This window comes from Eptatretus burgeri, chromosome 6, assembly GCF_056783735.1.
Source record: "Eptatretus burgeri isolate ZD-2024b chromosome 6, Ebu_testis_v1, whole genome shotgun sequence".
Taxonomy (NCBI): domain Eukaryota; kingdom Metazoa; phylum Chordata; class Myxini; order Myxiniformes; family Myxinidae; genus Eptatretus; species Eptatretus burgeri.
In genome coordinates, this window is record NC_140966.1 from 81,977,267 (window position 1) to 82,099,766 (window position 122,500).

The 122,500-nt window shown below is 43.4% G+C and overlaps 2 protein-coding genes, 1 long non-coding RNA gene and 3 pseudogenes across 3 annotated transcripts; 4 read left to right on the top strand and 2 right to left on the bottom strand.

The window, feature by feature from the left end:
* Positions 1-8,381: 8,381 nt before the first annotated feature.
* Positions 8,382-20,179, bottom strand: LOC147025173 (uncharacterized). The gene is made up of 2 exons (XR_015059373.1): positions 13,028-20,179; positions 8,382-12,770 (listed from the first exon to the last, which is right to left on the bottom strand). It is a non-coding gene; the product is annotated as an uncharacterized LOC147025173 (long non-coding RNA).
* A 6,956-nt stretch (positions 20,180-27,135) lies between these two features.
* Positions 27,136-107,381, bottom strand: LOC147025174 (uncharacterized). The gene is made up of 4 exons (XM_085885855.1): positions 106,924-107,381; positions 60,287-60,341; positions 59,719-59,804; positions 27,136-31,310 (listed from the first exon to the last, which is right to left on the bottom strand). The coding sequence occupies exons 1-4, from the start codon at positions 107,255-107,257 to the stop codon at positions 31,153-31,155; spliced, it is 633 nt and encodes a 210-aa protein (XP_085741981.1). The 5' UTR covers positions 107,258-107,381; the 3' UTR covers positions 27,136-31,152.
* Positions 42,341-58,365, top strand: LOC147025175 (eukaryotic translation initiation factor 4 gamma 3-like; annotated as a pseudogene).
* Positions 72,726-74,128, top strand: LOC147025176 (uncharacterized). Its single transcript, XM_085886944.1, has 2 exons — positions 72,726-73,319; positions 73,460-74,128. The coding sequence occupies exons 1-2, from the start codon at positions 72,726-72,728 to the stop codon at positions 74,126-74,128; spliced, it is 1,263 nt and encodes a 420-aa protein (XP_085743070.1).
* On the top strand, positions 75,325-87,020 carry LOC147025177 (uncharacterized; annotated as a pseudogene).
* Positions 87,064-88,018, top strand: LOC147025178 (uncharacterized; annotated as a pseudogene).
* Positions 107,382-122,500: the final 15,119 nt, after the last annotated feature.

Consider the following 122,500-nt stretch of genomic DNA (forward strand, 5'->3'; position numbering starts at 1 on the left):
GGAGTTTAAGGCATCGCGTGGGTGGTTCGAGAAGTTTAAAAGGAGGACTGGACTTCACTCTGTTCTTCGGCATGGCGAAATTATTTCGCTGGGAAAGGGCATGGGGTCTTGAGGTGGATGACGAGGACATCAACGAGCTGATTCAGGAGCACAACGAGGAGCTTTCGACGAAGGAGCTGCAGGAATTGGAGGTGATGCAACACACCGCGGTGCAGGAGGAGTTCAAAGAGGACGAGGAGGAGGAGGAGGAGGAGGCAGCCATTATTCCATCAGCCCAAATCAAAGACATTTTAGGAAAATTCCATGAAGTCTCGGAATTTGTTGAAAAGAATCACCCGGAAAAAGTGTTCACAAGTCGGGCTATCACGCACTATGACGATGTCTGCCTCGCGCATTTCCGACGGATTGTTAAAAGCCGGCAAAAGCAGACGTCATTGGATCAATTCTTCACGAAACGCGAGGCAAAAAACACTGCTGATAAGGACCAGTAAACAAAGAGGCCAAAAAGTAACGAGAATAGCAGTTAAAAGGTAAATGAATATTTTTATTATTTCCTTTATTCTTTGTTTTTTACATTATGTGCCTCTCGTTTTATGTTTATTGTGCGGTAATCTAATTTTAACATGTATTTGTTTCATGTTCTGATGCATTTTTATGATTTATTAAAAAAAAATGTCCGAATTTTGCAGGGCTTGGAACGGATTAGTGCATTTACATTCAAAAGGCGTCTCTACTTACGAAGGTGTCAGGTTACGAAACGACTCCCAGAACGATTAAATTCGTAAGTAGAGGTACTACTGTATATATTGTTGTGGTTGAGGAAATTCGCAAACCACCATTCAGGTCCCGTAGGTGAGGTATCTCTGTAAGTACATGTGTAGTTAGCCCAAACCCGTTGTTTAGAGGGAATAAATGTGATTCATTCGGGCTGCGACCCTTCAAGATAGCCGTTTTTCTGTTCTATCTTTATTTTGAACCAACCACGTCTCAACCGCCATCACACAACAACCACCGACCGCAACGCCGCTTCACAACAACAACAACAATGCCAACAGCCATGACCTTTACCGTCACGACTCGCTCTCGCAACCATCGCATCACCGCCATTCCAAGCGTCGCCATGGCCATCATCGCCACAATAAACCCTCCACCACCTTCACCTCTCCTCCTTCTGCCGCCATTCCCGCGCCGCTTGTGAACGCCGAGCATCAGGCTGTCCTGGCCTCGTACAGGGCGCGCGCTGAGCAGCGGGTGCAAAAAGTGGCCTTTCCGAGAAGTCGGATCAAGAATGATACACGCCCACTTCTGATCCGTCCAATCATTAAGCGCGGGGCGATTTGGCCCCGCCTCCAGGCGCGTCGGAGTAGAATCGATATATGCAAATTCGCGGATCAGGAATGATTCACGCCCACTTTTCCTCCGTCCAATGGGCGAGCGTGGCTCCGCCCCCGAGCCCATCATGATCCGGAAATCTGCATATGAGTTCTCCTGTCGCACTATAAAGCGCCGAGCGCGGGGCGAATTCAGTAGAGAGAGGTTTTCTGTTTCGGGCGAGTTGTGGCGGCGGCGAAGTGTGGTAGCAGCAGCAGCAGCAGCAGCAGCCAAGACGGGTCTGGAGGAGAGTCGGTCTGTCGGGGTTGGGAGTCTGTCGGAGTCGCTCGTCGCGGGACCCAAGCAAGCCAGCTATCCTCTTTCCCCAGAGCATCAACAACCCCCCCGTTTCCCCCCCCCCCACGCTGAGATAGTGCGAAAAGGGGGGCCCCCGTTCCCACCCCATTCCAGGCAGTGCCAGCGAGGCCCGCGGAGGAGCGCGGAGTCGGGGCACCGCCGCCATTTTGCGGCTCATCACAAGACGGGTCGGCTCCACGCGGTCTCTGCCACAGGCCCGTCTGCCCCCTTGTAGTTGAGGGTGGCCCCTTTTTCTTTTGATTTTGAGTATATGTGTTGTCGGCGCCGTCTGTAAAGTAAAACTGTGTAAGTGTTGCCGTGTGCTCGTGTAGTCGGTAGTAGATCTGCATTGTGTTTCTTTTGTTGCAATTGCTTTTGGTGCATAATTGTTGTGTTTTTGTTACATTTGCTTTTGGTGCATAATTGTATATGTGTGCTTTCCGTTTGCCGCGGAATAAATGTGAATTATGTTGAACTGTTTTTCCCGTTTCGCTTCGTCTTTTCTTTAATTGAATCTCCATCTTACTTCACGTAAAGGGTTGGTCGTGGGCTAAATACGCCCGACAATTAATCGGAACCGTCGAGGTTGACGATAACAACGCTCGGTTATCCCGATAGTACGGAATGGGTCGCTTAAAGTGGCCCGTGTCCGAAGTCGACCTGCGGCGAGGTGCGATCGCCCGGTCTACCCTCCGTGTGGGTACTTAGGTAGGTCGAATTTGGCGAACAACCCTATCCCACGCAGGGGGCCGATTGGCACGATCGTGGTGAGGCCGAAAGGCCCACCCGTGACTAGTTCCCGGCGTTAGTCCGAGAGGGTCACGACGGAATTGTCCGTCCAGTGGGCGACGTGCCGCGATTCGAGTTACGTGGCCGCTCGCACGCCGGCGGGCGCGAATTCGCAACACTGGTGTCAGGTTGTGGGACACAAACTCATCCCCCTCCTCGCGACACTGGTGTCGGAGAGCGGGAAAACGGGCTCTCCTGTCTCCAGCTGAATTCACGGGAATCGGTCCAGGGGTGAGAGGAGCGACCCCCGATTCCCTCCAAATTACGAGCGATTCAAATTAACCCTTTCCGAGAAACATTAGAATGTGTAGAATCCATGGTCCAGGATGAAAACCCCGAGCAGGAAATGTTGGTTGTACAGGACGAACTCGCCCAACTGAACCCAGAGCCCGAAATAGGTGCGGCGGCGGCCACGGTGTATGACACCTCCCCTCCCCCTCCACCAAAACCCTTCCCCAATCCCTGCCGAAACGGCTCACCCAAGCGCACCCGACATGGCCCAGCTATTCCCCATGCTGGCAAAGATGAATGCGGATGCGCAACAAATGAATGCGAACATGAACAAGCAAATGAACGAAGTGAAAACGAAAATGGATACAAACACAAATGAAATGAAAAACGAAATAAAAGGCATGAACGAAAAGATGGAAACAAATGCACTCAAAATGAAGGAAGAAATGAAAGAACTGCGGGGTGCGACGCGGAACATGGGCCGAAGCCTGCAGGCGGGCATGAAGGCAGTGACCAGGGAGCTTAAAATGGCGACTCCACGTGTGGGAGCGAACGAGCTGGGAGGGGGTGCAACGGCTGTCAGGTCCGCGGTGGAGGCGGGTGACAAAGTAATTCGGGGGACGTATTGGGCGAGAAGCGTGACGGTGACCGAGAGGGAAAAACTAATTGGGGTGACGGAGACGTGCACAAGGGAGATAAGAGACGAGGTGAAAGGAATTTGGAGGGAGAGAAAAGAACAATTAAGACGGAAAGCAAGGAGGAGGTACGCGGAGATCGTGAAAGAGCAAGGAGTGAAACAGAGGGAAGGACGGGAGCAACTTAAGGAGAAAGCAAGGTTGACCTACATAAAGATAAGGGAAAGACGCCAGAAAGAAGCAGAAACTAATAGACACGAGGGGACAACAGAAACTAATAAATGTACAGAGACACGGGAGATGGGAACGATAGAGGGAAGACTGCATGATAATGACGGGGTTGGAGACGCGTACACACACACACACACACACACAGGGGTAGTGGAGGACCATGAGGGGGAACTGGCGGACTGGGTAGAGACCCAGTGCGAGCAGTTGGATGGCCTCCTCCAGGAACGAGGGGAGGGAATATGCCCCCTTGAGGCGAGTCACGACCAGGTGGGTTCGGTCGTGCTTTGCGAGGTTGAGGGGACGGGTGCTGTGGACGGGTGCATGCCGAGCTTGGGGGGTATAGAGGCCCCGGAGACCCTTGTGGGGACACAAATCCCCAGTGTGGTTGTCCCTGTGTGTATGGTGCAAGGTGTGAGTGAGACCCCGTGTGTGGATGAGACCCCAGGTGTGAGTGCCTCCCCGTGTGTGGAAGCGACCCCGTGTGTGAGTGGTGTGGTGGCAAGTGTGCCGAAGGGCGTGCTCCCCAGCACGCCGTGTGAGGATGAGACACCGCGGGCGAGTGTCCCCGCGTGTGTGAGTGGAAGGCCGCGAGTGAGTGGAGCTTCACCGCACGTCTGCCTTCCCGTCCTCTTACTTCACACTGTCTTCTCTCTCCTCTCTCCTCTCTCCTTTCACTGCCACTGCTTGTAAAGAAGGAGGGAATCCCAATGCCACAACATCCAATTTGGTGCTAATAGTATGCCATGGGGCACATCTTTTTCCCATATTATTGAGTGGGCACTGCTTGAGCGAATCCATCTTTCTAATGAGAATAGAAACAGAATACTTTGTCATCATCTGACAATCCTGGTGCTGGTGGGGATGACAAAGCACCTTTGCACATCCCAAATGCCTTATCTGCATCATTGGTCCATTGCAAAGGTTCTGGTGCACTGCGTAGGCTGATGTCCAGCAATGATCTGGTCAAAAAAGCAAAGTCAACAATCCACTGTCTACAGTCTCCCACCATCCCTAGAAACGATCTCATACCTTCTTTTGTTCTTAGTTTTGGAAGCACCAAAACGACCTTTATTCTATCTGATGACAAGCGATGGGTATTTCCTTCCAAGACATGTCCGAGATATTTGACCTTCGCTTGACAGAATTGCAGCTCGCCCTTCAACGCATTGGATCCCTTTTATGCCAATGCAATTAACAATTCCAAGGGTATTGTGGGAGAAAACTCAAAACCCCAATCAAATTACACCAGTCACAGTGAGAGTTGAATCATTATTTAATCACACATGTGCATGGAGAAAGACAATCAAATGCAACGTGATGCCTTTCTGGCTATGTTTCAAACAAAGTGTACAGTAAAGAGAAATAGGGAGGATGATCAACTGACATGCAAATACTTTGACCAATCCAAAATTGTTTCTTATCAGAATGTGACTAACAGAACATTTTCAAGGACGTGGTATTGCCTTATGGGTTAACAACCGATGTGTTATGGGGTCATTTAAACAAGACTGTTTCAGCATATCAATGCAGATTCCTATGGTCTTATTCTCAAGATTATCAGGCATTTGCATGGCTTTACAGCCATCCTCCTGCACACTTCATTTCAACATAACAATGGCCTGTGTTCATGTGACCCCTAAAGTTTTTCTTCACAGAAAACTGTTCCTCAGCTTATTATATGCATTAATTAGTTAATTTATTATTATTATTATTCTCATGCCTCTTGTGCCAAGCAAAGGCAGCTGCCTTCAGAAAGGGTTTTATTTAATTTAACTTGCCAACCAATAAAGGAAAGACTTGTTACACTATGTCGATTATAAAATAAGCATCAGTATGTGATGATCTATTATATCAAGCGCACGCACGCGCGCACACACACACACACACACACACACACACACACACACACACACACACACACACACACACACACACACACACACACACACACACACACACACACACACACACACACCAAAAGTATGTGGACACCTGCTCATCCAACATCTCCTTCCAAAAGCATTGGCATTAATTTGGAGTTGGTCCCCCCTTTGCTGCTATAACAGCCTCCGCTCTTATGGGAAAGCTTTCCACTAGATGTTGAAACATTGCTGTGGGGATTTGCTTCCATTCAGTCACAAGCGCATTGATGAGGTCAGGCACTGATGTTGGACGATTATGTCTGGCTCACAGTCTGCGTTCCAATCCATCCCAAAGGTGTTTGATGGGGTTGAGGTCAGGGCTCTGTGCAGGCCAGTCAAGTTCTTCCACACCGATCTCGACAAACCATTTCTGAATGGACCTCGCTTTGTGCACCGAGACATTGTCATGCTGAAACAAGAAAGGGCCTTCCCCAAAAGTTTCCACAAAGTTGGAAACACAGAATCGTCAGGAATGTCATTGTATGCTGTAGCGTTAAGATTTCCCTTCACTGGAACTAAGGAGCCCAGCATGAACCATGAAAAACAGCCCCAAACCATTTTTCCACCTCCACCAAACTTTGCAGTTGACACTATGCATTCGGGCAGGTAGCGTTCTCCTGGCATGCACAAAACCCAGATTTGTCCGTCAGACTGCCAGATGATGTAGCGTGATTCATCACTCCAGAGAACGCATTTCCACTGTTCCAGAGTCCAATGGCGGTGAGCTTGACACCACTCCAGCCGACGCTTGGCATTGTGCATGGTGATCTTTGGCTTGTATGTGGCTGCTTGGCCAAGGAAACCCATTTCATGAAGCTCTCGACGAACAGTGCTTGTGCTGACTTTACTTCCAGAGTCAGTTTGGAACTCAGTAGCGAGTGTTGCAACCGATGACAGATGATTTTTCCACGCGACGCGCTTCAGCACTCGGCGGTCCCATTCTGTGAGCTTGTGTGGCCTTCCACTTCGCGGCTGAGCTGTTGTTGCTCCGAGATGTTTCCATTTCACAATAACAGCACTTACAGATGACCAGGGCAGCTCTTGCAGGGCAGAAATGTGACGAAATGACTTCTTGGAAAGGTGGCATCCTATGACGGTGCCACGTTGAAAGTCACTGAGATCTTCAGTGCGGCCCATTCTACTGCCAATGTTTGTCTACGGAGATCGCATGGCTGTGTGCTTGCTTTTATACACCTATCAGCAATGTGTTGCTGAAATAGCTGAATACACTAATTTGAAGAGATGTCCACATACTTTTGGTGATGTAGTGTCTGTATATCTATATATGTATACTAGGTGAATGCACCCGGCGATTCCCGGATTCTTTTTGAATGAATTTAATCTTCTATACATATGTCTGATGCGAGCACAGTATCAGTTCCCTATTGGGCCATGGCAGTCATAGGCTAAGGGGGTTGGTGAGGGGGAAACACACCCCCTTCCCCCCCCCCCGGCCGAGGAGCCTTGCCACATAGCCTATAACCTTCCCGGGGCCCATCCCGACATTTTTTGTTTCAGTGGTTAGCTCCTATCTTTCACCTTTCAGGAGATTAGCGCGTGCAGACAAACAAACAAACAGACAAACAAAAACTTAAAATCACATGTTAGATATATTGTATATGGCGTTGGCCCCATGTCAATCAGCTGAACTTGAAAAATTAACGTTACGAAATGAAGTGATGTCATAATTCGGAAACCGGAAGTCGGAAGTACAATTTTTTTTTTTTTTTTTTTATTTTTTTTTTTTTACATCGGGACACTCCCGGGTACATGTTCTGTCAGCATGTGAAGTTTGGTGAGGAACAGTCCAGTACTTTTCGCGTGCATACGTCACAGAGAAACACGCACACAGACACACTTTCAACTTTATAAATATATCGAAGATGTGTGTGTGTGTATATATATATATATATATATATATATATATATATATATATATATATATATATATATATATATATATATATATATATATATATATATATATATATATATATATATATATATATTTTTGTGTGTGTTTTTTTTTTTTTAACTAAACTGGAGAGCATATGAAAAATTCTAATCTATCATTTATCTATGGAAATCAAAGGGCTGTTTATGACGGATATATATTAGTGCAGTAAAGAAAAGGGAGGGCTACACATTTCATTTGACTAAACACATTTCATTGACTAAACATTCAGATAACATTGAGAAAGGCAACCAATATATCAAACAATGGTCCTAATTGTATTTAAGATACTAGTACGTGCACATAAAAAAAAAATAATAATAATAATAATAAATAAATATTGAAACCACGAGCAAGAAACAACAACCACACAGGCCGTTTCTTCGCTCTCACGTGCCCGTACGTGCGTGGCCCGGAAGTTCGCATATTATTCGCAGTTACAATTATTCGCAATTTAGTTTTAATGGCCAAATATTCAATTAGCACCAACGTATTTTGCCTTTTCGCAATGTCATCGCAAGGAAAAACAAAAAGAGAAGAGAAGAGAGAAAAAAATTACTTCCTGGTTCGAAGCACACCAGCTCACTCTGATGTTATCGAAATTTATGCAAGGTCTTGTATGAAAACGATCATAACTTGGGACATTGTGTTTATCTATAAATGCGCATAAGAAATCGAGAAATTATTAGAATACACAAAGTCATCACTCTCCGGAAGCCCGTACGTTGTAACCTGTAATGGGGAACGCGGCTGAGCTTCCCTTCCCCCATCGGCCACGCCCACGCAATAACGTGTCTTGTCATCGGTTTGGTAAATAAATGGCCATAACTTGGGAGGCACTTGTCCAATTAATATCAAACCTTGAAAAGGCACATCCGCGGGGCCCCAGCAATATACCTGGCAAGTTTCAATTAGATCAGACCAGTGGTTGTCGAGAAACAACGGTCACACACACACACACACACACACACACACACACACACACACACACACACACACACACACACACACACACACACACACACACACACACACACACACACACACACACACACACACACACACTGCTGGAATTATAGATAGATGTTACACAGTTATATGGATCGAACAAGGCAACAGTATGTTTGAACAGAAATTTTACCCCCACCCACTTGTGATTTGTCATTTACAAGCAAACAATGAGACAAGCAGAACAAAAGAAACCCACAAGCCGAGGGTGGTCCACTTTGCAAGCTTAATGAGGTCTGCCTTTCCTTCTTTGTCAAGAACCCGATAAGCAAGTTTTATGCCGCAAGCACTTTAAAGCTTTATCCTCAACTCTGGGTTAGTGCCTTTACCCATGATGCTTTCCAGTGAACAATTCCCAAAATGACAAAATGACTTTAGTCATTTATCAGGCTTTACAACAGATTTTATACCTCCACATTATTTAAAAGCATTTGAAAACATACAGTAAGAAATGGGTATATAATTTGTGAACAGAGCGTCATTCCCATTTTGAAAAAAACAGAACACCAATGCTCTGCGATAGTCATGTGACCCACAGAGCTTTCTATCACCTTATGTATCCATAAATTGTTGGTGGAGCATATTAAACACATTTCACAAGATGGGATTAAATATTTTACTTCCACATGCCACCTTTTTATCCTATCTAGGACCTGTGATCCACCTGTGATCAATTTTACCTGTGATCCACCATACCCCGTTCCTAGAGGAGAAAAGAGCTCTTTTACTCAAGTTCACCCACATGAATTAGTGGTGGGTGTCCATAGGAGAAGGGTGCTGGAGGAAGACAATCTCAATAGCACGCCAGCCCGGCTTGATCGTGTTTCCAACAACCCGGCTACCCGCTCCAAGGCCTGGTCACCAGCAGCTGTCACAAGCTGCAAAAGCGTGCCATCAAAGGCAATAAAGGCAAGCGGGCTACGATGTAGATAGAGCAGTCCTCAATGGGAAACAGTCAAGTCACTCTCTGAGCTACGGAGAAGGCAGGCCCCAAAGGTATGTTGCTTGTCTCCGACACTGGGTTGCAGGTGACTCTCTGACCGTCAGGGCCCTCGTGCGTCTCACCTCAATGGTAAGACTCATGTATTTGCAGAGTTTGGTTCGTGAGTGTTGGCGGTGTCACAGCCACAGGCAGGTGCCATTCATGGCACACTCAGCTCTTTGCCTCGCCTTGTCATGCTGAAACCTCTTCAGTGGTTCTCTTTCATTTGCTCATTTCATCTCCTCAGGGAGTCGTGATGTGGTCACGGGATGAATGCCCAATCACCAAAACGTGGGTTCACCCCTTCATCCAATCTCTCAGTGGAAGGATCTCATATCTTGATAAGGCAAAATTGTCGACTGCACAGCTCAACTGCTTTCAACATTGAAACAGACAAAATCAAAGTTAAATTTTAAACCAGTCAAGTTCGTTTTAATGATTCAATTTAATAGTTCGTACACACCATAAATTCCCTTTCTGAATGCCATTAAAGGCTATTAAACAGAGCTGTAACACTTTAACTTGTATTAACATTCATTCAGTCCAACATTAACAATATCTTCTCCCTACAACACCAATCCCAGCATTACACCCAATTGTTCATCGTTCCTTCGTGTGCCCCTGGTATTCCCACATCATCATAATCTACTTGTGGGATTTGGATTTGATTTAATAGTTTCATTTCTTCTTCCGCATAATAATCCAAGTTATCATCGTGACCCTGTACAAAAAAAATTCTTCATGTGGTTGATTTCCAAATACCATCACAGAACTCGTCAATTTATTGAAGTAAATTGATATCAAAGCTTTCAAGCAAGCTACTACTAGCACTATTGCAAGCACAATTACTAATGCCATAAACAAATAATGGAGAATCTGAGCTCCCCATCCTCCAAAGATACTCTTCAACTCTGAGCCTATGCCCACCCAGGCTCCAAGTAATAATGATATTTTGCACTTCCTTCGTGTGTTTTAAAGTTAAGCTTGTAATATTGGTACAACATTCAGATCCAACACTGCACAAGTACCTCCTTTTTCAGACAACAATAAATCCAAAACCATGCAGTTTTGTAACACCATTGTTCTGATATAAACCATTTCAGCTGTAAGATTATCTAGGCTATTCGCAGTATCATGAGCAAGTTTCTCCATTGAGTATGTCAAAAGGGCAAATTCCAAAATAGTCTTCCCCATTCCATACCACGGCCACTTTCTGTGGCCACGATATGATTCCATATCATTAAGCTTTCTTCTCGCTTAGAAATATGCCATCTCTTTTAATGAGGATTTTCAAAGGGTGGCTGAGTAGTCAAGCGCATGCGAGGCATTACATATTCCATGCAACAAGATCCTGTCCAATTTAAAGGAAGCCAAGAGTATGCCCTGTATTCACAGATGTAATATGTACCACTCAATGCTACTTTTTCCTTCAAAGGATGTCTCATATTTTCCCAACTCCACCCCTTTCCGATTGAGAAGTCCCTTGATATTCAAGGGTTAGGGCAATCCTACTTCTTTGTAATATTGACAAATGGAGTTTCCCACTGGAACAGCCTTAGGAGTTCCTTCGTCGACTGTTCAGGTTTTTAAAAAAAATTAACCAGATAAAAGGAATCCTTTCGTTTTAGCCCCAATTACAAAGTGGGGAGGTCTTTTCCGAATATTAAAGGCAGGGTAATACCCATCTGCAAAATTAGTACAATTATATCTACCTTTTCTCCATTTATCTTCTATGTCTTGAGATTTTTTTATTCGTTGCCTCTTGGTTGCTCATATGTCCTACCGAATCAACTATCATTTTTCTAAATATTCCACAGTAATCACGACCCTGTAAAGGCCACACCGTTTTTTTTTTAGATGAGTTTTAGATGAGTGGGGTATACATATACCTACCCAACAACTACTTTTTTTCCTTCCAGTCTGCATAATCATGACATGACATTGCCAAGTAAGTGTTTATACTGTGTAGTCCACTTGCATATAAATGTTCTGACCCCTTTGTCTCTCTCTTTTTTTTTTTCTGACAACCAGTGGATCATTGTTAACTGGTGCCTGTGTCAGTTGTCTTTCCCTTATCCTAATATATTTATAAAGTGCTTCCCTCTTGTCTATATTACCATCAGGGCAATGCATGCGATGGTAAATGTAATGAGAAGGTGCAGCTGTGTGGAAATCATTTTCTTGACAAATATATTGTTACGGCTGTGGGGGTAGATGGAGGAATTTCACAGGAAAGTTAGGATAGTATAGAGTTGCTTGGTCTTTGGACGTGTTAGAGACATCTTAATGTCAATCAAGTGGGAAAACTGAGCGTTAAGTGTTACTTGTCACCACATTGGGGATGGTACTGCATTAATTAGATTAAGGGATTAAGGCAAATTACCCCCAGTATGTAAATGCCTCTTGTGACTTTCTCCTACGTTTTTGTATTTACAAGCCAGCCATGAAAGAATTACATTTTTATAACAAGCAAGCCAAATATGCCGAACAGGCAGAAGCCCCGCCTTCCCGGTTTTCGTGCCAACAAGGCACGCCTGGAGGTGGAAGAAGGGTGAGGTTCGAAGAGCAGACAGGAGTTGTGAGAACATGGCTGGGATGGAGGATCTCGCTTTGCTTTGCTCTCCTCTCGGCACGACGAAATAGCTATGCGATTTATCGTGTTCTTGTTGGTGAATTTGCAGCATGCGTGTGGGACCAGCGCCAAAGCCTCGTGTCGAGTCATCGGCGGAAAGAGATGGCGCCATTCCGCAAAGCAGCGGCGTCAGTAAGCACGATCGCCGAAGAGGCTGTATGCCGGTTTCTGAGCCCGAGTGTTGAATACCACCTCACAAATTACTTCACGTACGTTTCCCGCCCAGAGAGCGGCTCGGTGCAATTTTTGGACCCGTCTTCCCGTGCAGAATGACGCACCTCGATCCCAAAGTTCAATAAAGACCATCTCTGGACAAAGCTAAGTGCCAGAAGAAAGGGAGAATTTTCTTTTGTTTTGTCTTCCCCTTGTCTGTATTAAAGTCCGTGTGTAGAGGCTCCTCGACTTTAGACCTCAATTTACTTCACATATTATTATTACATTTTGAATTAATACCCTTGTAAATATTTGTCTATTTTCATGAAATCCCCTTGTTTATTTTAAGTTGATGGTGTCCATGTATCTGCTGGGGGTTTGAGTATAAACCCATTGTGCTCTGCATCCATCTGCTCCGTCCGTGCCGCTCTGTCCCTCCCACGTGCGCCATAATCTCTGAAAATCATGTGTCTGCCTCCAAGGAAAACCGCTCGGCGATCCAGCCTGGTCGGTTAACCACCCGTCCACCACAATTGGGTCGGGGGGATTAAGTAACCAGCCAGACCTGCAACAATACACACAAGAATTAGTATGGGTTACATGTCCTGGCTCTACTGTCGAAGGGAGTATTCCTCCTTCTATTCAGCAAATCAATGTTCGATTGACAGCAATGATGCGTGTATGTGTGTGAATGTGAAGCATTCATGCCATTAGTGTGCATGACAGCACGTGCAATATATCTGCATGCTTCTCATACGATTTAAAACTCAGAGTATAACTTAGCAACATTAGCCGAGCACCATATGTGGTGAATAACAAGACCTGAGCAAATGTGAAATGACAGTTCATAGCCCTTCTTCTCCTGGGAGGAGTGGATTCATGCTGCTTTGCCCTGGCTCTTCACCGCTGCGTGAGGAGCCAGTAAAACCAAACGAGGTCCAGTCCTTCCTGGGTGGAGAGTGCCCACCCTCCCCCCACCCTTCTTGCGTGACTTCATCAAAACAAAATGTCCAGTCTGGAAACCACAGCAATCAGCAATAGCCGGCTCCAGCAATGCTTCCTCACCTGGGAACAAAAGCTTTAACACGGGTTAAAATGATATAAAATGCCAACGTTGTCATCCATCTGATGAACATCCATTACTTTTACAGTAAATGGAACTGAAAAAAATATCAACCTCATTGGGCTTCCCATTATAATATCATGTAGGGATAAGCCCATTTTTGGCTATCGGTTGACCACATTACAGGTCATTCATCTGATGGATAGCCATTTCTTGATCAAAATAAACAAATACAGTTAACATCAAATTAATTGGATTTTCATTCCACATACTGAGATGAAAAAATCTGTACTGAAAACCAATCAAATTGACTGACTTCTGCGACCCATCCAAAGGCATAAGGGTTGCCGTTGTGTCACAGTAGCATGTAGAATTTGAATCAAAGCAGTTATTTGAATGTGAAGTTGGATGTATAAAATCGCCAAAATGTTATTATACATTTGTGTATACGTTAATGCAGAATGCCATAATTGTTAATTCCTTGCCAATCTCCAACCACCTTCTACTGACATAAAAGTTTTATATCTGAGAAAAACCCAAAGTACATGAACTCAAACATGCTGCAGAGCGATGCAGCACGTCCCCCAGCAGGTGTGCAAAGTCACCCACAGGAAACAGGTCAAAAAAACAAGCAGAGACAGGAACTTACGAAATCGTCAACTTGACCTCTGACTTTGTCTAATAAAAGCTGCCTCTAGAGAAGGTAGCGACGCAAATCAGAAGTTTCTATGATGATTCTGTACCAAACCATCAAAAATCGAATGTTTGACCTCACTGTGACCTTGACCTTTGACCGATTTTGACCAAAATCTAATCAGCCCTAACCATCACCCTCCTGAATCTCGTGGTGTAATTTGACATTGGTAGCTTCTTCCGTTCTCGAGTTGTCGTGCCTACAAACAAACAAACACACACACACAACAGAGGACGGAAGTCATCAATATACTTACGAAATCTTTAGATTTCGTAAGTAACAACACCCTTTATAAATGTGAGGTTCTGCAAAATAAAACACCTACTTTCCATTTCAGGTTTTCTTTTTTGTGTGTACTGAGTCGAGGCTCGTATGAGAGCTAACACACAGAATGCACAAGGGGAGGGAAGGACAAAACAGCGGGGAACAGAGACATTAGATCTGAGGAAGGGAGAGGGATGGGACGGGATACACAGGGTAAACAAGATGGACACCACAGGGACTTTCAGGACCTTAAACGACAGGGAACTTTCGGGAAGGAATGCAGGTAATTCGAAGGAGGTGGGTTTGGGGTGGATAAATGGGGGTAGAAAAGACTGTGCTTTTGTATTCGGGGAGATAAGAGATGGTGGTGAATAGCTGCTTTGAAGACCTGGAGGGAAGAGTGGGATTGAAGAGAGTGTGGGAGTTTGTTCCAAAGGTGTGGAAAAAAAAAGAGGAATGAAAGAGTGAAGTTGAGCAGTGATCCGTGATTTTGGCAGTTTTACCAGAAGGGGTTGCTGGCGGACCTTGAGGGTCCTGCAGAAATATGGGGGTGGGGGAGACATATCGCGGACAAAGGGGGAGGATGCGAGGGCGAGACGGGAGAAGACTGAAAGACCACCGACCTGCCTGCGGTGAGAGAGGGTGAGAGGCCAAAAGATAGCCTCACTGCGGGAGGTACCAATGATTCCTAAATGTCTTGGTTTCCACAATGTGACGCTGAGAAAGGTGAGAGGCTGGAGCACCAGCCCAGAGGGGAGAGCAGTACTCCATCAGGCTGCAGACGAAAGCTTTGTATGTGGTCAGGAGCTCAGGTGGGCCAAGGAAAGACTTTGCACGATGGAGGATTCCCAGTCGGCAACTGGCTTTGGAGGCCAGGTTGGAAATGTGGCTTTCCCAGGAAAGATCATGGCAGATATTGAGACCCAGAAGCTTGAAAGAAAGGACTTCTTCCAGAGGATTGTTGAGAAAGCAGATTGGGGTGGGAGGGCAATTCCTGAGGGTCCTTTCGGAGAGACATGGTGAGAGTGCGAGATTTGTCAGGATTGAAAGACATGTTCCATGTGTTTGACCAGTTTGTGATTTTATTAAGATCTGCAGAGAGCGAAGAAGCTGCTGCTTGCCGATCTGAGGGATGACAGATGGTATGGCAGAGGGTGGAATCATCACCACCAGAGATAAAGAGGATTTTCCAGAGAGTCGGAGAGACCATAGATGAAAACCAGAAAAAGAACAGGGCCCAGAACACTGCATTGAAGAACTCCAGCCTGGACAGGAAGAGGGGATGAAAGAACTCCATTTAGGGCCACACGTTGGCTGTGACAGGAGAGGAAGTCTGCGAGCCATGAGTGGAGATGGCCTTGGATACCATCGGATGAGAGTTTGTTGAACAGGAGAGGGTGCCAAACCAGAAATCAAAAACGCGCAATATGTCCTGGGAGATGGCTCTGATTTCATGTCTGACATTGAGGACCTCCATCCATTGTTGGGATAGCAGAAACAGCATATCAAGGTTAGAGTGACCTGGTCTGAAACCAAATTGATGATCAGAGATCAAGCCATTGGAGAAGAGAAAGGATTTAATGTCTGAAGCGATGATGGATTCCATAACTTTGCTGATGATTGGGAGAAGGCGGATTGGTCTAGTTAGAGAGATCTGTTTTTGCACCTTTTTAATGCAGAGCAGTGATGTTTGCTGATTTCCAAGCAGATGGGAGATGTCCTTGAGAAATGTTATTATATAAATGATTATTAATACCATAGTAGAGAACCGTTGCAGGACCGATTGTAGAATCTGAGTCAAGGTTTGACAGCAAGCTCTCCACTTTGTCAAGAGAAAAGGACACAGAGTCCAAGGACAGCTGTGTGCGACTGGGTAAAGTGGGTTCAGAACGCGATGGGTTTCGGACACAAGATTTTGATGCAAACACGGAGTTTAGGCATTCAGCCTTTTCACGTGCGGCGTCAGCTGTGCCACCATTTGAGGTAAGGGAGGGGAAACATACACCATTAACAGACTTAACTAGATGCCACCAGGATTTGGAGGAGGGAGAGAGGTTTGAGAGTTCAGACTTGACATGAGAAAGATGTGGTTTTCTGGCTCTCCTGAGGATAGACACACACACTTGTTCCAAGCTTTATGGAAGGAACTGAGATGACCCCCAGTTGAATTTGCTTTCCACGAGGCAAAGGTAAGTTGTTTCAGGACAACTGCCTCACCACAAGCTTCAGTGCACCATGGGCAGGAGGAAGGGTAGGACAACTGAAGACGAGATGGGATAAATCTGTGCAAGAGAGAGAACAAGTTTCGTTGCAGGAATTCCCAGGACAAGTTGATGTTGGAGAAAGTAGTGATGGCAGACCAGTGGAGAAGTTTGATGGCTGCTTGAAGACCCTGCCAATCAGCCTGAGTGAAATTCCAGACTCGACGGTGCTGAGGTGGTTCTTATTACAGCCAGAGAGATGTCTACTTTGACAAGCATGTGGTCAGATGAACTGATAACTGATTGGAGCAAAGGAAGAACAGATATTTTCAGGGAAATTGGTAAAAATCAGACCCAATAGAGTTGCAGTCACGTTGGTTGAGATCCAGATCGGGAAGTTGACCGATTGAGTCAGTCCCAATGAGTCGCAGAAGTCTTTTGCTGAAGTGCCATGGCAGGTGAGGGAGGTACCCACACCAAACCAACTGGCATGATGACAATTAAAGTCACCACATATGAGGAAGAGAGATTTGGGATGAGAAGATAGAAGTAGGTCCATGTTTTCGGCGAGCGAGGTGTATATGGAGTCATCACTGTTTGGTGAACAGTACAACACACATATAAACATGAGGTGGGAGTGGAGGGGAAGCCAGAACCAGAGGTTTTCCTGGAGGTGTGGGGGAGTGATGGCCGTGCACGGAGAGTGAGGAATAGAGTCTTTGATGAAGAGAGCAACTTCTCCACCAGGACAAGGCTCAGGTCTGTCATGCCAGAGGAGGGAGTAACCAGGGAGAGATACGAGGGAGTCAGAGATGTCTTGAAGGAGAAATGTTTCTGTGAAGCAGGTGGTCTTGGAAAAATACACCGCAGCCTCTTGACATTGATCAAATTAGGTCAAAGTTGAGTCACCAGGTGAATAGCGTTCCAAATTGCAGCTCCAAATACTCCACTCATGCAAAACGATAACGATGCCAAAGGGAGCAGAACATTTCATTCCAAAGCTGCAAAATATTAAATGTACTGTATTTCCTTTTGAAATACAACCAAAATCACATTGGAATTTATAAGGGTGGTCTGAATGCCGCAAAAATATTATTTACTATCACGACTCATCGCTTGCCCAGGGAAGAGCCAAAAACCTCGTAACTCCTTGCCAAATGGGGTTCATCTGGCGGAGCCTGCGTATAATTAATTTTTGTATAAACTGGCAATAACTCGCTTACTCCTCACAAAGGAAACATTCACATGAGGAACAGATTAAATGTCATCAATCTATCTCCTGGCCTGCATGTGGGAATAAACTCCTGGTTTAACATCTTTCAAATCATAATTCTCATGTGGAAGGGTGGAGAGGAGTTTTTTGTCAAAAAGTTTGGGGTAAAGTTTATTTGCATATTTAACCAATCATATTCACAAATCGATATTTTTCCCCAAATTTTCTTCACCATTTGATGTACTTGCTTCACAGATCAATCATTATAAGAGGTATTTGTCCTGCTAATGTCTCGGCGTAATTAATTCATGGCAGTCTGATAGCAATTCACCATCCATGTTTTGATTCCATAATTCTCATCTGAGTTTACAGGCATGTGATTTGGGTCGAAAGAAATGATCTGAAGATCGACTTCTTGCAGGTCAACAGTCTGCCCAAGGTGCTGAAGACACTTGGGGGAGGGGGGGATGCTGCCCCCCAGGAAAATTTTGAATTACCCACCGCAAATAAAGCAATTACCTGTAAAATCAAGCTGAATTTTGAGGTTTTGAAACAGACTTCTTAATGGAATAATCATCGCAGAATACTACGATAAAATTGAAAGTGACAAAAACCACTCATTGGTTGGGTATTAGGAAGTCGATCCCAGAAAAGTTTTGAATTTCTCACTGCAAATAAAGCAATTTCCTGGAAAATTGAGCTCAGTTTTGAGGTTGTGAAACACATCTTCATAAGCAAAAATCATAGCAAAATAGTTGGAGATGATAAGCAGAGCAAAGAACCCCAAGGAATTATTTATTTACTGTTGTCACTTATTTTTTATTATTAACTGTTGTCACTCATGTACATGAATAGAAACATACCTGTTTTCACTGAATTTTCTTCTGTTATAATTTAACAATATTCATCAAGTTGCTTATCAAAGTGGTACATGTATACACCATACCAGTGGTTACATCAATTAAAATTAATTCAAATAATAGCTGCATAACCTTCATACCATCATTTCTATACTTCACATCGTCAAATATTTTTAGTCTGAAAAACAATAATTAAGTTAATTACATGCAAAACTAGAAGGGCACTTGGTAGAGTGCATACCTCCGCCATGTAATGCCTGATCCACGAGAACATGTCGGGCCCAATACATTTTTGAAATATCATGCCATACAATACTATGTTGTTTTTGCCCATCTCTCAATCGTGAAGAATCACTTTAAAAATTATATAACCCTCGTATCCAGATCCAGATCTTCACCAAAATCGAAACAATTTGTCCTTGTGACACACCCAACCTATCCAGCAAGTTTCGTCCGAATCCGTCAACAATTTTTTGAGATATCGTTCTAGATATCGTTTTTGGCCTGATCTCTCAATGGTGAAGAATCACTTAAAAAAATTCTCCTAATCGGATCCAGATCCTCACCAAAACCTAATCACTTTGTCCTTGTCACACATCGAACCTGTCCACAAAATTTCATCCAGATCCATAGATAACTTTTTCAGATATCCTGCACACAAACAAACAGAAAGAGGTGAAAACATAACCTCCTTCACCTTCAGTGGTGGAGGTAACTAGCAACACAAAACAAAATTAACTCCTTATGCATAGAGTTTATAAATATTTTCTTTCATTTTTTTTTCTAACTCTAATCAATAAAGACAAATCATGTTGATTTTATCAGTCACAATGGAGTTGATAAATATTTTCTGATTTTTATTTATTATTCAAAAGAGATCATGCTGTTCATGCAAAGTCACAAAATGTATCAATCATCCTCTTTTTAAAGTCCATAATTAAATAATTTAGTCATTATTCAAAGTTTGTTCATGCAAGTCACAGAATGTATCAATCATCCTTTTTTTAAAGTCCATAATTAAATAATTTAGTGTCATTATTCAAAGTTTTGCATATAATGCAAAATATCATAGATTTTCTTCATGTACCTCAAGATTAATGACGTGGTCTGCCACTGGCACTGCTAGTAGTGGGAGGTCCCTTCTTTTGATGGTCGAGTCGATCACATAAGCAGGATTTAGTCTGTACGGTGTCACCTTCTTAAGAGGGGCACCAAATGATCCAGCAAATGAATTGATTGGGTCAGTGGGACATTCTGGCCCAATGAAAGATGGAGATTCTTCACATGTCAGGGTTATTCGAAAATGCAGTTACAAACAGAAACGAACTAGAAGGGCACTCGGTAGAGCACATACCTCCGCCACGCAATGCCTGATCCACAAGAACATATCTGGCCCAATACATTTTTGAAGTAGATCGACGTGCATGAAGAAATGCCCAAAAAAGTAAAATCGAAATTCTTTTGAAAAAAAAAGTTGCAAAATTGTTTTTTTTCTCTAGCAATTTTTTTTTTTTGGAGGGGGGGGGTTGGAAATCACTTGAAACATGTAGAAATGAAAAAACCAAAATTAAAATATTTTTTCAAAATGGCCGCCATAGCGGCCATATTGGACTTTGGACAGAGTCCAAAATCTAATGGCATGATCCTTGGACCATACCTAATCCCCCGACCAAGTTTCGTCGGAATCTGTCGAGGAGTTTTTCCATAATACTGTTCACAAACAAACAAACAGACAGGGGTGAAAACAGTAACCTCTGTCCATCTTCGATGGCGGAGGTTAAATATGATTTAAGATCGGAGATGGGAATTTAACTCAAAAACAAAAAAAATTAAAAAAATCAGATTTTTTTAAATGTTAAAAAAAAAAAACCAGATTTCCACGAAAAATCGGAATAATCACATCCCCGAGTTCATATCCTTCTTTGTTATTGTTATCTTGTATCGGAGTCAAGTTAATAGATGCATGACGACTTCTGCCCCGGAAAGCCGAGACCAGACTTCTTTTCCCCCTGAATGGTCTGATGGGTACCCATGTCTCCTGTTTAATTGCTAAGTAGGGCATAGTGATAAGCATCTGCTCTTTGTCCATTTTTCTAAAATTACTTGTTTAATTCTTTATTTGATTGAGATTATTTTGTTGATTGAACATTTGATTTGAATTCACAGTTTAATTGACAAGGAAATAAAAAGTCCTTCAGTTCATTTATTTTTCTTGTTAATAATAAATTCCTTGTTGATGGTTCAACCTGTCCGTGATTGTCCGAACCGAGATAGAATGGGAGATTATAATTCCTAATCTAATTAAAGTGTCATCGTGAGCGGGCACCAGCAGTATCAGCTCGGCCGCATTACTTAAGATCTAATCAAGATAAGATTGGTGCGTCGCCGAGGCATGTTCTCCGGTCTGGAGGCCACCTGACCTCAAGTTAAACGGAAAATTAAATTAGATGGTGGACACTGGAACACGTGTTTAACTGATTGGCAACCCACCGCACCATGGAGTTAATTGTGAACGGTGGACCCAGGCCCGGTTATTCCGAGGAGAAAGGGGGATTAACCTCCTCATAATACATTCGGTACCCGTGGCCGAAACAAGATAGACATATATATATATATATATATATATATATATATATATATATATATATATATATATATATATATATATATATATATATATATATATATATATATATGGCCCGGCGAGGAGTGATGTAAGCGACATTTTTTAATGATATGATGATGATAGGCTCAGATGATAGGGGAAGGGTTAAAATAGTGGTATATGGCATTAACTCCAAAATGGCCGATGTGGCCCTTACATCACTCCTCGTGGCGCTATATGTATATGTATATGTATATATATATATATATATATATATATATATATATATATATATATATATATATATATGTATATATATATATATATGTATATATATATGTATATATATATATATATATCACCAAAGTAACTGCAATTCTATTGCATGCAAGCAACAAGCAGTTCCCATAATGCATTATTACACAAGGTATTTGTAATTACAATGTGGTAAACATGAAGCACAACAGTATGACCAGCGAAAGCATGTGCACTTCTCGTCAGCATTCAATTCCTGACTCAACTCTTAAGCTGTTGGATTTGTGCTTTGCAGAGAGGGAGTTGCCTCACAAAGTGCACCAAACTGTCCCGATTGGAGGGATATTAACTTGTGTGTTCCATCTGTTAGTCGCTGAACATTGAAGATCCCATGGCATGTTTCACAGAGTAGGCAAGTTATCGCCTGCACCCAAATGACAAATTCCAGCACTTATCAAACCTAATAACTGCTTTCTGTTTCTTACCTGCTGTTAATTATCAACTCACCTGGAACGTAGTTCCAGGGAGCATATGGGATAGCATGTCGTCCGTCCGTCCTCATGATATTTGGGTCCAAAGCATGTGAAAAATTGATGTGCAGTTTGTCATCATCCAAACAAAGAAGAGTTGTGGTGAGAGGACTTGTTACCCTCGCCGAAGGAGACAGATTTGCATTTGAGTCCGTTTGTTTGTGTGTTTGTCCGCACAGAACTTTTGTGTTTTTCTCTACAACCGCTTGTCGGGTTGAGACAAAATTTTCACCATTGGTGCGACTATTCATGTAGAATGTTTTAATGATAATTATGACATCATAGGTCACGTGGTGTGGCAGCCATATTGGAAAAAACTTTGGACCTCTATCTCTAAAACTGCACCAAGGAAAAAATTGAAATTTGGCACATAGCAAATACCCCTCATGGGGAATGTGCGATTTTTTTACGACATCATGATTACATACGTAGAACGCCATATCCGATAAAAATTGAGGGTCATCCAGGGATAAAATGGTCCATAAATTTTTTTGATTATCTCATCGATCATGTGATTCGGCAGCCATATTGTTAAAAAAAAAAACCTTCAAAATTCTTCTCTGAAGTGGCTGAACCGGTCATCACTGGCAGCATTTATAAAGTGGTAGTTCTAATTAATTACATAACACCAGTGCACAAAATACACCACACAAAAGTCCTGATCAATGAGGATCTGCAATCTCTGAATGCTCTTTTTCTTGCTTCGTTTGAGTTCTGCAGGAAGTTTAATTATTTGCACAACTGCTTGCTCTTTTAGCATGAAGAGCATTAATAGTGGACACTCCAATGTGTCCATGGAGAAACAGCATCTGTTAAAAAGAACCATTAAAAGCTTTACAATTGAGCCCCTAAGAACCATACCGGGCCATCCCATCTTGGTGTACTTTTGAAAAAAGGGACTCAAAGTTCTCAGTCTCCTGTGTCACAATGAGCTAATGACAATAAAAAATACCTAAGGATAAATAACGATAAGTAATGCAGAATTTTATATATACATGATTTAAGCAGGTAGCACATGTCCCACATGGAATCATGGGGAAAATGTGGGATGGCCCATTCAGGCTCTGGCAAGTCAGATGCATATTAACAGAGCCAGAGAGGTTTTTTGCTTATATACTTATAATATATTCTGATGGGTTGGCCCATTTTGGCCTGAAAGGTATCAGTTTTGTGCACCTGAAGACGTTCATAACTCAATTTCACTAAAAAAGGTGGGATGGCCCGGTATGGTTCTTAGGGGCTCAATTTTCCTCATATATCTCTATCTCTCTCATTCCTTGATTTGAAATGGGGAAACCCCACGTAAAAAATAAGAATTGGTTTAAAAAGTTTTACACAAAGCATAAGGTAAAATGCAAAAAAACCATGTCCACCTGACACCGTGTCACAGGAAAACAATGCTCTTGGGAAATGGACACAACCACATTTCTTGTAAATGTCTGAACACCTGGTGATTTTTTTTTTTTTAAAATAAAAAAAAATCTTCCTGATAAAATAAGCAAAAAGCAAGGGGAATGGATCCCTCCCAAAGGTTCTTGAAAATGATGTCCAGCTGGCACAGGAACCTACAAACATTCCTGAGGAGCTGCACCTGGAAAAGGCGCACCGACAAAATGAAGAAAACATGCAGCAGGTGTATAGCTTTGGTTGTTCATTCCCATTGACTTGGGTTCTCTGTCCAATTCTTGCTCAACATGACATTACTGTGTCAATTCTAGTTGTTCGAGAAACGCCTGAAATCACAAAAGTAGGAGTGGTCCAAAGGTAGTGTGGGCAGTACCAATAATTCAGACAGAACTCGGAGAAGCTTATTTTCTACATGGCTTGACTTTTGCAAAGCTAGGAACTGAAAAAAATAGCTTGAAATAAATGATCAGCAAGATCGTCAGATTTCTGACGAACAGAAATATTTTGAAAAGAAAACCACAAACTTGGATGCAAAGATGCATCATTTAGAGCAGATGCGACAGGACAATGATGCAAAATATCGTGAGCAGGTGAGTTCCTTCGGGGATTTACTCAGTGCAGTATAACCTTTCCTTTGTCTGACATATCTATCATCTCACACAAAACTGAAACTCACTCCCAGATGCTGTATTTGTATCCTCCTCCTGCACTGATTGACATGCTTATTGATTTGACTTGCAGATAAAGTCCCTCTTCGTTGAGATGCAACTGAAGGACAATCACCATGAGGTTGTTTGTCTTGAAAACAAGGTGCACACAGACACCATTTAAAAAAAAATCTTCACAGCGACTTGCTGTTTATGGAGGAAAAGCTGCGTCATCAAAAACTGCTGCAAAACAAAAATGGAAATAAACTGAAAAAACTGGTGCACTAGTGGGGCAACTTAGCTAAATATAGCATAACAATTGTGCATTTTGTGAGGAAAGCACCAAATTTGGAACACTAGTAGCCTAACATATTATGAACAGATTTGGATATTGGGCCATCTCAAAATTTTTAATAACAGTGAAAAATGGTTGCCATAGCCATCAGCGGCTGAATTTGAGATGACCCAATATCCAAATCTGTTCATAATATGTTAGGCTACTAGTGTGCCAAATTTGGTGCTTTCCTCACAAAATGCACAATTGTTATGCTAAGTTTCCCCACTAGTGGGGCAACTTAGCTAAATATAGTATAACAACTGTCCCCTGTTTCCAGTAAGCTGGGACTCATTTTGCCGACCTTGGAAGGAAGACAGGCTGAGTTAACCCACCTGTTATTATTTCAACGGCATGACAGAGGCTTGAATTTAAGACCCTTAGATCTTTAGCCAGCCACCTTAACCATTAAGCCAACACCAAGCTTATCTTTGGTGGTGTTTCTTCATTTTTCTTTTTCTTCATGAGCGCAATGTTTTTGCCACAGGTTGAAGTGTTTTCCCAACAGTTGAATGTGAGACAAAAAATTCATTGCGATTTCCGTGAAAAATATGGAACGTTCAGAGGGTCTCAAAAACACAATGTGCAAGTTATCAGAAATGGAACTTTAGCTCAAGGAGCAGCAACAACAAACAGGATGAACAACAGCAACAGCAGGACGTTAAGAGCTGCCAACAAGTAAGGAACCTGCCAACTAGTTATGGGATGGAATGTCATCCATCTGCCAACATGATGTTTGGGTTCAAAGCGTGTTATGAACTGATGTGCAGTGTGTAATCATCCAAACGAAGAAGAGATATGGTGAGAGGACTCATTTAGTTGGAGTTTTGGAGGGAGATGAATTATTTGTACAACTGCTTGCTCTTTTAGCATGAAGAACATTAATAGTGGACACTCCAGTGTGTCCATGGAGAAACAGTATCTGTTAAAACAGCCATGAAAAGCTGTATCACTTTTAAAACCAAAAATGAAACCATGTGAAGGTGACAATTCCCCTCCCGAGTTCCTCATCTATTTCCCTTATTCTGTCTGTCTTTCTCTCTCAACAGGATTGATGATTCAAAATGGAAATCCCACACAAAAAATAACTGGTTTAAAAAGCTTTTGAGAAAGCGTTAGGTAAAATACACAAAACTATGTCCATCTGAACGTTTAATTTGTTGGAAACGGGAAAACAACTCTTGGGAAATGGATACAACTACATTTTTTGCAAATGTCTTAACACTTGGTTATTTTTATTTATTTATTTATCTTCCTCATAGAAATCAGAAAAAAGTGAGAATGGATCTCTCACAAGGGTTCCTGAAAATAATGTCCAGCAGGCACAGGAACCTGAAAACATTCCTGAACTTACACCTGGAAAAGGTGCATCGACAAACTGAGGAAAACGTGCAGCAGGTATGTGGCTTTGGGTGATATTCCCATTGACTTGGGTTCTTATACCGATTCTTGCTCAACATGACATTACTGTTTCAGTTCCAGTTGTTTGAGAAATGTCTGAAATCACAAAAGTAGGAGTGGTCCAAGGGTAGTGTGTGCAGTACCAATAATTTAGACAGAACTCGGAGAAGCATATTTTCTACATGGTTTGACTTTTGCAGATTGAGGAACTGTTTGAAATAAATTATCAGCAGGATCATCAGGTTTCTGATGACCAGAAATATTTTGAAAAGAAAACCTCAAACTTGGATGCAAAGATGCATCATTGAGAGTAGATGCTGCGAGATAACGATGTGAAATATCGTGAGCAGATGAGTTCCTTCTGGGATTTACACACAGTGCAGTATAACCTTTCCTTTGTCTGATTGACGTCCATCATCTCACACAATACAGAGACTCACAGTCCCACATGCTGTGTTTGTATCCCCCTCTGATTGATTGACATGCTTATTGATCTGACTTGCAGATAAAGTCCCCTTAGTTGAGATGCAACTGAAGGACAATCACCATGAGGTTGTGTGTGTTGAAAACAAGGTGCACATAGACACCATTAAAAACAAGAAAATGAACCAATGTCACCCCCAGGGTGACCAGTATCTTGCCAAAATGTGAACATGAGTGACTTATTTAAGGTCACACTGAGGTGAACAGAACTGCTATCCACTAGGAGCGACTCCTTGAGGAATATCTGTCTACGAGAGATTCCGATGATAATCGTTTTACAGAGTGACCATGAACAATACGCGTTTGCCTCATAACGTTACCCAACGTCATAATGGCTAAAGCTTGACATATCTAGAAAACACTCAGAGGACTTCAATTTGAGGTACTACAGGATATGGTTCCTAAAACTTGAAAATTTGACTTTGGGGTCAAATATGTTCGACCTCAGGTGCTAACCCTGAAGGTCAAGGTCGATCACAAACAAACACTAATAAACTGAGCGCTAAGCCATTTACTACATTCCCACAAAGTTTGGAGATGATTCGATGAAAATTACTCAAAAAGAAGGGGTTCATCGAACTCCATAATTGACTTCAAAGTGATCTTGACATTTGACCTTGACCATTAAGTGCACTGAAAAGTATTCCAAAAAGACAACCATATATGAACCCACGAGTTTCCAATGAGAACTTTGCTATACAGAGTGACCTAAACAAGAGTTTCTGATGTGAACTAAATCAATGCAAAATACATGAAAAATGCAGTTTTTCGTCATAACATCGTCAGATGACGTCACATCGTCAAAATAGTTGGATGTTTAGAAAGCCCTCATTAAGGGCTTTAATTTGAGGTACTACTGGATATGGTAACTGAAACTTGAAAATTTGACCTTAGGGTTAAAAAAGAATGACCTTTCAGTTGACCTTGAAGGTCAAGGCCAATTAACATCAAAAATTAATCAGCTGAGCGCCATACCACACCTTATATATCCACCAAGGTTAGAGATCCTTCGATCAACGTTACTTAAAAATTAAGGGTTTCGTTGACCTTGATTATCGACCTTTGTGACCTTGACCTTTGACCTTGACCTTAACCTTAACAATTTAGTGTGGTTGATAGTATGTCTCCAGGACTCGTATACATGAACTATCAAGAGATTTTGATGAGAAAGGAGAAAATAAAATTTTCATGAAATGAAAATGTCATGACGTCATAGCGTCAAACATTTGACAGATCTGAAAAACACTCATCAGACCCATTCATATGAGATATTACTCGATATGGTTCCTAGGATTTCAAAATTTGACCTTGAGTCAAAATATTTCGACCTCAGGCACTATCCATGAAGGTCAAGGCCGATCGCCACCAAAAACTAATAAACTGAGCCCCAGACCATAGGCTATATTTCCATGAAGTTTGGAGACGATCCGATTAAAATTACTAAAAAAAAATAACGGTTTCGTCGACCTCTATAATTGATCAGAAAGTGACCTTGACCTTTGACCTTTCTGTGCAATGAAAGGTATTCCAATAAGACAACGATATGTGAACCCACAAGAGTTTCTATTGAGAACTATGCGATACAGAGTGACCTAAACAAGAGTTTCTTATGTGAACTTAAGCGATACAGTATACATGAAAAATGCAGTTTTTTCGTCATAACGTTGTCAAATGACGTCACATATGCCCCTACATTCGAATATAGGTGCATGCGCTTTTATGTGAGACTCATCAAAATTTTCTCGCCCAAAATTTTTTTCGGGTATAAGCGCACCCCAAACATTTCCTGCCACACCATCACAAGTTTTCACACACAGAGTGCTGACATGACATGGAGCACTTTATCTGTTGCAGTGCTGCACGCTGAGTGCTGTGAGGGGGATTCATGTATGCAGAAGACATCTGCCTCTTCGCTCCCAGTTGGCTTGCATATAATGGCGGACATGCAAACGAAATACCGCAATGCTGTGGGCGTCTTTGACACCAACTTGTATGGTCCGGGACATGTTACTGCAGAAAACTTGAAACTTGTTTTGAGATGGCTGAAGAACACTGAGAACAAGATACCTACAGTATGATAGACAAACAGTTCATCGATTATTCTACAACGTTTCAGTCCTGTCCATGTTTTAGATATTAGCATACGTTGCCGCTGACGATTGTATCTACTCGTCCAAGAAAGCTGGTGGGCATGAAATTGCCTTGGATATATACTTCTATTCCAAAGATGAAGTTCTCATCCAGGACATGAACAAATCATTCAACAGCAGACATCAAATTCCAAATATATCAGCATATTGTAATAAATGTAAAAACAAAATACCAGCATATTGTAATGTAAAACCAATGGAAACTTAGGGGTGTTGAGGTGCGCCTTTATGTGAAATTTGAGGTGCATCTCCATGTGAAATTTGTGGTTCGCCTATATTCGAATATCGGTGCATGCGCCAATATGTGAGATCAAATTATGTTTTTTTGAAGCACTAAAAACGCTTTTTTTTTTCGCATATAGGCGCGCGCGCGCTTATATATGCATCAGTACGGTATCTTTGGTTTCGGTTTTGCCCGCTTTCAGTATCTGTTTACATCTCAAAACAACGACGACAAAATTACGATTATTCGCATTTCAAGCAAGTACGTAGGGGTTGTTTGTCAAATTAAGATTATTCCAGAACGTAACGTAAGCTTTATGAGTTGAGTTCACGAACGCGGGAGACTTTTATTCGAACTGAACGGATACAATTGGTAAAAAGAATTTCAATGTTGTTCTTTTACATGGTTTTTATACATAGAAGATGTTTGCATAAAACTATTGGTGCAGATCACCAAGGAATAAAATCCAAGTTGGCTCATACACGAACTGAACAAAACATACTTTTAGCTTTCATATCGGATGAAACACTGAAACTAAATAGGACATTTTCGGCGCATGATTGGCGCTCAAGTGCTTCTTTGTCCAGTAATACGGCAATTAGAACAGCTACCGTATTTAAAACCAAATTTGTGCCTGGCGTTGAAATTTTGATTTGTATTTCAAGTGTTCGTTGAGATGGTGACAATTTTTAGATGTCACTATTGTATATAAACGAAAGACTCGGATCAAGGTGATAGAATGGTGAAAAACAGTGAACAATCCAAAAGGCACATTAGTAATGATTCACTAAATTTAGTTGTGTATTCCTGTGCAATGTTGATGTTTTCATGGCCCCGAACATTGGGTTTCATAGGGATCCTTTGGAAGCGAGGGGTGGTCTACAAAAACGCTTTCGCAAAAATATGAAATCATTGACCTCTATCAGAATGATCCTTACAAGAAGGCTTTATAGTCATGCTTTCATAATGAATTAAGATGTTTTAAGCTGAGGTTAACAATTTTTTTCGCTAAGATCGCTTGAATGTCGTGCAATTGTGACTAAGTTAGATGGGCGCGAAAACTGTACCATGCAACGTCAAAGACAAGGTGTGAGGCATTTCATGGATTTATGCAGTCGGTGTTTATCGTCATTCTTGGATTCGTTTCCAGTGAGAGCACATGGAATATTTTCTGTCAAAAAAGGAAAAATTGGCATATATTTGATAATAACGAAATGGAGAACTGTTTTATGATGAATGTTTATTCGTATTATGCTGATCTACAGACCAGGGAGCAATATTTCCGTGGTGACCCCCTCCCTCCTCCCCCAACGCACACGAACAGTCAGTGAGTCACTGAAAATCAAATGACAAATAGATACATATTAATTATTATGGCCCTATCATGGGTGTAGTGCCAGTATGTTCTATCGGTTCAGTTTGGCAGAGTTTTGCTGTTTTTGCCACAAATTGTGCATGCAGGGTTTCCTGAAAATACATTGCGGGCCAAAAGTACGCGATGTGTGCACCATTCGTCTAAGTTTTGTGGAAGGTTAAAATCCTGCATGCCAGGACGATGAATTTCTTTTATCGCCACCTCCATGATGGAGCAAGTGCACTTAGCTTGATCCGGAAACAAGTAACAAAACCAAGCTTGTTTATACATATGGGCCTGGTCCATTAACTATGCCATATTTTGTCAGCGTGTGTATTTTTCAAGGCAGGCACAACCTCTCGTTTTATGTCGCATAAAAAAGAATACATAATTGCGGCTGTAAACCTTAGATTGTCGGTTCGGCTGTAAAGAATGCTTGAATAATGCACTTAATTCACCTTTGCCAACCCCTAAAATAGTGCTAATTGAATTTATCGGTATTTTCTGATTTGGCATGTGCATAAAATGGCTATTTTCGGCCAGTTGAGGCCAGTTTTACGTCGGCATCTTGCTTAATATTACCTCCAGAGCTTAGGTAAGCATTGACTGTTGACTATTAGAAAAACATACATATGGCGGTCCTACACGAAGGGTCAAATTTGACCTTGATCGCAAAAGTCCAGGTGAAATGACCAAAATAAGTCATAACTTCCCCAATATTGCTTCCAGAGCTGAGGTATGCATTGATGACTTATTAAGCCATATATGGAAGTCCCATATGTCAGGTCAAATTTGACTTTGACCCCATAATATCATGGTTAAACGGCCAAAATGGGATATACAGCTTGCTTAATATTGCATCTAGAGCTTGGGTATGCATTGTTGACTGTTATAAAACCATATTTGGTGTTCCCATACGACGGGTCCAATTTGACATTGATCTTAAAGTGAAATGCCCAATATTGGTCAAAACTTGATTAATATAGCATCCTGAACATATTTAATTATTTTTCATTATTATAAAACCATATTTGTTGGTCCCATGTGATTCACAGGTCAAATTTGATCTTGACCCCAAAGGTGTGATATTACAACCAGTAATTCACAATGCCCTTGGCACTGGTTCTTCCTCTTTGGCATGTGCTAGTACAAACACAACAAGGGTATCCAAACCGATGTTTTCCTTGGTCAGTGCGGGTGTATGATGCACAATGGTGTCAATATCAAATCTTCTTGTTAAATATTTTGGTGAAATATGGCAATTTAATAAAAAATAATAACTATTCCTGTTTGGATTTCAGGTTGAGATCCGCTTTGTTCGTGCTCGCCGTGTTGCCTCTCAACGCTTCTTGTGTTTTTCGCAGCTGTGCTCGCTGCTGGACGATATCTGTGACGATATCCATTTCGCCTTGTGGTGTCACCTGTTGACGACACAGTAAGCTTGACAACTAGAGCCTTTAGTTTTCACACACATGTAGATGGACCAAAATTCAACGTTTATTAGGGCATTTCCCTTCAAAATGCCCTTGTGTTTTTTTTTTCTTCCGCCAGGATGTTTTCCGGACAATATCTTAAGAACGCCTTCACGTATCGACCTAAAACTTTACATGCCTCTCACATATGTGAATGGCTTGAGGCCTTTTGATTTTGGACATGTTAAGGTGATTGATTATTGATCATAAATTTGTTTACGGACAATATTTTATGAACGCCTTGACGTATCCACCTTAAACTTTACATGCTTCTCAAATATGTGATTGGCGTGAGGCCTATTGATTTTGGACATGTTTGATTGATTGATTATTGATCAATAGGTGATTGATTGGAAATTTGTTTACGGACAATATCTATGAACACCTTGACTTATCTTCCTGAAACTTTGCATTTCTCTCACATTACATGGGTGATTGGCATGAGGCCCATTGATTTTGGACCCAATTAGGTGATTGATTATTGATCAATAGGTGATTGATTGGAAATTCGTTTCCAGACATCTTAAGAAGGCCTTCACATATTGACCTGAAACTTTGCATGCCTCTCACATGGTTGAATAGCTTGCGACCTATTGATTTTGGACATTATCTGGTGATTGTTTATTGTTTAATAGGTGATTAATTGGAAGTTACAAAATGTAGTAGTTATGACAACACTTCGGGTCTTTTTGTTTCTTCTGCCGGGTTGGTTTTGAAGTTTTGCATGCTTCTCAAATGGGTGAGTGGCTTGAAGCCTATTGATATGGGCTATGATAAGGTGATTGAATTTTGATCGGAAATTTCGACCATTGCCAATATCTCTGAAATTGTACGTCAAAGAGTGAAACGGAGTCTAATTTGGACTCACCTTCCAATATGGGAGGCTTTAAGGGATAATATATGCATCTTGAATCTGTCTGGCCACCTGGTGGGAAAATATTGGAATGCCTGAAGGGGTCATATATGGATCTTGACTGTCTGGCTATTGTCTATTGCAAGGGGTAGTATGTGCATCTTCACACCTTCGTAGGGCTTAAAAAAGTGGAAATGCCCAAAGACCATTTGGCCTTTAAGTCTCGTTCTGTATTCCCTTGAGCTCATCCTGCTTTGTTCTTTTTTTCATTGCAGAGCGAAGTGCCACGAGAGCTTGTGTGACCTAAGAACCCACCAAAGAAGACTCTCGGTTTGCGGTCTTGTACCAAAACTCTACCCAAAGACTCTCAGGTTGCGGTCTTGTATCAAAACATTACCCAAAGAAAGACTCTCGGGTTGCGGTCTTGTACCAAAACTCTACCCAAAGAAAAACTCTCGGGTTGCGGTCTTGTACCAAAACTCTACCCAAAGAAAAACTCTCGGGTTGCGGTCTTGTACCAAAAAAAACTCTACCCAAAGAAAAACTCTCGGGTTGCAGTCTTGTACCAAAACTCTACCCAAAGAAAAACTCTCGGGTTGCGGTCTTGTACCAAAACTCTACCCAAAGAAAAACTCTCGGGTTGCGGTCTTGTACCAAAAAAAAAAACTCTACCCAAAGAAAAACTCGGGTTGCAGTCTTGTACCAAAACTCTACCCAAAGAAAAACTCTCGGGTTGCGGTCTTGTACCAAAAAAAACTCTACCCAAAGAAAAACTCTCGGGTTGCGGTCTTGGACCAAAACTCTGCTCAAAACAAAGAATCAAGATATTGGCCCAAAGATTATATCCCAAGAAAAGATCGAAAAAACATGAAATTGAAACAAAGAAGATGGCTGTTGCTTAACTTGTGACGCTGCTGAAAATCACCACGTCGGTATCTATTATCACAACGTGTTAAGCTGCTCAAGACTTGAACTGCTGCGGCGTTAGAGCTGTAATATCATATTAGTACAATTTTACATACCTGTTTATCAAACCAATGTTATCATAACGTTCAAGATCTTATCATTTTGGGTCCAGTTTAACATTGCTACATCTTATGATAACGGCTCCTACTTTAATATAGCTATATTCTAACGGCTACTCTTTAACATTGCTAAAAATTATCATAACGGCTGTAGTTTCACATTGCCAGTTGCGTCTTGTTTGTATCGTTGAATGATTGTGAAATAAAAATTCAACAAAATAAAATTAGTGTTGAAAGACCATTCCCAAGTATTTGCATTCCCAATTGTTGGGATCTTAGACCACAGACAAGATTACGATATACAAGTGACCTGCGTTGATTACTTACTCCTCGCGTATTGCGCACATCTGCAGGTGCCAGACTTTTATCATAACGACCCGAAGTTAAAACGACGTATCGCAGTTGAAAAGTCCTTTGCAAAACCATAAAATTGTGTGAATACTGTTTGGAATCGAAATAGTAAAACACGCAGCAATCTATCTTGTCCGAGATTTTTGACCATAAAAAATTAGACGCAGCAATCGTTGACACAATCGCATCATAACGTGCTTTTAGCTTGAGTAAGAAAATGCCTCGGATGAAGAAAAAGAGGAACAATTGTACAAAGAAAGCCGACTCAACTAGCGAAGACCCCCAAAAATGTGACAAAAGAAAGAAAAAGAAAACCTGACGAAAGTGTGGATACATTAAGAATGGAATCTGAGGATAGCTTAACTGGTCAGAACCAAACAAAGACACAAAAGCGAGTTGTAATCGAAGATCAAGCAATGATTGAAAAGGACCAAACGGCACCGAAAAAAATTAGAAAGAAAGTACGACGGCGAGAACAAGTCAAGAAGGCAGCAAAAGAATATAGGAAACTTGAGTCTCCTCAGAAAAAAAGAAGAACGATTGAGAATGAATCGGCAGTCAAAGGCAGAACGTCGAAAACACGAATCTCTCATCGAACAAGAAGAACGCTTGAAGAAAGTCCGTAAGACAGTGAAAGGCAAACATGAACAGGAGTCTGCACAAGAAAAACAAAAACGATTGAAGAAAGTCCTCAAGGCTGTGACAGATAAAAATAGACGGGAATCTGCACAACAAAAACAAAAACGACTAAAGAAAGTTCTCAAGGCTGTGACAGATAAAAATAGATGGGAATCTGCACAAGAAAAACAAGAACGACTGAAGAAAGTCCGTAAGACAGTGAAAAATGAACGTGCAAATGAAACACCTGTCAAAAAAGTGACCCGCTTAAATGCCATGAAGCTTAAGATTAGAATGAAAAGAGAACAACACAATTCGAGCTTACCAGAACAAATAATTCAGTCTTTCGAGAACAATGTCAAAGATGGACCGGATTACATTTGCTCAGTCTGTCATCGCATGATGTACAGGGCAACAGTTGTAGAGCTGAATGAAGATAAGTACACGAAGGGTTCATCTAAGATGATCAAGGATGTTATCTCCTACCGACTGAAATCCAAAAATGATTGTGAGTGGATTTGCCGCACTTGTCACCTCACCCTGAAACGAGGTAAAATGCCAGCCCAAACCAAAGCGAATAACTTATATATCTTGCTTCACAACCAAAGGAAATGAAAGATTTGAATGCACTCGAGTTACGACTGCTCTGTCAGAGAATTCCTTTCTTGAAATTACTTGGTCTTCCAAGGGGAAAACAACATGGAATTCACGGACCCGCTATTAATGTGCCATCAAATGTTGACCAAGTGTGCTCTGTTTTGCCAAGACTCCCCAGCGAAAGCCAATTAATCCCACTGAAGTTCAAGAGAAAAAGGGAATATAAAAAACACTACTACTACTACTACTTCGTCGATATCAACAAAGTGGTGAATGCTTTGCAGTACTTGAAGACAAACAATCCTTTGTACAGCACCATTAAAATGCTTGAGAATTGGTCAGAGAAAGCCGCTTCAGATGATTCTGATTTGTGGAAAGCAATGACAGATCAAGACCCAGACATTCCAGTGCAAACTGACAAAGAGGACACAACGAGACCTGGGACAAAAACAGGACCAGCATGCGATAAAAGCCAAGCAAAAGACAAAATAAGGAAAAAAAGATAGGCAACCGTATCAAAAAGTCGAACAAATGCCAAAGTGACAAATAGTGGGAAAACGAGAGTCCAAAACGAATGTGAATATGAACAGGACGTTAGTCAGGATAACAGAAACATGACCTTCGAAATTATTCCATCAGGTACTGGCTATTATGGCTCACTGAAAACAATTGCGAACAGACTAAACATGAAAATTGTTGACGTGGCAAACGATGGCAATTGCTTGTTCGCCTCAGTGTGTTATCAACTGGAAGGAATTACCAATTTACGAATGACAGCAACGGAGTTGAGAAGGAAATTAGGCATCTATATGGAACAATACCCAGAACACTACCGCGATTTTGTTTGTGCTCGAATACAATCAGATGATCGTACAAATGCAAACACAGAACAACCAGACGCAGGCGACCGTGCAATTGCTCTGATTGATGATGAAGCTACTAAGAGAGAAATTGAATGGGTCCGATGCATTGAAGGTTTAGCAAATGGAACACAATGAGGCGAACACATTTCCCTGCAGGCAATGGCAGATATGTTGTCTTTAAGAATACAGATTGACGCAACAACAACAAATGATGTTACTGAGGTTGTCAGCAGGCTCAACGTTTCCCACGAATTTCATCTTGGACTCGTAGCTCAAGCTCATTATGTCGCACTGACGGAAACTCAGAATGACAGAGAACCTGGTGGATATGAAGTCACTGAAAGTGAACACAAAAACATCAATGAAATTCCACTTGAACAAGTGCAAACAGCTTCGTTCAATGTGGCGGGCACCAAATTAGCGTCAGAAGCAAGACCACAAGCTTGTCCAATGAGTAAAAGCAACACTTTTACACCAGTAGCAGATGATCACATTGAACAACAAGATCCAAAAGAAATTCCGGAAGAAGTATCTCGCGAAAATTCCGATGACGAAACAATGGCGGAAGATGCAGCATATTCAGAGGAAATGGCTAGCATTCGTGGTTTACCTTTCGAAACTCTCATGATGAATGAAAATCCTGAAATGAGGGGTGTTTCGAAGGTATTTAGTGTTGCCCCTGCCGAAGGTGAAAAACCAATTGCAATGCTTTCTGAGAATGTTGAAGAACTGTCCAACCCTGACAAATATCCGGATGGAAAGAACGGTTTGACTGCCGAAAGGCCGCAAAAGATCACTCCGAGAAGGTACTTCAACCAGACACTGTTGGACTGTGATGGGAGATTTGGCAAATCTATTGAGTACTTACTCAGCGCACAGTATGCGACGGAAAATGCCCAAGTACATAGTGACATAAACCATTTCGTGTACCGAAGAGCATCCAGCAAAGCCTTCCAAGGTCAAAATCTAACCTCAGGACTTCTTAAGAACGTTGAACCTATTGTTAAGGTTGTGGAAATTCGCAAACCACCATTCAGGTCCCGTAGGTGAGATATCTCTGTAATTACATGTGTAGTTAGCCCAAACCCGTTGTATAGAGGGCATTTATGTGATCATCCGGGCTGCGACGATTTGAGTTAGCCATTTTTTTTCTGTTCTATCTCTTATTTCAAACAAACAGCATCTCAACAACCACGCCATCCCCACCACAGCGCCAACCACGTCACTTCCACCATCTACACTACCACATCTTCGCCACTCGCCATTCAGTTGGCCCTGTGCGGTTACGATCTCCGGGAACAAACAAAAACCAACAACTATGCTCGGGGGTTTTCCCGCCTGTTTCTCCCGTCAAAATTCTCCGCGCTCGGTGTGGAGGAGGGGCGATGCAGGGGTCAAAGGTCATGTAGAGGAGGGGTCTGATTGTGGGGGAATGATTCCCTGGCTCTGAGCCAAGACTGACGGCCCCGGCCCCCGCACGGTGCGGGGTGGAGGGGGAGCGAGAGGTCACGCCCCCCTTCGAGAGGCTTCTCCAAGAAGCTCGAAGGGAGGCGGGGCCGAAAACGGGGCAGAGCGAAGGGCGGAGCCCCGCGCTACAAAAGGCGGACCTCGCGGGTGGTGTGGTGGCAAGTGTGCCGAGGTGCGTGTTCCCAGCGCGCCGTGTGTGAGTGAAACACCGCGGGTGAGTGCCCCCGCATGTGTCAGTGAGGCACGGTGCGTAAGTGACGGTGACCGAGATGGAAAAATTAAATGGAGAGACCGAAACGTGTGAGATGAGACACGAGGTGACGACAAAGGAAATAAAAATAGTGGAGACAAGGGAGGTAATGGGTGAAGAGGTGACTGAGTTGGCAGAGACACGGTTGATAGAGGATGAATTGGACGGGGTTAGAGACGCACACACACACACTGAGTTAGTGGAGGACGATGAGGGTGAGCTCGCGGAACGTGTAGGGACCCGGTGCGAGCAGTTGGATAGCCTCCTTCAGGAACGGAGGGAGCCGCTATGCTCCCTTGAGGCGACTCACGACCAGGTGGGTTCGGTCGTGCTTTGCGAGGTCAAGGGGAGGAGTGCTGTGGACAGGTGCACCGAGAGCTTGGGGGGTATAGAGGCCCCGGAAACCCTTGGGGTGGCACAAATCCTCAGTGTGGTTGTCCCTGTGTGTGCGGTGCAAGGTGTGAGTGCGCCCCTGTGTGTGTGGTGCAAGGTGTGAGTGCGCCCCCGTGTGTGGAAGCGACCCCGTGTGGGAGTGGTGGGTCGGGAGTGGTTGGTCAAGGGTTGGTCTTCATGTTGGTCTTCTGGTTCATTGTCGTCTTCTGGTTCGAGTCGCGAGCTTGTTGTTCCTGCCTTGCTTCTTTGATCCGTGCGTGAGCGTGGAAAACAGCGCCGAACAAACCCCGTCCGTACCGTCGAGCGGACCACACGAGCGACACGTGGCACGACCTCGCAGACCACGCCGGAGGGGCTCGGAGTTGCGGTCGCAAAAGGAGAACTCGACGCGATCAGGGAAGTCGCACTTCCATTTCCTTTTGGGGTTTGGTGTAAATGTCTGTGGGTGGCGCCGTTCCTTCAAGTAGTATTGTTTTAAGTGTTGCCATGTGCTCGCGTATTCGGTCGTAGCTCTGCATTGTTGTTGTTGTTTTAAATCGATATATGTGCATTTCTGATTCTGTTGGCTGTATATGTGTGCTCTGTGTCTGTGTGAATAAAGTGCTTGTGTGAACTTGTTCCCCGTTTCTCTGCGTCCTTCCCTTTGTTGAATCTCCATCTTGCTTCACGTAAAGGGTTCGTAGTGGGCTTAATACGCACGATAAGTAATCGGAACCGTCGAGGCCGACGATAACACCACTCGGTTATCCCGATAGCACGGAACGGACCGCTTAAGCGGCCCGTGTCCGGAGTTGACCTGCGGAGAGGTGCGATCGCCCGGCTTACCATCCGCGTGGGTACTTAGGTAGGTCGAGTTTGGCGAACAACCCTATCCCACGCGGGTGGCCGATTGGCACGATCGTGGCGAGGCCAAAAGGCCCACCCGTGACTAGCTCCCAGCGTTAGTCCGAGAGGGTCACGACAGAATTGTCCGTCCGGTGGGCGATGTGCCGCGATTCGATCGCACGCCGGCGGGTGCGAATTTGCAACAATATGAACAATCTATTGAAAACTGACCAAGCATATAAAATCATGCAAAACATCAGAGGATCGCCAGTGTACTTCCAGAGACTGTTTTACGATGTGTTAGCAATGATCAAACAGCTTTGTTTGCCCACATGGTTTTTGACTCTTTCTGCCGCTGATATGCAATGGCCCGATGTGATTAAAACAATCGCACGACAGTATGGTACAACTCTATCAGACGAAGATGTGAGAAACCTGTCCTTCGAAGAAAGATCAATGTGGTTGAGGTGCAACCCAGTTAATGCAGCAAGACAGTTTGACTACAGACTTCAGCTGTTCTTCAAAGACATACTAAAATCCAAAGCACAACAACTTGGAGAAATAGTTGATCATGTCATCCGAATCGAGTTTCAGGCAAGAGGTTCCCCACATGCACACACTGCTATGGGTTAAGAATGCTCCCAAAGTTGGCGTACAAACAGACGATGAAATTTGCACATTCATCGACAACCATACAACTTCAGCTACACCAGAAGACTCTGAACTTAGGGAATTGACAAAGAAGGTCCAGACACATAAACACTCTTCGTATTGCAAGAAAAGAACAGGTTCTTGCAGATTTTCCTTTCCACGTGCTCCCTCTGATAAAACGTTGATTGCAAAGGAACCGGAAGACCAAGAAACCAGAAAAAAAACATAATTGAAAAGGCAAATCAGGTTCTTTGCTTGATTCACAAAGAATTGACAGACGAAGAAACTCCCAGTGATATCAGTATACCCGAGCTCTGTGCCCAAGCCGGAATCACTCAAGAAGAGTATAATGCCACACTCACAGTTTGCAACAAAGGATCCGAAATTGTTCTGCAACGACAGCCGCGTGACAAATCTCTGAACCAGTACAATCGAATGATTCTGAAGGCATGGAAAGCAAATATCGATGTTCAGTATATACTAGACGTGTACGCTTGTTTTATGTATGTTGCTTCATACCTGAAAAAAGACGAAAAAGGCATGGGAGAGTTGTTGAAACAAACTTGCAAAGAGCACGAAGATCGAGACATCAAAAAGATGTTGAAGCGTGTCGGAACTGTATTTCTGAATCACCATGAACTCTGTGCACAAGAAGCTACGTATCGAATTTTGTCCATACCAATGAAGAGGCTCAGCAGGACTGTGGTATTCGTAAACACTGATCCACGAAGTGACAGAGTTGCTGTCTTGAAAACAAAGGAACAGTTGTTTGGGAAGGACGATGATGATCCTGACATATTTCAAACAAACATGATCGATCGGTATGCAGCAAGGCCAAATTCGCTTGAAAATCTATGCTTGGCAGAGTTCGCAGCAAATTACAGAACAAACTACAATGCTGATAGTTCTGGAGATGTGTTGCCCAAAATCTTGGATGACTTTGATGACAACACTCAAATAAAAACAGAGATCGAGACAACTATCCAAGGACAATAAAACTGGGAGAAGAAACTGGTAGCATGAACAAGCGGAGAAATGAGGCAGTCATCAGATTCAGGAAATACATCGAAGAAAAAGTTCCAGAGAACTACGGCTGGGCTAAACTGATGTTGTACTTTCCATGGAGAAACGAAGAAACTGATCTGCTTGGTGGCTATGAATCTTACAGAGAACAATTCGTAGATGTAAGGGAGGAACTTTGGGCAAATGAATCAAAGTACACTGAAGTAACCGAAGCTGAAAATCTGGATATTCAAAACGATGGTCATCCAGAACATGTTTGGGCAGCGCTGGCACCTGAAACAGAGCATGCCAATCGCCAGGACATACATGAAGGGCACGTGTCTGACACAGAGCTTGAACCAGAAGATCTCGTTGCAAACGCAGAACTTTTTCTTGGAACTGGACAGAGAGGATCTTATGATGTTGTGATCTCTTCAGAGAGAGGCGACAAGAATATTCTTGCTACTGCCGATTACCAACGTATGATGCAAAGTTTGAACGAAAAACAGTGAGAAATCGTCATGTTTCACAGGGACTGATGCAAACGTGCTGTTGTAGCAATGAAATCTGGCCAGAAAATTGAACCATATCGAGTGTTCCTCAGTGGTCCTGGTGGCGTCGGAAAATCGCATGTGATCCGTCTGATACACAGAAATTACTCGCACTGTCAAATACCATTAGCCCCACAGATACCACAGTCTGCTGACAGCTCCTACAGGTGTAGCTGTGTTTAACATCAATGGTCAGACACTTCATAGTGCTTTGTTGCTACGGGTAAAAAATATGGATCAGCGGCTGAGCCATTATCTCCGGACAAACGGAATACGCTGAGAACCAGTCTTGCAAATCTACAGCTGCTGATCATAGATGAGGTATCCATGGTTGGATCAAATTTCTTGCTTGACATTCACAAACGTTTGACAGAGATCAAGGGTGTTGTAGACGACTCTGTGTTGTTTGGAAATGTTTGCATCCTTGCTGTTGGAGACCTTTACCAGCTTCCACCTGTTGGTCAGCCACACATCTACGCACGAACAAGAGATCCGACTGGCAATTTGCATGGTTCGTTGTGGAAAGATCATTTCATGCTGCATGAATTTAACGAAGTGATGAGGCAGAAAGATGACCAAGAGTTTGCTGAACTCCTTTGTCGTTTGAGAACAAACGAGTGTACTGAAAGTGACATGGAAATGTTAAAGTCCAGGGAGTCAGACGTAGCCGATGAATCTCATCCAAGTGACGCACTTCACGTGTTTGCTTTGAACAAAGATGTTGATGCCTGGAACAAAAACAAATTTGGAGAAGACTGCGGCGCAGGAAAAGAAAAAATTCAGATCCGCGCAATCGATGGTCAAAAAGACAGCACCGGTCTGATAGACTTGAGAGAAGTGAAATCAATATCTGACAAACGGTGTGACACTGGTGGCTTGCACACAGTACTTGAAGTGGCGAGAGGCTCAAGAGTCATGCTGACATACAACGTTGACATGCTGGATGGGTTGGTCAATGGTGTCATGGGATGTGTCACAGATGTAAGAACGAACGATACGGGCAAGGTCATCACAGTCCTGGTCAAGTTCGATTCCGCCAACGTTGGAAAGCAAGCAATATCTGCTAGTCAATGGAAGACCGAGTACCCAGATTCTGTGCCGGTGAAGCGAATTGAGGGAAGATATGAGAAAAATGGCTGCAGAGGAGCACAAACGACACGACATCAATTTCCATTGACACTTGCTTGGGCTACAACAATACACAAATGCCAGGGATTAACTGTTGAACAAATTGTTGTAAGCATGAAAGGCGCCAATCGTTTTGGGAAAGGTCAAGCATACGTGGCATTCAGCCGAGTGAAGTCATGATCTGGTCTCTACATCACAGATTTTGACAAAGCTGGGATAAAAGTGGAAAACAAAGTGGCCGCAGTAATGTAAGAAATGAGATCGAATTCCATCGAGTTTTCTACGCAGAAATGTCATGCACCCGAGGCAATCAGCGTTGGTCACCTGACCATTTGCTATTTCCTCCCCAAAATGAAAGACCTTATGACATCCAGTTACGCAAGAACGTTAGAAAATACCGACGCCATGAGTTTTACCGAGATGTACCTGACAAAGGAGCACAATATTGACGGTTTCTTCACAACACATGGCTACACTGCTTTCAGATTGGATGTACCAGCGGAAAATGACCACAGAGGAATGCATGACGTTTTGGTATGTGCAAAACAATGCTTGGACCCGAAAGAATTGGAAGTGATCAAAGTTGACCAGCTCGAATCAAAAGTCATTGTCGTAGAAACACCAGAGAAGTCACGCCTTGTTGTTTGTGCATTGTACAGAAGTCCCTCTATGTCCATGGGTGCATTTCTTGAAAAGATGGAGACTCTGCTGTTGCTTTTACCAAAGAATGCGCCAACAGTCATTCTTGGAGACTTCAATGATAATCTGCTGGAAAATCCTTGGTCCAAGTGCACTGAATTGATGAAGAATTATGGATTTGACCAACTCATCACAAAACCTAATACTGATTACGGATCCCTCCTTGATCATGTATACTTCAATAAACAGTCTCCTGATCAAAATTCAATTTTTACTGAAGTTCAAGATGTATATTTCTCTGACCATGACGCCGTCTCCTTGACAACGGATATTCTCCTTGTTTGAAAAGTGCTCAGCGAAGAGTTGGAATATTCATGCTCTCAATATGAATATGGTTTAAATGCGTTTTGTCACACAGGACAAACTCTAGTTTTATTTACAGATGGTAATTGCAATTGAAATATCAAATTGAGATCTCAATCGGAAATGAAAACCGAGTTGACGTTTCAAACAGAAATAATCATTTCAGTAAGATAGATATTGGAAATAAATACTGAAGAGAAATCTCCCTCAAAAATGAATACAGTAGTGACATATCAACCTGATATGAATACAGTCGTGAGACATCAATCAGAAATGAATACAATAGTGAGATATAAATCGGATATTAATACAGTAGTGAGATATCAATAAGAAATGGTTACTTATGGGAGATATCAACAGTGCGATGTAAATTGGAACGGACGAGGAAGTAACAAAGATGTCAATAGGATAAGCCGTGCGAGATATTGTATATCTTTATTCGCTTTACAAGAATAAACTTATTATTATTTAAAGATTACTGAAGTGCGAAGTGAATGGAAAATGAATACTGAAGATATATATATATATATATATATATATATATATATATATATATATATATATATATATATATATATATATCGGTCAAATATCGTTTTCAAAGCCTTCAAAGAGTTGCTGCGAGATTAATTGGTGCTACTCCACTATTATCAGCGTCACCTCACTCCCCCATCCCCCACCTTACTGTGGTGTGGGACGGGAGAGTCAGTGGACTGTTAGGGGCGAATGGGGCTGATGGGTTATCCCTTTCCACGGACTTACATCCCATAAACATTTCCATATTTGGCAATCAGAAGAATTATATGAAACAATATGAAATTCCAGGACGTCGATCGAATTCCAGTCAATATATGTGGAGCTTTGAACAATCGATTCTGGTGTATAAAGGCTAAGGACAGTTGCCACCAAGTAACGTTGTTGCGAGGATTCCATTAGTGGCCAACCCGACCAAATGTAGACATTAAATTCATCAATATTCACTTTGTTCTAACAGTTCTAGAAAAGCCAGCCTCATATGAACTAAATAATTCAGTGGTACCACTGGTTTCTTTTATATTTATGGCACAACATGTTATATTTTATTCAGATATAATCCAAACCACTTGCTGATCTATTGCAGAGGACAGGTGGCTCTATGAACAAGGGGTAAATTGGTGAGTTGCTGTAATTTGAAGTTCTACCTGATTGTCGAGTAACATTTTCTTTCTTTTCAGTTTAGTTCTTCCAAAGAAATCGGCTGTTTCGAATAATTATGGTTTGAAGAGGCTCTCATTAGAAAACTGGGTAAAGGGTTCCCCTGACCACAGTTGCTGTACACTCGATGTCCCCATTTAACGAATATCAAGTTCTCGTGTTTGACAAAAGGTGTCCTGGCCAGTTCCAAACGAGTCTGCCAGGGACATCCCTAAAATATTCCGTAACACTGACCATCCCCAATTTTCGCTACTTAGTTTATTTGACTTGACACGGTTGATGCTCTGATCTGCGACACTTAACGGGCGAGGATGACGACAGCTGGGCCGGAGCTATACATAACCCTCTGCTGATCAAAAGACAGAGGGGGTAGCCCGGTTGGTAACACGCACGTGGCGGTGCCATGGAGGAGTATGGGAAGGCCTGTGTCCCCAAAACTTCCGTCCCGTTCATTAAATTTTTCACCAAAAGAAACAATGTGAAAAAATCAAAATATTACATTTGCGCGCAAAAATTGTGAATGACAAAAAAAAAATCCATTAATACCCTAGAAAGTAGGGGACCAGGCAGATAACAAATATGTTAGACAGTCAGAGAACTGCTATGGTTGGGACACCCCTTGGAGGGCGCTTAAGAAGGAAAACTTGCAAAACACCTGTCCGCTCCCCAGGACTGGACTCCTCCACCTATACCAGACGGGACGTTGCCGATCCCGCGGCTAGCCGTCACTGAAACCGAGAGTAGACAACGTGAAGGGTGTCACCCGACTTGGACTGTTGGACTGTTTTACACCTGACTGCTGATTCCTTAGTGTTCACGCAACTTATAGTTATTATTCAAAATTAATAACATCCTGTGTTTGAAACACAAAATAATTAAGTAAACTTTTAGTTTTCCCGATATATCGAGTGTACAAATTGTAGAATTGGGTGTGTTCCCTGTTCCCTGTATTGGTTGTGTAAATTTTAAGTGATAAGCTGGTAGCTGGATGCAAAAACAATCTGAATGCATGTTGGCGTTCAAATGATCATGACCACATGGTCGGATTGCGTTCACTTTTTACCAAAGATTCAGTTAATCCTGTTTTTCTGACGAGCCATTCGTAGATTCATGCTATTGCTGGGCAAAGTATGCTCCTTGTCCCTGTGTAAAATCTAACAAGCAATGCGCGTCTATTCCCGTTATTGAGCTGGTACCAAGTGATGTCAAGCAATGTGTTTTGCTGCCAATAATATTTATCGATTGTATCGATGAATTTATTGTCAAATTATGTGTGTAGGGATAAGTCTGATTTTGGCCCACGTTCTTTTAGCACACTTCTCAGCTCCAGCAAATATCGCTTATTTCAATGTTGAAAATGTGTATGAGTTTTTTTTTTTATTGGGGGTAATATTATTAACTCCAGCCAGGGAAGTAATGCTGATCTGGGCTTTAATGTGTTGCCCTTATTGGATCAAGTCCGTGAGAAAGCTACTTAGGGTGGCAGGTATTAGACTTTTGTCTTAGCCATATCACATTTCTGTTGTGTGTCAAAACTGTTAGATTCATGAATCATATTATCTCTATATCTTTCTTGGCATTATTGACAAACTTATAAACGAGTTCTCTGTTTCATCATAATATTGTTTACCTTCTTTTAATGCTTACTATTTATTAATCTGTAGTAAAATAATATATTAAAGTGCTCGCATTAGAGCAATTATCTCCTCGCATCATGAAATACCCGGTTAAATATGATTTGACTGCTCTGCTCATAGATGTGTGCCAGTTAACTCGTAGTTTGTGATTCTTTATAAATACGTTTGGCGCTCGTTGTCATAATATTACTACCATAGGATGTATGTCTCGAAATTCATGTATACAGCAAAATTGTTTACTGTTCTACGAATAGTACGAATAAAATATACATATATGTTGACTCCTTCATATGCATGCACATGACACCCTATCCTCCCGGCCTATCCTGCACTCTGAATATCACCAATCAAAAAACTGAGCTCACCAACGTCCGAGATTTGGCCGCGAATCTGGTGAATGTCGTCTGATATGAGGTCGGTATATTTGAAAATTGTCATCTTGTTACAATATCTTATTTTGTTTGCGTCACGTTTGCAGTCGAACATTTTCCGGGAAGCATACATACGAGTTGCTATACGGGCCTTTTGTCGTGAATCAAAGGACATGTATTTATTCCCGAAAATAAAAAAAGGTTTTTATCTAACCAGATGTTTTGTTTTTGATATCAAGTCTTGAGGGGTAGCCCAAATTTACATGTTATTAATTGATTTATTCAAAGACATTTTCGTTATTTATATTATCGGTGCATTATAACATGGCCAGACCAAGGATAATACACCCTATGAAATGCTTCAATAAAAAATATATCAGCTCAATTTTGATATCAAGATCAACCACGAAAGTCATAGGCGATCCCGGTAAACCGATTATATACGTTCTTTGTAAATAAACATCAATGAATGACCCTGAAGGTCAAGGCCAATCGAAACCAAAAAGTAATCAGCTAAGCGCCATACCACGTCCTACATACCCACCAAGTTTGGAGATCATTCCATCAAAATTATTGAAAAAATAAGGGTTTCGTTGACCTCCATGATGGACAGAAGTGACCTTGACTTTGACCTGTTTGTGCACTGAAAAGTACTCTAATATTACTCCGATATTTGAACCCACAAGAGATTACAACCGTGTTCTACAGAGTGACCCAAGCAAAATTTTCTGATGCGAACTTCAGCGATACAATATACATGCAAAATGAAATCACATCGTCAAAATAGTTATATGTCAAATTACTCATCAAAGGCTTTAATTTAAGATGCTACGCGATATCGTAACTAAAACGTGAAAAATTGACCATGGGTTAAAAAACTAATGTCCTTCAATATGACATTGAAAGTCAAGGCCGATCTAGACCAAAAATTAATAAGCTGAGCGCTATACCACAATCTCCAACCCCACCAAATTTGGAAATCATTCGATCAAAGTTACTCCAAAAAGGGGTTTCGTCGGCCTTGATGCTTGACTTTATTGTGACTTTGACCTTGACTTTAATAATATGAATGACTCTGATATTCGAAGTAACAAGAGTTTCCAATGATAAATATGCTCTACAGAGTGACCTAAACCAGAGTTTCTGATGAGAACTACAGCGATACAAAATACATGAAAATGCAGTGTTTTCGTCATAACGTCGTCAAATGACGTCACATCGTCCAAATTGTCATACGTGTAGAAAGCACTCATCAAGGGCTTCAATTTGAGGTATTACTCGACATGGTAAAGGGAACCGACAAATTTGACCTTGGGGTAAAATATTAATGACCTTTAAGTTATCCTTGAAGGTCGAGGCCGATTGACACCAAAAATTAATCCACTGAGCGCCTTACCACACCCTATATAACCACTAAGTTTTGAAATCATTCGATCAACGTTACTCAAAAATAAGGGTTTCGTCGACCTTGACCTTAATAATTTCGTATGATGAAAGGTATGTCTCCAGGACTCATATACATGTACTATTAAAAGTTTTTGATGAGAACTGAGAAAATAAAATGTTCATGAAAAATCCGTTTTTTCATCATGACATCATCAAATAATGTCATAGCGTTAGAACTTTTGAAATATCTGGAAGCACTCATCAGGGGCTTTAATATGAGGTATTACCCTTATGTTACCGAAGATTTCAAAATTTGACCTTGGGGTAAAAAAATTTCGGCCTCCAGCGCTAAAGGCCCGGTCACACCTTGACGTTTTAGCCAACGTATGCCGATTTTTGAATTTTTTTTCTAAAACGCTGGCACATGTTGAATACGTTATGGGTAAGTTTTAATAACATTAAGAGCACACTGAAAAACACTGCCATACGTCGTTGTACGCTGGCTTTAAACGTTGTACTTTTTGGTTGTCCTCAAATTTTTTCATGCTTGAAATTTCACGACATATGCTGGCGTATGACTCACACGTTCCACTACGCTGGCCACAAGTTGTATGCACGGTCTGAGATCGTTGACAGACGTCAACACATGCTACTTGTAAGTTAATCATAAGTTGAGACACGCCGAGGTAATGTTTAGCGTACCTGAAACTTATTTCTAACCTATGATTAACGTGTTGTTGGCACGTTACGCGATCGTTGCCACACGTCGACAGACATTACTTTTAAGTTACTCATAGGCTGAAAGACGTCGGTATAATGGATCGTCCTTGCGTCAGCGTCCACGGCCAGGACACTTATTTGCAGCATTCTTCAAACTTTTCTTCGGCATGATGAGGATGTTCACACTTCGATGTCTAGCTTGGCTATGATTCCAATTGTCCATCGGCAGCGTCTATTTAAAATAGTCGAGTTTGAGCGTTTTAACACGTTCAGAAGAAACGCTTCAAATTTCCAAACCCCAGCGTCAAAATACAAAGGCGAGTGACAGCAATTTAAATCGTTCATTGTAAACAATGAAAATAGCTGAGTGGTACCGTTTAAAAGTCGTTGAGTGTAAAAAAATCCAATTGTTGAGCGCAAGCGTCTATTTTCAATAGTGGGGTTTGAGCGATTTAGCACGTTCAATAGAAACGATTAAAATTTCCAAGCTCCAGCGTCAAAAAACAAAGGCGAGTGACAGCAATTTAAATCGTTCATTGTAAACAATGAAAATAGCTGAGTGGTACCATTTAAAAGTCGTTGAGTGTAAAAAAAATCCAATTGTTGAGCGCAAGCGTCTACTTTCAATAGTGGAGATACAGCCATTTAAATCGTTGAGTGGCAGCCGATGAATAGCAAACCCCACGTCACCGGCAAAGATAAACTGCCGCACGATATGGATAAGTTAGGCTGTCGTTGGGCATAGTTTGTGAACGCCGGCTTCACGATAATTATTCGTTGGTATATCGTATCTATAAGTAATCAAAGCACTCTATGCACATTATTAGTTCATTGTGCATTTGTCCAACCCGTTATGAATAGACCCAAATCGTAAAAACAAGCTATAGCTCATTGTTGAAAAAGCCCCATAAAAAATTAGCCGCGAAGAACTTCGAACAATGGTGAAAAGATGTCTCCTACCCGTGGACACGCGGATGCAAGGAGGATGCATCATAACCCACACCCTCCCCCTCACACTCACCTACTACTGCCAACATGAACAAACTACTACTACTACTAATACTGATACTGATACTGTTACTGCTGACATGGACATCGACTCAAAAAGGACTCGAAAACACTGTTGGGTTCCCCTTTTATGAGCAGCATTTTTATATACCAATTCCCAAAACCGCTGGGAACACGTCTTTATATGGCAGTTGTAAGCTAGAAACACGTTCATTTATTTTTTTTGTCGAGCGGAAGACGTCATTGGAATACGTCTACATACGTCGATGTGTGTTGGGACTACGTAAAGAATTTGTTCAAAGCACGTCAAACATAAGTTAGAAATAAGTTTCGCGTAAAAAAGACATTACCGCGACGTGTTTCGACTTATGAGTAGCTTATAAGTAGCCTTTGTGGACGTGTGTAAGCGTCCACATATCATGTGTAAAACTTATCCCCATCGCATGCGGAACGTGTGTCATACGCCGAGTACGTCGTAAAATTTTGAACATGTTTAAAATTTCTTGACATACTCTACTTACTACGACGTATGATAGCGTAATTTAGCGTTCTACTCACGTACACCAAACTTACTCATACCGTATTTGACGTGCCCCAACGTTTTAGACAAATTTTTCTTAGGTCGGCATACGCTGGCAAGATCGCCAAGGTGTGACCGCGATGTTGACACTTCCATTTCTACGGCAGTTATGATTCGAATCGTTGTGCGTCAGCCTTTTAATAGGCTACGTCATGACATCGTCGGCGATGCGTGCAACGCGCTATGCCTAAGTTAGACTATCGTTGGGCATCGGTTGTGTAGGCCGACAACAGGTTCAGCATTCGTTGGTATAAGTTATCTATAACACAACGAAACATTCTGTGTCCATTACCAATGCGTTATACATAAGACCAAGTCGCTATGAATACGTCCGAATCTTTAAAAAAAAAACATCAAAAGTTCAACGTAAGCCAGCGTTTTACATACATTTTAATACTTTGCCATCGCTGGCTAAAACGTCAAGGTGTGACCGGGCCTTAACCGTGAAGGTCAAGGCCGATTGCTACCAAAAACTAATCAGCTTAGCACTAGACCACATACTACATTCCTGTAAAGTTTGGAGCCGATTCGAATAAAATTACTCAAAAAGCAAGGGTTTCGTCAACCTCCTTAATTAACAAAGTGACCTTGACCTTTGACCTTTATGTACAATGCAAGGTATTCCAATAAGACAACTACGTATAAACCCACAAGATTTTCCAATGAGAACTGTGCTATACAGAGTGACCTAAACAAGAGTTTCTTATGTGAACTTAAGCAATACAGCATACATGAAAATTGCAGTTTTTTCATCATAACGTCGTCAAATGACGTCACATCATCAAAATCGTTATATGTCTGGAAAGAACTCATCAAGGGCTTTCATTTGAGGTACAACACGATATGGTAACTGAAACTTGACAATTTGGCTTTAGGGTAAAAAAATGAATAACCTTCAAGATGACTTTGAAGGTCAAGGCCGATCACCACCTAAAATTAATCAGCTGAGCGCCATTCCACATCCTACATACCCACCAAGTTTGGAGATCATTCGATTAAAGTTATTCAAAAAATAAGGGTTTCATCGACCTTAATGCTTGACCTTTTTGTGACCTTGACCTTTATATTTTCGTACGGTTAATGGTATCTCTCCAGGACCGTTGCACATGAAATATCAAGAGATTTTGATGAGAACTGAGGAAATAAAATTTTCATGAAAAATCCGTTTTTTCGTCATTTTTGTCTGTAATCAAACTGTAATCAAACTGTAATCATTTTTGTCTGTAATCATCGCATCAAACTTTTGACAGATCTGGAAAGCACTTATCAAGCGCTTTCATATGAGGTGTTACTCCATATGGTATCTAAGATTTCAAAATTTGACCTTGGGGTCAAAAACTTTCGACCTCCAGCGCTAACCATGAAGGTCAAGGCCGATCGCCACCAAAAATTAATCAGCTGAGCGCCAGACCATGAACTATATTCCCATGAAGTTTGAAGACGATCCGATCAAAATTACTCAAAAAATAAGGGTTTCGTCGACTCCCCTGATTTGCGACAAAGTGACCTTGAAAATTTTATGCGCTGAAAGGGACCTCAATAGGACTGATATGCGAAGTTACAAAAATTTCCAATGATAACTGTGCTCTGCAAAGTGATCGATACGTGATTACAGACAAAAAAAAAAAAATAATAATAATAATAATAATAATAATAATAAAATAAAACATACAAGCTGACCAACATATCTTGCAAAAACTTCGTTTTGGCAAGATAACATAAAAAAAAATTAACAGCGACTTGCTGTGTGTGGAGAAAAAGCTGCATCATCAAAAACTGCAGCAAAACAGCAATGAGAAGTTGAAGAAACAGGTACGCACCCTTGCATGGAAAATCTCGTTATATTTGTTCGATCCACCCTTCTGTGTGAGTGATTCATCCACTAATTGTTATGTTTTGCGTGTATGTGTGAAATATCGTTATATTTGCTTGTATTTTTATATTCGTTTATATTGTCATTATAGTTACTTGTATGTGTGTAAGGTAAAATACACAAAACCATGTCCACCCGACACCGTGTCACGGGATTTTGATTCTCTATTTTGCTGCGAATCGTATCATATTTCTATTTTTTCTTTCTCTTCTTACTTGACCAACTAATTTTTCCCTTGTTCAGCACTTTGAGATTTCTTTGTATTTGAAAAGTGCTACATAAATAATATGTATTAATATAATTACTATATTTGGTGGTTGTCATTGTTGCTTCGTGTGCAGTCTCCGGCTGAATCATTTCTGGAAGCATGGTTGCAATGCCGATGCAGTGCCCCGTTTCCATTAAGATGTTACTCATTTTGCCGACCTCGGAAGGAAGAAGGGCTGAGTTAACCCACCTGTTGGTATTTCAATGGCATGACAGGGGCTCAAGATTAAAACCCTAAGATCTCCAACCAGCCCCCTTAACTATTAAGCCAACACTAGGCTTATCTTTGGTGACGTTTCTTCATTTTGCTTTTTGCTTTCTGTTCATGAGCACAATGTTTCTGCCCCACAAGTCGAGGTGCTTTCTCAGAAGTAGAATGCGAAAGAAAAATTCAGTGCGATTTCCATGAAAAATACTGAATTTTCAAAGGGACTCAAAAACACGACAAGCAAGTTATCAAAAATGGAACTGCAGCTTGAGAAGTAGCAACAGCGGGATGAACGTCAGCAACAGCAGGACGTCAAGAGCTGCCAACAAATAAGGAACCGTTATCAAACATGGGACTTCAGATGTCAAGGGAATGAACATCACATTCACCTCCACATGCTCTGATGAGGTTTAACAACTCACAGGGGTCATGCTGATAAGACATTTACAAATGGAAGACTTCCATTGGAATTTGTGGAATGACATGTGAACTTTGCACTTTTAACCAGAATTAATCGCATTTTTGAATTGAGAGGGACTCCTCCACAAAGTCTTTATGTTGATTGAGAATTAGAAGAAGTGCTCAATTGTCAGCTGTGTGTTGTTGAATTTTCTTTCAAAAATGTTACTTTCTCTCTGGTTATGTAGAACAGAAACTTCACTGTCGATGACGCTGTCATTCTTCTGCCCCAAAGATCAAGGTGTTTTCGTAATGATTGAATGCGAAAGATAAACAAATCAAACAGATTACGTTGAAAAACAAGGAACTTTCAGAGGAGCTGAAGAACCTTACCAACGAGTTGTCAGAAGTGGAACTTCAGCTGCAGGACCAACGACGAGAGCATGAGATACAGAAACAGAAGGACTTTAGAACTGCCAAAAAGTAAGGAACCGTATTCAAAAATGTCGGACCACAGATGACAAGAAGTAAACATAGTGTTCACCTCCACATACTCTGATGACTTTCAACACTTCACAAGGTTCATGCTGCTCATGTGACATTCACAAATGGAAGACTGTTTGTTGAAATTTGTGAAACTTCATGTGAACTTTGTGCCTTTAACCACAATTTATCCCGGTTTACACTTCAGAGGGACACCTCCAGAAAGTCTTCATGTTTATTGATTGAGGATTATTAGGAGTGCTCAATTACGAGCTGTATACCGTTGAATTTTCTTTCTTTCTGGTTATGCAGAACAGAAAACAGAAACTTTACTGTCTATGATGCTGTCATATTTCTGCCCCACAGATCGAGATGCTTTCGCAGCGTTTAAGTGCGAAGGATGAAAAATTCAATCAAATTACGTCAAAAAATAAGGTACTGTCAGATGATCTGACGAACCTTGCAAATAAGTTGTCAGAAGTAGAACTTCAGAAAGAAGAGCAGTGACAATGCAATGAGCTGCAGTAACAGAAGGATGTTGAGAGTTGCCAAAAAGGAAGGAACCATTATCAAACATGAGACAACAGATGCCAAGAGGGTGAAAATCATGTTCACCTCCACATGCTCTGATGAGATTTAACAACTCACAGGGGTCATGCTGATAAGACATTTACAAATGGAAGACTTCCATTGGAATTTGTGGAATGACATGTGAACTTTGCACTTTTAACCAGAATTAATCGCATTTTTGAATTGAGAGACTCCTCCACAAAGTCTTTATGTTGATTGAGAATTAGAAGAAGTTCTCAATTGTCAGCTGTGTGTTGTTGAATTTTCTTTCAAAAATGTTACTTTCTCTCTGGTTATGTAGAACAGAAACTTCACTGTCGATGACGCTGTCATTCTTCTGCCCCAAAGATCAAGGTGTTTTCGTAATGATTGAATGCGAAAGATAAACAAATCAAACAGATTACGTTGAAAAACAAGGAACTTTCAGAGGAGCTGAAGAACCTTACCAACGAGTTGTCAGAAGTGCAACTTCAGCTGCAGGACCAATGACGAGAGCATGAGATACAGAAACAGAAGGACGTTTAGAACTGCCAAAAAGTAAGGAACCGTATTCAAACATGTCAGACCACAGATGACAAGAAGTAAACATAGTGTTCACCTCCACATACTCTGATGACTTTCAACACTTCACAAGGTTCATGCTGCTCATGTGACATTCACAAATGGAAGACTGTTTGTTGAAATTTGTGAAACTTCATGTGAACTTTGTGCCTTTAACCACAATTTATCCCGGTTTACACTTCAGAGGGACACCTCCAGAAAGTCTTCATGTTTATTGATTGAGGATTATTAGGAGTGCTCAATTAAGAGCTGTATACCGTTGAATTTTCTTTCTTTCTGGTTATGCAGAACAGAAAACAGAAACTTTACTGTCTATTATGCTGTCGTATTTCTGCCCCACAGATCGAGATGCTTTCGCAGCGTTTAAGTGCGAAGGATGAAAAATTCAATCAAATTACGTCAAAAAATAAGGTACTGTCAGATGATCTGACGAACCTTGCAAATAAGTTGTCAGAAGTAGAACTTCAGAAAGAAGAGCAGTGACAATGCAATGAGCTGCAGTAACAGAAGGATGTTGAGAGCTGCCAAAAAGGAAGGAACCATTATCAAACCTGAGACAACAGATGCCAAGAGGGTGAAAATCATGTTCACCTCCACATACTCTGATGAGGTTTAACAACTCACAGGGGTCATGCTGATAATAAGACATTTACAAATGGAAGACTTCCATTGGAATTTGTGGAATGACATGTGAACTTTGCACTTTTAACCAGAATTAATCCCTTTTTTGAATTGAGAGGGACTCCTCCACAAAGTCATTATGTTGATTGAGAATTAGAAGAAGTGCTCAATTGTCAGCTGTGTGTTGTTGAATTTCTTTCAAAAATGTTACTTTCTCTCTGGTTATGTAGAACAGAAACTTTACTGTCGATGATGCTGTCATGTTCCTATCCCACAGATAAAGTTGCTTTCGCAACGATTGAATGTGAAAGATAGACAATGCATACAGTTTACGTTGATAAAAACAAGGAACTTTCAGTGGAGTTGGAAAAAAAAAAATAATAATAAAAATAAAAAAAACTTACCGACAAGTTGTCAGAAGTGGAACTTCAGCGACAGGACAAACGACAACAGCATGAGCTGCAGAAACAGAAGGATGTTAAGACCTGCCAAAAAGTAAGGAACCATTTTCAAGCATGTGGGATCACAGATGCCAAGAGAGTGAACATCTTGTTCACCTCCACATGCTCTGATGAGCTTTATCACCTCATAGGGGTCATACCGATAATGAGACATTTACAAATGGAAGACTTCATTGGAATTTGTAACATTCCTTGTTACCTTTGCAACTGTAACTAGAATATATCCCATTTTGGACTTGAGAGGGACACCTCCATAATGTCTTGATGTTTGATTGAGGATTAGAAGGAGTGCTCAATTGTGAGCTGTGTGGTGTTGAATTTTCTTTCAAAGATGTCACTTGCTTTCTTTCTGGTTATGGAGAACAGAAAACATGTACTGTCTATGACGCTGTCATGGTTCTGTCACACAGGTTGAGGTGCTTGAGCTTGCATTGAGAAATGACGTACTTTCAGAAGATCTGGCAAAGCTGGGGAGCAGGTTTTCTGAATTGGAGCAGCAGCTGCAGGAATAACGGCAATGGCAGGGCCAGCAATAAGTTAATTATTGCCACCAGGTAAACAACCATTCTCTCATAATGTGGGACTTGCTCAAAACCGTCTGACCTTTGAAGACAAAATAACAGATACTAAAGAGGTGAAGATAATGTTTTCCTTGATGCGTGCTGATGTGTTTTTAATCGCTTCCAGGTCACACTGCTGATGACTGATTTGAAAAATAAAAATGACTGTTTGGATGCAGTGGTTCTTAAAAATTATCAAATCATGTAGGCAATGCACCAAATGTGCATTAAGGTGCAGAATTTGGAGCAACAAAATCAGGAGCCCCAGCAGAAGCCCTGTTCACATTAGAACCCATGTTTACAACAAAATCATGAACCCCAGCAGAGCCCATGTTCACAGCCTCCATTGGAGCAAGGGAAGCCTCAGAAGGAACAGATGGACTAAAATAACGTGCAGTGTCATAAACTACAGCGAAACAAGGTACAGCAACACGATCTCAAGAACCCAACAGAAATACTCCCGTTCCCAGCCGATATTAAAAACAACCTTGTCAGTCAGTCATCAAAAGCTTGAAAACAACTCACATTATTGAACCTTCGAATCATTTTCCAATTTGTTTTTACTTAAGAACAGGATATATATAAATGAAGAACCCGTCCTGAGGGATGGGTTAGTTCCCTTGAAAATGGTGCATTTTATTATGACTTGTAATATTGACTTGCACAAGGAGGCAATACACGATAAACATATCACACCACATCTGATGGTATGCCACATGATAGAGGGAATTGCAGTCTACCCCCAACCCTGAACCCCATGGACTATTAATTATTTTTTTTGTTATCCCCTGACACTTTCCCATGCACACGAGTACAAGCAAAAGTTTTCAACTCGTTCTGTCCAGTGGTTCAGGAGTGCGTAGACATCAAACAAAAACTCAAACAGATAAACAATCACATGACCATCCATTTCTTAAATTACAAGTTATACGATTCCGATTATTATTAGTTTTGGAACTGGTGCGGTGCTGATTTCACAATAATTGTCAATCTCATGTTTCTCTGCTGCCGTTTTATTTGAAAGACTATTTATTATGTTCAACAGGAATCTCATGTTATTCATCATGTAATTGAATGTGGTGAGCCACTCAAATCTACCAGTAATGTCTGGAGGCCCACGAAGAAGAGAGGGATGACGAGTGATGAAGTGAGTTTGTTGTTATATTTGAAAGGATGGTCATTTGTAGAGATTTAATGTTAAAATATACTTTTCTTTCTTAACTTATTTATTATTTTGACTCCTCACGAATGACGCCTCCTTTGTTTACTCCCATTTCCTTACCCAAGGATGTAATTAGGCAGTTTTGATCTTTGCTCAATAAATTGACACTGGAAAATTTTGACCGAATTATTAATCAGATGAAGCGCATCAATACACGAAGGAAGATCCTCTGAAGGACATTATTCAGCTTGCTCTGAACAAGGCAACGTTGGAATCAAAATTTTCGGAGGTGTACGCAAACATGTGCCACCACCTTACAAAGGAAAGTGAAGTCCATCACGACCACAACTCATCAGGGAAAGAACACGACTAACAGACATCCTTTTCTGAAATTTCAGAAAATATATTCTGTCCTCCCCACTCCCAGTGATCCCCACAGACTGATACATACTGCCCCAGCACTCATTTCCTCCCAAACTAGTTTACCCTCTCTCACCCCTTCTTTCTCAGCCTCACTACATTCATTCCCTTCTTTTTTCACTTCTTTTCTCAATTTATCTTCCCTCCCCCACCCCTATTAAAAAGTATTCAATGAATCGATGCCCATTTTCTTTAATAACATCCACAAATCTTTCATTTTTCACAGATTGAGGTACAACAAACAAGCAAGCCAGGTAACGTCCTCAACTTTCGCATCCTACTCATTCAAGGCTGCCACTGAGTTTATTATGGGGATGGATGGAAGCTCCAGCTTGGACGATGAAGTGTCCAAGGAGAAAGCCCAACGGCGCTATTGGAAACATAATCTTCATCGGGGAACTTTTCAAAGCAGAAGTGTTGCATGAATCTGTTATCTCCGATACAGTTAGGGGGTTGCTCAATAATGGGAAGGGGCAATCGTTTGAGTACCTCTGTGGTCTCCTTGTTGCTGGAGAGATCCTGGACTCCACACAACCCGCAATGGTAATGAAACTTAACTTTTGAATTTTCATAAACACGTTTCCTCTGACTGTCAATTTTCATGATCTTTCTTGCACATCTTAATTTTGCCGACTCAGCACCGTATGTTTGTGTCTCAACAGATGAATGAGCATTTCACCTCTTTGGATGAACTCTTCAAGGGGCGTAAAATGGCATCACAAATACGCTTCATGCTGTCAGATCTGATATATTTTCACATGCAAGTCATTCCTATCTTCCTCAGGAGTGCCAATTCACAATTAATACCTGCCTCAAAGAACCTGCATCTGTAACCGCATGTTCCCTCTTACCTACCATAGCGGAAATGGATTCCACGTCAAAACGTCGAGTGACCAATGCACCTTCAGGAGATACGTGGGGAAGCTGATGAAGAACAACAACGATGATGATCACACATCTGAAGGTATGCCACATGAGAGAAGATAATGCGAAGTAACCACCAGCTGTTGTATGATTTGAGAAGTCTCATGAGATTATTTTAAATAATTTTATTCTCCAAAATGTATCCAGATGCAAGCGGTGTGTGCGGACCAACAAACAATTATCATATCGTGGATTGTGGAAATTTGTTTCCAACATCGCTTGTCATGTAAAACAGCAGCTGCAAGGAGAACGATGAGAAGTATCGTGAGCAGTTGAGCATCTTGATCATGTGTATCATCTCACACAACACAGATACTCCTAAATGCCATATTTGTATCCACCTCCTGCACTGACTGACGTGCTTATCGATCTGACTTGCAGATAAAGTCCCTCTAAGTTGAGATGCAACTGAAGGACAATATCTACGAGGTTGTGTGTCTTGAAAAGAAGGTGCACACAGTCAACATTTTTTTTTTTTAAACTGAACAGCGACTTGCTGTTTGTGGAGGAAAGTCTGCTTCATCAAAAACGACAGCAAATTTATGATGAAGGGAAGTTGAGGAAACAGGCCGGCACCCTTGTATGTTGTTCCTCATTATATTTGGACAGTACACCCTTCCGTATGAGAGTTTAATCCACTAATTATAATTATAATGATAATTATCATTATATTTGCTTGTATGTATGAAATATTATCTTTGGTGGTGTTTCTTCATTATTCTGTGCATGTGTCTCTTCATGAGCGGAATGTTTCTGCTGCACAGGTCGAGGTGCTTTCTCATTGGTTGCATGTGAATGACAAAAGATTCAATGAAATTACCTTTAAAATAATGTATTTTCAGAAGAACTCAAAAACGGTACGAGGAAGAACTACAGATGGACGTTGAAAGATGAGGAAGAATGACAAAACAACATCGAGAGCTGCCAATAAGTAAGGAACCGTTATCAAATGTGTCATGTTCATCTCCACATGTTCTGATGAATTGTAACACCTTCCAGGGGTCTTGGTGCTAATGAGACATTTCAAAATGGAAGACTGCTTTGTAATTTGTGAAGCTCCATGTGAACTTTGCACCGTTAATCAGAGTTGATCCCATCTTGAACGCGAGAGCGACACCTCCAGAATGTCTTGATGGTTTTTCAATTAGGATTAGGAGTGCTAAATTGTCAGCTGTGTGGTTTTGAATATTCTTTCAAACATGTCACTTTCTTTCTCTCTGGTTATGCAGAACAGAAAACAGAAACTTTACTGTCGATGATGCTGTCATATTTCTGCCCTACAGATTGAGATGCTTTCGCAGCGTTTAAGTGCGAAGGATGAAAAATTAAATCACATTACATCAAAAAATAAGATACTGTCAGATGATCTGACGAACCTTGCAAAGTTGTTGTCAGAAGTGGAACTTCAGCAAGAGGAGAGCGACAATGCAATGGAGCTGCAGTAACAGAAGGATGTTGAGAGCTGCCAAAAAGTAAGGAACCATTATCAAATATGTGAGACGACAGATGTCAAGAGGGTGAAAATCCTGTTTACCTCTACATGCTCTGATGAATTTTGACAACACACAGGGGTCATGCTTATAATCAGACATTTACAAATGGAAGAATTTCATTGGAATTTGTGGAACGCCATATGAACTTTGCACTTTTAACCAGAATTCATCCCATTTTTGAATTGAGAGGGACTCCTCCACAAAGTCTTTATGTTAATTGATTGAGAATTAGAAGAAGTGCTCAATTATCAGCTGTGTGGTGTTGAATTTTCTTTCAAAAATGTCACTTTCTCTCTGGTTATGTACAACAGAAACTTTACTGTCGATGACACCGTCATGTTTCTATCCCACAGATAAAGTTGCTTTCGCAACGATTGAATGCGAAAGATAAACAATGCAAACAGTTTACGTTGAAAAACAAGGAACTTTCAGAGGAGCTGAAGAAACTTACCGACAAGTTGTCAGAAGTGGAACTTCAGCGACAGGACAAACGACAACAGCATGAGCTGCAGAAACAGAAGGATGTTAAGACCTGCCAAAAAGTAAGGAACCATTTTCAAACATGTGGAATCACAGATGCCAAGAGCGTGAACATCATGTTTACCTCCACATGCTCTGATGAGCTTTATTACCTCACAGGGGTCATACTGATAATGAGACATTTACATATGGAAGACTTTATTGGAATTTGTAACTTTCCTTGTTACCTTTGCACCTTTAACTGGAATTTATCCCATTTTGGACTTGAGAGGGACACCTCCATAATGTCTTGATGTTTGATTGAGGATTAGAAGGAGTGCTCAATTGTGAGCTGTGTGGTGTTGAATTTCTTTCAAAGATGTCACTTGCTTTCTTTCTGGTTATGTAGAACAGAAAACATGTACTGTCTATGACGCTGTCATGATTCTGTCACACAGGTTGAGGTGCTTTCGCAATGATCGAGTGTGAAAAATGAACATTTCAATGAGCTTGCATTGAGAAATGACGTACTTTCAGAAGACTTACAGATAAAGTCCCTCTTAGTTGAGATGCAACTGAAGGACAATATATTGTTGCGGTATTCGCGCCCGCCGGCGTGCGGACGGCCACGTAACTCGAATCGCGGCACGTCGCCCACCGGACGGACAATCCAGTCGTGACCCTCTCGGACTAACGCCGGGAACCAGTCACGGGTGGACCTTTCGGTCTCACCGCGATCGAGCCAATCAGCCCCCGCGTGGGATAGGGTTGCTCGCCAAATTCGACCTACCTAAGTACCCACGCGGAGGGTAGACCGGGCGATCGCACCTCGCCGCAGGTCGACTTCGGACACGGGCCACTTAAGCGACCCGTTCTGTACTATCAGAATAACCGAGCGGTGTTATCGTCGACCTCGACGGTTCGATTAATTATCGGGCGTATTCAGCCCACTACCAACCCTTTACGTGAAGCAAGATGAGGATTCAATGGGAGAAATGACGAAGCGAAGCGGGAAACAGTTCAACACAAAAGCACATTTATTCGCGGCACACGGGAAGCACACATATACAATTCCACCAAAAGCACACAGAAAAAACACAATTCCATTTACACAAAAAGCAAATATAAAAGCGAAAACACAATGCAATTTACACAAAAAGCAAATATAAAAGCGAAAACAATGCAGAGCTAATACCGACTACCGAGCACACGGCAACACTTATACAATTCTACCTCACAGACGGCGCCGACAACACATACCCAAAACCAAGGAAAATAATACCCCCAAGAATGAGGCGGGCCTGAGGCCGAGACCGGGTCGCGCCTACCCGTCTGGTGATGAGACGCGGAGCGGCGATGGCGCCCCAACTCCGCGGACCTCGCGGACAGTGTCTGGCAGGGGGTGGGAAAGGGGCCCCCTTGGTCGCACTATCTCAGCGCGGGGGGAAACAGGAGGGGGTTGCTGATGCTCGGGGTATAGAGGATCTTTATTATGTGCGACGAGCGTCTCCACCTCGGCCAGGTCGCGCTGTCGGCCTCCCTCGGGTGCAGCTTCCTGCACGACGCGAGCACCCCCTCGTCTGGTGTCGCCGCCTTTCCACAGCTCGTCCCCTCCGTTCCGACTCCAACGCACACGACGAGCAGCTCCACCGCCCGCGAAGTCTTGACCCTCTGCTTCCGACTCTGCTACTCTCCGCCTCTGGACTCTCCGACTCTCGACTCTTCTTTGGACTCTCCTCTCACTGACTGACGAACACGGTCCTTTTATCCCCCCGTAGCTTCGCCTTTGACCCCCTCCCTTTGACCTTTCACCTCGCTCCCCATTGGCCCGAGAAAAAGTGGGCGTGAAGGCTTTTTGATCCACAAATTTGCATATATCGATCGTCCTGGAGGCGGGGCCAAATCGCCCCTCGCTCACCGATTGGACGGCAAAAAGTGGGCGTGTGTCGTTTTTGATCCATTTTGAAGCACAAAATCCGTGATTTTGTACCCGCTGTTCGACGCGCGCCCTGCACGAGTCCAACACCGGTACCCACAGCGGGGCAAGAACGGTGGCGATGCTACGGTTGCGAGGTGTGACGTGAAGGTCGTGGCGGTTGTGGTGAAGCGGTGGTGTGGTTGGTGGTTGATGTTGTGGTTGTGGTGGTAATCATGGCGGTTGGTCCAAAATAAAGATAGCAAAAGAAAAACGGCTATCCTGAAGAGTCGCAGCTCGCATAAATGACATGTATTCCCACTAGACAACGGGTTTGGACCTAACTACACATGTACTTACCGAGATACCTCACCTAAGGGACCTGAATGGTGGTTTGCGAATTTGGTAACCACAACAATATATATATATATATATATATATATATATATATATATATATATATATATATATATATATATACATATATATATATATACATATATATATATATATATATATATATATATACATATATATATATATATATATATATATATATATATATATATATAGTTGTGTGTCTTCAAAACAAGGTGCACACAGCCAACATAAAAATATATCACAGTTTGCACACTCCTTGAAACTCCTTGAATTTCCTGGAAAATGAGATTCCATTTTCCAGTACTTGAAAGTCCTGGAAACTCCCTGAAAATAAACCTTTTTTGTGTGCACTGTCCCTTACATATTTCTATCCTCTTTTTAATTTTTTTGTAAGAAAATAAGCTGACATCGGTCATTTTGCTGCCAAAGGCTCGATTGACCTGGATTCGGGGTATTTTCATTCATTCTGTACGTGGTTGTAAAGTGTAGTAAAATATCAACCAATGAAAAGCATTGGAAATATATGCTCGAACAATTCATTGGCTGTTGATCGATGACGCCGCCATAATCTCCCTGTCAGTAGCATATTGACTTCAATATTGAGTAACTGCATGAACGTCTCTGCACGGAGAAACTTTTCGGCTGCAGAACGGAGAAGCAAAATATCCAAAGTTTGTTATTTCAACACTGCGTGGCTCAGCCATCCCCGACTATCGGGATTGGCTAGAAAGGGTGTCCATCCACAAAGCAAGATGTCATGTGTGCAAGAAAGTTGAAGATATTTCGAACATGGGCGAAAGGTCAGGTCAGGTCAGGTATGGGAGCATGTGCCAGAACAGCACGTCGCTGCGTCCACTTTCCGCCGGTACTCCAGGGGCCTCCGTCTGGCCATCCCCCAGGCAGATGCCAGGCCCATCCCCATCTCCTTGAGATGATGGTCAACCTGTTGCAACCATGAGGCACGTGGTCGACCCACTGGCCTCCTCCACTCATGAGACTCCCTCGCTGAGAGAATCTGGTGAGCAGGATCAGAGTCAGGAAAACGAGCCACATGTCCATACAGCCGTAACTGACGCTCACGGACTATGCAGGTAACAAATCTCATCCGAGTCTCTCTCAGCAACCGCTCGTTGGACACAAAATCCGACCAGCGATAGCCAAGGATTCTCCGAAGAGACCTGGTACCAAAGGAATTAAGTCTCCGTCTCAGATCCTTGGTCAGAGTCCAAGTCTCGCACCCATAGAGCAAGACTGGAAGTACCAAGGACCTGAAGACTCGGACTTTCGTCCTCCCGCACAGGTACCGGCAGCGCCACACCCCATGATCCAGTGAATCCATGACTCCCCAGGCCCGACCCAGACGTCTATTGACCTCTGACTCGCAGCCAGCAGAGACATGAATATCACTGCCAAGGTAAGTGAATCTCTCCACGACCTCAACATCCTCACCACAAACAGACACAGACAGGACAGCAGCATCCAAGATGTCACCGAAAGCCTGGATCTTAGTTTTGACCCAAGAAACCCGTAATCCCAACGGCTCCGACTCCTCATTCAGCACCTCGAGGGCCCCCAAGAGGATGTCTAAAGTCTCCGCAAAGATGACTGCATCATCTGCAAAGTCAAGGTCCGAGATCTTGACATTCCCAAATGACGCACCGCAACTTGATCTCTCCGACATCCTCCCTAGAATCCAGTCCATACAAGTGCTGAAAAGTGTGGGGGCAAGTACACATCCCTGACGAACTCCAGTAACAACTGGAAATAAGTCAGAGATGGTACCACCACACTTCACAGCACTCTCAGTACCAGAGTAGAGTTCATTCAATTCGATTCAATTCGATTTCAATGAACACATCACGAAAAATTCCAGTTTATAAATTTGACTTTTTGTAATCAAGGGAGATAGACTGAGCACAGCTAAAATAACAGTATAACGGGTTGTCTCCCCTTGATGATTATTAATGATGAGTGAAATAATATCCTCATTTCTTGAACACACAAACCGTTCAATTTATTTTAATGGTAAAAAAAACCAATAAATAAAATAAACATTGAATGATAGTCCAATTGTCAGGTTGAGTACCTTGTTGTTGCGAGAAGTGAATTGTTTTTTGATGGTTTCGTACTCGCATGGGTCTATAGAAAAAATTTAGCTTGGTTGCTGGAGTGGCAACCTTGGGGAACTCCGATAATTTGCATAAATCCAACATGGTCGCCACGGACAGAGGTGGAAAATAACTTTTCAACCAATCAACCTACAATCACATGTGATACATTTTTTCCGTATAATTTTGAGGTGAGGAATCGATTTCTGAGGTCAGTTGTGTGGTTCGGGGTCAAATTCAGGGTTAAAGGTAAAGTTCAATGTCATTTTTGGACTATTGAGGGGTTTAAAACTTTTTGACCCCTGCATCAACTGCAGATCACTCCTCCTCGATAGTTGATGAACAATCCCGTTGATTTTAATCTCACCTCTTCTTCTTTTCAGAGAAACGTATGATGGCTGACTCAAGGTGTCTTCTCCCGGTGTGTCACGGAGGTGGAGGAAAAATGAAATTCACTGAGATCAGGATCAAGAAGCTCATCTCGTGCGCCAAATCCCGTGGAGATGGAGACCTGCAGGCTAAGCTACAGAACATTATTGATGTTGGTGGAGATGCGGCAAGCATAGCCTGCCACAAAGGTTGCTACTGTACTTGTACATCAAAAGAGAAAATTGAGAGAGTGAGAAAGTGACAGAAAATAAAGGCTGAAGATGAGGGTGGAAGGACAACTACAAGGTCTCATACTAAGGTAGCTGACAAAGGTGTATTTGAGTACAAACGTGATTGTATGTTCTGTAGCGAGGAATGTTTACCCATTGATGATAGACACCCATAAAGATGGGACCGCGTTCGTGAGTGTATGACCAAAGAACATTTTGACACAGAACGTAACCCACTCCCAACTATGAAAGATATGCTCCTTGATGTTGCTGAGCAGCGCAATGATGATGTCGCTAGAAGGGTCAAGTTGCACCTTGCTTTTGTTTCGGATATACCTTCTGCTGAGTGCAAGTACCACGTCCGCTGCTATAACAGTTTCACGAAAGTCCCTACATATGCTGATTTGCCAACTGGTAGTGCAGCTGAAAATGCTCTGAAGGAAGTCATTGAGTACATGAAGAGTCAAATCAGCTAAGGTGTTATATTTGTAGGCCATGAGAAAATCATTCAATAAATTTCTACTATTTGAAAAAAATGGTCCATTAATGGTTGGATACTTCAGTATAAATTTCCAGGAGATAAAAAAGACAGTTTCAGGCACATATATTAAAGTCTGAGGAAAAAAAAAAGAGGGGAACGATTTTTTTTGAAAGCCCGTTTTTGAAGGCCCTGAGCGTCACATTTTTCATTGACCAGTTTCACACTGCTTCTATTGCCTTTTCTAGATATATATATATATATATATATATATATATATATATATATATATATATATATATATATATATATGTATATATATTTATATATATATATATATATTTAATTTAAAGGTCACCATCTAAGGTTATGTATGAACATAAATTTAATCAGCGGTCCTTTGCTAAATAAAAAAAAATGTGGTTTAAAATTCCGCTTGTGCACGTTAGTGCGTCCGTCGAAATTGTCTAGGGGCTCAGGGTTGAGTTTACTACCAGATGGCAGCAGCATGTACTGAAATAGTGTCATGGCCATGTCTGTATGCTAAGTTCCTGATGGCATGTAACCCATTTTGTGCCCCCAAAGCTTTTCAGTATTGAAATATCGAGATATGAAAACCAACCCAACCGCGTCCGTCATGAATATAACGTGTGTAATCCACGCCATCAACTCCCGCCAACGGTGGATCACGTGAATGGTCTGCACCAGGAAATAGACTTTTGACTCTGCTGGTGCGTATTACGTCATCGAAATCTGTGGAAGAAGTCCGTAATGGGGACATATTTGAAAGAGTCGGTGTTCGTCATAAAAAAATAACGTGCGCAATATCTAACGTGCGCAAGTATATATCAGTCTTGAACTTGAAAAAAATGAATAGGAATGTTGTGTGACTTCGTAGGAATGTAAATTACATTTAAAGAAAGTAAATAAGTGCTCGAACCGTGGTGGAAAGGACGAGGTCAGGTCCACCATCTTCACTTTCTATGGTTTCTGACGGAGTTGGCCATTTCCATGTTAGAATCTGACGGACACGTATTGTGCACGTTAGTAATATGATGGACACGTATTGTGCACGTTAGTAATATGATGGACACGTATTGTGCACGTTAGTGATTTGGTCTATTTTGAAGCATTTGAAGCCAACTCTACCCCATTTTACATGGAAAACACCACCTAAAGATAAACAAAAATCCACACTGATAGGATAACGACTAGGCAGTTTTTCACGTTCGTGGACTTCAAGACAACCTGTGTATAAACAATCATTCACGCTCTTTTCTTCAGGGACTGCAACAGATGGTCACGTTAAAACCACTGGGAAATTTGACAGTAACAACAAAGTTCAGGTGAGCATCGCGAATTTATCAGCCATTCGTTTTCCTCATCTGTGGAGGTATGTGGCATGACTCGACTGCCTTATGCCTGCATTAAAATGAAAACGAAGCAGAAATGCAGTGGCACTCTTGGGAAAACTTTAAGCGTAATGCGTTTACAGTCTGGTGGTGCAAATTACAAAACATACCATACCTGAATGAGTCGCGGTTTTTCTTTTGCAGCCCAATGAAGTCATGAAGGACTATGTTGTGTTTTTTACGCGCCCACTAAAATGGCACATCGGACGAGTACTAGACCAACCCACTAATGAAAGCGTCCGTATGAAGTTCCACCAACAAGATGGAACCAAAATTCCTTCACCTGGCCAAGGACTGAGGACAGAGAAACAGTTGATTCAGTGTATATCCATGGACCTGTCAGTATAATCGGGTATCACCAATTCTCCCTTTATGGGAGGACTTCAAGGCTTTGAAAGATAGATACCTGTCATGGAAAAAGAGAAATTGTGTCTCATAACTTCATCAAGTCCGTCAAAAATAACATGCATAAGTGTACCCCAAAATTTTCTCTGATCTGTTTATCTTAGTACCTTTGACATATTCCATTACAAATACGGGGTCTTATGTTTGTACATTATGTTATTTGCCAAAAAGGTTTTCTGGTATCGTGATGTCATCGGTGAGAGATGATAAATATACGAATTTTTAAGCGAACAAAAATTGTCATCGTGTTGAAAGTTCATCCAACATAGGTGTGTACAAACTTTTTGATGGACAATAGATTTTTCTTAAGAGGTTATCTCATATATATATATATATATATATATATATATATATATATATATATATATATATATATATATATATATATATATATATATATATATATATAAACACTTTGCATGCTGGATTCGGCCTGGAAAACAGGGAAAGAAAAAAAAAAATCACTACTTTGTCCATCAACAATAACGTGCATAAACCCTCAAAGCTTGGGGTAAAAAGTGTTTTTCTCAAAATGTGGGTACATCACTATATTTTCTCCTGTTGATTATTATAGCTAAGTAATTCAACTTCCTAAAAACATTAGTTATATAATTTAATAAAGAATTCTATATTTTGATGATTGTGTTACACTTTATTACACCTTAGCTAATTTTGACTCTGAACAAAGACAGGTCCACAATATGGAATAGTGTTGAACTGCATTCCCTGTACTCAGATCTAGGTGGGAAGCTCGGTCGACATGACATGTTTAGCAAGTTGACTGACTGCATGAGTAAGGATGTTATCGTTGTTCGGGTAGATGGCTGTGCTACCATTGTTGGTTTCCATGAGTCCATTGCTAAAAGTCTCACGATAGTAAAGGTAGACGATACGGATGAGAGGAGCATTGCTTCCGTGGTGAGGCAGATAAAGCATGAGGCACGGTCAGTCAAGTACAACAGTGCCAATTACGACCTATCAGAATTTACACAGGCCAACACAATCAAGGCAACCAGCCCAAGTTTGTTGAAGTTGGTTTCGGACCTGGTCTCCAGTGGTAAAGTGACCAAGAAATCTCTGAGCCTTAGCCAGTCAATTCAGTCACGTTACAGGTACCAGAAATCAGACAACATTAGGACTGGCCGTCAAACTGTTGCACCGGCACGGCAGTTCCGAACTTCTCAAACTTCTTCATGAGCATGGCTTCACGACCTCGTACGATGAGGCCCTGAGATTCCGAAAATCGACCGCTCGTCTACTAGGTGGCAATGCACAGGTTCTCCACCAGTTCATGGGGTTGTGTAGAACCGTCAGCGTCATCTTCGCGTGGTTTGACAACTTCAATCTCCAGGTATTCACACCCAATGATCGACGCACTACCCATGTCATCTCACATGAATTCCAGCAACCTCATCCCACAGGTATGCTAGAGTATGGCTGCACTAAGCCAGGGATGAGCAGCCTAATCATCCCCAGACTCTCTAAGAAAGCCGCCTAGTCAAAGACCAGCAGTAGCTCATCGGGCAGCCTTCCTTTGCAACACTACACCGGGCCGACCAAGGTGAACCCACCAGCTGTAGAGGCCACCTCTGGCATCTCCTACCAAGAAGTATTTGCCCGGCAGGTGAGTCGAGCTACTGCGCAGAAGGACATGAAGTGGCTAAACACGCTCAACACACAGGAGAACGCAATGGAGTGGGGTGGGTTCAACAATCAGGAGGCGCGCAATGATCAAGCTCAGAAGCCAGCGAGTACCTACATGTTCGGACCTCTCACCGACGCCAAAGCCGCTCATCCGGACACGGTGGTAACTTTGCTGGAGTACCTCAAGAAGTCGTTGGCTGACATGGGGATGGCCTGTGCGTAACATCTCTGTCGACCTGCAGCTGTACATGGTAGCCAGCCAAATCAAGTGGAATGACGTCGATCGCTTCAAAAACGTCATTCTCAGGCCAGGCATCATGCACACCGTGCAGTCCTTCAGTGGCGGCATCGGCAAACTCATGCGCGGGTCAGGTATTGAGCCTCTAATCAGCTCAGCGTTTGGAGGGCTAACAGGAATCATGAGCGGCAAGTCTTGGGTTCCGGCCAAGCGAGCGTTCTGGATGGTTTCGACTACTCTTCTGAGCAAGTTCATCACCACTGGTCCCAAAACATTCCAGGACTTAAGCGACTACCTTGAAACGTGCCAGCAACACCTAACGGGCAGGAACTGGGTCGATAACCTGATAAAGCCTACTCTTCGTCCATAAACTGCTTCGTAGCGAGAGGGAGGGAGATTTCCTGCTGCAGCAGCTAACGCTCGAGCGTATGCTCTCCTACTTCTTCGTTGCTGGCCACCACCACTGCGCCTGCTACATCACCCATCACATTCTCAAAATGCGCCACCTGCTGCCACCCGTGGCCAAAACAGAGCTTATGTCAGGTGCCTTCGTGTGCAGTCACCAAGAGGGTAGCTGTAATGGCGTGAGCTCTGATCAGTTTGGTGAACAAACTGCCATTCAAATCGGCAAAGGTGGCCTCAAGGATATAACCCTTTCTCAAGAGATGGTCGCGGAATGGATCGATTATTTTCCGTCATCGCCTACCTCTCAGACACCATGACGCACATCTACCCTGATCCTCCAGTCAAGGAGAGCAAAGACCAAGCTGGAGCAAGTACCACAAGCAGCGGACCACATCACAAGGAAGAGGGGTAGAAGAGGAGGGAGATGGATGCAGATGACAGATGTCAAATCTCGCTTGAGCTGTCCAAAATGTCTCACCCATTGGAAAATCAGTCGCCACACCTCTACAACGTCGCCAATGGTAGATTCGGTCTCCTGAAGCCGAGGTGAATGTTGCCGAATCAGTCGACATAGGCGAGAGAATAGCTGCACAGTTCCGAGCATCCCTCCCCACCGGATTCCATGCAACCGTCTCTAGCTCCATCAAAACCATGGAACACATAAAGAAAGGTGTGAAAGTGGGGGACAAGACGATCTTTGACCTGGAGACTATCTTCCTCAGGCTGCTGACAGTCGGAAAGCAGTGACAGATGAAGCCAGCATCCATCTTCCAATATGAGCTGTGCCCAATACCCCCCTCGCTCATCGACGAGTATGGTTGCTTGAAGAAAGGTAGCAAAGCACCGCTGGCTCAAAAACTCTGCGTACAGACACGACGACCACCGCCACTTGATGTCACCATTGTTGATACGAGCCAACTCCTCTACCACATTGTTTGGCCATCAAGAGGAGATGCATCGGTCATAGTTAAGTCCATCAATACGAGATTGTCCTCTCTCACTGGCAAGGTCTTAGTCTTGGACAAGTATCACAATGTTTCTGCGAAGGACCATGAGCATATGTGACGTGCTGGCCTTGGCTCCACCAATACACCGCTGCCCAGTCAAGACGCCATCATGAGGAATAAGGACAACAAGTTGCAGCTGTCAAAAGGTCTTAGTACCTACAGCTTCGGCGAAGGAGTCACCGTGGAGAGCCACTAGCAATGGTGTGTTCAACCATGACGAAGCGGACATAACAATGATCTCGTACCTCCTCATGGCTGCCGAGTCCGACACGCGAGTGATCCGCATTCTCTCAGATGACACCGATGTGTTCGTGCTGCTTGTGTACTGCGTGTACCGAAACAAGATCTAGGCCAGAGTGCAAATTGAGCGGTGGGATGGAGCCATTTGGGACATCAACGCCACCTGTGCCCAACTTGGGCCCCAAGTGCCTGCAGATCCTAGGAATGCACTATACTACTGGTTCAGATACCACCTCATACCTGTACGGCAAGGGGAAAGTGTCGGCCCTGAAGACCCTGAGAGCTGGCGACTTCCCAGGCCTGTACTCAGCCTTGGGCGAGCTTGATGCCACCCATGCACAGCTCATGGAAGAAGACAGGCATTCTTCTGTGCTCTATATGGTCAGCAACAGGGGACCACGATGAGCGAGGCGAGGTACCATATGTACACAAAGAAGTCTCGCAAGCTGCTCAAGATCATGTCGCTACCACCAACAGAGCAAAATCTCTTCCTGCACATCTTGCTCACTCATCTGCAGACCAGACTCGCAAAATCTGACCAGCAGGCTCCACCTGAAGTTGACATCACGAAGTATGGGTGGGAAATAAAAGATGGCACCCCAGTACCAACAACCTCCGATCAGCCCCCAGGACCCCAAGATCTCATGGATGTTGTGCGGTGCGGCTGTAAGGCGGCGGTGAAGGCGTGCGGAACTGAACGTTGCAGCTGTCACCATGGAAAGATATCATGCACTGTGTACTGCGCTTGTGTTTGTAGTAACACCTGCTTCAACCCGTTCAAGACAGGAGACGAAGACCAAGATGAAGTGGAAGAGGAAAGAGAAGCAGATGTGGAAGATGACGAGGAAACTGAACATCTTGATCTTGCATTCGGCTCTGATGATGAATAGGAGTGATCGCCGTTAATGAATAAACGCTTGACCACCATCGCTCTGAAAATTTCATTATTATTATACCATTTCATTTTTGGCCGAAAATGACCTTGAACTTGACCTTTGACCCTGAATCACAAAATTGACCTCAGAAATCGATTCCTCAGGTCAAAATTATATGGAAAAGAGGTATCACACATGATTGCAAGTTAATTGGTTGAAAAGTTATATTCGGCAAGGAAGGCAAGATTCGGAAAAGTTATATTCGGAAGGCAAGAATGACCCAAACAAGTTCTGCTCTATCTGTGGTAAAGTATCCATGCCAGACCGGCAGTCTAACATCACACATTTTGTAAGGAAAAGCTATCACGCATACTTTGGAATGAAACTTGGTGACCAGGACAAAGCCTTTGCCCCTCACATATGCTGCAAAATGTGCGTTGAGAGTCTGCGGCACTGGAGCCACAAGAAGATAGTGTCTGCCTTTTGGTATCCCAATGGTGTGGAGGGAGGGAAGAGATCATACTAATGACTGTTATTTCTGTATGACAAACCCACAAGGTGAGTTTATCAATTTTCTTTGACTTTAACTTTATATTTAATAAATGCCCAAACATTCTAAATTGTTTAACTTTATATACATCATGTCACCCCCTTGACGGTATGTCTATCTCTTTCATTTTAGGCATAAATCGAAAAAAGCAAGCAACACTTAAAGTATCCAGACATGCCATCTGCCATTAAACCAGTGCCTCATGGACCAGGAATTCCAATTCCAGCACTGCCCGAAAATTGCAGACATTCGGCACCCGATTCCGATGAACAAATGGAAGATGGTGACATATCTGGTACATATCAACCTACGGGCGAGACAAGTCAACCCAAACTCTTTAGCCAAGCGGAGTTGAATGATTTGTCACGAGATTTGTGTTTGTCCAAAGTACCTGCTCAGTTGCTGGGGTCACGACTTCGTGAAAATTGTTTGTTAGCTCCTGAAACTACATTCTCCTGGTACCGCAGCCGTGAAGAAAAGTTTCGAGAATATTTTAGTTCGGACGATGAAGTTTCTCTGGTTTACTGTAGCAACATCACCGGCCTCATTGCAGCTATGGGTTTAGCGTATGATCCTACAGAATGGCGGTTGTTCTTCGACTCCTCAAGTAGAAGCTTGAAAGCAGTACTACTCTTCAATGGCAACAAGATCGAGTCTGTTCCAGTGGGTCACTCGGTACAGATGACTGAGAACTATAGTAACATGGAGCATTTGCTAACTGCTTTGAAGTACAAAGATCACAATTGGATGATTTGCGGAGACCTAAAGGTATGTTGGTGTCAACCTAGTTACATATATTTTTATACTTTATTTCTTGAAATATTCTTAACATGGAATAAAATATATATTTTTAATAAAATGGAATAACAAATTTTAAAACAAATATGTGTGTTCTTTATTATTTATAGGTTGTGTCCATGGTGCTGGGTCTACAAGGCGGCTACACCAAATACCCCTGCTTTCTCTGTCTGTGGGACAGCCGAGCAGACAAGCAGCACTATGTACAACGCAACTGGCCAAAAAGATCTGGCCTGGAACCAGGTTCCCACAGCGTTGTGTCACACGCTCTTGTGAATCCTCAGAAGATTCTACTTCCGCCACTGCACATCAAGGTCGGACTTATGAAGAATTTTGTCAAAGCACTGAACAAAGAAGGTCGAGCTTTCGCTTTCCTGAACAAGAAATTTCCTCGTGCAAGTGAGGCCAAACTGAAAGCAGGCATTTTTGATGGCCCTCAGATCAGGGAGCTGATGAAAGATCCTAAATTGGACGAAAGTATGGAGAGCAATGAGAGGAATGCCTGGCTCTCATTCAAATCCACTGTGACGAACTTTCTGGGCAATCACCAAAGTCCAGAGTATGAATGTGTTGTGGAAGGGCTCCTGCAGAGCTTCCAGGCTCTTGGTGCACGCATGTCCATAAAGATGCATTTTCTCAGCTCGCATTTAGACTACTTTCCGGAAAACTGTGGTGATGTCAGGGAGGAGCAAGGAGAACGGTTTCACCAGGATATTCGAGTGATGGAAGAGAGGTACCAGGGCCGATGGGATGTCAACATGCTTGCAAACTACTGTTGATGCCTCAAGAGAGATGTTACAGATGTGAAACACAGACAAAAATCTTTGCGAAAGCCATTTATTCCGCATCAATTATTTTCCTTCGTCTTTTTAATGTTGAATTTCACATTAACGGTACTTGTGCGTCATTTTATATATAGTTTGTACATTTTCTGTCAATGTAAGTCTGATGTTGAATTGAAAAAATTACCCCAGTGTGGGGGTGACGGTCATCTCTATAATGTTTTTTTACGATCATAATCGATGAGCCGTTGCCAGATATGTCCTAAAATGACAGACTAGATAGGTTTTGAAAATGGTGACTTTCACAACTTTCGTGACCTTGAATCCGGGAAAAAATATGTCGTTGGGTATCACTCATCGACCTCTACCCACATACCAAATTTCATCAAGATCGGAAGTAAAAAGTTTTCTTTGTACTGGGAGGTGTTTTTGACCATCTTCCAGGTTACGTCACCAAATGGGACGGAAATTCAAAAATCTGTCCGGTTCGATGCAAGATAATATTTTTTACTATCATAATCAATAAACAGTTGCCGAATATCTTGTAGAATGGCAGACAAGATAGGTTTTGAAAATGGCGATTTTTATAACTTACGTGACCTTGACCCTGACCTTGAACCCAGACAAAAGTTATATTGTTGTGCAACACTCATCGACCTCTACCCACATACTAAGTTTCATCAAGATCGTAAAGAAAAATTGTTGACGGACGGACATTTGGTCCAGCTTTATTAGGTCATCTCTACCGAAATGACCTAAAAATGCTAATTAAAAAAACAAAAATTTTGATTATTTTTTTCCTTAAAATTGAGATAGTTGATTAAAAATTAAATAAAATAAAAATAAAAAATAAAATAAAATAAAAAGTTCAAATTAAAAACTTGACCTGATTGAGCTAAATGAGATACATTTCTAAATTCAGCATGCAAAAAGCATACAAGAACCGTTGAGAAAACCTAGACCTCTGAAATGACGCAGACCAGTGTTATTGATAAGGTTATGATAATCAATTTTTTTATCATCGAAATTGTTCTAAAGTTCATGGCTTTGGAATCAAACCGACTGAAATAATAAATCGTACTGATATTTAATGAAATTAAAAATAAAAAACAATTAAGGAACAATTTTAAAGTTGTGGTTTGAATTTAGATAATTTTTTTTTTATATTACTGATGTATTTAATAAATTATGATATGAACTATGTTACAGTGGATCTGCAGATAGAGGTTGATGTCAGACTGGCACCATCCAGCACAGCAACTACTGCGACACTGAGACCAACAACAATACAGTACTTTGTCACAAAGGATGAGGTGCTAAAGGCAGAGATTCTTTGGGCTTTACATGTTATAGAGTCCCACCAATCATACAGGTCCTGTCAAGGTATTGGAACACTCTTTCACAGGATGTTCCCAGATAGCGGCATTGCATCACAATTTCAATGTGCAGAAAAGAAGGCTTCCTACTTAAACGTAATTGGTCTTGCACCGCACTTCAAATCGCTTCTGAAACAAAAGGTTAACAGCAGTTATGTGCTACTCTTTGATGAGTCCTTGAATAAAAAAAAAAAAATCAGAAGCAGATGGATTTTTACATCCGTATTTGGGACAATGACGAGGTAAAAATCACGATACTTGGACTCAAAGTTTGTCAGCCATTGTACTGCTGATGACATGCTGGAGGAATTTAACACCGTGTTGGAGGGTTTAAATCCACGCAACCTGATAAAGATCAGCATGGACGGACGGACCCAGCGTGAATTGGAAGTTCCATCGCAGCATGCAATCACAAATGGAGACAAATTACGGGAAATCCTTGTTAGATGTAAGCTCATGTGGACTGCACATCCTCCATGATGCATTTCAGACCGGCGTGGAGAAGTCAGAGAGAGGAATTTCTTCACTTTTAAGGGCCCTATACACCCTGTTTTGTGACTCACCTGCGCATAGAGAGGACTATCTTCATGTCACAGATGGCACCAAGCTACCGCTAAAATTCTGCAAAACAAGATGGTTAGACAACTCACCCTGCACACAAAGAGCGATAGAAATATGGGACAGTGTTTGCAAGTATGTTGGAGAAGTGAGAAAAGAATCAGTTCCTAACCTTGACAACCAGTCCTTTTCCACTGTGAAAAAAATTGTTCAAACTCCCCTCATGCTGGCAAGATTGAAATTCTTCTTTGCCGTATCCCAGCAAATTTCGCCATTCCTGACAACCTATCAAGATGGTCAGCCCTTGTTGCCTTTTATTTCACTTGATTTGCATGAGTTGATACTAAGCCTAGGCCAAAAAAAAAAAAAATGTTGCATTGGCGTAACCCGCCCGACCCTAAAAATTCCGCTGACCCTACGTTTTTTTGCTATCGATTTCAAGTATCTTGTTGATTGCGATCGCGATCGCAAAAACCTGGAAGTGTTTCGGACAGAACCCGCCGACAAAAAGGGTGGTACTCGAGCCGGGGGAGATTTTGGGAGGGATTTATTAGGATTTATTAAATTTTTGGATTTATTATCCAAAAATTTTGGGATTTATTAGGGAAAAAAAAAAAAAAAAGATCCCGACCGACCTACCCTATTTTTCAGTGACCCGTTACGCCAATGCAACATTTTTTTTTTTTGGCCTTACTTCAGATATTTATAAAGCACTCAGTCACACAACCTCTCACACCTGTAAACCTGGCATCGTTTGATGTAAGAAAAGATGACAACTATGCCGATCTGTCCAAGATTGACATTGGACTGGCTGTTGACAAAGCTCTGAATGAAGCTGTTCGCTCCAAGAAAGCATCCGATAGAGCAGTTTTCGAGTTTCGCAATGAATGCAGACGGCTTCTTGTGGAATTAGTGTCAAAGCTGATTGAAAAGGCACTAATCAAATATGCCCTTGCCAGACACTTAGCATGTCTGGACCCAAGACATTTCAACGAAAAGGAAGTAGTCATCCGCTACATGTGCAGAACTTACGGATGACATGCGAGTCAGTTCAACAAAAGGTGACTTGTTGATAACAAGTGACATTAAATGCAAAAACTTCTGAGAAAGTATGTAAAAAGTATTTTCTTCACAGATTTAATATATACATTTTCTTCTCTCATACGATAAAACAGTGTTGTGTGAAATTACCTTTAAATATTGCAGCTTAATTGCGGCTTTGAAGAAAAGTATGGAAAAGTGTTTTGTTTTTCCAAAGATTTGTAGTTTTTTTAATTAATATATACGTTTTCATGTTTCATGAAATTGTGTATACCGAGGCAAATTGTATTCAAAAACCACGGAGAGGTACATGTGCAAGAATTATGTTTGATAAGTATGGGCCTGAAGCTGTGAGAGACATGGGGAAATGGTGCAATTGGACCAAAAATAGTGGATTACCCTTCCCTGAGAATGGAACGTTTGATCACGAGTGCACAGTTCCGATAGCACAACCGCTCGAGGACGAAGAAGCGGGAGAGACAGAGGGAGATGATGCCACAGGGCAAGGAGAGGCTCAACGGGGAGCCAGGCGAGTAATTAAGAAAGAAACAAGAACACAAAGCAAAAATAAAGTTCCTCTTGCTGACAAGGGTAAAATACAAACTCGATCAAAAAAAATAATGTCAGAGACCGCGAAGGACGGAGATGATGAGGCACTCATAGGCGCATTTCCATTGCGAGATTACCCGGGTACAAGGGAGGTACAAGCGATGTATCGTCCGTGGGGCTCTGAATTAAGAGCCATCGTAAATGAGATGCCGAAGATACGAGAGAACCCAAAAAAATTCCAGGCGGAACTACGCGTGGTGGTGGCATGCCATCAGCCAACATATATGGACATGGAAATATTATTAAATTTAGTGGTACCAGAGGGGTTACTCCGACAATTGAAACAGGTAGCTGCATGGCCAGATGAAGCTCCTGGAGACAGGGAGGAGCTCAAAGAACATATCGACACCCTCATTGACGCTGTCACAGAGGTGGTAACACTTAAGACCGACTGGGCAAAAATACAGATGTGCAGGCAACGCGCTGGCGAGGACCCATTGGAGTTCTTAGAGCGTTTTCAGGGTGTATACCAATGTCACTCTGGACTGAAAGAAGAGGGAGTACCATTTGCTCATGTATACCTTAATGGTTTGACGGCCAAATTACAAAATGAAATAAAGCGAGTATGTATTGGTTGGGAATTAAAGGAAGTGAAAGACTTGATGGAATATTAACGCATTGTAATTCATTGTTGAAACATCGTTCTGACGAGGAAAACGAATCAACATTAATGCTATCCCAGGTTCAAGGTCAAGGCGAATGCCCCGGGGAAAGGAATGCGAGATATAATGCACAAAACCGAGGGCAAACCTATTACCGTCAGACACCAAAATACAGAGACCAGCGCAGAGATTTCTGTTATACATGCGGAAAACAAGGACACTGGGCTAACGAATGCCGAAATCGTAGAAACAGTCGAACTTATAGTACGTATGAACCGGTAGAACAGAGACCAGCGGCACAATACAGAGATGAAACTCGCAGACACTCCATGCCTCCAGTGAATGAAAATCCATATTATAGACAACAGGAAAGATGGGGAACACAGTTTGAGCAAGCTGGTTCATTTCAACCCACTGCACCTCAAACCGAATTCCCTCCTCCTCCTCCCCCAGCCTCGTTCCCTCCTCCTCCACCCTCATTTCTTCCTCCATCTTAAGGTTCATTTCAAACCCAAAACCCATTCGTTTTATGACAAAGAAAAGAAGCGACTTCGTCTGAGTTACCCTTCCTGACTTTGAAACCATGTGACGAACCGAAATTGACTTTGAAAATTGAAGGCCAAGAGATTCCTTTCTTAGTCAACACAGGAGCAACCAAATCTGCGCTCAGAAGGAGCGATTTCCCAGACGCCCCGTTATCGCGAGAACGAGTAAAAGTAGTGGGAATGTCAGGAGTTGCTAGTACGATTCCACTGACAGAGCAGATCGAGTCTGTGGTTGATCAGTGCCCCAGACGAGATACACTTCTAGTCTTGGGGGATTTCAATGCATCGACTGGAACTGATAGGGATGGTTATGAGGTGTGTGCTGGTCCCCATGGGTCAGGAACTATGAACCAGAGTTGCACTAAGTTCCTTGACTTTGCAAGAAGTCATGGACTTAGGGTGGCTGGTTCATGGTTTCAGCGCCCACAAGCTTATCGCTGGACTTGGTATTCCAACGCTGGCGGTGTGGCAAAGGAGATTGACCATGTCCTCATTGACGGTCGTTGGAGGATGATCCAGAACTGCAGGGTCTAGCGGAGTGCTCAGTTCCTCAATACTGACCACAGGCTTGTAGCAACTCTAAAGCTGCACCTTAAATCCTGGAGAATGGTACCATCCCAGCCGAGGCTGGATGTTGCCATGCTCAGGGATGAGAGAGTAGCTGAGGAGTTTGCGAACAGGCTGAGTGGACACTTGGGGGGGGGGTCTGGGTGCATTGGGGGGTCCTGAAGAGTTGTGGAGCGCCTTCAAGACCACAGTCCTTGATGTTGCCAGTGGATGTCTTGGAGCTCACCGCAGGGCAAAGAAGAATTTTGTCTCTCAAGGGACACTGGATACCATTGACCAGAGTCGCAGGGCCAGGCTGAATGGCAGAGCTGAGCTGTTCAGGGAGCTGAGGCGTAAAACTGTACGTGCACTGAGGGTGGACAAGGAGGCCTATGTGCGAGGAATCTGTGAGGGGGTAGAGCATCATCTGTGGACAGGAGATTCTCGTCCCACTTACAGGGGAATTCGCGCATTACGTTCATCCAAACCCATCCCTCGGAGCACTGCAGTTCGAGCAGAGAGTGGTAGGCTCTTGACAGAGGAGTCTGAAGTGAAGGCCCGCTGGGCCGGTTACTTTGAGCGGTTGTACCAGGCTGATCCCCCAGCTGTCGAGTTGGACGTCAAGGGTGTTACAATCCCTGTTGCTGACCCTCGAATCAACTGTGGTCCACCTTCGCTTGTGGAAACACGGGCTGCGGTGAACCAGTTGAAACGGGGCAAAGCTCCAGGGATCTGTGGCATCCCTGCCGAACTTCTCAAGGCTGGTGGAAATGCTGCACTCGTGTCATTGCATGCAGTTTTATGCTCTGCCTGGAACACAGGCATCATCCCAACTGACTGGAAGAGGGGCCTTGTTGTCCCTCTCTGGAAAGGGAAGGGTGATCGCCAAGACTGCAACAACTACCGAGGGGTGACGCTGCTCTCAGTGCCGGGCAAGGTCTTTGCTCAGATAATTCTTGAGGGTTCGCCACCATCTGCTTGAGCACCAGCATCCAGAGCAGTCAGGCTTTACACCAAAGAGGTCAACGATTGACCGTATCCTTGCCCTTCGTGTCCTCACCGAACGCAGACGAGAGTTTCGGCAGGGGCTGCTTGCAGCCTATGTTGATCTCTGTAAATCGGGATGTCCTCTGGAGGATTCTTGGTCTTCGTGGAGTGCCACCAAAACTGATCGATCTGATGTCTGAACTCTACTCTGGTACTGAGAGTGCTGTGAAGTGTGGTGGTACCATCTCTGACTTATTTCCAGTTGTTACTGGATTTCGTCAGGGATGTATACTTGCCCCCACACTTTTCAGCACTTGTATGGACCGGATTTTAGGGAGGATGTCGGAGAGATCAAGTTGCGGTGCATCGTTTGGGAATGTCAAGATCTCAGACCTTGATTTTGCAGATGATGCAGTCATCTTTGCGGAGACTTTAGACATCCTTTTGGGGGCCCTCGAGGTGCTGAATGAGGAGTCGTAGCCGCTGGGATTACGGGTTTCTTGGGTCAAAACTAAGATCCAGGCTTTCGGTGACATCTTGGATGCTGCTGTCCTGTCTGTGTCTGTTTGTGGTGAGGATGTTGAGGTCGTGGAGAGATTCACTTACCTTGGCAGTGATATTCATGTCTCTGCTGGCTGCGAGTCAGAGGTCAATAGACGTCTGGGTCGGGCCTGGGGAGTCATGGATTCACTGGATCATGGGGTGTGGCACTGTCGGTACCTGTGCGGGAGGACGAAAGTCTGAGTCTTCAGGTCCTTGGTACTTCCAGTCTTGCTCTATGGGTGCGAGACTTTGACTCTGACCAAGGATCTGAGACGGAGACTTAATTCCTTTGGTACCAGGTGTCTTCGGAGAATCCTTGGCTATCGCTGGTCGGATTTTGTGTCCAACGAGCGGTTGCTGAGAGAGACTCGGATAAGATTTGTTACCTGCATAGCCCGTGAATGCCAGTTGCGGCTGTATGGACATGTGGCTCGTTTTCCTGACGCTGATCCTGCTCACCAGATTCTCTCAGCGAGGGAGTCTCATGAGTGGAGGAGGCCAGTGGGCCGACCACGTGCCTCATGGTTGCAGCAGGTTGACCATCATCTCAAGGAGATGGGGATCGGCCTGGCATCTGCCTGGGGGATGGCCAGACGGAGGCCCCTGGAGTACCGGCGGAAAGTGGACGCAGCAACGCGCTGTTCTGGCACATGCTCCCATACCTGACCTGACCATGTTTCATGCAGTAAAACAGTATTGTGCGCAATTGCCTTTTAAGTTTACATATTGCAGTTCAATCAGGACTTTTGAGATACGTACATGTTAGCGCGCATCAGATGCCGCGATGTCAAAATTCTGCATTGGCAGGGTGTTTTCTATGTTCCTATCAATGAAACAAATGACATAAAAATATCAGAACTTTGCGAGGTCATCTACTGGGTCCACGATAAAGTTGAATTTAACGTTGAACCATCCAACATTGCTTACAACTTACAACATCTTATGACCCCAAAATACTCAGTTGAAAGTTTTTTGTACTTCTTTTCACACCACAAACCATTCTCTGAAAACGAAACTAGCACTTCCAGGAAATCCAGGTTCCTGTCATCTATTTGGCGGAGCTATTTTACAGGCTGTGTTTCATTTTCTCGTACAAGTGATGGAAAACCAAGCACAAGATGCGTGTAAGGATGGAGGTAAGCCAGGAACACGTCGCAAAAGCCAGATATTCGGTTTGGAGCCATAATAACGATCGAGGATGCCGAGATCACATGTTTGAGGTTGCCCACAAATGAGCAAGTGTTGAGGTGTTTCAAATACCATCAGATGCAGAGACGAGCCAAAAATTTCACAAAACGTGATATCGCGAAAATAGTCTTGGAAAAGATCGTGCCATTTTACCACAAAGCGAACATACCGATATCCTCAAAACGAGTATGTGAGAAAATAATTGCATTAGTGGATCGAAAGGCCAAACTGCGAGAAACTCCAATTGAAAGAAGATAGTCACCAGCAATCATCGCAAAATTAGAAGAGAATCGGTCAAGCTTCCAGCAAACATTTCCGTTGTGGACACCTAATGCTGAAACATTGATGAAAAACACTGAAGATATAGAATTCCTAAAATCGATGAAAGCAGATAGTGTGGCTTCATTTGGTTGTCATGACAATAAGTTGGCTCATCAGATCCAAAGAAGTGAAGAGCAGAAGCAGAAAGAAGACAATAGAAAATGCCGTTCTGATGTGGAAATGGAGGATTTTCACTCACGAGTTCAGCTGGAGGATAGTGCTATGTGAGGGAGCAGAAGACAATAGCACTGAGCCCACCACATCCGATTCACTCACGCCCAAACGGAGCCACCATAGAACATCCCGCTCTGGGACATCAGCATTCATTCCACACAACATTCTCAAATCTCCGCGTTTGACATTATTATCAGGTCAGGTTGTCGATGTCAGGTCAGGTTCGATCTGTGACCTGCTACAGGTACCATGTAAACCTGTACTAACCTGTTCCATGGTCGGGTTGTCGGCGACTAAACCGTCTCCCCCACCAGGTTTTCTGGTGAGGAGGGTGTTTGGATATGGACACCCAGCAGGATTAAAAACAAAACCTGTCAAAGGGTGGAGGAGCTCCTTGTGAGCCAACGGCCTTCCATATCTAGTGCCCAACTGTGTCTGCGGACGTCCTCCTGCAGTTGGGTAACTTCTTATTAGGAGGTTGGTGGCAGGATTTGCACTCCGGCCACCGTAAAACCCTTCATTCCGCAAAACGCAAAAACGCAAAAAAAAATCTGAAAACCCACTCCGTGGGAGTACATCCTGTGCAGCTTCCCTTCGCAGGGCAGCTCACCGGATGACGGGATTGGGGCAAAGCCTTCGGGACCCCCAATCTTTGATAGGAGGGAAACCATGGGGTAACATCCCTGGGTCAGATTGCGGGAGAGTGTGTCGGAGTGGTGCTGAGGTGTCGTCCACCAGACGGCGGTCTCGTTGGATTAACCTGAGGCGGTCCCTTCGGGTGGGTGCCTGGAATGTCCTATCCCTAAGAGAGGATGATCACCTGTCTCTGTTATCATCTGAGCTCAAGCGTTTGGACATCGGGATTGCAGCTCTCTCTGAGGTTCGGAGACCGGATTGCGCCGAGATAATGGTGGGTGGTTACACCTACTATTGGTCTGGTCGCTCTGATGGTTACCATACCCAAGGAGTTGCTGTAGCTGTGTCCAATAAGCTGACCCCAATGATAATTGAGGTAACACCGGTCAACGAGCGTATTATGAGATTAAGGATTCGTCACTCCTTAGGTGTCATTTCCCTGGTCTCTGTTTATGCTCCGACTGAGGCGAGTGATCTCACCGTGAAGGATGCATTCTACGCCACACTCGAGTCTGTGGTTGATCAGTGCCCCAGACGAGATACACTTCTAGTCTTGGGGGATTTCAATGCATCAACTGGAACTGATAGGGACGGTTATGAGGTGTGTGTTGGTCCCCATGGGTCAGGAACTATGAACCAGAGTTGCACTAAGTTCCTTGACTTTGCAAGAAGTCATGGACTTAGGGTGGCTGGTTCATGGTTTCAGCGCCCACAAGCTCATCGCTGGACTTGGTATTCCAACGCTGGCGGTGTGGCAAAGGAGATTGACCATGTCCTCATTGACGGCAAGAGTTTCGGCAGGGGCTGCTTGCAGCCTATGTTGATCTCTGTAAAGCGTTCGATTCAGTGAATCGGGATGTCCTCTGGAGGATTCTTGGTCTTCGTGGGGTGCCACCAAAACTGATCGATCTGATGTCTGAACTCTACTCTGGTACTGAGAGTGCTGTGAAGTGTGGTGGTACCATCTCTGACTTATTTCCAGTTGTTACTGGAGTTTGTCAGGGATGTGTACTTGCCCCCACACTTTTCAGCACTTGTATGGACTGGATTCTAGGGAGGATGTCAGAGAGATCAAGTTGCGGTGCGTCATTTGGGAATGTCAAGATCTCGGACCTTGACTTTGCAGATGATGCAGTCATCTTTGCGGAGACTTTAGACATCCTCTTGGGGGCCCTCGAGGTGCTGAATGAGGAGTCGGAGGCGTTGGGATTACGGGTTTCTTGGGTCAAAACTAAGATCCAGGCTTTCGGTGACATCTTGGATGCTGCTGCTGTCCTGTCTGTGTCTGTTTGTGGTGAGGATGTTGAGGTCATGGAGAGATTCACTTACCTTGGCAGTGATATTCATGTCTCTGCTGGCTGCGAGTCAGAGGTCAATAGACGTCTGGGTCGGGCCTGGGGAGTCATGGATTCACTGGATCATGGGGTGTGGCGCTGCCGGTACCTGTGCGGGAGGACGAAAGTCCGAGTCTTCAGGTCCTTGGTACTTCCAGTCTTGCTCTATGGGTGCGAGACTTGGACTCTGACCAAGGATCTGAGACGGAGACTAAATTCCTTTGGTACCAGGTCTCTTCGGAGAATCCTTGGCTATCGCTGGTCGGATTTTGTGTCCAACGAGCGGTTGCTGAGAGAGACTCGGATGAGATTTGTTACCTGCATAGTCCGTGAGCGTCAGTTGCGGCTGTATGGACATGTGGCTCGTTTTCCTGACTCTGATCCTGCTCACCAGATTCTCTCAGCGAGGGAGTCTCATGAGTGGAGGAGGCCAGTGGGTCGACCACGTGCCTCATGGTTGCAACAGGTTGACCATCATCTCAAGGAGATGGGGATGGGCCTGGCATCTGCCTGGGGGATGGCCAGACGGAGGCCCCTGGAGTACCGGCAGAAAGTGGACGCAGCGACGTGCTGTTCTGGCACATGCTCCCATACCTGACCCGACCTGACATTATTAGCTACGCGAATGAACATGACTCCGACACAGCAAGCATCTTTCACAGCAGCTGTGATTGAGGAATGTGGAGGGGACTCGTCCAAAGTTTGTATGTCGTATTCTAGTGCAGATAGGGCCAGAAGATCAATTGGAGGGAAGATTGCTAAATCGGTGAATGAGTTGTGGATGCCACCCAAGGTAGCATCGCTTCACTGGGACTCAAAGAAAATGAAGTCACTGACAAATCAATACGTGACTGAGGAACGAATGGCAGTTCTTGTTGGCGATTCCACAGATGTGAAATTACTGGGCACTCCCCATTATCCAACGGGAAGTGACCGACGTGCTGGTGAGATTATCACTGAGCATACTGTTACGTTTGAGGGGGGGGGTGGTATGCATTCAAAGGGTAATTAGGATGTTTAATTAGGTATGCCATGCTGTTCGAGTTTACCAGGATCTCGATGTAATAAGTAGCAATTCAGTGGTGATAAGTTGTCTAGTAAATGTTCATTTCTTCAAGGGGGAAATGATAATTGTCACGTAATTAGATAGGGTTACGGGATAGGGTAAGTGTGTCTGCGTAAACCCCTTTTAGTATTCTCTGGAGGCTGGCCGTGACGTCACAGGACAGTGCTGCGGATGGCTCCGCCCCGTGATCACGATTGGCGGAAGGCGACAGCGGTGGGCCAATAAACGGCTCGATTGGAAGTGACGAGGACGGGAGGATAAAAAAGTTCTGTTCGGGGTCGAAAAGAAAGAGGAAGAAGATCGGGACAAAAAGATCGTGTTTTTTTTGTGGTGGAGGTTGTTGTGCTGGAAGCGTGCTTGTTGTTGCGCGGATTCGATCCTGTTTTTCATCGTGTCTTGGAGCCTTGTGCCTCACCTTGGTTGGCTCTGGGGTTCTGCTGACTCGGAGTACGGGGTCGAACGGCGGGCGGACCTGCCTCCCTCTCCTGCTCGCAATTTGGCGCCAGAACTGGTTCCCTGGCGGCTGTGAGCGGACTTGGGCCAAGACCAGGAAGTCGACAGCACCACGGTTTCTCCGCCCCCCCCCCTGACAAGAGCAAGGCCAGCTCGTCCGACGCCAATCCAGGGACAGTTGCGTCCACACCACGGTCCAGCCTGACCACCAGAAATAGCTACGGTGTGTGTGTGTGTGTGTGTGTGTGTGTGTGTGTGTGTGTGTGTGTGTGTGTGTGTGTGTGTGTGTGTGTGTGTGTGTGTGTGTGTGTGTGTGTGTGTGTGTGTGTGTGTGTGTGTGTACTTGGCGCCTTAGAGGGTTTGAGATCTGTATATTCATTGGAATTGTCTGTGTTTTCCCCACGCCCGATCCCACACCATCCCGTCGAATCGCCCCGGATCCCTCTTCTTGCCGAGTCTTGTTATTTCTGGTTAATAATAAAAACAAATAAACATCATCAACTCAGTGAAAAGCGACTCGTGCCACCTTCCTCGTCCCGTTTGTGGTGGAGCGATTAGAACCGCCATGTTTGGGTTATAAATAAATAAACCGCCTCCATCGTTTCGGCTCATTCTACGTTGGCGGGACTGTTCAAGTCCCGTGAACGTCACAATACTATGGAATTGGTGAGTTCCTGGAACTGCACTGAAAATATTGTGAATATGGTGTTTGACACCACATCAAGTAACACTGGTCATGTTAGCACTGCATGCATCACCATCCAGAACGACCTAGGAAGAGCGCTGTTGTGATCCGCCTGTCGACACCATGTAGGCGAGCTCATAATCGGACACGTTTTTTTGATCTCAACATTGAGTCATCCAAATCCCCTGATGTATCTGTATTTCAGAGATTTCGCTCGAATTTTGACTCTGCACCACACACTAACGATGTGTTATTGTGTACGTTCGATATGGATTCCTGCGATGATGAAGTGCAAGTCGTCATCCAGGACTGGAGAGCTGAAACTCTGATCATCGCAGCCTCCAGTATAAAGTATCAGAGGAAGGACTACGAAGAGTTCGCCAAGCTTGTACAAGAGTATCTGGGCCAGAATGAAGGCGATTTCAATTTCCATTGGCCAGGAGCGATTCACAAGGCCAGAGGGATGGCAAAAGTCATCTATTCGTTGAAAATGGCATTACTGGCACAGCAAATAGAGACATTACCGCTTGGTACTGTTACGACACAGAAGCAGGTCCCCAATATATGAGAATTCGTTACATTCGTGGCACTGATTTATTTCAAGTGGTGGGCGACCTGTTCTCACGCTACAGACTCGCCATGGAATGATTTGACCCTTTTCAAGGACATACTACGTAATGCTAAAATCAGTGAATCAATCTCAGACAGCGCTTGAGAAGCCTTCAAACGACATTCGTGGTATCTCACCGCAGAAATGGTGCCGTTGGCCTTATTCAGCAAACTTGTTCCTGACAGTGAACGACGCGGGCTTGCTGACAAGCGAATTGAATTGAAACCAGACGACGATCTGATGCAGAATTTGCCCAAGGAGCGTTTTGGCACTGGATTTGGAAAACCTACCTTTCCAGCCAATATAAATATCCAAACAAAACTTGCTGACCTTGTAACCGAGGACTCGTGGTTCATGTTCAGATTACTCGATCTTGACCGATTTTCTGTTGGAGGACGTGGATAAGTGGGATGATCTCACCTAATTCATGACATCTAAATGTAAAGCGAGATCACTCAACATGACAAACGATGTTGCTGAAAGGGCGGTGAAACTGAGCACGGACTTCCTGCAATCTGCCAGAACGGAAGAGAAATATTAGAGTGTCCTGCAAGTCATGGAACAAGACAGAAAATGGCTCCCAAATCTTAGGAAGCAAAAGTCGAAATCATAGACTGAACAAAGTTGCCACGTCTGAATGCTGACTTGTTACTTGATAACTGTAGGCATCTCTTTGGCCTCACAATGTGAATTAAACTCACTTCAGTTTGTCCAATAAGTAGTTTCTTATTGTTTTATGTCTTTTGGATATGAATCGATAGGGTTTTTAGTGGGGCCGAGTGGGAGTTTCTCATTTTGTCTTGGAAGTCGATTTAGAACAAAATTCCACACCGATGTGAACCCGGTAGATGATTTCGGAATTTCGTGAAATTTTACAAAAAATTTATTCTGCGAATGGAACTAAAAAAATCATACCGCCGATTTCGGCACAAACTGCGATTTCTGCACATTATTTCTGCTGCACAAGCATCGCCGGCTTCAACAAGAAGAATAAAGGTCACATCAAGTACGCTGACTGAGTCTCTGCTCGTAAACCTGTGCCTCATGATGACGAGAACCCCGTTCCAACACCTCCAGCTGATCAGAACATAGCTGTAAGCAGTGGTGAAGAGGATGGTGATGATGAACCTTTTGAACCCGACACTCAAGAATCACACCTTCTGAACCAGGGAGACTTAAATGATCTTGTAAGAGATCTCTCGCTGTCAAAGGCGAAGGCAGAGCTGCTTGGATCAAGGCTGCAGCAGTGGAATCTACTTGAACCTAACACCAAGATATCCTTGTTCAGAGCACGTCACAGAGACATGGCTGAGTTCTTTGAGATGGAAGACACGATGACATTCTGCAGTGACATCAACGGTCTGTTGAAAGAACTTGGGTGTGATCACGATCCTGCAGACTGGCGCCTCTTCATCGACTCGGGGAAGAACAGCTTGAAGGCTGTTTTGCTCCACAATGGCAACGAGAAACCATCAGTCCCACTGGCTCACGCGTTCGGCATGACAGAGACCTATGAGACTATGCGGCAGCTGCTTGATTCCATCAAGTACAATGACTTCAACTGGCACATCTGCGGAGACTTGAAAGTGGTGGCGCTGTTGTTAGGGCTGCAGTCAGGCTACACGAAATACATGTGCTTCCTTTGTCTCTGGGATAGCAGAGACGACAAGAATCACTGAACGAAGAAAGATTGGGAAGAGCGAAAAGAGCATGTACCTGGTCGACACAACGTGAAGCATGTCGCCCTTGTCGACCCAGCCAAGGTTTTCCTTCCACCACTCCACATAAAGCTCGGCTTGATGAAAAGTTTTGTACGGGCAATGGATCTGAATGGGCGTGGGTTTTTATACCTCAAGGAAAAGTTTGGCAACACCTTGTCGGAGGCCAAGATCAAGGCTGGTGTCTTTGTTGGACCGCAAATCCGACAGATTATGAAGGACGAAACTTTTCCGACAACTCTAAACCCCAAAGAGCTGGCAGCGTGGAGGAGCTTCAAAGCTGTGACGGACAACTTCTTGGGGAACGAGCGCGCGGACAACTATGAAGAAAGAGTGCAGCAGCTGCTGGAGTCCTTCAGGAAACTTGGCTCCAGGATGTCCCTGAAAATCCATTTCCTACACCAGCACCTGAACTTCTTCCCTGACAACTTGGGAGCAGTCTCGGACGAGCACGGCGAGCGATTCCACCAAGAGATTTCACTCATGGAGACGCGTTACCAAGGGCGGCACAACCCGAACATGATGGGCGATTTCTGCTGGTTCCTGCATCGTGAAACTGACACAGAGCAGCACAAACGCAAAGCCAAATGCCTAAAGCATTTTTAATTACATTCTAGTGGAGTTTTTCTGTAATTTCTATAATTTTGAAGCATTCATGATGAAATAAATGAATAAATGAATTTTTGTAAATTTCATTGAAATCCTGACTTCTAGGCAATGGGAATATTTCTGTTACTGAAAATCCTGACGTGATACAGCAAAACGGTTATGATTTTTGAAATCAGCGTACCCAAATTAGTCTAAATCACTTTACACATCTCCAGTAAAACATTTTTGTTGTTCAGTGTTATATATATATATACATATACATACATACACACATACACACATACACACATACACACATACACACACGGCCTTTTCATGATCATATAACGACATATTTAACCTCGACCATTGTATGATCATTAACAATATATTAGACAATAACCATATAACCGTCAACTAAATACTCAACCAATCTATTATCATATTAGACCATTCGATGATCAAAAAAGGATGTACTTGACCATTTTATGATCATACGATTCGACTCGACCATTGTATATAATTATATTTACGCGAGCATTTTATAACCAAGAATAAGAGCGTACATCGAACGTATTCCTGATATAACTATATACTGAACCAATCTATAAACTATATAATTAGATCATAGGATATACTCGACCATTTTATGATCATATATATATATATATATATATATATATATATATATATATATATATATATATATATATATATATATATATATATATATATATATATATATATATATATATATATATATATATATATATATATATATATATATATATATATTCGACCATTCTATAACATATATGTATACTAGCAGGGATACCCGTGCTCCGCACAGGAATCCCGTGGATGACGTGGGTCTGAAGGAGTATATATGTCACAGTTAATTGTAAAATTGTAGAGACTGCCACCATTATTATTATTTTTTCATCACCACTTTAATATTATATTTTCCCCACCATGTTTTATATGCAGAAGACTCAAGTTCAAAAATGTTAAGATTTATTGCCGCATCAGATAAAAAACCATAATGCCTCAACAACGTGAGGCAGGTTTCATGTCATCATTTGCGACTTAATTAATTCTCATTCTCGAGCAAATTCCGTTGGTCCCATGTCAATCGGCTGATCTTGAAAAATTAACTTTACGCAATCAGGTGATGACGTCATAATTCGGAAACCGGGAAGTCGGAAGTCAATGTCTTCAATTGACTGTAGCATTATTTTTTCATTCTATTGCAAATGGCGTTGGCCCCATGTCAATCGGCTGAACTTGAAAAATTAACGTTACGAAATCAGGTGATGAAGTCATAATTCAGAAACCGCAAGTACAATTCTTTTACATCGGGACACTCCCGGGTACATGTTCTGTCAGCATGTGAAGTTTGGTGAGGATCAGTCCAGTACTTTTCGCGTGCATAGGTCACAGACAAACACACTTTCAAATATATATATATATATATATATATATATAAAACTATATACTCGACTATTTTTATGATCATATGTTATATATAATCAAACAATCTATATAACTTTATAATAGACCATGTTATGATCATATAATATACTCTACCATTCTCATATAACTATATACTGAAACAAGCTATTATCATATATAACTATATATTAGACTATTTGATGATCATATAAAGATGTGCTATTGTGCTTCACCATTTTGTGATCATATGATTCGATTCGACATATTATATGACTCAACCATTCTCAAACTATATAATCAACCAATCATATACAACTAATATTTGACCATGCGATGATTATATAACGATATACTCGACCATTTTATGAGCATATGATCGATTCGACCATGTGATATATATATATATATATATATATATATATATATATATATATATATATATATATATATATATATATATATATATATATATACATACATATATATATATACATATATATATACATACATACATACATACACACTCAACCGTTCTATAACTATATAACTATATGCTCAACCAATCTTATTACCAGGCCAAAATTTGGAAAAAATTATTTGTTCACCACCTATGTTTCGCAAGGTGAATATAAGCCAGTAAATAAGCACTAAAAAAGTGCCGAGATTGGACAAAAATGTTAACAAAGCCATTTCACCTGAAATGAGTTCTTTGGAAGTATCTCTAACCACACAAAAAAAGTCCACTCAAATCCATCCATGGCAAACACCCATTCACTGAATATCCAAGATGGCCACCTCCGCGGAGCGTAAAATATTGAAATTGGCATAACTTTGCTGAAAATCAACATAGAAACACAAATAAAGTCTCATCCAACAAATATTGATGTGCTCTTTCACTTGGAAATATTTTCAAGGTCATATAAGGTGGCATTCATGTTCAAATGTCAAACCATCCAGATGTATATCGGGCATTTATGAATGGTCTCTTTCCAGTCAGAAGAGGTGACCGTGCATGGTCAGGAATTTTCACAGACCTCTTCATAGAGCAAGTTCTGATGGCCAGCATCAAATCAACTGGCGGCTTAACCCAAGGGCGTGGATTCAGTGACAGTACTCGACTTCTCTTCCTGCTCTCAAGACCTGTGTGTGCCAATATAAGCCAGTCCATTTTCACGATAGCTGGTTTATCTATGGATTCACCTGATGGACATCGTGAGTTAGCAGCAGCCCGGATACGTCGTTACATGAATGATATACAGAAGATTCTCCAAGTGTTCCTTGAGCGTGGCGTATTCAACAAACCATCATTGAAAATTGTAAGTCTATCAACTGGCTTGGTGGCAAATGATTCTGTGAATGCAGATGAGGCTCAAAGTGTTGGAAAGAAGATCCTCGATTCCATGGTCGGACAATCTGTCACAGAATACAAGTTTTCTCAGAAGAATCAAGTTAAGACCCTGGCATCAGCTACTCATGTGAAAACATCTTCTGGTGAACAAATTGAGATGGAGTCACAGCGTCTCTATCAGAGTCTTCTTCTTTCAGGTTTCAATGGTGACACACCACTTCCAGATCTCTTCCGATATGAGATATGCTCTTTCCCACCGTCTCTCTTTAACAACCATGTGTGCATGAGGATTGGGGATAAATCGGAAATCATTCACCATCTCCTCAAGCTTGTTCCAGAGAGCAGTAGTGTAAAGTCCTGTGACATGAGTATGCAATACATCATTGATGGTGGTAGCCTGCTTCATAAATTCTCATGGCCTAAAAATGCCAGCTACTCAGAGATCTGTGAAATGTACGTCCGACACATCAAGCAATCATACCGTCATGCTTTGGTTGTGTTTGATGGGTATCATGGATCTAGCACAAAGGATGAAGCGCATTGTCACAGGATGGGGAATGATATTAGTGCTACTACAGTTTTGGTTTCACCAGAAGTGCATGTAACCATGACCAAGAAGAGCTTTCTTGCCAATCCTTCCAACAAGTAAGCATTCATCAATCTACTTGCAGAGCAAATGACCAAAGCGGATATCGCCGTTGAACATGCAACAGGTGATGCTGACTACAAGATATGTATGTCAGCATGTCTTCACGCCAACGCGAAGCCAACAGCTGTCGTCGCCGAGGATTCTGATGTGTTCCAGCTGCTAACGCATCATGCTAATATCGCTGACAAAGACTTATACATGGTGATGTCCAAACAAACAGTGTGTGTGATAACTTTGGCAAAGAAGCTTGACCCATTATTCTCTGGCGCCCTGCTCTTTCTGCACGCTTTCAGTGGGTGTGACACTACATCTAGACCTTATGGGATTGGCAAAGTTCCAGTACTCAAGAAATATGCAGAACGAGAGCGGTGTAGTTCAATATACACGTCTCCATCTTCATCTAAAGCAGAAATAGAAAGAGCTGGAGAAGATGCCTTGTTGATCATCTATGGCTGCACAACATCTCTGACCCTTGACTCGGCAAGAGTGGACAAGTTTCAGCAGAAAGTGGCTACTGCCACGCAGTATGTGTTGCCAGAGAAGCTTCCGCCAACATCTGATGCAGCCATTTTCCATAGTCATCGCGCATACCATCAGGTTCAGGCATGGTGTGGTAACGATCTTCCTGCAGAAGAATGGGGCTCGACGACTTCTCCTTCTGGCTTATATCCCGTCAATTTCTCAGCCGCCAGCACCTGATCGACTACTTAACATAATGCGATGCAATTGTGCTGGAAATTGCAACACAAGAACGTGTACATGCCGCAAAAATGGGCTCCATTGCACTCCATCTTGTGATCAATGCAAGAGCATTACCTGTTTGAATGGTCCACCTGTGGACATTGAAGGAAATGAGGTGGAAAACGATGATGATGAAACGGGACGATCCATAAATTAAGGTGAGTTTCCTATACATGTATATAATATCTATAAAGTAATCAAATAAGTGTATACAATAAATTAATGTTTGCATACACATGTCAAAGATTGTAGCCGGTTGTTCAGACAATTAATTTAGCTCATTTCGGGGTAATTGTAGGCCAAAATTTGGATTTTTAGAGGATTTCAATGTGAACACATCTTCCAATCTCCTCCAAAGTAACTTTAAATGGAAGAGCACGTCAAAAATAGTAAGATTAGACACTTTATGTTTCTATGTTGATTTCCAGCAAGGTTATGCATATTTCAATATTTTACGCTCCGTGGCGGTGGCCATCTTGGATTTTCAGTGAAAACGAGTATTTGCCATGGATGGATTCGAGTGGACTTTTTTGTGTGGTTAGAGATACCTCCAAAGAACCCATTTCAGGTGAAATTGTTTTGTTAACATTTTTGTCCAACCTCGGCACTTGATTACCTGGCCTAATAGGCTATTAGGAGACACATTTTTATTTTACTATAATACAATTCTATATACGTGACAATTCTATAACCAAATAACAATATACTCGACTATTCTCTGATCAATATAATCATCTCTTCTCTTCAATCTATTCTCTTTATACTATACCATGTGATGATCATATGATATACTCAAACATTCTCATGTACACCAACATCTAATATGATCATACGATTCGACTTGACCATTCTATTATATGCTTTACAATTACGAATGCACCACAATGAAAATAAACAAAACAAACTATAAGAAATTAAAATATATTATGCCATAAGTGAATGAAAGAGGACTCCTCTTTCATTCACTTACAATTATGCCGGAATGGATATACACATATGATGATCACACCACCATCGGTTCGTTGTGTTTCACCAGATGCGACATGTCTAGCACATGTCCAAGCAAGCATATTGGTGATTCTGATGTGTTTATCTGGGTATAATTCCTCGCAGATAGTAATACGATATTTATAGAAGTTTCTCGGGCATACTCATCCCTTATTCGAGTTACAGTCGACCTTTAAATGTCATGCTATGCAAGGTCGAAATTTCAAAGCTGTCTCATTTCAACAGATTTCCGACATTGTACTTTGTTATCTACGGACCAATACTGCCCCCTTATAACTTATCTACTATCAAAGAGTCATTAACCTCCGCCATCGAAGATCGGAGGTTACTGTTTTCACCCCTTTCTGTTTGTTTGTTTGTGAACAGTATTACGGAAAAACTCCTTGACGGATTCCGACGAAACTTGGTGGGAGGGTTAGGTATGGTCCAAGGATCATGCCATGAGATTTTGGACTTGGTCCCCCCACCCAAAAAAATTGTTAGAAAAAAAAATATTTTTTTTTGCATTTCTACACGTTTTTAGTGATTTTCAACCCCCCCCCCCAAAAAAGTTAGAAAAAAAAATTTGCAACTTTTTTTTCAACAAAATTTCGATTTCATTTTTTGCATTTCTACATGTTTTAAGTGATTTCCAACGCCACCCCCCCCCCCCAAAAAAAAATGTTGGAGAAAAGAACTATAACTGTCAGCACTGTTGACATCATATTTAATGAATAAGATATAAGGTTCACTTGAGTGACCCAGCAGTATTGGCGGCGGAGGTTTTGCACTCTCCCGAGTGCTCCCCCTCTAGTTGTCTTTGTTTTTGATCTTCCAATGTCACACAAAGTTAGTAATTTCGTTGTGAAAAGTTGTTAGATTCCAACCGGGTTTAACCTCCATATTTGGGTCTCTCAGCTCATTTGGGCAGGGCCAGGATTACATTATTATTATTTATGCATAATCTTTGTTCTATCTCCTATAGTTTGCCCATGGTGACCATTTGAATTTTGCTGCATCGCTGATTTCTCAGTCGAAAAAAAGCATGACAGATATCTCAGCAAGCATGACAGATAGACCTATGAAACTTCATAGGCCTATAGAACCCATTTAGTACTATAACTTTTGTACGTTTTTGTCATTTTCTACTGGGAAAGGCTGCCGAGGTCATAGAGTACACCACTGGTCACCGCTGGTGAAAAATGACCAATTTCTCAGACAATTATATTTCCGAGTACATGTCCATTTAACATGCAACTCGGATGATAGGTTCATACCATACAACATACAATAAGAACCGTTGCAATGGACGCTTTTGTTGTCTAGTAACGGCTGAAAAACGACTAAATTCGACTTGATCGACTACCCATGTCCACCTACCGGCTTGTTGGGAAGTCGATCTAGTCGAAAAAAAATTTTTTTGGAGATTTGTTCTACCCTTATTATCAGTATTTAAAATGGCAATTTCAGTTAATACAATGGCGATTTCGATGAAACTTGGTTGGTAGGTTCATACCATGACCTGGTTGTGTGCAAATGAGAACTGTTGCTATGGACACCAACGTTGCCTAGCAACGGACCTTTGAAATTTTTGAAAAATCATTAAAAAAAAAATTCGAAAATCAAAAATCAGGCCACGAGCAACTGTGGGCAGTACATTCAGCCATATTGTCAAAAATTCCCAGCCGGATCCTATGAAAACTGTCGGAGAAGATAGACTTTGAATGAACCCTGGTCGAAAACAATAAAACAACGAAGTTCATTATATCTCAGAGACTATGAGTCAGATATACATGAAACTGGTATGGTAGGTTCATGGTATGTCCTAGTTATGTGTGAGAAAGAACCGTTGCTATGGACCCCTCAGTTGCCTAGCAACGGCTGAAAAAACCTCTAAATGTGGGATATTTTAACAAAAAAACAATCTGCAGCATTAACCCTTGAAGTTAGAATCATGAATTTTCTTGTGCTTAATCCTCAGGTCATTCCCCATTGAACGGGCCCATCGCGTCAGGTTCTATTGGGTGGTTGACTACCCATGTCCGCCTACCGGCTTGTCTGTGTGTCTGTCTGTCCAGAGAATAACTCCGTGGACTTTGATCCAATCTTGATGAAACTTGGTTATGTGTTCAATATAAATGTCTAGTTGTGTTTTCCTGGATGAGGGCGGGGCTACGGCCATTGTGGGCGGAGCCACACCACAAAAATAGCCATTTTTAGGGGGTAGTCAGATTAAAAATCTATCTTCTCCTCGGGAATTGACTGAATGGAATGGGTTCTTCGGTATTTGAATAGCAAAATGAATTATCTAAAACTTGTCGTTGTCCGATTTTTCATTTTCATCCCAAGGTCAAGGTCACAAAGTCAAAAACTTCGAAAAGTGCGAATTTTGACATTTTTTTTTTTTTGTATACCTTGGTCGAGGCTCGTATGAGAGCGAACACACAACTCACAGCAAGGAGGCACGAGACAAGAGGAGCGGGAGTGGAAGGGACAAAACAGTGGGGAACAGACACATTAGGTGAACTGTAGAAGGGAGAGGGATGGGGATGGGACGGGGAACATGGCGAAGAGAAGATGGACATTTCAGGGACTTTCAGGAAGGAAAGCAGGAGAAATGAAGGAAGTGGGCTTGGGTGGATTATCGGGGGTAGAAAAGATCGAGGATTTGGATGGGGGAAGATAAGAGGTGGTGGTGAACAGCTGTTTTGAAAGCCTGGAGGGAAGAATGGGAAAGAATAGAGTGAGGAAGTTTATTCCAAAGGCGGGAAAAAAAGAGGAATGAAAGAGTGAAGATGAGCAGTGATTCGTGATTTTGGTAGTTTTACCAGAAGGGGGTTGTTGGCGGACCTTGAGCGCCCTGTGGAAATGTGGCGGGGACAAATCGCAGAGAGAGCAGAGGGGGCAAGGCTGGAGAGGAGTCGGTAGAAGACAGAAAGACCACCGACCAACCTGCGGTGATTGAGTGAGAGGCCCAAAGACTCAGCTTCATTGCGGGAGATGCCGATGATCTTAAATGCCCTGGTTTCGACAGCGTGAAGCCGAGAAAGGTGGGAGGCAGGAGCACCAGCCCAGAGGGGAGAGCAGTACTCCATCAGGCTACGGACAAAATATAAAAATAATACGACCGCCAAAACTTTGAGAGCTAGGATGACAATATTTTTTTATGCATAATATTGAGGTCATTCCCCACCTAAAGTCTTGAAACCATTTTGCTCTATCTCGAACACCTTGCCCGTGGTACCCCCTTCAAGTTTGTTTTTACGCTGATTTCATCAAAGTATGGATAATCCGAGGAGTGTGAAATGCCATATAGCCTATATGACGTTATATTGTTCCTGGAATGTTCCAGAGGAAGTTTTGCACCAAAGGTTATAATCCTTGACCTTTGAGTTTTAAAGGCCACAAATTTTCAAAGTTGTGGGAATCGACCCGGGTTTTCGACCTTCTTCGACGAACTAACTCCAATTAGTGGGCCAGATATGTGAAAAAGATGTTCATTTCCGGCAGAAAGTGTGAAATTTCGCATACAGGGGTATTTTGGGGTGCTGACCAATGGACCGGCCGCCATCTTGAATTCCAATATGGCCACCAAGACGAAACGTTGAAAATCCCTATCTTGGGTTCTAAATGACCTGTGGCGCTGAAATTTGGTACACAAGGGTATGTTGACATGCTGAGTTCAATAATGCAATAATTTGAAATGTATGACAAACGGTATGGCCGCCATTTTAAATTCCAATATGGCCGCCAAGACAAACATAGATGTTTTCATTGCTTTAATAGCACAGTGTATGGTAATGTCATAATGTTAAATAATTTGAGCATTATTATGATAACTGGAAAATTATTGCATCTCAAATATACTGATGGCTTTGTAATTTTGTCGAAGGCAGTAGAAATTTGGGATATTCAGCGCCCCAAAATACCCCTGTATGCGAAATTTAACACCTTCTGCCGGAACTGAACATTCACATGACATTCCAATAATTTATTTTTTAATGTTTTTTCTCTTTCAGATCCAATGTTGAAATCAAGGAAAACAGTCAACAATTCCAATGCCAACAGACTGGAACATTTGCACACTTTGCCAGAAACGTTCTGAAAATGAACCACTAAGAGATGCACGTAAGGGCAGCAATCAGTCGTGTCTAGACGTCTACGAGAATCTTGCTCAAAATCTCATGGCATTGAATGATTTAGGTGCCTTGCCTTGCAGGATAAACATTTCCCGACTAGATGATGGTTGCGGTATTGCAGAAACCCTAGCTGCGCATGCTGCCAAATGGCACAAAAACTGTTATGTGCAGTGCAGCAGCTCTCGTGTGGCCAGGGCTGAATCAAGGGAAAGAAAGCAAAGTTCACACCTTAAACTTGGTGAAGAAACTTACTCGCCTGTTAAGAAAAGAGTCAGAACAAATTTCAAATCTCCATCCGTTGAACAGAGTACCGCTAGCACATTTTTCTTTTGTGATAGCATTATCAGTAATGAAGAAATAGTCCACAGAGCGGCAACAATAAAAATGTAGATTCCAATGTTCGATTGATGGCAACAGAATTGAGGGATACAAAACTCCTGGCTAGATTGTCTGTAGGTGATATGACGGCATCAGATGCTGTTTATCACAAGAAGTGCATGACTGTTCTCCACACTCGATACAGATCATTTGTAAGAAAGAATGAGGAAGCCGGTTCAAGTCAAAATATGCCACCAGAATCAGTAGCTTTGGCCGAATTGATATCCTATTTGGAAGAAATGAAGTGTACAGATGACAGTTACACTTTCAAGTTAGCCAATCTCATAAAGCTTTATACAGAACGTCTGGCACAACTGGGAGGCGATATCTCAAAGTGGATTAATTCAACTCACCTTAAGGACAAGCTTCTCAGACACCTTCCGCAACTTGAGGCACATAAAAGCAACCATGAAGTGGTACTGTCATTCAAAGAGGACATTGGTGAAGCTTTAATGCATGCTTGTAGACAAAGCTCTGACAACAACGCAGTCATTCTCATGAGAGCTGCCCAGATTGTGTGCAAAGATATTGTTGTGGTTACCAAATTCGCAAACCACCATTCAGGTCCCTTAGGTGAGGTATCTCGGCAAGTATATGTGTAGTTAGGCCCAAACCCGTTGTCTAGTGGGAATACATGTCATTTATGCGAGCTGCGACTCTTCAGGATAGCCGTTTTTCTTTTACTATCTTTATTTTGGACCACCCGCCATGATTACCACCACAACCACAACATCAACCACCAACCACAACGCCGCTTCACCACAACCGCCACGACCTTCACGTCACACCTCGCAACCGTAGCATCGCCACCGTTCTTGCCCCGCTGTGGGTACCGGTGTTGGACTCGTGCAGGGCGCACGTTGAACAGCGTGTACAAAATCACGGATTTTGTGCTTCAAAAACGGATCAAAAACGACACACGCCCACTTTTTGCCGTCCAATCGGTGAGCGAGGGGCGATTTGGCCCCGCCTCCAGAACGATCGATATATGCAAATTTGTGGATCAAAAAGCCTTCACGCCCACTTTTTCTCGGGCCAATAGGGAGCGGGGTGAAAGGTCAAAGGGAGGGGGTCAAAGGCGAAGCTACGGGGGGGATAAAAGGACGGTGTTCGTCAGTCAGCAGAACGAGAAGGAGTCGGAGGGTGGAGAGTCGAGTGTGGAAGTCTGGAGCCCGAAGCCTGCAGTAGCTGGAGAAGCTGAAGAGAGTCGAACGAGGAGAGCCCAAAGAAGAGTCCAGGGTGGAGAGTCCAGAGGCGGAGAGGCGGCAGCGGCGAAGGCAGACGAGGGGGTGCTCGCGTCGGTGCCGGGAGCTGCACGCCCGAGGGAGGCCGGCAGCGCGACCTGGCCGAGGTGGAGACGCACACCAGGGATAATAAAGATCCTCTATACCCCGAGCATCAGCAACCCCCTCCTGTTTCCCCCCGCGCTGAGATAGTGCGACCAAGGGGGCCCCTTTTCCACCCCCTGCCAGGCACTGTCCGCGAGGCCCGCGGAGTGAGGCGCCATCGCCGCTCCGCGTCTCATCACCAGACGGGTAGGCGCGACCCGGTCTCGGCCTCAGGCCTGCCTCATCCTTGAGGGTATTTCTTTTCCTTGGTTTTGGGTATGTGTTGTCGGCGCCGTCTGTGAAGTAGAATTGTATAAGTGTTGCCGTGTGCTCGGTAGTCGGTATTAGCTCTGCACTGTGTTTTCACTTTTATATTTGCTTTTTGTGTAAATGGAAGTGTGCTTTCTTTTTTTTGTGTGCATTTGGTGGAATTGTATTTGTGTGCTTCCCGTGTGCCGCGAATAAATGTGCTTTATTGTTGAACTGTTCTCCCGCTTCGCTTCGTCTTTTCCTCCATTGAGTCCCCATCTTGCTTCACGTAAAGGGTTGGTAGTGGGCTGAATACGCCCGATAATTAATCGAACCGTCGAGGTCGACGATAACACCGCTCGGTTATTCTGATAGTACGGAACGGGTCGCTTAAGTGGCCCGTGTCCGAAGTCGACCTGCGGCGAGGTGCGATCGCCCGGTCTACCCTCCGCGTGGGTACTTAGGTAGGTCGACCCGGCGAGCAACCCTATCCCACGCGGGGGCTGATTGGCTCGATCGCGGTGAGACCGAAAGGTCCACCCGTGACTGGTTCCCGGCGTTAGTCCGAGAGGGTCACGACTGGATTGTCCGTCCGGTGGGCGACGTGCCGCGATTCGAGTTACGTGGCCGTTCGCACGCCGGCGGGCGCGAAAACCGCAACAATATTTTGCAAAAGCAATACCAATTCAATGGATCCCTAGTTAAAGAATCATATAACAACTCACCACCATCATTGGCAGCGTTGATGGAAATGATTCTTGCTGGTACAAACATACAAAAACAGAACACAAACAACAAGGGAGGCGTCTCTGTGCAATCCTGAACTCAACTTGTAACATTCAACACTATGAAACGAGGAAGGTTGGAAACGACAGCAGAACGTCACAATTTGAAACGTGAAATATCACTGCCACTTTACCTGGGTCTTCTCATTCATAGCAAAACAAGGAAACGGGATCTCGTTGACGTTCTTTTTCAACATGGTTTGTGTGTTTCCTATGATCGCATACTGGAGGTATCCACAGATGAGGCCAACAGAGTCATAGAAATATACAAACATAACGGCGTCGTGTGTCCAACAAAATTGCGAAGTGGAATATTCACAACAGGCAACCTAGACAACATAGATCACAACCCATCATCAGCATCAGCACAAAGTTCATTTCATTGAACCACGTTATCACCGACACATGTTTCACATGACAAAAGTGGCAGCATTCGAAATCATGAGAATGTCACTGAGAATGAGAACAAACAGCGCTCCAAAACCATAGCCGCCCTTCCTGCATCTTACAGTGATGTGCCTCCTGAAGCATTTCCAACTAATAATGCCATTCCAAGAAAACCAAAAGGTCCATCCACTCCAAGTGTGTCCCCCGGAATACAGGACAAAGAAAGTCAGTGGCTTTCGTTTGTACAAAGTCTGCAGGAGAAGGAAGGTCTTGAGAGTGAAGATAACTCCTGGTCAGCATACATGGCAAATCTGCCATCGGCTGCCAACTTGTACGAAATATACTTTGAAATGAGCTCTCTGACTTGTTATATGATTCGTCAACTAGGGATCCATTGAATTGGTATTGCTTTTGCAAAGAACCCGGGATTTTCAACATTTCGTCTTGGCAGGTCAGGTATGGGAGCATGTGCCAGAACAGCGCGTCGCTGCGTCCACTTTCCGCCGGTACTCCAGGGGCCTCCGTCTGGCCATCCCCCAGGCAGATGCCAGGCCCATCCCCATCTCCTTGAGATGATGGCCAACCTGCTGCAACCATGAGGCACGTGGTCGGCCCACTGGCCTCCTCCACTCATGAGACTCCCTCGCTGAGAGAATCTGGTGAGCAGGATCAGCATCAGGAAAACGAGCCACATGTCCATACAGCCGCAACTGACGCTCACGGACTATGCAGGTAACAAATCTCATCCGAGTCTCTCTCAGCATCCGCTCGTTGGACACAAAATCCGACCAGCGATAGCCAAGGATTCTCCGAAGACACCTGGTACCAAAGGAATTAAGTCTCCGTCTCAGATCCTTGGTCAGAGTCCAAGTCTCGCACCCATAGAGCAAGACTGGAAGTACCAAGGACCTGAAGACTCGGACTTTCGTCCTCCCGCACAGGTACCGGCAGCGCCACACCCCATGATCCAGTGAATCCATGACTCCCCAGACGTCTATTGACCTCTGACTCGCAGCCAGCAGAGACATGAATATCACTGCCAAGGTAAGTGAATCTCTCCACGACCTCAACATCCTCACCACAAACAGACAGACAGGACAGCAGCATCCAAGATGTCACCGAAAGCCTGGATCTTAGTTTTGACCCAAGAAACCCGTAATCCCAGCGGCAACGACTCCTCATTCAGCACTTCGAGGGCCCCCAAAAGGATGTCTAAAGTCTCCGCAAAGATGACTGCATCGTCTGCAAAATCAAGGTCCGAGATCTTGACATTCCCGAACGATGCACCGCAACTTGATCTCTTCGACATCCTCCCTAAAATCCAGTCCATACAAGTGCTGAAAAGTGTGGGGGCAAGTACACATCCCTGACGAACTCCAGTAACAACTGGAAATAAGTCAGAGGTGGTACCACGACACTTCACAGCACTCTCAGAACCAGAGTAGAGTAGAGTTCAGACATCAGATCGATCAGTTTTGGTGGCACCCCACGAAGACCAAGAATCCTCCAGAGGACATCCCGATTCACTGAATCGAACGCTTTACAGAGATCAACATAGGCTGCAAGCAGCCCCTGCCGAAACTCTCGTCTGCGTTCGGTGAGGACACAAAGGGCAAGGATACTGTCAATCGTTGACCTCTTTGGTGTAAAGCCTGACTGCTCTGGACGCTGGTGCTCAAGCAGATGGTGGCGAACCCTATCAAGAATTATCCGAGCAAAGACCTTGCCCGGCACTGAGAGCAGCGTCACCCCTCGGTAGTTGTTGCAGTCTTGGCGATCACCCTTCCCTTTCCAGAGAGGGACAACAAGGCCCCTCTTCCAGTCAGTTGGGATGATGCCTGTGTTCCAGGCAGAGCACAAAACTGCATGCAACGACACGAGTGCAGCATTTCCACCAGCCTTGAGAAGTTCGGCATGGATGCCACAGATCCCTGGAGCTTTACCCCGTTTCAACTGGTTCACCACAGCCCGTGTTTCCACAAGCGAAGGTGGACCACAGTTGATTCGTGGGTCAGCAACAGGGATTGTAACACCCTTGACGTCCAACTCGACAGCTGGGGGATCAGCCTGGCACAACCGCTCAAAATAATCGGCCCAGCGGGCCTTCACTTCAGACACCTCTGTCAAGAGCCTACCACTCTCTGCTCGAACTGCAGTGCTCCGAGGGATGGGCTTGGATGAACGTAATGCGCGAATTCCCCTGTAAGCGGGACGAGAATCACCTGTCCACAGGTGATGCTCTACCCCCTCACAGATTCCTCGCACATAGGCCTCCTTGTCCACCCTCAGTGCACGTACAGTTTTACGCCTCAGCAATCTGAACAGCTCAGCTCTGCCATTCAGCCTGGCCCTGCGACTCTGGTCAATGGTATCCAGTGTCCCTTGAGAGACAAAATTCTTCTTTGCCCTGCGGTGAGTTCCAAGACATCCACCGGCAACATCAAGGACGGTGGTCTTGAAGGCGCTCCACAACTCTTCAGGACCCCCCAAAGCACCCAGACCCCCCAAGTGTCCACTCAGCCTGTTCGCAAACTACTCAGCTACTCTCTCATCCCTGAGCTTGGCAACATCCAGCCGAGGCTGGGATGGTACCATTCTCCAGGATTTAAGGTGCAGCTTTAGAGTTGCTACAACAAGCCTGTGGTCAGTATTGAGGAACTGAGCACTCCGGTAGACCCTGCAGTTCTGGATCATCCTCCAACGACCGTCAATGAGGACATGGTCAATCTCCTTTGCCACACCGCCAGCGTTGGAATACCAAGTCCAGCGATGAGCTTGTGGGTGCTGAAACCATGAACCAGCCACCCTAAGTCCATGACTTCTTGCAAAGTCAAGGAACTTAGTGCTATTCTGGTTCATAGTTCCTGACCCATGGGGACCAACACACACCTCATAACCATCCCTATCAGTTCCAGTCGATGCATTGAAATCCCCCAAGACCAGAAGTGTATCTCGTCTGGGGCACTGATCAACCACAGACTCGAGTATAGCGTAGAATGCATCCTTCACGGTGAGATCACTCGCCTCAGTCGGAGCATAAACAGAGACCAGGGAAATGACACCTAAGGAGTGACGAATCCTTAATCTCATAATACGCTCGTTGACCGGTGTTACCTCAATTATCATTGGGGTCAGCTTATTGGACACAGCTACAGAAACTCCTTGGGTATGGTAACCATCAAAGCGACCAGACCAATAGTAGGTGTAACCACCCACCATTATCTCGCCGCAATCCGGTCTCCGAACCTCAGAGAGAGCTGCAATCCCGATGTCCAAACGCTTGAGCTCAGATGATAGAGACAGTCTTGGCGGCCATATTGGAATTCAAAATGGCGGCCATATTGGAATTCAAAATGGCGGCCATACCATTTGTCAGACATTTCAAATTATTGCCTTATTGAACTCAGCATGTCAACATACCCTTGTGTACAAAATTTGAGCACCACAAGTCATTTAGATCCCAAGAATGGGATTTTCAACATTTCGTCTTGGCAGCCATATTGGAATTCAAAATGGCGGCCATAAGGTTTGTCATACATTTCAAAATTTTCCATGATTGAATTCATCATTTCAAAATGCACCTGTGTACCAAATTTCAGGGCCATAGGTCACTTGGAACCATAGATAGTAATGTTCAATGTTTCGTCATGGCGGCCATATTGGAATTCAAGATGGCGGTCGGTCCATTGGTCAGACCTCTTGGACCCGCCAATTTTTGAACTCAGCATGTCAAAATACCCCTGTATGCAAAATTTCAAACTTTCTGCCGGATGTGAACATCTCGAGCAATTTTTGTTACATATCTGCCCCACTAAATAAGCTGGAGCACGTATCCTGTTTCCTTATTTTAATGTCCACAACATTGTTTTGTGACCTTTAAAGGTTATGCAAAGGTCAAATTTTGAAAATTGTTGAACGAAACCGGGTTTTCGACATTTTGCAGCTAATAACCTAATAACCACATCATGTTGATCATTTTTATAACTTGGTCAAACATTATCACATCGTCTCATCCTTGACTTCTGAAACAATCTACATCGTCAAATACCGCTCGTGAACAATCGTCGTCTTCAGACTTGTCATTTCAACGTTTGTTTTTAAGCCCTTTTCAATGATACCAATTAGTTAGATTGATCTCGGTTGAAAAATTAGTTCACATTCCTTCTTCGACCGCACCACCCCAGCACATTCGCCATTTTAAACAACGGCTTTCTTCCCGCGCGCGACAAGGAAGCTTTAAAAAAATATATATATATATATATATTTATATTAAAAAATTTATAACAGCCTCTCACTGCGTTCTCCCGACACCAATTAACTATCAATTTGGAAGTCCTCCCTCGGGTTATAAATCACACTCCTGATAAACCAATGCGGCGTCGACGGCTCAATTAACGTCGAGCTCCTCGCCGAAGAGGTTAAAGTCCCGCGAGGGTCCCGAGCGGATCAATTTGAGGGTCCTCACCTGAATTAATGGCGGGCAACGCAACGCGCGCGCGCCAGTCGTGAGGAGAGACACGAACACGTCACAACTTTTAAAACCAATGGGTTTATTTCCCGAATCACAACCAATAAAAAAAAAAATTTAAACCAGGGATGATTGAATCGCGAGACGACGGCGGGTTGGAAGGGAAGGAATGGAATGCAAGTAAATAATTATTTATGAACGATGAGGTAAAAAACAAAAAAAAAATACTCCAAACAAAGGCGCCTCCCTCCGGACTCAGTTACAGACAAGGGGGGAAAGAAACAAAAACCGGGGGACTCACGTCTGGCGGTAGTGGGAACGATCAGGTGATGAGGAGGGATGAGGAGCAGGACGACGAGTCGAGCAGACGATGGCCAGCGCGATGAGGAAACTGGGCAAGGCAGGAACGACGAAAGAGGCAGGAAGGCAGGACAACCTCCTTTAAACTCTCCTCCTTCCTCAGACCAATTAACTCTCAACCGCGTTCTCCTCACACTTTGTTTCTGTGTCGTCTCCAACGGTCTGACCAACCGCCTGATGAGGCCACGACCATGTCTGAACTTTCCTTCAGTTTCGTTCCGTTGGAGTGCTGCTGCTACAGTACTTATCGACGCTTGAAGAAGTTTCAGACACATATTTTCTCATTAACATCAAAAGTTCGCATCATGAACTGCGTCCAACACCCGGCAACACCAAGTAGTTTCCGTCAATGATCAGCACTACTTTATTATAGTGTAAGCCGCTCGCGGGCGCAGTGAGTTGATCGCACGGCGTAGTATTATTGACACCCAGCCAATCATCAGCCCGAATTGTCACAACAAGCACTATAGTTATTCAGCAATGGCCTCCTTCTCCTCCTTCTCCTCCTTCTCCTCCTTCTCCTCCTTCTCCTCCTTCTCCTCCTCCTCCTCCTCCTCCTCCTCCTCCTCCTCCTCCTCCTCCTCCTCCTCCGCCTCCTCCTCCGCCTCCTCCTCCTCATCCTCCTCTTTATCCTCCTCCTCCGCCTCCTCCTCCTCCTCATCCTCCTCCTCTTTATCCTCCTCCTCCTCCTCTTTATCCTCCTCCTTTTAGGGCAGGGCCCACAGGGCCACGGCCTAGGGCCCCGCGCCTCCCACGGGCCCCGCGCAAACGCAAAGATCACAAGAAATTCTGCTATTTCCCCCCTTTTGTTTGTTTGTGAAAATGGTCAGTGAATCACGAAACAAATACTCAATATCCCTGTTAATTTGGCATCTGTTTGGTTATGTTTGTCATTTATTTTACATCTTCGAATTTACTTTTTTTCCTTTCCACTGATCATAAGAGCGCAATCTTAAGGTCAACCACAGAAATAGGTCACACGAAAAAAGTGAGGGTTTTCCCAATCCCAGCAAGCTATGGCCGTCTCGATTTCATTTTTGCAAAATTACATGCCCGCCCTGAATCTATGTTTGCTATGTACTGCGCAGGTGTACTGCTGGGGTGGTTATACTATAATTGTGTAATTCAAGTTTACACACCGGATAATATTTTATTATATTTATAAGGTGTGTCTCGGTGGCAGAGTGGTGAGGTTGCTGGCTGGTCACCTCAATGTGGATTCGGCGGAGTGGGTTCGAATCCTACCGGTGGCATATGTAAATCATGTGTCATGGTCGAGACACGGTGGTTTCCTCTGGGTTCTCCGGTTTCCTCCACCAGAGAGACACACCTCGCAATAATAATCTGAGCCGTGGAGAGATACTCGACAAGCCCTAGGCTTCTTATCAATCCACATTAATATATCTCGATTATTATTATTATTAAGGTGTGTTTGGTGTCAACTGCTGAAATATTGCTTTCTATTGTAGGAACTGCCTTTGTGTGGACCTAGTTGAGCCATGGCGGAACGTGAACGTGATCGAGGAAGAAAATACCAGTCTGGTGTGGCCAAGCGGAAGGAAAGCATAGCAGCCGAAAGCGAACGGAACAAGCTACCCAAAATTACAAGTTGGCTTAAGAGTACAACAGCCACAGTCGGGTTATACAATGAACAGGATAACAACGCGAAGGGAAACATAGCTACGACTACGTCAGCAGTATCTGCTGTTGGCCCTGCTCCTTGTTTCAGTGCTGCTGATGCTAGCGGTGATAAAAACTCAAACGATTCTGCTTCAGAATGTGGTTCAGAAGTAGACAGGGAAACGGCTGAAGATTATGAAAAAGACATTGGCCTTTGGCCAGACCAGCTACCAGAGGAGTTCCGAATCTACTGGATCGAGAAGGATAGTGCACAATGTCGTAATGTCGACAGTGACTACAAGAACTCCGCTGTCCGTGATGGAAATAAAACTCGTCATTGTACAAAAAATTTGTTCAGTAGAAAACACACGTTATCTGGAGAAGAAATCGATCTCAGTTGGCTGTGCTATTCTGAAGAGACCGGCCGTATGTTCTGTTTTATTTGCCGTCTGATGTCACCCATGTCAGACACTAAAAGTCGGTTTACATCCGGGTTCCAAGATTGGAAACACGCTTGGGAGTCGATAGAAGGACACAGTAATTCAGATCAGCATAAACAGTCAATGTCGAGCCTGGCCAGCAGAAAATCATTGCAAGGCCGCGTTAACGCTGGACTAGTTCGTCAGTATGAGTCAGAACAGCACTACTGGCACGAAGTGCTACGACGGTGCGTGGATGTCCTCATGTTTCTATGTTAACGTGGCCTGCCCATCCGAGGTGACGACGAGGTGATCGGTTCGGAACATAACAGAAATTACCTGGGAGTGATGGAGCTTCTGAGCAAGTACGACACTTTCCTTGCGGCACATCTCCAGAAACATGCCAACAAAGGGAGCGGTAACGTAAACTACCTCTCATCGACAGTATGGTAACGAACTAATCAATGTGTTGGGTAGAAAAGTTCTGAGTGCCATTGTAACGGAAGTTCGGAGGGCCAAATATTACTCCATATCGGTGGACTCCACTCCGGACGTGTCGCACACTGACCAGCTATGTCTAACCATCCGCTACGTGTTGCCAGAGGGGCCAGTAGAGCGTTTCTTGACATTCGTGCCCTTACTGAATCATACCGGAAAGGAGATCGCAGACGTAGTTCTTGATTTTCTCCAAACGAACAAAATTCCGATCTCTGACTGTCGCGGTCAATCGTACGACAACGCCAGCAACATGTCTGGAAAATACCGCGGCATCCAGGCGCACCTAAAAAGTCGTTGCGAATTCGCCCAGTTTGTTCCTTGCATGGCTCATTCTCTCAACCTCATCGGGACGTGTGCTGCTGAGTGCTGCATGGCTGCTGTGACTCTGTTTGGTATCGTTCAACGGCTGTATGTTTATCTTGTGAAGTCAACCTATCGTTGGCGCAAACATCGCGATGCACTGAAACACATGCCAGTCGTCAAGTGCTTATCAGATACACAGTGGTCGGCCCATGCAGATGCTGTAGAAGCACTGGCCAATGGATTCCAGCAAAATATCATGGTACTTGACGATCTTGCAATGGATGAACATCGAAACGCAGAGACACGGCAGTGAAACTACTCGAATCACTGACAGAGTTGGTACAGGACCTACGGGAACGGTTCGACGACTTTGAACATATTGCTATTGATAAATGTGGTCACAGCGAGTACGAAGACGATCAGCGACGTGTTCGAAGGAGGAAGCGACATCATGATGAAGTAGACAGCGCCGATGACACCCAGTTACCGCCCAGAGAGAGATTCAGGACCACATCCTACATACCCATCATTGATCAGCTAACAACGTCACTAGGAGATCGCCTCAAGGCCTATGGAACACTCTGTCAACGTTTCTCATTCTTTTCAGAAATAACGACCATGCAGACGGATAAGCTCCACGACTCCACTGCAGACCTGGTCAAGAGTTACCCGAACGACCTGGAACCTTCTCTGGTTTTGGAAATTGTACATTTCCAGGCATTTCTCAAGACGATGCAGACAGAAGACTCGGAAAAATTGTCTGAAACTACTATGTTTTCCACAATCCACAACTACGATATGGTGGCAGCATTCGCCAACGTGGAGATAGCTTTGCGGGTATACCTGTCAATGTTTGTCACGAACTGTACGGGAGAGCGATCATTCTCAAAATTGAAAAGGATCAAGAACTATCTGCGTAGTACGATCGGCCAAGATCGTTTGGCATCGCTGGCCATACTGAGTGATGAACACGAACTGTTCAGGAGAGGAAGCACACGCGAAATAATCGAGGACTTTGCGCGAATCAAAGCCAGGAAGAAGCGAAAAGATTCTGTAGGTTTTTAACATCTCGCAAATATATTGTAGCAATTACCCCAAAGTGTGAAATAATGCAATCATATCTGCAAAAACGACAAAAAACTTTCTACATTGAGATTTGAGATGATACCATCACGTTTTGGTTTTGCGATTATTTTCTCTGTTCCGTTGTTTTCATCCATAGTGGTGTTTCTTGTATATAAACTTTTGTTACTTGTAGTTTCTGAAATACATGTTTTTACACATAAACTGTGGTTTTTTCTTTTGCCCAGCCTAGGTTGGTGCATTTATATATGAATACTTTTATAAGCATATATGAAGTAAAAATGGCTGCGGCCCCGAGAGGGCCCTTCGTACTTCTAGGGCCCAGGACCCCGCAACACATAAATCCGGCCCTGCCTCCTTCTCCTCCTCCTTGGAATGTCGTGAGATAGCCAATTCTCATTACGACTCTCGTGCTGGCATTGACTATTAATGTACTCAATGGTGCTCACGATTTTTTTCTACAACGTTTCCATCACCTAATCTGATGAAAACTCTCTCAAAAAAAAGAAAATTATAATAATACTAATAAAAACGATCTCTTATAATGCTTCGTCTTCCTCTTTCACACGTGTGGTACTCTTTACTGTATCATAATGCTCTACTCTTCTACTATTTAAACAGACTGCTGTCAATTCGACCTTTCCTTCATATGTGGAGTTGTCATGTGCTTTCAGGTTATCGAGTGGTGTGGCAGTGTGACATTGGATCTTGGAGTGTTGGCATTGAAGACATTGCTTGGCCCAATGGTGCACAATGCACATGGGCGTTGTTGCGTGGCCAGACATGGAGCGTATTGATGAGTCGCTGGGTTGCTTGAATACCCGGGTGCACGCATGAAAGAAAAGTGTCGAAGGCCGTATGATGAAATGCAGCAGGAAGAAAAGGGTGTGATTTTCCTGTCGAAGTATAACACAAGAGGGTAGTGTTTGGCCCGGAGAGCGATACCTCATGAAATGTAAGCAAACCGGTTGCAGAGTGTAGACGGTGGAGCTCTGTATCCTCCTGTTGCGCTGCTGCAAGTACATTAAAATCAATGGCTGGTGTGATGGAAGAAGACAATACCAATACCTCAATGCGTGAGAGAGCATCGACCACCGAGTTCGCGATTCCTTTTACATGCCAGATGTCGGTGGTGAAATGGGAGATATAACTGAGTTGGCGAAGTGTGCGAGGAGAGTGAGAGTTTGAATCAGTGGATAAAGCGAAAGTTAAAGGTTGATCATCAGTATGCACAGACAATTGTCTGGCCTCTAATAACTTGTGGAAGTGCTTGATGGTGAGGTAGACGGTGAGTCATTCCTGATTGAAGGCACTGTACTTGCGCTCTGTTGGCTGCAGCATTTTAGAGAAGAGGCAAGTGGATGCCAGTTGGCATCGATGAACTGGTAAAGAGCCATGTTAACTGTGACCTCAGATGCGTCTACCATCAGTCTTATTTGCGCCTCTGGCTTCGGATGAATCCTCTGGCTTAGGATGAAGCGTTAGTCAGTGCATATTTGATGGTGTGGAAGGCTGACAAGTTTGGCTCGAACAATCAGAAAACTTCAGGCTGCTTATCAGTTGTGAGTAACTCATTCAGCAGCTGCAGGTTATAGCTGTATTTGGAATAAATTGATGGTAAAAGTTGAAAAGGCCCCAAAACTCTCGCACTTTGCGTTGAGATGAAAGTAACCGGAAATCCCGAAATAATCTGCACCTTCTCCTCGATTGGATGGATGTCTGAGCCATTAACACAGTGACTGACGAAATTAAACTCCAGACTGAATGATGGAAATTGGAATGCAGCAGGAAGAAAAGGGTGTGACCGCCCCCATCAAAGTATCACACAGGGTAGTGTTTGTCCGTGGGAGCGGTACCTGATGAAATGAAAGAGAACCGGTTGAAGACTATAGACGATGGAGCTCCGTGTCCTCCCATTGTGCTGCTGCACGTCTGCTAAAATCGGTAGCTGGTGTGTTGGCAGAAGACAATGCCAATACCTCAATGCGAGAGAGAACGTCGGCCGAATATGCATTTCGTGGGATTGATGATTATGCCGAAGTACTGCAAATGGGTGAAGATGAGACCTTGGTGTTCCTGATGTTTTTCTTCTGTTGCGAAAATGATTTGAATATCATCTATACACACTTCGCAGAAATATAATCTTTGGAGCACGTGATCGATAAAACATTGAAAGGTTTGTGCGGCATTGCATAGGCCGAGCAGCATGAAATGCATGGTGAACTGCTGTCTTCGGGATACACGGGAATCTGATCATATTCACGAATGAGATCGATCTTGGAGAGGATTGTAGTGCTATGGAGTGTAGTGGTAAATTCCTGAATGTGTGGAATGGGACAACAGTCTGGAATAGTCGCGTTCTTAAGGACCGCTTATCCCTGGAAGGACGCCAATCCCCAGGAGTCTTTTTGGGTACCATGTGCAGTGGTGAAACCCAACTTACTTCTGGATGATGGTCTGATGATCCCACATTGTAACATATAGTCAAATTCCTGGCAAGTGATATGTATTTCTAGGTGATAGTTGGCGAGCATGTGTGAAAAGGGTAATGGGGGGGGTGGATCACGATCATGATTTTGGATGGAGGATGCCTTGAGATGGTGGTGAACAACTATTTTGAAGACTTGGAGGGAAGAGTGGGATTGAATAGAGCATGTAATGGTATGGGGGGAAAAAGAGGAATAAATGAGTGGAGGTGAGCAGTGGTTCTCGATTTATGCAGTTTCATGAGGAGGGGGATGCTGGTGGACTGCATGCATCCTGCATATTCCTAGAGGGAGCACGGAAATACAAAGCACAGATAGGATGGAGGGTACAAGTCCAGAAATGAGGTGGAAGAAGACAGAGAGACCACCCACCTGTTGGTGATGGCAAAGTGATAGGCCCATATACTCAGCTTCATCGTGAGAGATTCCAATGATATTGAAAGCGTTTGTTTTCACAGCATCAAGCTGAGCAAGATGTGAGGCAGTGGAGCCAGCTTAGAGGGGAGAGCAGTACTCCATCGAGCTGCAGATGAAAGTCTTGTATGTGGGTAGGAGTTCAGGTGTGCCAAGGAAGGACTTTCCATGATGGAAGATGCCCAGTCAGCACCTAGCTTTGGGGGCCAATTTTGCAATGTGACTTTCCCAAGAGATCATGGCTGAGAGTGAGACCCATGAGTTTGAGTGACTGAACCTCTTCAAGAGGGTTGTTGAGAGAGTAGATGGAAAGATTTGTGGTATGGTCCTTTCAGAAAGAGAGAGAGAGAGAGAATGAATGTGTGGGATTTCACAGGATTGAAAGACACATTCCAAGTGTTTGACTAGCTTGTGATTTTGTCAAGGTCTGAAGAGAGGGAAGAGGCTGCTGCCTGTTTGTCAGAAGGATGAGAGATGTCATAGCAGAGAGTGGAGTCATCAGCAAAGAGATAAAGATGATTTTCCAGAGAATCAGTGAGACAATGACGACGATTAGGAATAAGATGCGGCCTTGAATACTGCCTTGTAGTATTCCAGCCTTGACAGGGAGAAGAGAAGGGTTGTGTTGAGAGTAACATGTTGGCTATGAGAGTGGAGTAAGTCGCCAAAAGTAGCAATAATATTGCTGTTAATGGATATTCAAAAGTAGGAATGAATAGTCCTCTCGATTTTTCCATTCATTGGCAGATGGTGGCACAATGCTCACCTCTGCCCCTGTGTCAACAAGAAAACGAAGTCTGCAGGTATGATCTACTAGGAAAAGAAGGCGACAAATGTACAGCCCAGGTTAACTTGTTGCCATTACTTGTGGTATCATTTCCCTGCAGCCGGTATGAGCATGGTGATCTCCACTGATGAGCATTATCACCGAAAGGCCTGTGGTACCAACACCAATCTGGGGTGTTCACAGAACGTGAATGTGAATGGGAGCATGAGGGACAGTGGTTCTCTCTTTGCCTAGAAGGAGTAAATGAAAATGGGCACGACTGCTGTTGCACAATGTGGAGCTCCAGGACAAGCTTCTTCAGGTACGCCTTTTCAGATTGTCATTGTGCGATGTGCTGTGGTGGTGGTGTTACTGTAGCCACAATGGGTGGAACAATGTCCATGAGATGACCAGCAAGGTCTGTGCTGGCAGGTAATGCCAGCTCTGCTTAAGCTGTGATTATCATATGAACATGTGGTGTAAACACTGCAAGCCGACTGGGAATCCTCCGTCGTGCTTAGTCCTTCCTCGGCCCTCTTGAGCTCCTGACCACTTACAAAGCTTTTGTCCGTAACCTGATGGAGTACTGCTCTCCCCTCTGGGCTGGTGCTCCTGCCTCCCACCTTTCTCGGCTTCACGCTGTCGAAACCAGGGCATTTAAGATCATCGGCATCTCCCGCAATGAAGCTGAGTCTTTGGGCCTCTCACTCAATCACCGCAGGTTGGTCGGTGGTCTTTCTGTCTTCTACCGACTCCTCTCCAGCCTTGCCCCCCCTGCTCTCCCTGCGATTTGTCCCCACCACATTTCCACAGGGCGCTCAAGGTCCGCCAACAACCCCCTTCTGGTAAAACTACCAAAATCACGAATCACTGCTCATCTTCACTCTTTCATTCCTCTTTTTTCCCACCTTTGGAATAAACTTCCTCACTCTATTCTTTCCCATTCTTCCCTCCAGGCTTTCAAAACAGCTGTTCACCACCACCTCTTATCTTCCCCCATCCAAATCCTCGATCTTTTCTACCCCCGATAATCCACCCAAGCCCACTTCCTTCATTTCTCCTGCTTTCCTTCCTGAAAGTCCCTGAAATGTCCATCTTCTCTTCGCCATGTTCCCCATCCCATCCCCATCCCTCTCCCTTCCACAGTTCACCTAATGTGTCTGTTCCCCACTGTTTTGTCCCTTCCACTCCCGCCCCTCTTGTCTCATGCCTCCTTGCTGTGAGTTGTGTGTGAGCTCTCATACGAGCCTCGACCAAGGTATACAAAAAAAAACAAACTCATAAGAAGCGACTGGTCGAAGGTGGCGTGGCAGTGACTGAAAAGCTGCTGTATGTGGCACAATAGTTGTTGATCCTCGATCTCCTACATCCTCGGCTGAAAGAAGTTGTTGAAAACAGCGGTGCTCAGAGACAGCCATACATTTATGAGTGTAGTCTTCAAAGTTGTGTCTCGGGAGTTAGTTGGATGTTGGAGTAAAATGTTTCTCACCTCCATCACCTACTCTGGTAACAAGGAGCCAACAATGTATTTTAACCGCATCATCTCAGGAGTATTGTTTTGAGTGTCAAAATGGGCTTTGACTTGTGCAATCCACAACTACAGGTCACTGGACCAGAATGGCAGCAGCATCTATATTGAAACCACTGCCACCGATGAAACTGGTTGAGTGTCCGGGATGGACACAACTAGCTGTTTGTTCACGGCGACTGGTTGCGCGTTTGCAATTCTGCCTGTTCGTTTGGATCACATCAGGTTCACCAATTTGCTGTGGTATAAAATGTGTGAGATGTTTGGATTCTGAGTCTTTATTCCTCCGCAACTGTAAATTCTCTCATAACAGCCAAACCCCAGCTAGAAATCCAATACAGGAAATAACCACCAGATGAACAAAAGCACATGAACCTATTATTAAACCAAAGGCAAAATGGATCGTTAGCGGGTGTATTTATGCACACGCAATCTCAGCGGGTTTATTTTTTAATGAAATATCGAGGCTCATGGAAGGGTGAGGTGGGAGGGAAATAAGAAAATAAGCGACTGGAACGGCACTCACAGAACGAATCGTCTCGCCTCGCACATTCTTTCTGAACAAAAATACCATCGTTAACTGAACACACTACTATTATAGCCCACTGCTATTATGACCCATGTACTTGTATCATCCATGCACCCTATTATGTCACATGGGTTATGAACGTCGTAAATTTTATTCTTCACTCACATCAGGTCATAGATCAGATTATATGAAGCTTCAGATTTTTGGAGGAGGATTTAAATTCAACCATTTATGGCTGAAATACCACTTCACCAATGATGTCATTGTTATCACCCTATATACCCCATGGGTAGTTGATGACATGTGCCAAGTTTCAATTTTTTTCGACGAGCGGGTTCGGAGAAAATGATGTCCTATTTTTTTTTCCTTTAATCCAATATGGCTGCCATACCATGTGACATTTGATGTCAGAGTTAGCAATAAAATACAGAATTCTCCATGGGGAGTCCCTCCTATGTTTAAAGTTTCGGATCGATTAGACAAGTGGTTGCAGAGAAAAACATTTTTAAAGCGAAAATATATGGACGCAGACACTTGGACAGCCAAACAGACAGTGGTGTTGCAATCGTCTCACATCCCCTTCAAGGCGAGACTAATGAACTGACAGTGGGGTCTCATAGTTGGACAAAGCTCAGAGGTATAAATAAGAGAGTTGAAAGCTCAGCAGTAGAAATATAAGAGACTAGCCGAAACCCCGTCACAGACGGATTCCATTCCATGAGCCCAATATGACAACCAGTGGTGGCTCTCGTAAGAGCCGGATCCCAGTCAATGTACTCCATGGCCTTACCTAATGAGGCCTACAAAACGTCGTTGTACACGACATTTTTGGTGTATACTACTCCTTGTGAAGAAGTCCACTGATTTGTGCACGTGTCTACTTTGACGTACACCGTATCAAAACTTCTTAGGTCACAGTACCGAGAAAAACGTGACGTGACTGCTAGGAGGAGCACAAAATTGGTCCTTCAGTATGAATATATAGATGCTTCAGAGTTGAAGGTTGACTATTGCCACGATGTGCGATGCACTCTTACAGGTACGAAGTTTCTTTCAGTCCAGGTCACAGTACCGAGAAAAACGTGAGGCGACCGCTAGGAGGAGCACAAAATTGGTCCTTCAGTATTAATATCTAGATGATGTGATCATGGGCAGCAGAGGCAAGACCTTGAGACAACAGATTCAGAAAGAAATTTCCATGGGCAAGAGAAGAGGATGGTGGAATAGAGATGACCATTAAGCTTAGACATGCGGAGGGACACAAAAATATCGATTTCTGATGGAATGCATGCAACTTGGAGGTGTAAGGTTTGGCAGAAGGATGAGAGGGCAGCAGCAAGACCAAAATAGAGCTGATAATAAAATAAAAACACAATACCACCAACCTGCTTATGGTCAGCAAGACGTATACCTTGAGAGTCAACATCCTGTCACAAGATGCAAGTGGCATGGAGTGCTTTGGATTCCATGCCCTCAAGGAGGGGTGGGGAAAAATTGGAAATAGCAGCACAAATCCACAAGGGGGATCCATATTCTGTGATACCAGATAAAGGCCTACACCATTATAAGCTGCAAGTGAAGCCTGGTATTAGCTTAATGGTTAAAGTGGCTGGCTTAAGATCTTAGGGTCTTGACCTTGAGCCTCTGTCTCCAGTTAAATTAACACCAGGTGGGGCTGACTCAGCCTGTCATCCTTCTGAGGTTTGTGAAATAAGTACTACCAGTATACTATTAATAGAGGGCACTCCATCAGCAGCACAGTCACGACCCCAGAAAATGATGCATCCAGCAGCCACAGGCTGCACACGGTAGCTCGCTTGAAGTTGGCATGGGCAAGGAAATTACACAAATGAATCATGTCTACATTTTCCTAACCACGTTTGTGAGTTCGAATCACCTACCTCGGATGGTCGTTCATGGCTCATCCCTGCAGTAGAGCATTGTAAAAGTCCCTCTGAATTAAGGGACTTGTAGTCCAAACAAGAGCATGAAATGTCCTTTGAGATGGTTTGTGATCGGCACTAAAGGTTGATATTAAACTTCTGTTGTCAACACTGTCAAAGTGATGAAAGATTCATAGAAACCCTTCCTGGTTGTAATGCACGTCTTATGTTGAGAAAACAGTTTTGTGTTTTCACTTGCAATTTACAGCAAAGAGATTGTGTAAGAGCACAGAAAAGGATGGTTATTCACCTCGCAACATCACATCTGTGTAGAACCAACTCTTACAATTCATTGTTTGATTTGTTATTCTGGAGATAAAGACTAAACTGCAAGATCACCTCATCACCAACTTGTCCTCATGTGACTTTGCTGAGTTATGCAGATTTAATTTGTTTTGAATTTCAATGTTATTTGCAGTTTTTATTGTTTTAATCAATTATTATTCTTTGGTTTGTAATGCTAATTTCTCATCTCTAATGTTAATCTATATAGGCAGAATTTTACATTATTTTCAGAATGTCGCACTATCATTCTCTGGGGGTTGGATCTGACAGTAAACTGTCATACTATTGATGTACAGAAAGGGTATTGCATCACAAACATTAACCTTTGAAAAGAGCATTGGATGACTATCTGTAGCATAACCTTCAAATTTTTTTCCTGTAAATCGTAAACCAGCCTATTTCAGTCAAATACAAGAAAGTACACATTTCCCCACCCCTACGTAACAACTTTTCTCATCACCCCCCCTCCCCTCCCCTACTTCTCACCCCATCCCAACCGATCATCCCCTTCCTAACTCTCACCGTTACCTATCCCTGATACTTCTGACCAGCCTCTGATGTTTGTTTTTGATTTGAATATCAGAAGTGGATTCCGTATCATCCCTTACTTTTACCCTGCATGCATGAAGCAAAAAGTGGGGTTAAGCAATAATTGGTTCACTTTGTCTGCCTGTCTGTCTACAAAGGTCTGTTTATGGCCGAGGAACAACTTAATATCAACTAATGTGATGTTTTGAACACTAATCGGAACATGAATCAGAAAAAGAACCTGCAGTTTAGTAGTACTTTGACTGAATTAATCATCACCCATGTGGAGAGGAGTGTGATATTTTATATTCTCTCTCTCTCTCTCTCTCTCTCTCTCTCTCTCTCTCTCTCTCTCTCTCTCTCTCTCTCTCTCTCTCTCTCTCTCTCTCTCTCTCTCTCTCTCTCTCTCTCTCTCTCTGTATCTCTCTCTCTCTCTCTCTCTCTCTCTCTCTCTCTCTCTCTCTCTCTCTCTCTCTCTCTCTCTCTCTCTCTCTCTCTCTCTCTCTCTCTCTCTCTGTATCTCTCTCTCTCTGTATCTCTCTCTCTCTCTCTCTCTATCTCTCTCTCTCTCTATCTCTCTCTCTCTCTATCTCTCTCTCTCTCTCTATCTCTCTCTCTCTATCTCTCTCTCTCTCTCTCTCTCTCTCTCCCCCCCCCCTGTCTGGCAGTCAAACAAAATTGAAAATCATTCCAAACAGGAAACTTACTGTTTTTAAGGATGTTATAAAGGACACACACAACAGGTACAAAAGCTACTCCAACATGTTAAATCAGGTGGTGGGAAAGATGCTGCGTCAATGGCAGTAAATTTCTTGATTTGGTTTTTCTACACCTTTCAAAATCTTTATTTATTTTTTTTCAACTGAATGATATCCTTGAACACTAGAACACAAATCACCTTTATGGCACTTTCAAAACCTTTCCGTTTAGCAGGACTCGGACAAAATATTACGGCATTTTAAATCCTCACGACCAATCAAATTTGCCGCTCGTGGACTCCGCCCATGTCCTTATTTCTCAGGGCTGTGTGGGGTAAGGTATTCCATGAACTCTCTCGTTCACTATGGAACTGAAAATGAATTCTTTTTTTTTGATTCGTAAACTTTCAGTGATTATATTTCTTTATTTAGAGTAAGTCCTTTCTCACAATTAGTTTTAGCCCAGGTACCCATCTAAATAACATTTAAACTTATCCATCCCCTCCGCTGCCCCAACCTTTCCAGGGAAACAATTACATACATTAACCATGCTCTCCGATTGAAAGAACCCTGCCTTAAAACTGTCTTAACTGTCATCTTTTCTTTTTTTACCGCCGGTGATGCAATTGCTATTACACCACCTATCTAACCCATTACATTAGTTATTTGTGCCTGTTGTTTGTGTTCTTTATGACGTCCTTAAAAAAACAGTAAGTTTCCTGTTTGGAATGATTTTCAGCTTTGCTAAAGATTACATATATGATCATTAAAATCCCTAACATACACACTACAGTACATCTAATCAGGAGGGTAGTATCGTGAAGGTGATGTTTTAAAAGCAGTCTTCACACCGGAAATGAGAATACGCTTTCCAGCATTTAAAACTATCCTCGGTTGGTAATGGAACATTCCCCATTTTCACCTTTTTAGGATTTAAGTTGGGGTTATGATGTTGCACATATAGATTTTAGTAGATCTTCGGAGTGACAAGCACATTAAAGAAGAAGAATCCCAAAATCCGCTGTCATCGCTTTCAGTCACTCTGTCCACAGCACACTGTCAATCTGTCATGTGTCGCTGCCATGCGTTTGCAATGATGAGCAATCGTTCGTGAGTCTCTTCAAAGATAACGCTCCATTTTGGAAAAGTCTGGCTCGTTTATTCCCTCACTGCAGGTCGAGAGCGCAGATTGGGCTTTGCTGTGATCCTGCATGCGGAGGGATGGACATCGTAAAACCAAAAGAGGAACCGACTGCCGAGGAGCCTCCGGTGCTGTCAAACGAGCATGAAGGTGAATTTTATCGGAAAGGGTTCTTCATTTTTATTACTTTCTTTCGTCCAGTCAATAAGATCCTCATTCTCTCTTTATTCAGCCTTTGATTCTATTTTGTTTTTGTGTGGTGGGGGTCGGGGTGGGGGAGGTGAGGGGCAAGTAGTCCAACACATACACTGTGACAAGGGTGTGACACGGGTATGGAGGGCCGAAAGGCATTATCCTGCAGATGTTATGTACTGACATAAAAACAAAGCATGACATAAGGTAAACAGCAGGGCTTGGTAAATGTACATATGAGCTGATAGTCAGTCGTATCATGGCAAAAGACATTCTTATGGTCAAATAAATCAAAACAATTAATATCGGAGTTCACTTGTATTTTACAGTTGAAATACACGATCCTGCCGCCACCCTTAACACCCCCACCTCCGAGATGCCACCCTTGAACGCCCCCCCCAGCAGACACCACCCTTGAACGCCCCCCCCCCCAGCCGACACCACCCTTGAATGCCCCCCCCAACCGACACCACCCTTGGCGCCCCCCCCCCCAGCCCGACACCACCCTTGAACGCCCCCCCAGCCGACACACCACCCTTGAACGCCCCCCCAGCCGACACCACCCTTGAACGCCCCCCAGCCGACATCACCCTTGAATACCCCCCAGCCGACACACCACCCTTGACGCCCCCAGCCACGACACCACCCTTGAACCCCCCCCAGCCGACACCACCCTTGAACGCCCCCCCAGCCGACACCACCCTTGAACGCCCCCCAGCCGACACCACCCTTGAACGCCCCCCCAGCCAGCACACCACCTTGAACGCCCTCCCCCCGCGCCGCCGAACCACTTTGTTTCTCTTTCTTTCTCTCTTTCTCTTTCTCTCTCTGTCTGTGTCTCTGTCTCTGTCTGTGTCTCTGTCTCTGTCTCTGTCTCTGTCTCTGTCTCTGTCTCTGTCAGTGTCTCTGTCTCTGTCTCTGTCTGTCTCTGTCTCTGTCTCTGTCTCTGTCTCTCTGTCTCTGTCTCTGTCTCTCTCTCTCTCTCTCTCTCTCTCTCTCTCTCTCTCTCTCTCTCTCTCTCTCTCTCTCTCTCTCTCTCTCTCTCTCTCTCTCTCTCTCTCTCTCTCTCTGGCTCTCTCTCTCTG

Bases quoted from the DNA above. Each gene is read 5' to 3' on its own strand.
- LOC147025176 (XM_085886944.1), top strand. From the start codon at position 72,726: ATGCCATCTGCCATTAAACCAGTGCCTCATGGACCAGGAATTCCAATT. The intron at 73,320-73,459 runs GTATGTTGGTGT...TATTATTTATAG, and splicing joins TGATTTGCGGAGACCTAAAG to GTTGTGTCCATGGTGCTGGG.
- LOC147025174 (XM_085885855.1), bottom strand. From the start codon at position 107,257: ATGTGTCTGAAACTTCTTCAAGCGTCGATAAGTACTGTAGCAGCAGCA. The intron at 59,805-60,286 runs GTAAGTTTCTTC...ACTTTTTGGCAG, and splicing joins CCACTTCTGACAACTTGTCG to CTCTCAACATCCTTCTGTTA. The intron at 31,311-59,718 runs GTTCGTCAGATC...TGTCGTCAACAG, and splicing joins TCTGACAACAACTTTGCAAG to GTGACACCACAAGGCGAAAT.